Below are 117,363 nucleotides of genomic sequence, written 5' to 3' on the forward strand. Positions count from 1 at the left end.
TATGTGCTCATGGTGTCAGGGTGCTTTTTGCCTGTGGTTAAAATAGCTGTGGCTTCTACAGCTCGAGAGAGAGAAAATTATCAACATTCCTCCTGTGAAATAGTGCCATCAGCCACAGTACACGCAGTGCCCGGTTCGTCGTGGGTCTGTCTTGTGCGTCCTGTGCTCTCCCCAGCCCTGCGGTCAGTACTTTGTTGTAGAGACTGCTACAGCTCACCATGTTGTGCCCCTGTTGCAGTCACCTACTGGTCAGTGGGACTCCTGGCACTGAGCGAGGGAGCTCATCTGGAGCTGGTAAAATGTTTGTCCAGGAATACTTGTGGTCAAGTTTAAAGTGATGGTTATTTATCAGAATCGGTTGAAAAACAGGATTCTTAGTGCAGTTATATGGCAAATACGAATAGTCTTATACACGAAGTGTGACCTATAAAATCGAGCTGGGAGGCAGTGTTCTGATGTGCTGGGCTCTTGGACAAGGTCTGCCTGCAGATCCTGAGGCTGGAGAGCCTCACAGATTTTGTGTGGGCTCCTCCCCACGCTTTTGTATCGTCAAATGTTTCACGGGGGATTCCTTCACCCACTCCTGAGCCTCCTTCCCCTCACGACGAAAGACGCTTTGGCCGACAGTGGAAGTGTTCTGCTCCTAACACTCTGTTCTGGTGAAGTTACTTGGCCTGGGCTGGACCCAGGGCACGTTGCTCCTGTCGGGTTTGTTGCTCGGTTGTTGAGCCATTTCTTGCGTGGTAAAAGGGGACGAGTTTCACTGCAGGGTCCCTGTTTCAGATGAAGCCAACGGTGCTTCTTAGTCTTCATAGCGAAAACTTGGATGCTTGTGGTTTCAAAGTGAGTCATGATCTCTTGGAGGTGTCCCTGCTGTGGAAAAGAAAGCTGGGCTTGTGAGCAAGCAAACTGCTGCTGGGTTTTCTGCAAACTGTTACTTAATACATGACTTCCTTTTTCTGTGGAAAAAAAAAATCTCTGCTTGGACAGATGTTCCTAAGCCAGCATTTCCCTTGGCACAGACAGAGTGTTGTATTTGTAATTTTATATAGGGCCATGGAAAACTTTATAGAAATAAACTTGCCTTACTGTTAGAAGTATACTATTTGCTGTTCAAATCACTGTTTTCCTGTCCTTGAAGTGCTTTTTGAACTCTGTGTGGAGAAGGTGCTGCAAACATGAAACCAATAGTGGCTCAGCCAACGTGGAGCTGAACTGAGAAGGGAAGAGGGCAGAGGTGCGTGGGGAGAGGGAAGCAAAGGTATGGTGTCTTACTAACAGCTTTAGTTTTGCTTTCTTAGATACTTGTATGCAGTGAAGCCTGTTGCTGTTCTGGTGGATGTTACTCTGACCCAGGTTACAATGTGGCTGCTTCACAGGGTACACTTGTGGAAAGCTCTATAGGAACATAACATCCGAGGCAGGACCTTTGCAGTGGTACAAACTCAATAGACCTATTTTGTCTCTTTGGGTGCAGTTTGTGATGTTCTCTGCTCAGTTCCATCTCCCTTCTGCTGCCCACCGAGGCTGGAAACTGGCAGAGCACAACCACCCGGTGGTGACGTCATTTTTTGGAGCAGGTTGTTGAAGCACAAGCTGAGACCTTCGTGTCTAACCTGAGACAGGAGGAACTCAGACCTCCCCTGCTTGGCGTATCCTCCCCCGCGAGGTTTTCTGGGGCTCGCACAGGTGGCAGGAGCTCTTCCCAGTGCAGGAAGGGACATTTGCTTTGCTGGGCTTTAATCTTCGGAAGCAGGAGCTCTGCTGGGAGTGCAGGGCTGTTCTAAGCCCAGCCCCTGCCACTCGCTGCCCTCGCTGTGCCGTGCCCTTGGCAGGGTGTTTCTGGGCTCACTACACCGTGGCAAAAGTTACTTTTATGTCTTAGCTGATCGGTGTCTTTGAAACAGCTTCCTGCGTCAGTTTGAACCCCCCCAGGGGAGAAATGGTGAATGAGGAAGAGAAACCGGAGAGCCAGGCGGGAGCTGTGTGGAGCTGGCTGTCCAGCGCTTGTCTCTGGGCTGTCTGGAGAGAAACACTCTCCTGGGTGAGCTAGTGGATGGTTTCATGGCTCTTGCCTGTTCCTGCCCCTACTCAGCTGGCTTGTCTTGTGTGATTCGGTGAGGAGCCACATCACCTGCAAACCCCCCTGCATCCGGGTGGTGGCTCCCCAGCTCCATGCGGGGGGACATATGTGGCTGCCTACCCTGTGTCTCCCCGGCTGGGCTGCTCATCCCACCGAGAGCACGGGGCTGCAGCACATCCCCAGCTTACAAAGTCCCTGTAGGTGGGTCTGTTCGCTGCTGAGCCCTGCGGCTGGGCCCTTCCCCTCTGGTTTGCCCGAGGCTGATCTTGTGCTGCCGAGGGTGAGAAATGTGGGGTTTTCACCCAACGTCAGGCTGTGCAGGGGCTGCGGGCTGCGAAATGGAGGCTTATTTGGTAACAAATGGCTTCACGTGAATGCCCATGGGGTTATTTCTGCCTCCCAGATGGAATAATTGCTCTGCTGGCTTGGGACAAGGCGCTGGAAGACTGAGCAGGTCTGAGCTGAGCCCTGAGAATGCTCCTTGCTCCAGGTGGCTGCTTTTCCCCCCAAAAGGCAGCTGGTTCTCCACCCTCCTGTAAAGATACTTGTCAAATTTTTCATGAACAGCATAAAATGTGAACAAATATGAAGCCCTGGGGGCGACAGGGTGGTGAGGAGCCTGTGTTGTGCCTGGGTGCCAGCCGCAGGCTATGGAAGAAAGAGAGGGGGATGAGGCAGGCTGAAAACTGCTCTGTATCTTCCCAGGAAAGTCAATTTACAGATTTAAAACACTTTATATGCCACATCCCCGCGCAGATAGGTATAGCGGGAGGGGAATAGAAGCACTACATCAGTTAATGGAAATGTCTGTATGCAGAGCGAGGACTAGTTTGGTGCTGACAGTCCCCAGCTAGGCTGGGGGCTCAGCCTGCCCATGGGGGGATGTGGGGGTCTCTCCCACCCCCCAGTTTATCGCCCGTGTTTGTGGTTTGCAGAGTTGGGCTCAGCTCCATGAAATCACTGCGGGTTTTCTGGCTGAGTTCCTGTTGAGACTTTCCTCAGTTCCCCTTAGAGCTGGGGCCGGTCACAGAATGCATCTGGAGCGTGAGGGCATGCGGCCCCAGCGACGCTGTGAGAAAGACCCGTGTCCCCCCAGACCCCCTGTGCTTACTGTGGGCTGAGAGCGAGGGGAGAGCCGAAAAAATTATGGAAGGGGTTTATATGCGCTTTTTTTTTTAAACACCTTGGGTAATTTCTAAATGCAACATCACCTAAAAAGTAGCAGATAAATTGCCTTCAAAATAGCCTCCAGGGAGGAACGCAGGTGGGAGCAGGAGCTGGGAGTGCAGGGGCCCGAGGTGAGGCTGACGGGCACAATTGGGCAGGGAGTCCCTGCACCCCTGGGTACCCCTGGGACTTCCCTAGCTGGTTCATATGAGCCCAGGGATGGGAGCGGGCTCTGAGCACCAAAATCTGCACAGGGGCTGCGATATCCCACCTGGGAAGCCAGAGCATCATCCCACCACCTCCTGCTTCTCCTCCAGAAACAGCATCTGCCAGGAGACCCTGCCACGCTCCTTGGGAATGCTTTAGGATATTCCGTACCCTGGAAGGTTCTGGGACTAACTGGGAGAAAGTATGGAGCTGCTGGAGAAACCCTCTCCAATCTCTGGCCCTTGGGCTGTGCGTGGGGAGGTTTGCCTGGTAACTAGTGATGCCCGAGCAAATTGCTTTTAATTTCATGCTTGGAGTTTCACTTTTGGCTGGACCCTGCCCGCTGGCATGCTGGGTCCTGAGGCTGGAGCTGGCTCAGTGCTGGGCACGGTGTGCCCGGCAAGGCCAAGCCCCACGGCACAGCGCTGGCATGGGGGACGTGTTACCCCCAGGCAGCCCCAGATCCTTGTATAAAATCACCTAAAATCAGCATTATGGGGGTGGTTGGCTGCTCTCGCCCAGGGAGCCCTAGTGGGACTGTGGAGTGGGCTGGGGAGCCAGCTGCCTCACTCCCACTGGTGCTTTGGGGTCACCCACCTTGGGGGGCTGCTCATCCCCTCTCAGGTTTCGGGGTTCAGACCTCCAGTGCCACTGCAGGCAGGGCAAGGGGGTGTCACAAGACAGGGAGGGGCTTGAAAACACTCGGTGGTCCTTTAATCGTTACCCCCTCAGCCTGAGAGGTGCTGGCCAAGCACCCCCATCTGGGAGGGTCCAAAATGCCCCTTGAGGGAGAGTTTGGGTCAAAATGCAGCTTTTCCCAGGCAGCGAAGGTGAGTGAGGAGGGGTGTACCCTGACAGCATGTCCCCACAGAGGGTCCTGCTCAGCCTTTGGTGAGGGGAGCCCTCCCCATGGCATCCCACCTTCTGCATCCCACCTTTGCATCTCACCTCCACATCCCACCTCCTTTCTCACGCCCACCTCCCCCATCCCACCTCCACATCCCACTTCTCACCTCCTGTACCCCATATCCCAGCTCCTGTACCCCACATCCCACCTCCTGTCCTCCCCCAGGGGTGCCAGAGTCCCCAGGCCCATGGAACCGGGTGACACCAGGCTGGGAGTCATGACCTGCCCGTGGCAGTGGGGTGGGAAGCGATGTCCCACGAACTGGCCACAGCGCTCACGGCTGGATTCAGCAGTATTTCTGGATCAGAGACCTGCCGAGCAGAGGTCTGCCTGGCAACGGGTGATGTGGGTGCCGTCAGCCAATGGGACTTTTTTTTTACCCCCCCGGGGTGGCGGGGCAGGGTGGCTCCGCAGGGGTATTTCCAGCAGAGGCACTCGGGGTGCTCATTGCTCATCGAGGTGCCGACAGCGGAGCCATGGCCGAGGAGCAGCGGGACCTCATGTCCGACCGCGGCAGCGGTGTGCTCAGTCTTGGGGACACCCAGAGGTGCTGGGGACATGGGGTGTATGGCAGGGGGTGTGGTGAGGGCGAAGCGGGTACGATGGGGACATGCGTCAGGGGGGACATTGCATGGCCGTGGGTTGGAAGGGGCTACAGTTGGGCTAAGGGGGCACAGAGCGGGTATGGGGCAGAACGTGTGGGTAGTCACACTGTGGCTATGGGACACTGTACAGCCAAGGAGGCCGTGGGGTGCCTGTGGGGCAGGCAAGGAGTGGCTGTGAGATGGGTGGGGTGATGGAGTGGCTGTGAGGCCAAGGGGGGTCATAGTATATCTGTGGGGCGGATGGGTGCATGCCGTGGCTGTGGGGTGGACAAGTTCATGGGGTAGCTATGGCGCAGATGTGGGCATGGCACGTTTGTGGGGCAGAGGTAGGTTCAAGTCATGGCTATGGGGCAGGCAGGGTCACGCAGTGGCTATGGGGTCGCGGGGCACAGTGTGGCTGTGTGGCAGAGGCACGTTCAAGTCATGGCTATGGGGCAGGCAGGGTCACGCAGTGGCTATGGGGTGGGGGGGCACAGTGTGGCTGTGGGGCAGAGGCACGTTCAAGTCATGGCTATGGGGCAGGCAGGGTCACGCAGTGGCTATGGGGTGGGTTGGCACAGTGTGGCTGTGGGGCAGAGGCACTTTCAAGTCATGGCTATGGGGCAGGCAGGGTCACGCAGTGGCTGTGGGGTCGGGGGGCACAGTGTGGCTGTGGGGCAGAGGCACGTTCAAGTCATGGCTATGGGGCAGGCAGGGTCACGCAGTGGCTATGGGGTTGGGGGGCACAGTGCGGCTATGGGGCAGGAAGGCTGATGACGTGGCTATGAGGCGGGGGGGCACAGCGTAGACCCAGGACCCATCCGGCTTCGTGGGGCTACCCCCCCCATCCCAGCCACCCCCCTGTCCCAACCACTCCCCATCTCCCAACTTGAGGGCGTCCCCAAACACTCTAGCCAATCAGAAGCCCGGGAGCTCTGACAGCAGCAGTCACTAGGCAGACAACTCGGCAGCGCGTCCCGCTCCGGACTTCGCCCGCAGCAGCGGCATCACCCATGGGTGCCCCCACCTGCTCGGGCAGCGGAGGCTGGTGGTGGCTCCCTGGGGCACCCTTGCACCCCACCAGCGCCCCGTTCCCCTCGGCGGGGAAGGATCTGGCCTGGGGAGGCCTCGGCAGCACAATGGGTGGCTGCCTGGCACTTGGCTTTGCCTTCGCTTGGCACCTGAGGGCGATGGCAGCACCGTGACACCCACCTGCCTGGCCTGCCTGCGTGCTGCCCGCAGCCTCGGGGTGCCCCACACCTTTGCTTTTTGCACAAATTTTAAAAAATTAAGTGCAATATGGCATCCCATGACATATGTCCTCTGCCCTGTGAGACTGGTAAGGCTTCAGGTGGCTTCGTCACCCAGAGTGATGCTGTGCCCCCAATTCCCCTGGCAGTGTCCTGCCTGCACACCCTGTGTGCCCACACACTCCTCTGGTACCCTCCTGTGTCTGCCCCCACTCGCCCCCGCAGTGGGTTTCTATTCCTCCATGTGCGGAGGAACGTCCTTCACGCTGAGATTTCACTTCTGCACGCTGCGACAGGGGAATTTGCATTTGTCTGGCTGCAACCCCCCTGGGAGGGGGGTGCTTGGGGCAGCGCGGGACAGTGTTGTGGGCTGCAGGAGGGGTCTCTGGGGGGGCAGTGACAGCAGAATATGAGGCCATGTTCTGCAGCTGGTGGCCAGGGCTGAGCTCCCTCTCCATGTCCTGCAGGTCTGCGTGGGGCCGCAAAGCCGCCCTCTCCACACTCTCCATCCTGGTGGCTCTGCTGATTGCTGGCCAGGCTGTCACCGTCTACTTCGTCTACCAGCAGAATGGGCAGATCAGCAAACTGACCAAGACCTCCCAGACCCTGCAGCTGGAGGCACTGCAGAGGAAGCTGCCTGCAAGTCAGTAGCCCCATGAGCACCAGCATGGTGGGGGGGTGGCCAGGGAGAGGGGATGGGACCCCCCTGGACCACCCAGCCGGGCCCCCCTCACACTGCTCCTTCCTCGGCAGGTGCCAAGCCGGCCAACAAGATGAAGATGGCCATGGTGAACACACCCCTGGCCATGAGGGTCCTGCCTCTCGCCCCCTCTGCAGAGATCATGGTAAGAGATGCCCACCGCCACTTGGCGCTGGCTGCTGCCCACAGGGCTCGCTGCCAGCCCTTGCGCTCACACTGCCTCTTTGCCTTTTCTCTTGAGGACATGTCACCCCCTAGCAACAGAACCGAGGACCAAGTGAAGCACCTGCTGTTGGTAAGGTCCCCAGCGCCCCCACCAACCGCATAGCTGCCCCCTGTGCTGTAGGAGGGACCCTCTCCTTCCGGCTTCAAGCTGTCTCTTGGCTGGGTCTGGGGTCTCTTGGGGTGCTCTGAGCTGGTGGGAGCTCCTGCCCTCCTGCAATGTCCATCTGGCTGAAATAAGCAGAGCTTCACTGCCCCTACACTTCATTTTCCTTTGCCCTGTCTCACTGTGGTGGTCGCTCTGCAGCAAGGAGACCCCAGGAAGATGTTCCCGGATCTGAAGGCCAACCTGATGGACAACATGAAGACCCTGAAGAACACCATGACTGATGTGGACTGGAAGGTCAGTGCTCACTGCCAACCTATCCTGTCCCTTCCAGGAGCACCCCTGCTTTGGGGAGGGACTGGGGTGACCCCACCTGGAAAAGCAAAGTCCTGCTTGAGCCAGGCTTGGGTTACTCCCACCCCAAGGGAGGTGGTGCTGCTCACTACCTTCCCTGGTCCAGGCTGGAGCTCGGAGCATGGTTCCCCCATGGTGTACCCCCTGTCCCCTTTAACATGCTGGTTCCCCTCACTGCAGGCCTTTGAGTCCTGGATGCACAAGTGGCTGCTGTTTGAAATGGCCAAGAACCCCAAGCCAGAGGATCCTAAGAAGATCCCAGCAGAGAAAGGTATCAGGGATGGGGGCTGCTGAGCTGGGGAGGGCCGGAACTGACCTTCTGGGGACAACCACCCCCCAGGAGGTGCCAGCATGGGCCATCCCAGAGGCAACCGGCCCCTCTGTCCCCTGGCCAGTCATGGACCTCTTGGTTCCTTGCGGACCCTCCAGTTGGTGGCCTTTAGGACATCACAGAGCCCCTTGCCGTGGGGCATTTGGGATGAGCAAATGTCTGAAAAGGTGGAGCACTACACCAAATCCTCAGTCCCTGGGTAACCCAGGACCTTCAGAGATGTCACCGAGGTGGGGCTTGTTCGCCTCTTACATTAAATTTAACTGCTTCTGGATAAAAAGCTCCCACCGAGGCCGCTGGGCTGCAGAAGGGCCCGGGGGGGCTCACGGTGTCTCCCCTTTGTTTTTATTGCCCTAGTGCAAACTAAATGCCAGGCGGAGGCCACTTTTGGGGGTGTCCATCCGGGTCGCTTCCGACCCCAGTGCGATGAGAGCGGCGACTACCTGCCAAAGCAGTGCAATGCCAGCACGGGCTACTGCTGGTGCTCCTACAAAAATGGCACCAGGATTGAGGGCACTGCCACTCGGGAAAAACTGGACTGCCCCGGTAGGTCACCGGAGAGGGAAAGGAAAGGAATTAGCAGCGTTTGTGGATGCTGTGACCCATTTTGCATGTGTTTAGGGAGGAGAGGATGTCCAAGCTGTAGAGCATCCCTCAACCATGTGTCAGCATGTAAGGGATGGAGGGGACCCTAAAAACCCCAGGCACAGCCCTCCTGTGTTAGCGGTAGCGATGGCAGGGCTGTGCAAAGTTTTCCATGAGCCCCCCCATCCCCAAACCTGTGGCTCAGGGAGCGGGTGCAGGCTCTCCCCCACTGCCTTCAGAGGGGTGGTGGTGATGGGGCAGCCCTGGAGGGTCCAGCACCCATATTCTGTCCCCTCTCCTACAGTTACCACCACGACCACTGTCGCTACCACCACTGTGGAGCCAGGGATGGCCTCTGGGGTGGACATGTAGAAGCTGGGTCTGCAGAAAGGTGAGAGGCCAAGTGGGACTGGGGGTGTCAGGGAAAGGAGGTGGGACTGGGAGAGGCACAGGTCCAGCCCCAGGAGCCAGAGCAGCACTGCTGGGGGGTGGAGGGTTGTGATGGAGACACAGCAAAAGCAGCCTGGGCTTTGGGGGGACTTGGAGCCACCTTCCTGACCACCTCCTCTCCTTCCCCAAAACAGGCGAGTAGAAGAGGACGCCAGCAGATGCCTGTCCCCTCTTCAGCATCCCAGCTCCCGTGTTTGTTTTTTCCTCTACTTCGTTTCTGCTCTTACATTGCTTTCCTGAGACGATTAACAGCGGGCACCCCTGCGTGTTCCTGTCCCTTCAGGCACTGGTTGCGACCCCTCCCCTGCTGCAGGGCTGAGCTGCCGCCAGGATCAGTGCTAGAGATGGAGTGTTCCCTTGGAGTGGGGCTAAAGCAGGCTGGAAAATGATTTCAGCAATGTCAGAGCCATAAATCCTGGTGCCTTTTGCTCAGTGGCAGAGCTCACCCCTGCTGAAGAATGAGCCACTAATGCTTTCTTACACTGAACAAACATTAAAAGCAGCAAAACAACCTCCACCAGCTTCTTAACTGACCCCTGTAGGCTGAGGCCCTGTTAAGATTCCTACACTAAAGGGTGTTTTTGTGGAGTGCTCAGCTTTGTAGAGATGCTCGCCTTCAGCTTTTGCTTTCAGGCTGGAGAACAGCCGCAGCAGTGGGTAACAGCGGGGCGGAGGAGCCCACCCTGGAGGCAGAGGGGCTTCACATTTTCCTGAATTTATCTGCTAGTTCCTTTATAAATGACTTCACAAGCTAATTATTTCAAATAAACTTTTGAATAAGGAAGCCTAATAAAAACTCCATCAGGGCAGTGCTTGCAAATGAGTTGAAGCTAAGTTAAAAATAAATGAATGTTAAGGAAAAAAAAAATCTCTGCAAAGACACTTAGACACGTATGCCTCCACCCAGGCTCATATATACATACACCACGCTCTTGTCCCATTACTTGTTCAATCTCTCCTGCGCCCCAGGAGGCTGGTGTCACCTTTAAGCAAGTGACAGTGTGGGGGGAAGAGGAGAACAGTCCCCAGCCCTGGAGCCAACCCCCTCCTGCACCTGAAGGGAGCCAGAGAGCTCTGCCCTCAGCAGCAGAGCCAGAGATGGGTGGCACAGCCTGGGAGGGGGGATCCACTCCCTTTATCCTCACCTGCTAAACCCCAGGGCTGGGAGCGATGTGAGGAAACAGGCACAAGCCCAGCACAAGGCACAGGGCAGCAGCTGCCAGCAAGGCAGGAGGCTGGGTCTGCACAGGGTGATGCACAAGCCTCCCAGCGCTATAGTAATGGAAAAAAGGTACAAATCAACGCTGGAAGAACATGCAGTTCAGAGCTGAGGAGCAACAGTGTCTGCTCTTCTTCAGGGAGCAGGCAGAACGCAACTCCTGTTTCCCCAGGGGTTGAGGTGGTGCTCACAAACATCGGGAGATGCTACACTGTCCACGCTGCAGCATCCTCCAGAGAGGGCTGTGACCTGCCCCATGTCACCTCCTTTCCAAATAGCTGAAGCAAAATCTCACTTTTTTTTTTCTTTTTTTTTTTTATTATGTATTTCATTAAAAAAATCCACAAAAAATTCTGCCGCCTTGGCTGAGAACAGCTGCTGGGCACAGCTGTTCAGTGCAACTTCAGGGACACGATAATCGCTGCCGTCAGTGTCAGAATAAAAAGTCAACCCAAGAGGTCTCTTCCATAGTAGCAAAAGGACTGACAACACAAGTGACAGAAGGGGGAAGGAAAAAAAGAAAAAGAAGTTTCTCTTAAAAATATAACTCTGTGATGAGAAAGAGATGGCTGAACATCAACTAGGAGGAAAGCAGTTTATACACGCTGGCTCTTGTCTGGTCAACCTGCCTCCGTCAGTTGAGTTCTTGTGCAACAGGTGAGCCGCGAGGAGGGGGAATAAACTCGTTTCTGGGCCACAGCAGGGCAGGAGGAGGCATAAAGTTACACTGCTCTGCTCTAAAAGTCACAGTTAAAAGAAGTTATAAATTATTATAAAAAAAAAAAAGATTGGAATTCTCCCGATGAGCTTCCTTTTCCTCTGTTTCATCTTCACTCATAAATCCTTAATCACAGGGAGGTGGTACCTTTGGGGAGAGGAGTTAAAAGAGTTAGGGATGGAGAGGAGGAGAACAACCGCACAGCTGAGCAGAGCAGGGATATCTGGTCCACTTCCAGGTGGCTACACCATCACCATCTAATCCACATTACTTTTCCAAGCTGCCTGTGGTCAGCAGGGACACTGCCAGAGGCCACTTGTCTCTGCCGATGACAGAGGACAGCAACATCCAGGCTGGACGTCCAGTTCTCAGCAGCTAAAGAGTTGAGATCAAACACATCCAGAGAAGCCAGCACACTGCTGCGTGACCTTCCTTACACCGCTCTGCTCCTTGGCCCTCTAATCTTAGGCCAGGCTGGTGCAGTGAACATTTAGCAGGGACACCGTCTTCCTGAGACTGGCCCAGAAGTACTGAATTTGGCCAAGGTTACCGCCATTCAGAGGTACCGAGAGTCCCTACAGACCATGTACCTTCTTACAGTCCTTCAGGTTCAGTTGTTTTCTTCTTCTAAAAAGCAAAGGATGAAAAATAAATCAGTATCTTCTACACCACAAACACAAAGGACCCATCAAAGCCACAAGCCACAGAGGCTTCTTGGCTTGCCATCCCTACAGGGACATACCCATGACAAGGACATCCTAGAGCCTCCCTCTGTCCCCCTTCCTAGCCCTTGGGATGGGACAGAACTGCCTGCCAACCCCCCAGGAACTGCAGTTTCTGCTGAGAACAACTAGATGACCAGGCAGCTGAAGAAGAGCACTCACTCTTGGGTTTGACCCTTCCAGGGAAAGGGATCTCTCCTGGGGGAGCAATGCAGGAACAAGCCCTTCTTCAAACCACCCCAATCCCCACCAAACCAAGGTCTCAAGATGAGCCACAACTAACTGCGGCCTCCCCTATGCTGCCAGCAAGGGCAGAACACGGCTGATCCTCTCCAGCCTGGCACACTGCAGGGATGAGCATCACCACCGCGATTCAGAACAGCTCTCCCATGGTAACCCTGTCCCAGGGCCTTGCACATACCTTCTTCTTCTTCTGAACCTCGGCAGAGCCATCTGCTACAGGCTGCCCTTCCGAAGACACCTTTTTGCTCTTCTTTTCTTTTCCAGTCTTTTTTTCTGGGAGAGGGAAAGAGAAGTCAACCAAGAGGGACTCTGGTATTGCTAGACTCTGAGATGGAGCATCCCCTGTGAGCTTTTGATCTCATCCAAACCTGAGCAAGCTTTCCAGAGTGGTAACTGGGTGAGGGCAAAGCCTGCTACAAGGGCTGTTTCTACGCCACCATTGAGCCAGAGTGGTTTGATGCCAACATCCATGCACACGTCTGGGCAGAATTACACAGGATCCCCTTCTTTCCACCTCCTGCTGCCCACCTACCCCGAGGAACCAGTTCAGCCCTGGAGTAGCTGGGGACGTGGCAGAAAACAGAGCAAGGAGAGCTACAAACACACGTGGTTCAGCTCAGCACAACTGCTCCAACGAGCTCCAGCTCAATCCTGTGCAACAGCCCACACAAGGGCTGCTGGACAATCTTGTCTCCTCCAAAACGAAGGGCTGCATCTCTGCAAAACAGAAACCCCAGTAGAAGTGTCCCACTCATTCCATCTCTTTTTTTAAAAAAAAACAAACAACCCTACAAGATCCAGCACAGAACCAGCTCCAATTTGCAAATGCAGTCTGCACTGCAGAGAAAAAATAATGCATTAGGGCAGCAAATGGAGCCTTAGAGAGGCATGCAGACCAGAAGGACAGGAAACACTGAACTGGGAGCAAGGAGCAGGAGGCTGGTACCGTTCTCCTTTCTCCAGGGGTTTGAAAGCAGGGTAATAGCCCTGAGTCACGTCTCTTGAATGAGCTGGTCACCATGTAACTGCACAGCCACTGATCAGGCAGGGTCAGGAAAGGGCAGTGCCACCCCACGGGGAACAGCCGTGGCTGACCAGGCAGATGACAGGCGCAGATTTCACGGCTGACGTCTTTTGAAGAGGCTGGTAGCAAGGAGCCACGTCCAGGAAGCTCTAACACAAAGCCCTGCGTGTGTGAATGCTGGGCTTCCGCTGCCGTGCCCACAGCACGTCAGGGACCTTCTGCCTGCCGTCGCCAGCCACATGTCACCTTACCTCTTCGCTAGCACGTGTTGGATTTGTCAGAGAGCAGCCAGCTGGGCTGGCAGAACTGTTCTCATGCATTACAACAGGCGAGAACTCAAGCCCAGTCATGTAAGGAGGGCAAAGGAAGCCTCAGGAGGCTCAGTGCAGACTCACCTCAACCCTCTGCCAGCCCTCAGCTACATAGCTGCTTCCAGCTAGGACAAGGCCCAGGACAGCAGAAAGCCCTGGCAGGACAGGTATACAGGGGACACCAGATATACAGGGACACCAACTTGCTCTGCAAGTGGGAAGGATCCGCACAAGAATTAATGCAGTTCCTCCTCTGCTGGACGCAGGACAGAGAGGCAGGAGAGCCCAGCTTACTGTCTGCAACACAATTTGATGCTGAGACTGCAGAAAAACACCAGAGTGGGGTGTTAAAAATCTGGCATTGGCTTTGGGCAGCCCACGAGGGGAGTCACCAAGCAGGAAGCTATTGGAAAGGCAGGTGCTCCTTACAAGGCCCCACACTGGAGGCTGAATGTGCATCAGCTGCAAAAACCTATTGCAAGTGCCGCCCCAAGTGAGGGATGCTTACTTTTAGCTGATTTTTTCTTTTCCTTGCTGTCTGGCAGCTTCTCCAGGTCACCGGCTGCTTTCTTCTTTTTCTTTTTGGGTACTTCGTCGCTAGCTTGCCCTTTCCGCTTCTTCTCCTTGGGCTGCCCAACAGCCCCAGACTCTCCTGACAGTTTCCGCTTCCGAGACGTTTTCTGCTTCTTGTTCTCTTTGTCTTTGCCCTTAGATGTTTTCACAGCCTTGTCTGCTGTGGTGGAATGTTTCTTCTTTTCCTTCTTTTCTTTTTTCTCCTTTTTCTTCTTCTTCACTGCCAACCCTTCCACTGTTTGCACTGTAGGAACTTCAGCAGCAGTAGTGACCTCAGTTTCGCTCCCCGAACTCAACTCCTCTGATTGTGGGATGGAGATTGTGGCCACTGGGGTCACTTGCGCCAGTTTCGCCCCAATGTCATTCTCTTTCACGGCCAGGGATTTCTTGAGTGGGGAAGGTTTGAGGCTGCCATGACCTGGCTCTGTTTTTCCTGCTACCTTCTCTTTGTTGGAGGCTCCTGTGGCTTCCTGCCCCGGAGGGGGGTTGTTTTCTGCAGAAACAATGACAAGAGTGAGAAGACAACTCAGGGAGCATTTGTTACATAGACCATGAATTACTGGATGATTGAAATATGCATTTGAAGAGAAGCATCTGTTTCTCCCTCAAAATTAAAACCTGTTGGTCATCCAGCTACAGCAGAGCCAGAGTAAGATGCTTCAGCCTCAGATCAAGTATGTGGTGAGGGAAGCAGGTGACAACAGCTTTGGCCACATCCATGGAGTACAGGGACTGGACTAGAGGAAACTGTAGGACCAGCGAGGTGAGCACAGAGCAGTCCCTCCCCAGGACATCACCCCCGGCAAGCCAGGGACTCCCCAAGGTGGAGGAGGTACCCACAGCACCACAGTTAACCAACAGCCCATCCGCCAGCACCTGGCCCTTCTGAAGCCTATGGATAGTTCTGACACCCTTAACAACCCTTTGCACAACAACCACGTACCCAAGAGGTCAACATTGGAGCCTCCAAAATGGGCCAGAGCTCACAGCTAGACCAGAGCTCATCTGAAGGTGTCAGGGTCAAACCAGAGCAGGAGCAGCTTCCAGCTCCAAGTTTTACAATTTGCCCACAACCAGAGCAACAGGGAGATGGCAGAACAGAAACATTTTGTTTCTCCATAGGTCTTCCCATACACCTCCCCTCCTCTGGCCTCCTTACATGCTACGGAGCCCAGAAAGACCAAGGGGAGTCTTGAACACCAGCACTGTAGAATAGATGTTCTTCAGCTGGTGTTTAAACCTTACACAGAAGCCATCTACTGCATCATACCGATGCGGTGTGCAGAGGTTTCAGTGACAGCCCTACCTGCTCCCATTAATGGTAATAATTACTGCAGTTAAAGCAGAACTTGGAGGAGGCAGAGCCTTGCAAGACAGCCTGGGCAGAAGGGGCACTGAAGGAGGAGAGGGCCGTGTTGTGTTCAGGAGACGCCAGCAGACGGCAGCAGCACTGCACGCTGCTGGGCTCTGCAGTGGAGACACATTGGGAACAGGGCCCCATCCCACTGTCACTCTCCTGTGTAGGCATGGCTTTGCTCCTGTGTCGAGCAGATTCCCGACCTCCCAAGGGAGACCCACCTGCTTTGTGGTTTTCAGCCACCTGGTTGATGTCTGTGTCAGAGTCACTGCTGTCACTGCTGGAGTTGTTGGCTGTGGCTGCCTTCGTGGCGGCCTTGGCAGGGGAGCTGGGAGCAGTCACGGCCACTTTCGCTTGACCAGCTTTGCCTACAGGCTGAGGGGGAACTGTCTTTGGTGCCTGGGGTGCAGCTGGGGTCCTGGAGAGTCCTAAATAACCTGTGAGGAGGGACTGAAACAGCACAGACGCACTGAGGAGTCAAGTCAGAGCAGCCTCCCCCACACCAGGCACACAGACCTGTCTCTGCTGCTATTGCCCCCATACTCCAAGTGAAGGTCCCACCTTTGGCCACCTATGGAATGATCCTGCACCGCTCAGGTGGCCCTGCAAAGACCAGGGCTGCCAGGAGAGGGGCCAGCACTGACAGATGCTGGCTGAGCTTACAGCAGCAAGAGCTGATGGAGAGAGGGTCTCTCCTCTTTGCTCTCGCCCAGTAAAGCAGGCTTGGGGGAGGCTCCTGGCCATCAGCGTGCACCCACGTACAGCTAATGCACTGCAGATGTGCTGCACGCCCCGCACGTTCCTTAGAAAGGAAATTTAATGGCTTGGACGCGGGTTAAGTTACAAATAAAAAAGGGAAAAAAAAATCCTGCTGCTGTTGGCACTGTGCATCAGTTCTCCTGGTTTAACCCTTGCAAGGCACCACCTCCTCCCATCCCTTCTGCTGGGGAAGCTGGAGCCCAGGCCTGGCTGCCTGGGGGAGCATTCCAGGTTAAAAGTGTCTCTTCTGCTCACAGCACTGCACTGGGGAGACTGCACTCCTGTGCTGGCAAACCCACCCTGCACCTTGTTTGCTATGGCTGAGAATTTAGCCCTCTCTTTATCCTAATTAGGAGCTAGTTACAAGACCTGAGAGGATCCCAGCCTGCTCAGGTACCGTACCTGTGATGATGCCTCCTCCTCCTCCTCCTCACTAGACTCTGAGGAGGAGCTCTGGGCCAGCTGGGTCCCTCCTGGTTTCTGCAGCGAGCCTGCTGGAGAAGCAGAGTTTGTCCCATTAAACCCACCACTGCCACCTGTGGCTGGGCTCACCTACCCAGTCACTGCCACCAAAAGGCTTCTCCCTCCACAGAAAGGGGCATGCCGTGCCACACTGGAGAGGGGAACACCTCTGCTACCACTACGTGAAGGCGACACGTGTTCCGTGAGATAAAAAAAACCACTGTCCCAACCCTGGACTGGCCAACAGCCCTGAGAGCATCTTCTTGAGAGAACTGACCGGGTTTGGGGGTCTGCTGGGGCATCTCCTTCTCCTCACTGTCCGATGAACTGCTGCTGTCCGAGCTCTCCTCTGCCTGGGCGGGGGTCACAGTCTGGCTCGGCTGGGCCTGGCTTGGCTGGGCCTGGCTCTGCTGGGTGTTCTGTGCTGGCTGCAGCTCATGCTTCTTGGCTGGGGTTCTGGGACTGCCCAACGGTGGAGCAGCCTGCGGGGTGGCAGTGGTGGCTGGAGGAGCTTTTCCTGCAGGAACTGTTGGCTTTAGGCCAGAAGTGGGGGCCTGGGAGAGGAAGATGAAATGCATCAGGAAGGAGGAATAACTGCTCATGCCCATGAACTATAGGAAGCAGCCCAGAACAGATGGGCTGGGAACACCTCAGCCCTTCTTCAGCCACAGTGCTCTGGTTCGTGTTAAGGTCAGCTCAAAAACCTCTCATGCAGGGCATAGCCCACATCTAACTCTAAAAATCACACATCAAGAGTTAATTGGGAACAGAGGTAAAGCAAAGATACCAATCATATGGCAAATCTGCCTTCAGGTCCGCAAGCAAGCCACAGATTAGAGAGCAAATTAACAAGAAGCAATATTGTTGTCTCACATTTGAAACCTCCTATCAAACTAAACTTAAGAGGGGTTAAAAATAGAAGAGCCAGGGGCATGGAAATCAGACATTGACATCAGGTCCAAGACACAAATACCAGCAGAGAAGAGAGTGGGAGCGAGGAAGGAGTGCTCAGCCTCCCGGTTTGTGTTATAAACCAGGCTATGTGAGCAGCACCCCGCTCCAGATATCCAACAAGCCGGGCCTTTGTGGGCTGCCATTTCCCTTGCACAACATCTGGCCTTCAGAAAGGCAATGCTCCACCGTGCAGAGAGCTGCCATCCGACGTGAGCTCTCAGCCGTCTTGCACAAAGCTCAAATTACAGCAACTGCATTATTTTATACAATCCTGGTATTAAAAACATGCTTTAATCAAGGACTGCTCAGGCTGGCTGCCTGCCCAGCAGCTGGGGGAGACAGCCTTTCCCGTGGCCACAGCATCAGGCCAACGTGGGGAAGGGTTTCCTTGGATACACATACTCGTTCTCTCCCAGCAGGGGCACTGGCCTGACAGGGGACACCTACGTGTGGGACAAGAAGTGCACTTGGTCACTGAGCCCGGGGCTCAGAGCCCCAGTCAAGCCACCACCACGCAGAAATGGTGGCCACATTCCTCAGTCAAAGCTTCTTCATGAAGTTTCTTTCTCAGGCTCAAACTGCAGCATAAGTTCAGAGATACCCAAGCCAGCTTCACCCCAGGACAGCTCAGGCCCCAGGGACCGGCATGGAGACACAGAGATGTGACACAAAGAGACTCAGGTCAGAGAGCTGGGATCAGCTCCACAACATGCAGCAGTGTCCTCAGCACAGATTTGGGGTCATCACTGTGCCACCCTACAGGGCAGATCCCTCCAGCCTCCCAAGGTGGGGTCCAGAGAGCTCCAGCTGGACCCCATGCCCAGGGGTTTGTGAGGAAACACGACAAGTTGTCTTGGAGCTTCCCAGCTTGTGCAAAGACTCTGCCTGCAAGGATTTGGCTGCTTTTCCAGTCTAACTCCCTGGAGCATGGTGAAGCGGACAGAGTCCCAGAGGAGGTCTGGGCTCGTGCACCTACTCATGTTCCTGCCAAAACATTCACACCCTCTGCTGCTCCCTCACGCTGCGAGCTTGCTGCGGCTGAGACGTGCACCCAGAGCCAGGGTCAGCGAGACTCAGGGATGTTGCCAAGAAAACCTGAACCAGCCAAGGGGAGGGCTCCTCTCTGCACTGTGCATCACCTCCCCAACTACCACCTCCCAAGTCCTGAGACCTCCTGAGAGCACAGGACTAACAGAATCACATCCAGCGAGTCAGTGGCTCCTTACTTGAGAAGGGGGAACTATTTCCTCTTCTGAATCCGTCTCCTCGCTGGAATCCCCACTGCTGTCCACAGGTGGAGGGGCTGGTGGTGCTGCTGGAGCTGGTGCCTTCTTTGTGTTTGTTGGCTGGGGCACAGCATTGGTCTTCACTGTAGGAAAAGCATAGGAGATTGTCATCATGAGCAAGAGTTGCTCTCCGTGGCTGTCCAGAAGAGGAGCTATCACAACAGGCTGGGCCATTCCATGTGCAGGAGAGAGAAGGAAATCCATAAGGATGCAGGTGAGGGATCCTGGCTGCTGCCAGGAGACTTACCAGGCTGTGGAGGCTGTGTCTGTGCCACAGGGGACTCCTCTTCACTGTCAGACGAGTCACTGCTCTCACTTTCTGGGACCTGGCTTTTCAAGGTACTTCCCACTGCTTTTTCAGGTGGCTCAGCTTTAGCAGCCTGGCTCAGGTTGGAAACAGGCCCAGCCTGTTCTGTTAACCTCTTAACAAAAAAGAAACACAAGTCCAGAAACGTGGTATTAGTACAGGTGTTGTTTAGGAGTTTAAGTGCAGTTTCAGCTCAAGCTGGGCTTTATTTTACCCTAACACAGCTGTTACTAACGCTCACTCCATCCTTAGCATGTCAAGATTTGAATGGGCTTCAGTTACTGCCTGCCCTGAGCCGCTGCAGACACACGCTGCTGCATTTCACAATGTGATTGTGACAGGAAGCCCGAGCGCATTTTATCGCATGAGCTCACAGGGCTAACAGTGCTCATAAGCTCATGGCAGCAGTTCCTTATGGAGGCTGAGACACTGGCTGGACAAGAACCTGAGGGCAGGAGAAGCACCATAACCCCCAGAACCACATTCCAAAGAAGCCTCTTGTTTAAGCACAACCTTCCCCCAGCATGGGGAATCAGTGGGAGCTGGGAAGCCTTGCACCAAAACACAGACACAGTATCAGAGCAGCTACATCCCAGAGCTGCTGGAGAGCTCATCGCAGATACAGGGCTGACACAAGCGTTTGGCAGCACAGAGGGCAGGCAGAGACAGTCAAGGACCCATGATACAACTGAGTGCCTTGGAAACTGGTCTGTCAACAGGTCTAAGAATTTAGAAATCTCCAGACAGCAAAAAAAAACCCTACAAATCATTTGGGCTGTGCCTTTCTGCAGCACTCCTCAATACTCTGATGTCCCAGGACAGGCCAGGAGCCACCATCCCAAGCAACTCATGCATCAGCACTGGGAAGCCAGAATTGTCACCGTACCAGATACACAACTGCCAGGGAAGACCATCTCTTCCCAGCCCCTCTCCCATCCTGGGCTGAGGGCTGTAGGCACCCCCAAATGCTGCTGAAGGCCAGCAATGGCAGAAGGAGTGCTCGCTGAGAGATCTGGTAACTTCACCACCCGCAGATATTCTCCAAGCTCGCAGTGCTCTGCGCCCACTCCATTTACTGCACTCGTCGCTCATCTCTGGGCTGCTCTGCCAAGGAGCACATCACGCTTGCCAGGGCAGGCAGACCCCATCCAACCTGCACGTGGCACAGCCCGCTCCAGTGCCTGTCTCCAGGCCTCCTGCGAGGGGAGAGGCTCCTGCTCGGCTGCACAGCCCCTGCCAACCTCTGTCCCAACCCCGCCATGCTGCCAACACAGCCATACCCCCTCAGACCACAGCAGAGGACAAGGGGGACTTCAGCAGCCAAGAGCACCAGCCGAGCAGCCTCCCAGGAGGATGGATCTTCCCGTGCTTCCTGGCACAGCCCTGCTGAGGGCTGCCACTGGGGCAGCGTTTATCATCTCCAAGCCAAACACTAAGCAGACAACAGCATCTGCATGTTTATCCCATTACAGAGCAGCTCTCCGAACAAGCCAAGCACATTTTGACTCCGCTTAGAGAAACAGAAACCTCCAAAAGTGCTTGGAGAAGGGGGGGGATTGCAAACCTCACTTGTCTGTTTTGTTTTGATCCCAGTGAGTCACAGTCTCCAGGAGAGAGGCCAGATTTGCAATGCTGAAGAGAGAGAACTACTTGAAACGGACACAGGAATTCAAACTCTACCTGAATGCGCTAGCTCCTCTACCTCTCACCCCGAGCACGGCTGTGCAGGGTAAGATTCTACTACGATCAGACCACACTTGCTGACTTTCAAGACCTTCATAGCATCAGGACTGGCTCCTCCTCTACTTAGGTGCACGGCACAAGTGCTGCTTAATTTCCTGATGTAGAAAGAGACTGGGAAAGAGCTGCCATTCCTGACACAAAAGGAACATAACAGTATCCAGAGAGAAACCACCATAAGCTTTACACAGCCTCAGGACTCCTGACATCATCTTGGGACAGGGCCAAGGTCCTCCCATCCACCTCATCTCGGTCACTGTCAGATGGCTGACAGTCACCATGTTCTACAGCACAGCTCCAGGGAGCAGCGTAACACAGGCAGAGAGAGCTTCTGACAACTTCAGAGTCACAGGTACTGAAGCAACTCAAGAGAAGCAGAAAATAATTCAAAAGGAAATACTTTTCTCTGCTCCCCCTCCAGCTCGCAGCCCAGGAGCTGCCCGTGGCTCAGTGCGAGCGTGATGACTCAGCTCCGGCACGACCCATCTGCCGCTCGCTGGGTCGGTTTGCATCACACAGTGCTGCATGACAAGAGGGGGAAACAACGCTGAGCCACGTGCGCTGAGCACGTTGTAACAGTCAGACTTCATTGCTGCCTGTGCACCGCAGAAGCACCCAGAGCGTCTCAGGACTGGGACTGCTATCTTGGCTGTGTCATGACACAGCAAAGACGGGACTGTCACCTGCAAGGGAGCCAGTACAGTGTCTAGGGAGGGAGAGAGACTGGGATCCTCCAGCTCTTGAGAGATTTGGCCTCTCCCCACACAGCCTGTGGTCCAAGATAAAAACTTGCTGGCACAGCTTCTATCAGTGCAGCATGCACAGGTTTTCCTTGGATCCTCAAGGAAGACACAGGTTCCCAGCAAACGGATGCACGTGCATCTCACGCCCAGTTCTGGTAAGCAGAAGCCAAAGCCTGTCCATAGAGTGCTTGAGTGCCATCCTTGGCCCAAAATGCCCAAGAGAAAGATGAAGCAGAACAGAATTAGCAGTTCCACAAGAAAAGCAGCTCACAGTATCTTTAAGGTCAATGCAGATTGTCCCCCGCCACCATCCTTCCCCCCACAAAATATGCAAACACCTTGTCAAGTTCTTCGACTAAATATTCCTGACTCTTCGGGGGTAAACATACCAATTAAGCAGTTCAATTTCGGCATGATGTTCATTTTAATTGTGCTAATCCACCCCCACAAGGAAAGATGAAGCAGCTTCCAACGCCCTGTATCTGTTTGCATCTTGCACAGAAGCCAGAGGAAGTTGTAGGATACAGTAAATCAGTGGTTAGCATATGCCCAAGTAGCAGATGGTGAGGATGAGCTAAGAAGAGTTTGACTGTGAGGACAGGACTGTGGACACAGCTAAGCCTAATGGTTTATCTTCAGGCTTCACTCGTGGTCTCTGCCTGTAGGCTACTAACACATGAAGAAATAGCCTGTTTGGCAAAAACAGAGCTTGCTCAATGACAAGCTCTTCCTTGCTGACTGGTGGCTGTTGAAGGGTAATTGCCAGTTTGCAAGAGGGAAGACACTGAAGTGGTTAAATAGCTGTACCTGCTGCTGTCAGCTTCAAATCAACACTGGGGGAAAACAAACCTACCCCGACATGTCCTTCACCTACAACCCTGCTAGAATGGACGAGTATCAATAGTTTTAAAGCGAGATCCCATGGCACAGGTATCAGAATAGCTGCTCTTGCCACCCAGAGCTGAACCTTCACAAGTGATCACATAGGAAGAGAGCAGCATAGAGTCAACTGAGATGCGTCCCCCTCCACCCACCTTAGCGGACCAAGGCTATAAAGACAAAAATGCAGAGCCTCTCCGGCTCCTGCCTGTCAAAAGCAAAGGGATGTGTTGACAAAGAACCTCCTTGCAAGGACATGGGAGGCTCTGCCCCCAGCTTCCCTTCCTCCCCAGCAGATAATAGCTGCCATCTCCAAAATGCTGCTTTCAGGGCCCTTTGCGAAGATCCTTGAAGCTGAGTCAATGCAGAAGGTCTCTGTATAATGAGCCTAAGAATGGTCTCGAGAAAGGATTTGCCTGCCTAAGAGTTCAGCCACCTGAGTCCAGTTTATGGTCTTTCTTGCAAGAGAAGTCTAAACAAATTCTCCCAGGACAGCCACGATCAAGCTGTCCGTGACCTTGCACACAGGCCCACTCCAGAGGGGCTTGGTACGAGTGGAGAGAACCCGCTGGTATCACATAGGTTATCCCCCACCCTTGTCTGGGATGACTGTGTGAGAAGAGTTAGGCTATACTCATTTTCAGGTAGGAAGAAAGATCTTCCCCTCTGAGTGACCAAGATACAACATACTACGTGCTACTGGCGTTTCATGGAGATCGGTGGTGGCATTCAAGGGCTAAACAATTTTCTTGCATATCGCATCCCTTGGCACCAAGCTGAGGGTGGTACCACCTACCTTCTGGCTGACGGGCACAGGGGGATCCTCCTCTTCACTGTCTGAGGAGTCAGAGATCTCCGCTGGCTTCGTACTTTCAGCAGGCTTGGTGGGAGCAGCAGTCTTTCCCGCTGCAGTTTTGGCCTGCTTTGGCACTGCTGGTTTGGGTGTTGGCTTCCCTTGGACCAGATTAAGTGTTTTTGCTGGAGCTGCTTTGCTGGACCGTGATGCTGTTGGTGTAGGTTTCGCCGGGGATGGGACGGCCTGGGAGGATTTTGGGGGTGGCTCTGCCTGGACAAGACAAGAACAGCATGAAACAAGGAATCCTCCTGGGAAAGGCAAATGCTGAAGGAAGATTGGCAACTGGCAGGACACACAAGATATCCTTTCATCTGTCTGTGTGGGGACAATTTGCCCAAGATGAGAAAGCATGACCAGACATTCTTCACCAGCCCGCTGACACTACCAGTCCCTTCCAGTGAAGTACATCGCAGAACTTTGCACTCTCCACAGAAGGGAGACTAAGCTGCAACACAGTTCAACAAATTACACACTATTTATTGCAACTTATAGCTGAGAGGCAAATTCAGCCATGACAATTTGACTCTTTAGGTGAGAAAAGAATTGTTGGGGTTTTTTTGTTCTTTTTTGAATTTAAAAGTACTGATAGATTTTTTTTCAAGAAATGCACAATGGCTTGATTAAAGCTCAGAGCAAAGACACTGAGGTGCCTTTAAACACCCCACGCCTCTTTCCTCCCACCCCCAACATGACTTTGCTATACACTACAAGCATTCACAACACTTCCATTTTACTGTGATTCCTAGCCCTGGAGACGTGTGCAAGGAGACAGAGTCTCAGACAAACACACCTGGGTTACTGATGGAGGTTCCTCATCTTCACTGTCAGATGACTCGCTGCTCTCTGATGTGTCATCAGGCTTTGGAACCGTTGTGGGTGAGGGTTTGGCCTGGCTTGGTGTCAGTGTCGTTTGCTTCACTGTGTTCTTTTTGAGGGACACGGGAGCAGCAGGTGCACTTTTCACAGGTGTTGCATTAACCTGTGCTGTTTTCACAGCTGGTTTTGCCTAGGGACAGGGGGGAACAGGAACTGAAGAAATCACATAACATCTTGGAAGAAACTGATTGAAAGCTGTAAGTGCATGGGATCTGTTTTGAAGAAGGCTGCCTTGCTAACTTTGACTGGGACAGACTTGTACAGACCCAGGGGCTGTGGAGTCACTGAAGCAAGACACTTTCTCCACAGATTGCCTGGCTACATCTGTGGAGTTGCACACCAGTCACGTACAGATCAAAGGATCTCCCTCAGCTTCAGGCACTAGGAGGAACTGGGATGAAATGGTTGATGCTGGCAGGGATTAGTGGGGCTCTCACCCACACAGCATGTTTCTCTGGCCTTGTGTTTGGGGATCCCATACACCCAGGGAACAGAGTGTTGTCAGACTACAGCACTGCAGCATTTCCTCTCTCCTTTGAGGGAAGGGAAGTGACTTCCTAAAGACAAGGACCATGGGTTGGACAAGCTACCTGGATGGCTGGAGTTGCAAGTTCCTCCTCCTCGGACGTTTCATCACTTGACTCTTCACTGCTGCTCTCAGCAGCCCCAGTCACCTGCTTCAGCTCTGAAACACAAGCAAGGAGATGTCAAAGCTGCTGTCTGCTCTGAGCTCCCAGAGCGTGATGCTAATGTGGCTTTTGAAGTCAGGAAAACAAAATAAGCCGCAGAGACGGCTAAAGGGATTTGCAGGGAAGGGGGCCTAGCCCTGCTGAAAGCATCAGTGCCCTGCTGGGAACCACTTCTCCAGACAAATGCTGGCCCATGATCACCACTCCCTTGAGACAGGAGATCCCTCCTGGCCACCCTCTGACGCAGCCCCACACAGCTCCCTGCAGGGACACTCAGCCAGGCTGGACCTGCTCTGGATAACAGTCCAGAAAACAACGATTTTCAGAGCTTCTACAACCTGTTCCTCACTCCCCAGAACACACACACATACTTCAAAGCAGTAGAACATTTCCCGAAAGACTTCAAAAAACCCCAAAATAATCACTTTGCAATTGGGAATAAAGAGAAGATGCTGCAATGCCTTTCCAAAAAACTGAAAGCATCTGCAGTATTAGTGCTGCTTCTCCTTCAGATACGCTGCGCTGTTATATCCAGCCCCGCGGTGCTGGGTGCTGCCAGACAGACATCTTAGCACAGAATCTGCTGCTTGAAATGGGAGCAAGCAGGCTGGATTCATCCCACAGAGCTCTGGAGCTGGCTGCTTTGCAGTATTCTCACAGCCTCCTCAAGGAACGAGCATCGCTCTGAGCTTTCCAGCAAGGGAGCAGGAAGGAACAGGCGGAAGGCACAGCTCGGATTTGATTCACAGCAAAGCTGGAGCACACGTGCATTTACCACACTCCATGGGCTCCTTACCCACTTTTGGTGCTGGGGTCTTGGCAGTCGGTGCCTCGTTTTTCTCCTCACTCTCTGATGAGGAGCTGTCGCTGCTGCTGCTGGAGCCTTCTGGTGCTTTGGTCGTTACTGGTGCTTTGCTTTGACCTACTTTGGCCACAGCTGTTGCGGCAAGTCCCGGCTTCCCAGGACCAGGCAGTTTCTGCTCAGCCTTGGCCAGAGCTGCAGATGCAGCCAGTGCATTGGGCTGCTGCTTGTTTGCGACCACAGTTCTATTCACAGCAGAGAACGCTGCTGCTTTGCCTGCTGGGGCAGTGGGTTTTTTAGGAGAATGACGGGAATTAGCAGCTTTACCACTCACCACAGCTGGTGTCACCTACAGGAAGCAAAAAGAAATCAGAGGCCTATAAACAAATGAGGGGATAAACTGGACACAACATACCTTAAAACAGCAATCTGACAGCCAGGCAAGACACAGAGCCCTTTAGGAAAGCACTTGGGGGACAGATATCTAAGAGAAGGTTTTTACCAGTGTAGGAGGGTCATTTAAATATAAATTCCACCCCAGCCCACAAGTCTACACATGCCAACAAGCCTGGGACAGTCCTAGCCACGAAATACCATCAGCCTTCATAACCAAGAGAATAATTGCCTTACCGTAACTGCAGCTTTTCCAGCTGGTGTCTCCCCTTCTGATGAGGAGTCATCATCTTCACTGCTCTCTGCATTCACTGCTGAGTTGGTGGCCAAGGAAAGGCTGGCTGCTGCACAGAAAAGAGCCACAGAGACATTGTGTGAGAGCCACAGAGACATCGTGTGAGCACGTCTCTAACGTTAAGATTGCCTCTGGTTTGCAGGAAGGCCCCAGCAGGCAGGGCAGGGTCCCACCTCCATACCTGCCCCAACACCACTGCCACTGTCCTCCTGAAAGGCAAGTGTTGTGCTCCTCCAACCCATTCTTCTTCCCACCACCAAGACAAGGAACCTGCCAAGATCTGCATGTTTCCAAGGGCTGGTCTCCAGTAGATGAGACTGAGCCAAAACGTATCAGACACACAATATGGGTTTTAGTTAAGACTATGCAAGCCAACACCTCCCACATCAGCTGCACCAGGGATCTGTCCCCACATCAGACAGAGGGCACTGGCTTTCCAGATGAACCAACAAGTCCTTCCTCCATCCATGGACAAGACCTTGCCTTTGCTGGCCCAACACACTCCTGGGACAAACAGAAGGTGCTCCACGGTGGGCAGCGTTAGGCTCCCAAGGCTTCAACCAAGCATCAACACCCATCCCTTCCCAATGAATCATAACAGTTTTTTCCTAGCTTTAGCAGACATCTGTGCTCCTCAGAAACTCCACAGGAGAAGGGGTGCTAAATTAGTTGTCCTATTTTTCTAAAAGCACGAGGGAATAGCCATCAATTTACAGGCATTTTCTCTAGCCAAGCAAGTCAGGCTGCTCCTACACAAGCCTCCAGTCAAGCTCTGTCAGCTCCAGGGAAATGAAAGGCTCCTACCTTTTGCAGCTTTTGCCTTCTCTTTCTCATCCTCTTCTTTGTCTGAGCTCTCAGAGCTGCTCACAGGATCAGGAACTCTGATCTTTTCCGGGACGGCTGACCCCTCATCACTCAGCTTTCTTCTCCTGGAATTCGAGGGAGTTCTGAGGGAACAGAATTTGTGTCAAAAAGGAGAAAAGATACCCTGAACAAACCAGAATAAAATTATTCATCCACTCTCAGGTCAGGCTCCAGCCTAAGGACACAGTGTCATTGCTCTACAGCTCCCAAGGGGGTGGCAGAAACACTTGTCTAACCTTGCAGGAGGCATCTCCAGTCCTCCTGAGCACAACATATCCTTGCAATACTCACAGGAGATACTGAACACAGACCTTTTATTTTTCTGTGTCTTTCTTCCTTCAGCAGAGAAGTAAAAATGTATCTGGTCATGCTAGTGCTCACCACAGAGTAAATGCACCCTGAAGAACAAATTCCATCTCCTGGAGGCAACTATAGCCAGACAGTCAATAAACACAGCCCCAGGGTGAAGGCAGTGACGCCCAAACAGGTCTTGGTATTCCAAGAGGCCATGAGAAGTGAATCTAATGGCCACAAAAATCATTTGAATTTGGCCTCACAGGCCAAAAGATAGAAAAGTCAGGTTGCAGGGAGATTTAAGAATGGAAGTAGCTGGACCTACAGAATATGTGTTGCAAGAAGGGGAGGAAGCCATCGCAGATGACCACTAAACACTTAAGCTGGAGAAAGATGTTTCCAGGCTCTGAACCCTACCTGTACCAGCAGAACAGATGTGGGTAAAGTTATTAATTTTAAAATGAAAACACAGGTAATGCATTCACTATATTACAGGGACAACACTGTTTGGGCACATGTCTGTGAGTGATTCACACATGCAGCACTTCTAAGTTGGCAAAAGCACTGAGACACTAACAATTATCAGAGGTGAGATAAACCCCGCTTTTGTGCCCGTTTAGCTTATTTTATTCATTCACCTAATTTTTGCAAGCAGGCTAGGCTGAAGGCACGTTTCCTCTTACAAAGTGCTGTGCACTACTGTAATAATCCCTTTAATAAAATAACAGGGCAAGGCACACAGGCAGCTATGACACCCCAACGCTGTGACAATTTGTCATGAATGACCAGGTGCTTGGGAAAAGAGTGGTGCCCATAGGAGCTGGCCCTACAGCAGACCAGAGCATTTGAGGGCTGCAGGGCTCTGGCTGCTCCTGGGGCTGAGTTGGTCCTGCTGCCCCTGCACCTTTCATCAGTTTCACAGCAGCAGCATCCTCTGACACAGCCCTGGAGGGAGGCTGCTCTTTGGTAACTGCAAATCTCAACTTTCAGCATCACTTTGTGAGAGTTTCTGAAGGAGAGCACCACGGATGGCCTCAACTGGACAGGTAAGAGCTGCAGTGCAGTCTGAGGAAAGGCAAAAGCCTATGAAACCTTGTCACTTCATAGGCTTTTTCAGGGCAAAAGCCCATGAAGTGACAAGGTGTGAGAATTACAGCTCACCCATTGAGAGCACTCCAGCCAGGAAGGGCAGTTTCTGGATAAACGAAACTACCTGTCAATACGTGCCTTGTTGTGACTCACCCAGAGGGACCAGGAATAAAAGGCGTTACCTGTCAGGGTGGGGGGACCGCAACAGAAGGGTGACACTATAGAAAAAGGAACTAAATATGATACAAATGCCCTGTCACCCCCCAAGCTTTAAAAGCAACAGTGTCTGGATGGGTTTGCAGCAGCACCCAGGACAACTTGCACAGAGAAAGGTCACCATCAATAGCCAAGAGAGCAAGAAATTGTTAGAGGGAAGAACCACAAGCCTGTCCCTACACCACCACGTCCTCGCCTAGATCCAGTCTTTCTCATGCTCAAGTAAGAAAATCATGGAGGCAAAAAGAGCAAGAACCAGGGCAGCACCAAGGCACGAGGCGTTCTAGCAGAAGACGCCTTTGAAGCAGCCACCAGCTTCTGGCATGGCCACGCTGAGGAGCATCTTCATCCCAGTGCTCCCCAACATGGGCACAGATGCCCAGCTCCACCCCGATAACTGGTTCTGCAGCGCTGCACCCCGGCAGCAACCCAGAGCCCGTGGTGCGGAGGGTGGGTGCACGCACCATCGCACTCCAGAGATGGGAAGGCTCCGTGCTGCACAGCTTCACATTGAGCGCTCAGAGGAATAACAAGGTGGGAAGGCGTTGGGGGGAACATGTCAGGGCTTGAAAGGACAGGCTGGAAACAAGAGACTTCCTCTGAGTCAGGAGATATGTGGGTTCCACCACGGTTTAAGTCCCTGTAAGAACTCTGGCATTGCAATAGTTGCCCAAGTTCTCTGTTCTTGTGTCACTATTCCTGCAAAGCACATGGCTTTAAAAAGAAAGTGAAACAAAACCGGGGAATAGATTTTTGCCTGTAAAGCACAATTCTGAGCTCCACAATACTTCAGTATCAACCCAAACAGGCAAGAAGAGCATCAGCTGCTCAAAACTACAGTAACAATTATCTCCTAGCTCAGGAGACTCTAAACCAAAGCAGTCTTTAACATCTGAAACACATCGGTCTGAAAACAGAGGCTAGGAAGAAAATCTGCTGAGCGCAGTTATCATCAGAAATACTCTGACAATGGGAAACTCCAGGAAATAAAGATCACACGTGCCATGCAGCCTGGAACCTATTGGATAGTAATTTCCTCCTTCGACTTACTTTTCCCAGTGCGTAAAGATGTCCTCAAGAGAGGTGGTGAAGGAAGGGAGCAGCTTCTGTGGAAGCAGAGGGGACACAAGTCAGGCATCTGCCCTGCTACAGGATGTGACCAGCAGCCTGAACCGGGGCCCGCAGAGGGAACATCGGGACGTGTCCTCCCCGCACACGCGCTCCCAGTGAACCTGCGTGTCCCACCCGCGATGGGACTCACTCACTCCACCGGCGGGACTCACTCCACCGGCAGCCGCACGTGTTCGGGGAGCAGCTGCACCCCCGGCCCGGGACGGGTTTCTCCGGCGGGCTGCCGGCCTCGGCCCTTCTCCCCGGCCGGGACAGCCCGCGGGCACCGGGGGGACCCACTCGGGGCCGGGCCGGAACGCGTGTCCAGCAGGGAGCTGTGGGTCCCGCACGGCGCCACGGGCCCCACACCGCCGGACGGCGAGCAAGGGGACCAGGCCCACCGGCCCCGTGCCCCGGGACCACCTCCCGCTAAGGCCCCGCTGCCCTCCCAGCCCCCACCCGCGCCTCGCTGCCCGTTACCTGCCCGCTCTGCGCCTGGAGCTCCCGGGCTGCCCGGGCGTAGCCGCCGCGCAGCAGGTGCTGGTGGATGAGCGCCAGCAGCTCCCGGCCCCCCCCGCCGCCCGCCGCCATGGCGCGGCCCGCTCCCCGCCGCCCGGCCACCGCGTGCTGCGCCGACACGCGTCTCATCCGCTTCCGCCGCGCGGCTCGCTGGGAAGTGTAGTGGCGGGGCCGGGGTGTCGGCCCGAGCGGCGCCCGCGCTCTGCGGTTCTCAGCACCGGGCGCACACGGAGCTGTTGGAGGCCACGGGAGTTGTTCGAGGGTGGGACAGCTCTGCTGTGAGGGCAGGCTGGGAGCGTTGGGGTGCTCAGCCTGCAGCAGGGAAGGCTCCGGGGAGACCTTATTGCGGCCTTTCCCTGCTTAAATGGGGCCAGTGAGAGAGACGGGGACAGACTTTAGCAGGGCCTGGTGCGATAGGACAAGGGGTGATGGGTTTAAACTAAAGAAGGGAGGTTCAGGCTGGACATGAGGAAGAAATTTTTGACCCTGAGGGTGGTGAGAGCCTGGCCCAGGTTGCCCAGAAAGGTGGTGGATGAACCATCCCTGGAGACATCCCAGGCCAGGCTGGACGGGGCTCTGAGCACCCTGAGCTGGTGAAGATGTCCCTGCCCATGGCAGGGGGGGCACTGGATGAGCTTGGAAGGTCCCTCCCAACACAAACTGTTCTCTCATTCCATGATTCTGTGACATTGAGCTGCTCAGGCATTTTGGGGGCTAAAATAAGCAAACAGTGAGAGGGAAGAAGGAGCTCCTGACACAGAGCAGCTGTTGGAGAGGGGCCCTTCGCAGAGGGGCTGCCCCGTTACCAACCCCCCCGTCCTGCTCTGATTCTTTCCAGGAAAAATCTGGCTCCCTTCACTTTGGCAGAGGTTTATTTTTGGAAGGTTTAATAATGTCCGTGGTGCGCCTGTCACTCACTCCAAATACAGACCCCGTTATTTGTATTTATAGGCAAGATTAAATATAAAACTGGCTCAGCTCCAGCTGGCTCCTGCACCGAACGTCTTTGACACCAGCATCGTCCAAAGCTGTAAAGCCACTGGCCAGGTGGCGGTTTTACAGCTCCTGTAAATGAAAGGCAGACCTGGCTAGTTCTTTCTGGGGCTGACCTCCCCCTGCACAAACGGTCGTTGATGCTCAGGGAAGCTGATTTCACAGCCTCCGAAAATGAGGTTGGGAGGAGATTCAGCCCCACAAAGCGCACTGCCTGCTGCGGGTATATTGATGGGCAGATTTGACTCTACTTCGACATGGTCTGGAATGGTTTTATACCTCCACCAGCTGCTCAGTTTGCTTTGTTTATAAAAAAACCCTAAATCTTAACATTAAAACCAACTGTCCTCTGCTTGTATCTCTGCACACTCCCAGCTGGTGATTACAGGAGGTGCTGCCCAGGCTTGGGGCAGAAAGAAGCAGAGGGTCCCTCCCGGACAATGAAGCTTCTCCAGGCAAATTAAATTAAGTGCTATTAAATGGACCCTGTGTGGTGCAGGGAATGGCAATAGAACCATTAGATTGGTCCAAGGGGAGGGTGGATGGGATGTTTAGCACTGGCAGGGTGGCAGGGGGAGGATGCAAGTGACCAGATCAGCAAGTTGTCAAGATGCCAGCAGAGAGGCGAAGGAGGGCGAGAGGTCCTTTCAGGGATGGGATGGTATAGGCAGAGCCATTGGCTCATGGTACGAGGTGCATTAGTTTCCCCTGGTGCCCTGAACCCAACAAGCCCCTGCGCTGCTGCATTTTAAGACCTCCTCTTCCTTCCCATGGCTCAGTACTCATGCACTGGAAAGCACAAAGGGTTTGGCTTTGACCGATTTCAGTAAAACACAGAAAAGAAGAAGCTGGGTGAGCAGACAGGAGAAAACACATTCAGGAGAGACTGTTCTCAAGAATGGCAAATATATATTAAAGCTCTGAGTGCCCATGGGCAAAGGCTTGAAAAATTGACTTCATTTTTTACCCCAAGCGTCTCTTTGCAGGTCTGCTGCAGTTCAGGGTCACTTGAGTCCAAAGCTTCGTGCCCTCAAACCACAAATACCCTCAGCAAACTGCAGTGCGGGGCCTGGGTGTGACACAACCCACTTAAATGCAGAAATCTAAAAAATAATATGTATGCTGCACCACATTTACAGGTATAGAAGGTATTTGAGGCAGTTAGTAAACATGCCAAATAATAAATAGAGGTATTCAGTCAGCAAACAGCTGTATGATTATAAATAGGAAAATCTACCCCAGCCCAAAGCCAGCTGAGACCCAACAACATACACTTATTAAGGAGCGATTTTTTATGTGTGTGCATTTTTTGGAGGGAGCTTGAAAATATTTTGCCCACTCTTTATTTTAGGAAGGTGAAATGTCCCTAGTGGATTTCAAAAGCTGACCTCTGGAGTATGCGTCCTCCGTGCCAAGACACTGAGTCACGATGAGATCGGAGGAAGCTGTTTCAAATCCAGACAGGGGATAAAACAGCTGTAATTGAGTAGCCAGCTCAGCTCAGTCTGCTAATAACCACACAGCCTCCTCCCTGCCCGCAGCCGCACAAGCTGAGAGCTTTGCTCGCTGCCACTTTCACATGCTCTTTGGTTATTGCTTGGGGTCAAACTTGTCCACACCTATTCCGTTCTGAATGACTGCTTGTGTCAGGGCCAAGCCCGGCTTCAGGGAGCGTGTTTGCAGGCTGAGGAGCGCTGGCCTTCCTCAGGACAGAGCTGACAGCCTCTGGGCACGTCTGCTGGACCCTCGGGCTTGCAGGGACACTTTGCTGCTCTATGAGCTTCAATTTAATGTCTTGGTCCACCCCTAAGTTTCTGGCGTACAGTGCGTTGCAGTAGCGGGGGACACATCTCCCATCATCGTCTGACCTTTGTGTTTGGTGCACGTGGGGTTGCTTAGGGCCATTGTGGGGTTGCAGAGCAAAGGGACCCTGTGACCCACGAGAGTGCCAGGGTGGTACATAGCACCCATGGGGTATAGAAACTGGGGGATCCTGGGCTGTTTGCCTGAGGAAGTTTCTGCTGCTAGTGTTTACACCATGGAGTTGGAGCAGGGATGACCGAAAAGGCGCTCTGGCAGCATCTCAGCTGGCACAGCTCCTTGCCTGACCCGGTTCATGGCTGCTGATACCAGGCAGAGCATTGAGTTGCAGACATGTCACTCCTCCTGCTTCGGCTCCAGGGCAGGACCCCCCAACCAAGGGTGGGTGGGTGGCCTGGGACAGGATCCTTGTTACCCCCAGCAGGTAACTCTGATGTGTCTCATGAGTCAGATCATTGGCTGACAGTGCAAGCCACGTTTGGGGATAATCTTCATGGCTCAGTTCAGAAGGTGAGCTGAATTTCCCTGCTCTGAGTACCCCACCAAAAGGGCTTTGAGCTCTTTCCCTCCTGGAAAGCACCCTGGAGGTGCCAGCTGGGCTGAGTGAAGGAACTGGGGATGGGTCTGGGCAGGGGGAGTGCAAGAGATGGAGATGAAGGGAGGAGTATGGCAAAGTGTTAAGGGACAAGGAGGAGAGGAGGTGAGAGCACAGGCAGAGAGAGGAGAGGAGGAGCTGTGAAGGGAGAAGTAGGGGTGCAGGATGGGGTTCTCATTTCCAAGGGAAGGTGAGGCAGGGAAGGGACATGGCAATGGAAAATCCGAGGAGGATTACAGAAGAAGAGGAAATGACCAAGGAAGAACAAAGCCACAACAGTGGTTAGTTTGGGGAGATTTGTCTCTGGTTTGGCAGCCCTTAGCTCTGGGTGTTTTGCCAGGTGCTGCTCTGTGGGGTTTTGAGTCACTGCTGATATCTACATCTCTCACCATCAATATCAGCATCTCTCACCACATGCCTGGGGATGTCCTGGGTTGCATGCAGGCCCCAGACAGTGCTGGAGGCAAAATTGTCCATAGCCTTTTTCACTGCCCTCTGCCTGGACAGGTGGGCTCGGGCTTTGCAAGGACAAGGAGCTGCTTTGGGAACAGTCTGAGTCAAGAATCCCTTTTTTTTCTCCCCTCTTTGTTTTTGCTCTTCTCTCCCCCCCTCCTTCTTTTTCTTTGTCTGCTAATGCACAGCAGATGGGAGGAAATGCCATTTTAAATGCCACAGCATCCTGATGAAACGCGATGGGTTATGGCAATCTCGGATGAATCATGACATTGTTTTGTGTACAAAACTGTGCGCTGCGGCTCGGCCTCGCTTGGGCAGCTTTCTGCCTGCAATTTTGCAAATATCTTTCGGGTCGTTTAGGCATCCACACCAGCCAGCTGGGTGGCAGGTGCCCTCCAGGACCTGGGTGTTCAAGTTGCATTAATTAACAGCCGCATTTGTGGAGGTAAAACCAAGCCCACAGTGCTTTATCAGTGGTGAAACCAGCAACTGGCTTTGAAACATCTGGTCCACACTGCCTTTGGGAATGTGGGGGTTATAAATTGCACTCAATTCCCAGGTTACTTTTATAGGATTTCCACACAAAGTGCAAGAACAGAATCCAGAGAATCCAACCCAGTGCAGCATAGGCCTCCCTGCTACCTCCAGCTTAGCCCTCGGCCCTTCTGGGCAGCCAGGCTGTGGCCCCGCAGCTGCCTCTTCCTCGGCCCCCAACCCCTGGTGGGATAGATCCCCGGAGCCAGGGCTGCGGGGGGGGTTCTGTGATGTGGCCACTTGCTGCTGGGGCTTTGCTTGGGGTGATCAGATCCCTTCATGTGAGCTACCAGGCAAGCATCAAATAATATTGACTCAGTTGCTGGCAGCCTGCTGCCAGATGAGAAGCAGCAGCTCAGAAGTGGAATAAAAAATAACATATATATATATATACACATAACCCAACAGCTCCATCACTGAAACTCGTAGCAACCCAGCCCTGTTAGTTTCAAACTAATTAATTGTGGGAGAAAAGTCACCTCTAAGCCTACAGCATATAAAACAGTTCTTTTGATTTCTGTAGCTGAAAGAACAGATTTGAGAACTGCAATGAGCAGAAGACGTGACATTAAAATTTGGTTGCAATATGCTTAATTTTAACAGTCTAGATTGGAAATGTATCTCTGGTTATGTCTAACTGTGTGTCTACTGGTGTGGCAGTTATTCAGGACTGGTGCTGGAGAGTTTGTAGCATTAAGCTATTTATTTCTTTTTTGGTAGGAGATCTAATACATGTTGATGCAGTGAGCAGAAGGGCTGTTATTATTAATCAACCCCATCCCAGCCCTGCTTTCCCCCAGGCTTTTGCTCTCGTTTGGAAGCATATCCCCGTTAAAAGGCCTGGCAGCCTCGCGCCACAGCTCGGCCAACACCAACAGCCACAACAGCTCTGCTGTGTTTATCCAGATCTCAGCAGCTCTACCTGGGAGGAGAGGGGAAGGGGCTGTGTTTGCCTTCGTGAAGCCAGAGATCCGGGGTATTATTTTTCCCCCGTCGGGTGTCATTTGCTACTTTAAGTTAAGTCCAAAGCCGTGCAGCAGGAAAAGGAGGGTAAGGAGCTTTTTCTCAGCAAAATTCGGACCAGAGCAAAACACTTGCTCCTGGTTAAGTGCCCCAGTATGAGCCTGAGGAAGAAGGAACAACCTCTTATTTTTCAGCAGTGAGCTGCTGTGCTAGTGTGGCTGTGTCCTACAACTTTGCCATGGAAGAGCTGGATCTTACTTGTGCTCCCATGTAACCCAGGAGCATTTGCCCCCCAGCCTGAAGGTCTCTGCCCCACAGTCCCAGACTGTAATTGCCACCCACAGCCAGCCAATTTGCTTCAAAATCCTCCTGTGTGCTGTGTCTGGGAGGCTGGGAAAGAGAGGAAAGCTTACTGGGGTGGGAAGGTTGGCAGAAGGGGTCACCTGGACGAGGGGACCCTGCCAGGACCGTCGCTGTGTGGCAGCGTGTCCCACTGCCCTCCCGTGCCAGCACACGGGCGTGGGCATAGCCGTGTGCCGGCAGTGGAGATGCAGCAATCTGAAAACAGGGGAAAAAAGGGAAAAAGAAAAGTGAGAATTCATCCCTCCTGTTCTGAGGGTTTCTGCTTTGTACATTAGTGTCCCTTCCTGGTCCCCTCATGCCTGGCTGTGACTGCTGGGCAGAAGGAGAGAACCATTATTGGGCTCTTGATGTGTGTTTGCTTCATTTAGCACATCCATGGCGGTGATTGCTTTCCCTGCTCGTGAAGATGGAAAAAGCCGCAGTGGTTTGGGGAGGGGAGTGGCCAGATGCCAGATGCATTAGTGCTCCGGGCAGTCACTGGGGGTCTGTTCATTAGGTGCTTTGCCTTGGGAGGAGGGTTGTGAAGGGCATGGCTTCCCCATGACCTGCACCCCTTGTCCAAGTGGCTGTGGGTTGAGGACAGACCCCACAAGGGACATGAGACCTCTCAAGGGTCTACCCTCGTTTGGTAGGGCTCAGTCTGCAGGCAGGGGAAATTTAGAATCAGAGAATAGTTTGGGTTGGGAGGGACCTTCACAGCCCATCCAGTGCCACCCCTGCCACGAGCAGGAACATCTTCACCCAGATCAAGTTGCTCAGAGACCTGTCCAGCCTGGCCTGGGATGTCTCCAGGGATGGTTCATCCACCACCTCTCTGGGCAACCTGGGCCAGTGTTTTACCACCCTCAACATCAAAAATTTCTTCCCCATGTCTAGCCTGAATCTCTCCTTCTCTAGTTTAGACCTGTCACCCCTTGTCCTATTTCAACAGGCCCTTGTGCGAGCACATCCAGCACAAGCCTTGCCATGTGCCGCGGAGGTGTCAGCTCTTCCTGATGCTCGTAGCTTGTGCAGACAAGGCTGAGGTGATGGAGTTGCTTCCAGCATCCTCATCCTCCCAAAGCATGAGTGTGGAGCCAGCCTGGTGTCTCCGGACCGAACTCCCTGGGTCCTTCTCCAAGCGGACACCCCTTGAACCACTCCTGAGCCATTCCCTGACCACTCTGCCTGCTCCCACAAGGGAACGGGTAGGATAGAAAGCTTGTGCTCCTGGTACCCAAACCTGTCGCCTCCTGGGCTTCCCAGGTGGGCCATGGAGTGCTCTGCCTCTGCTCCCGGGAGGACGCAGCCCCATGCTGGCTCCAGCCATATTCTCAAGGTTTATGTGACTTCAATGTACCAGAAAAGCTCAAGTTTAACGCAGGAACATCACGTACACATGTGCTTGTGTAGAAGTAACGTGGGAGAGGAGCAGGCTTGGACCTGCACCGATGTGAGCAGCAGAGATGGGCTCCTGCAGCGATGTTAGTCTCTATCCTCCCTGCCTTGGGAGGGGACAGCATGGCCAGAGGTGCCCATTTATCTGCGTATGACAACAATACATGGGAACTGCAAACAGATTCTTGTCTTATCTTGCTCGAGGGTTATTGCAGTGAAGGGATTTATTTTGGCTTTTCTGCCAAAAAACGTACGCAGAGATTCTACCAAAGCACATATATATGTTTCTCTTGGAAACAGAAAAAAACCACGGTATCCGAAAAAGCCCTTCACTGTTATTAATCTCTGGGGTTTTATCCAAGTTTCATTAGGAATCTGGACATACTTGAAATGGCTTTCAGATAAAGCTGAATGAATCTCCCTCTGTCTTAGAGGATGGTGTGGCCTGTTTTCCCAGCTGAGATTTGGGTGGGTTGGGTAGGAGATTTCCAGCCATCTAAACTGAGAAGGAACGAGTGCCTTAAAACAACCCCTTCTGAAGGAGTCGTAGATGCTTTCCATGGCTTACTGGGAGCATGCGGTGAGCAGGAGTATCCCAGTCAAGGTGAAGATCTTCCTTGTCTGATATTGAATCAGATGGGCAAGAAATCGCTATTGAGATGTGTGACTCATGGGGCGGGAAAGCCAGGAGAGCCAATCTTCTGGGGGAACAGCCTCCCCGAAACTCCTGGGAGCAAAAGGGCAAAGCATGGATGCTGGGGCAAGGAACGGGCTGAAGGCGTTCACCTGCCTTCCCTGGAGCAGGGGGCCTGGATTGTGGCCACCTCAGAGCCACAGCAAACCTGCCAGCCCTTGTAAGCCACAAGAGGGTGACAAAGTCCCATCCTGTGCTGTGGTGGCACTGGACAAACTCAGAGGTGTCCTCAGCTAGCAAAGGACAGCAATTGCCCCTTGGAGACTAAGCTGAGCTGGGCAACCAGAGACTCTTGAAAAGTCCTTGCTGAAGTCCTAGATGGGAGAGAGGGTTAACTGGAAATGTCATCTTGGTACTGAGGAGCTGGGGACTTTTTTTACTTTTTGCCTGGCTTTAGTTAGTATCGGTGCTGGCATCAGCAAACTGTTCCTGTTGCCAAAAGAAAAGAGAACTCCCCAAAATCGCTGTATCAGGCAGGGAAAGAAGCCTCACACTTGCTCACCATTGGTGGTCTAATGTGAAACCCATGTTCTACAGTCATTTTGGAAAAACTGAGAGCTGCTTTGTAACTGTCCTTTGTGCTCACTGGAGAGCTCCTGGTGCTCCAAAGATAAGGGACAAAGGCTTGGGGACACAGGTTGGTGGAGGGGTCCTCCAAACTCAGAAAAGACTGGAATGGAGGCAGCTTGTGCCACTGCCAAGGATGTTTCAGGACCATCCATGCCACCTGGGATGTAGGGAGAATGCTCCCTCTCCTGCTCCAGCCATGCTCTGGCTGCCTGGGATGTCCCCACAGGTCCAGCAGGTGGTGGCCCTGGGCATGTCACATCACACAGGCTGCAGGCTCCTCCATGCCCATGCACTTGGGCTGCTGTTTGTCTTTTGGCCCCATGGGGAATCTATTGCAGATTCCAACCCCTGTGGCATTCCCCATGGAAAAGCAGCAGTCCCTGCTGCCTCTGCCCTCTCCTGCCTGCCTGCTGGGATGCAGCATCCCCCCGCAGCACTGTGCAGACAGGGAGCACGGGGCTTCTCGCAGGATTATCCTTGCAATTCTGCTTCTAGAGGGACAGCCCATGTTTCTGAACAGCCGCCACTGTCCACGAGAGAAGATTAAAGTGCTCTGGGAGCTTTCCAAGCCGGCATCTCATCCTTCTCCTCTCCCAGGAGGCCGGGGTGGCGGGTGTGGGCTTGACGGCATCTCCGGCCATGAGCTCCAGCCAGCTCCGTCCTAACTTCATCCCTCGCTGGGATGGGAAGAGCCTGCAGCACACCAGACAGGATGGTTTGCTCTGCCAGCCCCTGATCTTATCTGGTGATGGGAGTGTGAGCTGGCCCAGTCTCTCTGGGAAGGACAGGCTGCCTGGCTGGAGACCCGGCGCTGGTTTCCCACGGAGCGCAGCTTCGTTTTCCCCCTTGTTCTGCTGCAGGACCATGTGTGTGCACCAGCACATGTATGGATATGATATATTGGGATATATATTTGCAAATGCCCTCTCTCCCATCAGTTTCTTATGCTGGATGAGGGGAGAAAGGGGTGATTGCACCCTTGGGTGCTTTGGGGGGCACCTGGGTACCGGGGGCACCTGGGTACCAGGGACATGGGCTGCTGGGGTGCAGCTGTGCAGCGTGATGGGAAGGAGGCTGCGTGTCTGGGTAACACGGGCTCTCTTCCTGCAGCTGCAGTGTTCTCACTGAGTTTATACTCCAAGGAGATTCTTCTGTTTTCTCTTTAAATACTAAAAGTAATTAGATGCTGCTTATGAGTAATTGCTTGGACTGAACAGTCTGGTTTCATTTAAGTGGTCACTATGAAATGCCTTATGATTTGGTAGGAAAAAAAGTAAGAAATATTCCTTCTCTCTCCAGCTCCCAGGAGCTGCTGTTGGGGTTAAACCCCACCTTTCCTCACCCTGCGGGGACTCTCTGTGAAGATCTCCCCAAGGAAGGAGGGAGAAAACATCTCCTCCCTCAGGAAGGGCGGTGAAGATGGAAAAGGGGCTATTTATGCTAAAAAAACAGGGGGCTGTGGAGTTTGGTGGGGAACAGCTGATCCTACACTTACCTACAGTTCCACATCAACAGGCAGAAGTGTTTGCTGCTGCTGCTTCCCAAGCCAGAACCGTGAAAGCCCAAAGCCAATGTTAACGACCGGCTTGCAACACACTGAATTTTACAGTCCTCGGTGAAAATTGTGACAGTAAATCTGCCTGGGACTTCAGTCATTAAGTTACCCTCAATACCACAAAAATCCCTGCAAATTTTCTGTTGACTTTGGCCGTGCAAACACCGCGCTCTGTTGCAGTGTTAATGGCAAAAGAGATTTTCGAGGCCTTGGCCGCGGCGACGCTGGTTTGGATGAGCTGGCGGCAGGAGCGGATGAAGGGAACAGGCTCCGTTTGGTGTGTTCAGCACATTTTATCAGCTTATCCGATCCGTAGGCAGATGAAACAGTGCAAGTCAGGCGGGGTGAGAAGAGATTTCCCAACAGGGTAAGCAGGCATTTGGAGGCAGGAGGAGTGTGGGAACTGCAAAGGAGAAGAAGTTTTGGGATCTGGGGCTGGGGAAGGCTCTGTGGCCTCCCTGCCCGCAGAGATCCCACTCCAGCCCTGCCCGGTGTCCCCATGGTCAAGCTCTGACAAGCTCTGTATTTGCCCCATTCCTTGTGCTGCTCCCTGGATGTGCAGCCACAACCTGATGCATCCCAGAGAGGTGATGCTGAGGAGCTGGACCAGGGCTGACTTGCGCTGCTGTTTGCACATTATCCTTGCAGCCCTGGGCTCCGGTCACCTAGCAACTGTGCATCGAATCGCGTGGCAGCCTTAAATAAGTGGTGTTCAGCAGGACCACGAGCCCTGCATCCGCATCCCCGCAGCTGAAGGCTCCGCTCTGGCAGCTCTGCGATTGCTGGTCTGCAGCCCATCATGTGCTGCCAGGGTAGATTCATGCTCCCCAATTAGTAAATCTCCCCTGTCATCTCAGATTTAAGCTCATGTTGTGGCACATAGTGATTCAGGAGCTGCTTTCAGCCTATTTGAGAATCAACTTTTCCTGGGGCGGGATCCCAGCCCCGCTTTGACTTGGATCCTGGGGCTGATCTACAGCCCTGCTTTCATTTAGCCTGATGTTTAGGGGAGCTGAATATGGGTTATACCTTTCCATTTATAGTTTTAGCAAAGCATGATTGGATTTTGTTCCAGTCACTTTTTATCTTGACTAAAATGTCGGTTTTGAAGACCTATTATTAGCAATTTTGTATAGCTTCTGGATTACTGCAGATAATCATGAATCACCCTCTGCAGTATTGATATAGGTACTTTAAGCCTCCCAACAACCACCCTGTAAGTTATGCTTGCGACTGAGAGCAGAAAACCCTCGATGGTAATGGGTGGGCTTGAAATACGAGGACAGCACTCCAGATCCAGCATCTGCGGAGCACATTCATCTGCCGTCCTCATGTGCGACAGGAATCCCGGTGGATACACCATGGCTCAGCCTCAGCTCCCAGCACCAGCCCAGGACTTTTCTTCCAGCCCCTTCCTCATATTTTTCCTAGTTGACAGGTGCCCACGTTTCCTTGCAGGATTCCCCCACACTGGGTTTAGTGCTGTCTGTGTAATTGTGTTTCTTCACTTGGTCGGGTGGAGCAAATACAGCTTGCCGTGACCCATGGCTCCGGGAGGAGGCTACTCCAGGCCCCTCTGCTTTGAAATGAAGTTATTTCCGCATATCAATCTCACCCTGCAGAGTTTAGCTGCAAATGCAATGTGCTGCCCCCAGAGAATCATTCCCGGAGTTTTCCATTCAAGTGAAATACTCCACTGTGCTCCTCAGTAAATTCAGCTGATGGAAACTATTTTTTGTTCTTATTATTTTGCCTTGTTTCCCATTTGGGAGGGAAGAATCCCATCTCCAAAGCTTAATCCTAGATTCCTCTGCTGATGGAGCTCTTTGCACAGCTGGGAAAGGGAGCTGTGGCAGGCTTGGGGCACAACTGATGCAGCAGCAGGATCACCCCAAACATCTCTTCTGGTTTAGGTCCTGAAATCAGACACATCTCTGGGTTTAAACAAGGACCTTCTAGTTTGACTCATCTTGGGAAGCAACAGCAGCAACAAGGCTGTTGTGTTACAAACCCAGGGCAGGAGGGAACATGAGCACTGAGGATTTGAAGCTACATCCCTTTGTGTCTCGATTTCCATCCCGACGAAATGGCTGTGGGCACCCTGGGCCTTCGAAGAAACTTCAAAAGAGGCAGCACACCCTCTCCTGTTAGCAGTGAAGACTGATGAATAATAGAGTGGACCCTCCCACTCGTGCTTTAATCTGTCATGTTCTATGGAAATTAAACCTTTCTCTTACAAGAAGGCAATTTGTGCTCTTGGCATTCTGGGCGAGAAAGAGCTCTCTCATCTCTCCTACTGGATTATTGATACCTTTTGTATTAAGTAATGTGATGTCTAATTGGGCTCTTTGCCTGTTCTGAACGGCTCCCCAGCCAGCACTTGGCAGAACAGAGATCCTTTGAGAGGGGGAGCGGGTACCGCTGCAGCCCTGCCTGGGGCAGACGGGGCGTGCAGGGGGGAGCCGCGGGGTCTGGCCGTGCTCCCTGCCCTCTGCCCGCTCCGGCGGCACGCTGCAGCCAGCCTTGATGCAAAACCCTTTGAAATGACCCTCCTGAGCTTTCTGCCTTCTTCTCCTGCCAGGACGGTAAACAACCCTTGGTGCTGGGGAGAAGCGGCCCCTCCATGCCAGCGCCCCAGGGTGCGAAGGGAACGCATCCCGGGTAAATGGTTTACAGGTGTGAGCCCGGCTGGTGCGTTTTCCTTGCCCTGCCCTGCTGTCAGCTCCCCCGGCGAGAAAGGGCTCCTTGTCTGGGGCAGGCGCCCGAGCCAAGCTGGGGAGTGCCGGGCTTCATCCTCCTCCTCCTCCATGCCTTGGCTTGAGGTGGCGGGCAGAGCTCTGGGCAGACGTCCTGCCCGCTGGCTGTCGCATCGCCTGCCAGCCCAAACCCACCGGCTGCCTTTGAAGAGGTTGCACCTGAAAGGGGAGATGGCAGCCAAGGGCAGGCAGGAGCCGGGAGGCTGCCCAGCCTTGGGGAGGGGGTGGCTTGTCCCTCACTCTGCTGTGGTTCAGGATGGGGGGCCAGGACCCCAGCAGGGTGTTTGAAGGAGGTGGAGGGTCTGGAGCTGCTCCCCTGGACCCAGGAGCATGCCGCGTCCCTGGGTGCCCCCTGCCATGGCCATCTCCAGAGGAGAGCAACCTTGTCGGTGCTGGGAGGAACAGCCCTTGCCTGTCTGGGGGCTCTACCGAAGGTGCTGGGGTGCAGCTTGGTGAGGCTACGGGATGGAGGGACATGTGCTAGACGAGTGTTGGGAAGAATTGCTCTTTCTTCCCCAGCCTGGGTGAGGTTGGAGGTGATGCCAGCATCTTGCGTACTTTGAAGATTGAAGAGTTTCTGTGTATCCCATGATAAATCATGTCAGGAATGGAGGTGGGAGAGTCCAAAATCAATAGGTTGGGGAAGCCAATGTCAGGGTCATATGGCAGCACTGCCAGAAACCAGCTATGCTAAATACTTAAATCCTTCCTTCCACTGCCTTGGGACCTTCTCCTCCGCTTCAAAGAGAGCCCTTGGAGGCCAGGGAGCCGCTGAATCTTTTTCTCTCTGTATTTTTTTAGCAAAGATCAGTCCTTGTGGAAGGTGTGTGTGGACAGAGCAGTGTCCAACCCAGGAGCCTGAGCCATGAGAGCCTGATGGGACCAGGCACAAACCCACCAGACGAGTGTGCTCTCTCCATCAAATGCTGCCGCTCGCAGGCAGGTTCCTCACCTCCAGCCTGTCCTGCCTGCAAGGCTAGACTCGAGTTGCTTCCCCTGACATGGTCCCCAAATCCCATGAGGATCTACATCCCAACACATCCCTGATTCACATCAACCGGGATCGTTCCAGCCATCACACCATCCCCGCAGCTCTGCCGGGAAGCTGCAGAGGGAATCACCTCGCTTCCGGGAGGGAATGAATTTTGGGCTTGGAAAGGGGAGCAGGACGAAGAGGGAGAGCACCCAGGCGATGTGGAAAGCTTTGCCATAAGGTATGGGAAGAAAGAAACAGTGCCAAATCCACGGGCTCGCCTCCAGCTCTTCAAAGCGAGCACGCCAGGCGTTGGAGAGAGAAGGCGGCGAGCTGCAGTTTCCCAGGGGGTGGGGAAAGGCGAGGGGAGGAATATTATATCAAGGAAGGGGAGCTGGTGGACTGAAGTCTCCTGAATGAAGGGGAAGGAGGAAAACAAATGTGAAGAGGAAGGCATAGAAGTCGTTTTCACAAGAGGATTTGCAGAATCATTGAGATGTATCATCAGTAGCCAAAAATGAAAGAAAAATTCCTTAGCCTAAGAGACAAACTGACTCATATTTAGTGCTTTTATTTCTTATTTTGCTAGTGCTGGGCGACCAGGAGAGGAGGAAGGGCAGCAGCAGTGTTTTGATCAGGAACAAACCCTGGCCAAGCTCAACATGTGTTGTTCGAGGCGATGGTTTACATTAGAAAAGGCTCTAATATTGTGCTACGGCTTCTAAGTGCGTTTTGATGATGATGGTGTATTATTCTAAAGTGCGCAAATGGCACGAAACCCAGGCGGGGTGTTGAACAAAAGGCCATTTGGCTCCAAGAGCAGCATCCACCGGTGCTGCCGAGCCCTTGTCAGAGGGACGGCTGATGCTCGCCTCTCTGTCCCCATAACGTGCCGCCCCCCGTGGCTTTGGCATCCAGCGTCCTGGCTGCTGCTGCAATGCTCCTCATTCCTTTAACGATGATGAGAGTTGCATAAGCAGGAACTGATGCATATTTGCTGTTTTCTCCTCCCCTGGCTCCAGCTTTCAGAGAGGGAATTATGGTGTATTCAAAACCTCCGAGTTCCCCCAAACCAAGCCCCATCCCTGTAATCTGGTCGAGGTCTTGCTGCAGTAGTTGCTGCTAGAAAATCAGCTTCTACCCCACAGGGTCCGTACAGCTGGAAGCAGGGAGGTTCTGGGCTTGAAGTGGCCAAAATGAGGTTCTGGAGTGCAGAAATGTGATTTTGGGGGCTGGGTGGAAGGAGGCAGGTCCAGGTGCTGCCTGCCCACTGTACACCAGGGAGGGGAGGTGGTTGCGGGGGATATCCCTGTAGGATAAGACAGCGGGGGACCAAAGAACACTCATGGCAGGGAGAAGACTGCGACAGGACTATGATCCATCTCCAGGCCAAGCACATGACAGCTGGGACCTCTCGGAGGCTCTCAAAGCCATCGGAGAGGTGTTCACCTCCAGCTCCATCCTCTGCCAGGCTCAGGACCAGCGACGCCTCCAGCCTCTGTCCTTTTCTGTGGATCGCCTGGCCTCCCCCTCCTCTCAGCTTTTTTCCTCCCCTTCTAGACAAAATAACAAGCTCTCTCCGTTCCTAGGACTGCTCCCTTCTTTTCCAGACTTGCCTAGGCCCTTTCATCACACCAATAAAAAAGTAAATGCATCACACGTTGGCTGGGTAGAGCGGAAACCCTTAAACATCTAAGAGGCGAGAGCAACGCACTGTGTTTTTCTGAGGCCGGGCTCGGCTCCCCGATGCCCCGTTAGGTCAAATGTCTTGCTCTGAAGAAGGAGAGAGGGGACTTACTAAAAACCTTTCATATTTCTTATTTTGAAGGTCCTGTTTCAGCAGGTCGGAGGCCGAGGCGTGAGCTGGGAGTGGGGCTGCCGAGGGGGAAGGGCACCGAGCCGGCGGCGTGCAAACAGATTGTGCAATATTTGCCTAGCACAGAGCTCCCATTGTAAAGCCTGGGAGTTCTGCTTTCAATAATTCCCCTGCCATAATGCCCCATTGATGGGGAGAGAAAGCCAGTATTGAGGGCTGAAGGGGCTCCAGCCCCAGGAAGGGTTAAAAAATAAAGAAAGAGGGGAGGAAAAAAAAAAGAAGATTTGAGGCTTAGGTTTAAACTTTGCTGTGTGGCCCTCGTGGCAGATTGCAGCCGCTGAGAAATATGTGCAGCCTGTTTGCATAACCCTGCTTGCAGCGAGCGCTTTTGGAGCCAAAACGCAAGTGCGGCTGGAGCCAGGGGGCGGTGGGGAGGAAAAAGCAGGAAGGGCTGTGATTATTTTCATTCTTGCCCCAGGCCACATAAAATTAATATTAAAAAAAAAAAAGAAAAAAAGAAGTAATAGTCAAATATTTGGTTAGAGAACCAGCTGTGCAAATGCAAGGCACTGTGCCAGCTGCAGGGATTTGGAGAGACCTGGCCAGGCACTGGTCAGGGGTTGCTGCTTCATAGGTACGGCCTTTGGGCTAAAAAGCACCAAAAAGGAGCATATTGGACTTTGTCTGATGGCTTTACCCTGGCTACCATGTGATTGCTCAGCATGGGGAGTTTAGTCCCAGCTGGAAAGGGTCTGCAACTGTGTGGAGGTTGGGGCACGAGTGGGTGATACTCTGGGGTGGAGAAGCTCTGTTGGGGCATGGGTGGGTGATGCTCTGGGTCGGGGTGCGGGTGGGTGATGCTCTGGGGTGGGGAAGCTCTGTTAGGGCATGGGTGGGTGATGCTCTGGGTTGAGGAAGCTCTGTTGGGGCATGGGTGGGTGATGCTCTGGGTCGGGGCGCGGGTGGGTGATGCTCTGGGGTGGAGAAGTTCTTTTGGGGCATGGGCGAGTGATGCTCTGGGTTGGAGAAGTTCTTTTGGGGCATGGGTGAGTGATGCTCTGGGTTGAGTTGCGGGTGGGTGATGCTCTGGGGTGGGGAAGCTCTCTTGGGGCATGGGTGGGTGATGCTCTGGGTCGGGGTGCGGGTGGGTGATGCTCTGGGGTGAGGAAGCTCTGTTAGGGCATGGGTGGGTGATGCTCTGGGTTGGGGTAGCTCTGTTGGGGCATGGGTGGGTGATGCTCTGGGTCGGGGCGCGGGTGGGTGATGCTCTGCCCATGGAGCCGCTGCAGGTCCCACAGCCAGCACGCGGCTCACCCAGTGGGGCTCCCCATCACCTTGGACTGGAAAACCAGTGCAGATCAGACTGGGAAGGGGATTCAGTATCTTGTCACAGCAGCTCGTGTGACAAGGCGAGCGGGGCCATCCTCGCTTGGGCAGATGCAGGACCAAAGCATGCAGGGTCTGCCGGCTGGCTCAGTGTTCACAGCCCGGCCAGCTGCCAGGGGAAACCTCTGTGTTGTGCAAGGCGCTGGAGCTCTCCGAAGAAGTTCCTGGCTCTTGAGACATCTTGGAGAGAGGCTGGACAAGTGACTGCCTTGAATTAAGAGCCGTCAGGGGGTGGCTTAGGCCCTGAGTACTTTTTCCATCCCTAAACCTTGTGACGCATTAATCACCCCAGAGCAGCCTCACAGCTGGCTTAAATTGTCCTGACCCTGAAACTCCAGAGCTGTCATTTCTTCCTCTCCCTCGTCATAGTCCTCCTCCCTCCCAGCCTCTCCCACCTCCTGCCTCCTTGTCAGATGATTTCAGCAGGACTGGTTTGAGGCTCCCGTTGCACCCCGTTTCTCATGGCATCTGGAGCGGTTTCCCAATTCCCTTCTCTGCTTTTCACCTTCTTAGCGTTTCCTGCAGGAGAACACAGGCTGTACATCCCCCTTCCCCGGGAGGTGTCCATGTGCTGCTGTGACCCAGCCGCTGTCCCTGAACTGTTAGAGCAGGGCCACTGCCAACAAATTCACTATTTATTCACCCCTCTGCTCTTAGGAAAGCTCCCTGAGCTGAGTTAACCCCTCTGTTTCCTCCCCAGACCTGGGGCCAGCTCAGACCCACCACTGCTTTCCCTGAGCTGGTTGCCGTGGATGGACACAGAAGGTCCCATCCCCGTGCCAATGTGTGCCCATGTCCCTGCTGTTCCTTCCTTCCCTCCTTTCAAGACTCTGAGCTCCGGCCATCAACAGCAGCTCAAATTCAGGGTGACTTTCCCAGCCTGCGCTTCTTCATTTGAAGATGTGAACAGGGTGCGACCCACTTTGTGGCTGCAGAAGCTGCTGCAGCAGCAAATCCATGCAGCTGGGATGTGCTCGGCGATGCTTTTGCTCCTTGGGGGTGGGCTCCAGCCCCACCCCTGCAGCCGGTGAGTCCCTTCTGCTGCCTCCCCCACCTCCCTCCCTGCTCCATTCTCTGGCCCCAAACAAGACACAGTTTATCAGGGATCTGTGGTGCATTAAACTCACAGTCTCTGCCACATCTCAGCCCTGACATCTCCAATTTCCTTTCTAGTCTGTGATATTCACCCAAAATTATTTATTTCTAAGGAGCTGTGATTATAATCCCCAGTCTGAGGTGTGCGTGGAGCCATGTGTAACAGGGCCACGGGTCAGGATGCTCAGGGAGTCCCTCCCGCAGCCCCAGGTAGCTCAGGGGAGACACAGAGAGGTCTCCCTGGGCTGCAGGGGTCTGTTGGGGACAGTGGAGGAGGACACAGGACCCAGGAGCTGGGGGTCCTGAACTACCCTCCACCTCTATCCCCCTTCAGTCAGGTCCAGATGTTTCCAAAAGAAGTGGATTGTTCAGAACTAAAGATGGAGGAGAGAAGGGAGAGGTGCAGGAGGCAGGCGAGCATTGGGAATAAGTGAGAGGAAGGGAGAAGAGGACAGGCAGAAGAAATGAGTGATGAACCCTCAGGGATTAATCAACCCTCACTGAAGGGCTCAACCCAACCCTGCCGTGCTCCTTTGGGCGAGCGGGGGTTTCTTACAGTGAGGAAAGGTGCAGAAAACAGCCTCCCATCCCTGCCTCCTGCCCCCGTCCCCTTGCACACCTCCCTGTGCTCCTGCAAACCCCCAGCCTCAGAGCCCCAGCTGAAATGGGCCCTCTGCTTACCCGTCTGTGTCCCCTTTGCCTGTGTCTAAAGCCAGGAAGGAGAAGCCCACCCTCCCTTTGCCTTTCCTGGAAGCGAGGAGCCTTGTGCTCCCTCCCACCCACTCCTCCACAGTGCCTGGTGTGCCGTGGGGCTGCTGTGGGGCAGTGGTGAGATGTAGGGTGCGGGGGGCTGGAGGTGGCCGAAGGGCAGTGCCTGGGGCAGGGAGTGCAGGGGGAGCCCATGGAGGGCATCCAGGAGAGGGACATGGAGGAGACCTGGCAGAAGGAAGGCTGAGGCTGGGGACCAGGAGTGATGGCTTCCTGATGCCTGGTGAATGCTGGCCCTGCAAAAGGAATTACATGAGAGCATCGCTCATCTCACCCTAAAGCTCCCCTGAAGCATCAAGGCACCCACCTGGCCCCTTGCCCTGGTACCCTCAGCTCAGACCAGCACTCCTGCGCTGGCAAAGGCCTCTAGTTCACACCAAACCTTGCCCCTGGCTGTCAAAAGCGGCCTCTGTCTGCCTCAGTTTCCCTAGCTGGAAAATGGGTGCAGCAGCAGCCACCTCACTCTGTAGTGCTCTGCCTGCCCCTGGGTGGTTTTATTCAACACTTGGGGTGTCCTAACAAGTTCTTACAGCTTCACCTTGCCTGGGATTTGTTTGGATGGTGATTCTGGCAGCATGGGCGGCTGGTCCCAGCAGTCCCTCCAGGGGACCAAGCGCTCCCCACCGGGATGCTGCGGGGGCTCCAGCTGAGCATCCCACCATGGGCCCTGGCCCACATGTCTCAGGGAAAGCGGGGAGGGAAGTGCTGGCGGCTCGGGGAACGCCACACTTAGGACCCTGCACGCTCCGGGATTTCCCAGCGTTTTCCTGGAGCCGCTGAGCTGGGAGGGGCCGAGGCTGCGGCTCCCCATAAACCTGGCGGCTTAGCCCACGTCCCGGGCAGATGTTGGGACTCTCTGCCTTGGAGAGGAGGGTGGGAAAAGGTGGCTGTTCCCGGAGGGTGAGGAGGAGAGCTCAGCACCTCTGGGCTTGAACTTTAGCACCCTCTTCCGCAGGAGTTTAAAGAAAAGGATTGTCGTATCCCGAGCAAGCCAGCCGGACATCCAGGCAGACAGAGGAGTGGAGGAGAAGCCAGCTACTTTCTCCAGCGGGGTTTTTGTGGGGTTCTTTATAAAGAAATAACACTGGCAAGAAAACACCAAGAAGCCAGGGAGTGTTTCTAGCACTCGGGACGCTTGGTGAGCGGCTCTGGGGCCGCCGTTAATCACCGCGAGGAGCCCGTCCTGCTGTGCAGATGTGTGTGATTGGAGCGGCGCGAGGGTTATTTTCTTTTGACTGAAGGCAACCCAGCCCCGGCGGATTAAGCCCTTTGTGCGTGTGAGTGTGCCTTCATGGGAGCTGCTCCCACAAAGCCAGCTCCAGGGGTTTTGGGGACCATCCCCTAGGTCGGGGGACTCTCCCAGAGGAAGGGGGGACCTCCTGCTTCCGTGGAGCTGAAGCGATGCTGAGACAGTAGCACCTTTGGCAGGCAGCGTGGCGTGCTCCGGGATGGCTGTCTATGCCCTCACGGGCTTCTCGCTCGTCAGCCTGCTCAGCTTTGGCTATTTATCCTGGGACTGGATGAAGCCCAGTTTAGTGGCTGATGTGGCCATGGACCCTATGGAGAAATCGCTGCCTTCTGCCTTTGCCAGGCCCCCCCACATCATCTTCATCCTGACTGATGACCAGGGCTACCATGATGTCGGGTATCATGGCTCGGATATCCAGACGCCAACACTGGACAGGTTGGCAGCCGAGGGCGTTAAGCTGGAGAACTACTACATCCAGCCCATCTGCACCCCGTCCCGCAGCCAGCTGATCACCGGCAGGTAAGCCAGTGCCTGCTCATGTCCCCCCTTCTGTCCCCTCTGTAGCTCAGTGTGGCTTAGCCCCAGCTTGCCCCTAGACCCTGGTGTATTGGCAGAAGATGGAGATCCTCCAGAGAAAGGCATCTTGCTGGCTTTGTCTAGAAGGTGTCCTGAGTAAACAGCTGATTTTCCCATGCGATAAATAGTGGTACATGGCAAGGCCAAAAACGTGGATGCTGTTGGGTAACAGACATCACTTTGGGAGAGGGTGGTCTCTGGCCCTGAGGTTCTTTGTTGCTGGGCAAAGAGCTGTGTCCCCAGGCAGTCCCGTGCTGCTGTCACACTGGCCCGTGGGTGTTTGCTGCTGGGCTGTGGGGTCGAAGGATCATTCTCTGTTGCATCTACAAGTCCTCTGGACCCTGCTTTTGCTGCTCGTGTGTTCAGTGCTGCACTGGCCATGGCAGTCTGGACGCTGGTCCATCACCTTCTCTCAAGGCAACACAGTCAGGTCTCCCCTGGTCCTGGGCCCTTCTGTCTCCTGGGACAGATGAAACTTTCCCTGGAGCAGTGCTGGGTAGTCAACACTCACCATAGGAGGCAAATTTAATCAGATCATCTGCTGAGGAGTGGGCCCCAGGGAGGTGCCTATGGATGTGGTCACCTACAGCCTGGGGCTGGTGGAGCCCACTGGGGTCCAGGCAAAGGTCTCTCTTCTCTCTTGATGGCTCTAGAGGGATCCCAGGCATCTCTGGGTTGTGCAAAGCAGGAGAGGACAGGGATGCCTGGACACCCAGGTAGGGCACTGCCAACCCTCAGGGATCACTGCACAACTCCTGTTGTGCTGCCCAGCCCTGGCAGAGCCCAGCCACCTCCCCTGAGCTGGCAGCGGCGAGGCACCTGCTGGTGGCATCCTGGGAGAGCAGCCCAGTATGCTTTTGAGATGTCTGCTGAGCCCCCTCTCTCTATTTTGGCATCTCTTTGGTACTTTTGGGTGGATGAGGAGCTCCCTGTCTCTGGCATGGAGCTTGCTCTATGGGGTTGGGCTGGGTGACATGGCGACCTGCATGCATTTGGGGTCTGTGGTACATAAAGTATCATCACATCCCCACCTAGTGCTGCCCCCCATCACCACAGATTCCTCCTGGCTCTTCCCTTGCAGGTACCAGATCCACACAGGTCTGCAGCACTCCATCATCCGCCCTCGGCAGCCCAACTGCCTTCCCCTCGACCAAGTCACCCTGCCCCAGAAGCTGCAGGAAGCTGGCTACTCTACACACATGGTGGGCAAGTGGCACCTTGGCTTCTACAAGAAGGAATGCCTGCCCACCCGCCGGGGCTTTGACACCTTCCTGGGCTCCCTGACGGGCAATGTGGACTACTACACCTATGACAACTGTGACGGGCCGGGTGTCTGTGGCTATGACCTGCACGAAGGGGAAGACGTGGCTTGGGACCAAAGTGGCAAGTACTCCACCTTTCTCTATGCCCAGCGTGTCAGCAAGATCCTGGCATCCCACAGCCCCAAGGAGCCCATTTTCATCTACGTGGCCTTCCAAGCGGTCCACACACCTCTGCAGTCGCCCAAGGAGTACATCTACCGCTACCGCTCCATGGGCAACGTTGCTCGCCGCAAGTATGCCGCCATGGTGACATGCATGGATGAGGCGGTGAAGAACATCACCTGGGCCCTCAAGAAGTACGGTTATTATGACAATAGTGTGATTGTGTTCTCCACTGACAATGGTGGGCAGACCTTCTCTGGAGGAAGCAACTGGCCACTACGGGGCCGCAAAGGGACGTACTGGGAAGGGGGAGTCCGTGGAATCGGTTTTGTCCACAGTCCCCTGATCAAGCGCAAGCGCCGGACCAGCTGGGCCCTGGTTCACATCACAGACTGGTACCCGACTCTGGTCAGCCTGGCCAGGGGCAACCTGAGCAACGTCCCAGGCTTGGATGGCTACAACGTCTGGCCTGCCATCAGCGAGGGCAAGGAGTCACCGCGAACTGAAATCCTGCACAACATTGACCCCCTGTACAATCATGCCAAGTATGGATCCTTGGAGGATGGCTTCGGCATCTGGAACACAGCCGTGCAAGCCTCTATCCGGGTTGGGGAGTGGAAGCTCCTCACAGGTGACCCGGGGTACAGCGACTGGATCCCCCCGCAGACCCTGACTAACTTCCCAGGGAGCTGGTGGAACCTGGAGCGTCTCACCGATGGCCTGAGAAAGTCTGTGTGGCTCTTCAACATCACTGCCGACCCCTATGAGCGCTATGACCTCTCGGACCAGCGCCCAGATGTGGTGAGGACCCTCTTGATGAGGTTGGTGCACTACAACCAGACAGCCATCCCGGTACGGTACCCTGCGGAGAACCCTCGGGCTCACCCGGACTTCAATGGCGGCGCCTGGGGACCTTGGGCCAGCGAGGACGATGCGGAGGAGTGGGAAGGTGGTGGGGAGCCCCTGAAGAGTAGGAACAAGAAGAAGAAATGCAAGATCTGCAAGCTGCGCTCCTTCTTCCGCAAGCTGAACACCAGGCTCATGTCCAACCGCATCTAATGGGAGAATCCCCCAGCACACACCCAGCCTGGCCAGGATGGAGCTCGGGACCGCAGTGCCGTGGGGTGGGAGTGAGGGAGAGGGATGGACGGTGAGGTGGCCAGCACCCTCATGCTTTCACTTGCTCCAGAGTTCACCCCAAAACTTTTCTCCTCTCTGGCTGGACCGGTGGCCACAGAGCGGTGGTCTCGGTGGGCAGAGAAGGGCGATGCAGTCTCCGTGGTGGTGTACGGCTCTGCTGAGCTGGGCAGGCCCATGCACAGCCCCTTCCAAAGCCAGAGACACTTTTCTCAAGGGCTCTGCAGGCAACTGCAAACTTTAAGTGTTGGCCATTGCAAAGCCAGAAGGCAGCACAGGACCCTGGGGTGGCAATGCAGAGGGGTGGCTGGCCTTGGCGGCTCTGTCTGCGGGTTGTCCCTAGTCATGTCCCCGTATATACATGCTCCTGACTTTCTGCATGCTGTCAGGCAGCTGCCACCTTTGCTCTTACTCTGGGAACTTGAGAGCCTCCCCCAGACATAAGACCATGATATGTCCGTATTATACTTCTTTGTAGAAGGATGGATTCCTGACCATGGATGTCAGACCTGAGACCACCAAGACTGGACTCAGTTTGCTGCTACATGGACCTCATGTGGGGCTGTGGCTTCTCCTCTCTGCTGGCCTGGGGGGCCAGGAGCAGCGCCAGTGAGGAGCCATGGCCCACGGAGATGTGGTTGGAGGCACTGATAGGACAGATAGTTCTTCAGAGCCCCACACTTGGGAGGCAGGTTTGTCCCAAGGTCTGGTGGGCTTCACGTGGATCAGCCACCCAGCAGATCCTTTCATCCGCAGTTCTGCCTGGCCAGACCCTGCCATGGGCATAGCTGTAGGCACCCATGTTCCACCCCATGCACCCTGCACATCCAACCAGCCATCTCTTTGGGCTGGGGCTGTCCCCATCCCCACGTCTCTGCCGCGGAACCTGGAGCAGAAGGAAGATCTCAAGAAGATCTCTGCAGAGGCTGATGTGCTGCTCTGTAGCTGCAGGACCTCGAAGCCGTGGGGGACACGGGGACGTTGCATATGGCCACTGCTGTCCCAGCAGTGCATGTGTTGGAGGGGAAGCACCTCTCCATGATCCACCCGCCGTGGGGAGCCAGCCCATGCGACTGCAGGGGGCTGGGCAGCGCAGGAGCAAAGCACCGAGCCCCCGCGCCTTCGGCGGGGAGCGAGTGTGCGTACGTGTGCTCCGAGGAGAGCTGGCAAGGATGAAAGAGGGTAAATAGCTTTAAAAGCATTTTGGATGCATGGTGCATTTCCATTTACACAATGTGTTTTACATTTCTCTCTACAGGTTTCTCTTGGTGCAGTGTGTGTAGGCGAAGGCCCTGCTGTGAATTTTGAAAATAGTTATTTTTGTCTCTGGAAAATGAGGCCCGTTAGGACTTGTCAGCTCTTGGATGAGCAGTGTGGGCTTTTTTTTTTTTCCCTTTTTTTCCCCCCTCTTTCTCCCTTGCAAAATAACATTCATTTAAAATCTGTCATTGAAAGATGTGACAATTGGCAGCGTGCACGCTGAATACCTTTCAGTGCGCTTTCAAACCCTGTGTGTGAGTGAGGGACGAAGACGGGAAGAGAATGCAATGACACGTTTGTATTTCTTTTTTTTTTTTTCTTACTCTTAGCTGGATTATTTGGGGGAATTGGGATTTTCTATAGAAATGAAGTAAAAAAAAAAGCTGACAGCAAGGCAGAATAGAGGAGGCCTCCTGTTGTAAAGATGGGAAGGAGCTGGCAAAGCCGGAGCGTGGCAGCATGTGCGCAGGTCCCAGCTGCTCTGTGCACACCCATCACCACCCCATCAGCCCCCGCATCCCTGTGGGCACGGCCCCTGCGGTGGCATCAGGGACAGGCTTCACAGGGGGACTCAGCTCCTCCATCAGCCCCATCTCCACCCCTGGCTCCCTTAACACATCGTTCTACGGGGACCTGGCCGTGCAGCATCGCCCTGGCTGAGTCGAGCCCTGGGAGGATGCTGCACATCCCTGAACTACCTCACTTGGCCAGCCCGGTCCTCAAGATGCCACCGCTGGTGTCCTCATCGGCAGCAGGGCTGCCATTTGGCAAAGCCAACTGGTTGCTGAATATAAATTAACACTTTGCTGAAGAAGAGGAGGCTCCTGTGGGCTAAGCCGGAGGAGGGCAGGGGGTGATGGCTGCGGGGGGCTAAGGGACGAGTCACAGCAACGGACTAACTAGTGCTGGAGGGAGTGGCAAAGTGGGGCTGGCCGTGGGGCGGCGACAAGGCTCGGATAATGGCTTTCATTTCCATATTTATATAAACATGTCCAAGTTTAGTCCTGCTTTTATTTTTTTTTCATTCAAAAATGGAAATTTCCATGAAAATATGTTTGATAATGCTCCCTTCAGTTTTACTAATATCCCCATGAAAATGTTCATCTGGTCTTGCTTCATTCCCCTTTTCTGATCTTCTGGGCTGGGTCACCCGGCAGTCACCCTAGCCAGAGTGTTGGGTCTGTGTTATTTTTTTTTAATTAAAAAAAGTTGCATTCTGAATTTTTACAAGAAGCTGCAGTTGAAGGAAAGTCGTAGTCCCCCAAAAGAAAGAGGAAAGGTAGGCAGGAGCATCACTGGGTGCTTGGAGGGTGCAGAGACTCCAGCCTGAGGACAGCAGATGTCCTTTATTGCATTTCCAGTCTCCCTGTATCTGAACATAGGATGAAGGTGGACAGGATGAGGACGGGGATGGGGCTGAGGATGGGAATGGGTGGAATTGGGATGGGATGGAGATGGGGAGTGGAATAGAATGGGGCTGGGCTGGGCTGGGATAGGCTAGGACATGCAGGATTGAGGGTATCTGGGAGCCTCTCCAGCCCTAGAAGGGGAAGGAAAGGAAGAAGCCCCATGCAGGAAAGGGGATGCACATCTCAGCAAACTGCCATGGTGGGAGGGCAGCAGGGCATCTTGGGCACCCCAGGCACCCCATGCTGGGTAGAGGGTGCTCTGGGCAAGGGGCTGTATCTCATGACAGGCAGTCATGTCCTTTCTCCTTCTAGGGGTCCGTGTGGTTTTGCAGAGGTTTTTCCCCCGGCATAACCAGAGCACGACGGCCTCAGGGAGCTACCCAGTGCCTGCTGGGGGTCCCCACATATTCACAGCCACGTCTGCAGGAGAGTCCCTGAACATGGACCTTGGTGTTGGGGAGAGAGTGGTTCTGGGGACATCCTGATGTCAGGAGGAGAGTGGCCTTGGGGACACCTGGTCCCAGCTGAAAGCAGTTTTATGTGGCTGTAGGAGCAAGAGCTGGGGCCCGCAGGGACAGGGCACATTTGCAAACACAACCCTAAATGTAAATCAGCTTGCCTTACCATGGTATTTATAAACTTCATCTAAAAATAACCCCAAATTTAGCTTCCCAGAGGACAGCAACTGAGCATCCCCCAGACCCCAGCTTGCGTGTGAAACTGTCCCAGTAATTTTGGGATCTCTGCAATATGGAATTCACAGCCCCGATGGTTTTGCATGCAAGGCATCGCTGCAAGCTCCCCGAGGCTCATGCAAGCCCTGTCCCCTGGTAGGAGGGGGACCTGACACAGCCCCCTAGGAACACATCGGTCCTCCCTGAGCCCCATGGGGCAGCTGCCTCTCCCGTGCGTTTGGCATTTGGCATCACAGCTCAGGTGTCTGGGGCAGCCCTGTGCTGGGATGCAGAAACTAAATATTTGCAGACAGAGCTGGAGCAACTGTGGGGAGGGCAGGAGGCATTTCTGGAGGGACAGCCTGGTGATGGAGAGGAGCTGCTGGGGATGAAGGTCTCCATCAGGCGGCCAGACCCCAGTACGGCAGCAGGAGAGCAGCTTGGCTCTCCAAAGCCCTGCAGGAGCAAACCTTGGGGTGGCTGGGTACAGAGACGTTGGTTGAGGAGAGACATCCAAAGAGGCTCCTGAGGCCTCTGGAGAGGGCTGGGACTGTTCTTCTCTTCAGGAGCTGATGGGAGAGTCCCCAGCCTGGGGGAAGAAGGTGCCACCCAGAGCTCCTGCTCCCCTTGGGTTGTCCCCAGGCACTGGGGAGCAGAGCCACGCAGCGATTCCTGCTTGGGAAAACATCATCAGCAAAGCAGAACATGTTCAGCACTCAGCAGCCTGACACCCCCTCACCCTCAGAGAGAGAAAAATGCCGAGAAAAAGCGGAAAAAAAAGGACTAGAGAGGAGGGCGGGAAGGGAGGAAACCTTCCTGGAGAGCTGCACCTCTGCCAGGCAGGAGATACCTGGGGAGGGAGGCAGGGACCCCATGTGAGGCTTTGGCATCATCCCCTGCCCTGGGAGAGGGGTCCGGGGTGTAGGGATCGGGATGCAGCGGGGGCCCTGGGGCGAAGAAGGGATGGATCCCTCCTCCTGGTGATGGGTGCAAGGCCGAGTCATGTGTGGGGGGCTGAACACAGGTGCTGGCGTGGGGGTGCACACGGGAAGCGGGGGCAGGTCACATTGTGGCACCCACGGGGACACGCAGGCAGGAGTGAGGTGCGTGTGTGCAGCTGCCCACGGGTGTCCGTGGGTCTCGGGCATATGCGGTCCTTCTTCTCACCCTTCGTCTCTGAGGGGCTGCTGAGGGCTGACAGCAAAAAGCTGGAGGAGGAGAGGGCTCCCCCGAGCACCCAGCTGCCCTGGCCCCCACGGCAGCTCCCCGTGACAGCCCCCCACCTTGCAGCACAGCCCCAGGGGTGGCAATTCAAGCCCTTTTTTTGCATGGGAGCAGGAGGGGAAAGAGACGAGCACAGGCAGGGGTGTGTTTTGGGGACCATCATATGCCCAGGGCACAGATCTGCCCAAGTGGTGGCACAGCCAGGGTGGGTCTGGAAGTCACCAGCCCTCAGGGACTGTGGTCCTGTCCCCATGCCACAGCCACAGGTGGGAACTGGGTCCCTGTCCTGTCAACCATGGCCACAGGCTGTGCCATGTGGGCACACGAGGCTGGATGCGGGGATGCAAGGTGAGGATGAAGGTGGGTAATGGTGCAATTAATGGAAAAGCCATTAGACCTTTCTCCTCCTCCCCCTCTTCTTCCTCACTCTGCCACTTGCTGTCCTCCTCCACTTCCACCTCCTTTCTTCTCTCCCTCTCTCCGCTCCTCCTTCTCTCTCTCCTCTCTTAGATTTCTCCCTATTTTTGTCTGGTTAGAGGCTTTGCTTTTCCTTTTAACCCTTCCATGGCATCCTGGAGGGGAACTCAATCCATCTCAGCTGCCAAAGACAATGTCCTCCCAGCCAGCAGTGGGAGCCCCTTCTCCCAGGGCAGCAGGGGCTCCTTCTGCTGCAAAATCATCCATAAATGGGACAAAACCGCAGAAGAAAGCTCTGCTGGAGAGTCAGAAGGTGGGGAGGTGTGAGGGGGGTGTACATGGAGGAGGGGGTGCTGAGTCCCCAGCGGGTGCTGCCAGGGGTGCTGGCAGCAAGGTGGGCTCAGAGGAAAACTTCTCCCTTGAGTTCTTGGAACTCATTATTCTACTTTTATTGCCTTTTTGTGCTTTCTTATGCTAAACCCAGCAGAGAGGCGACTCAACAGCAGAAAGTCTGAGGAGGAGGGGGGCAGACCTTCTTCCCACCCCACTCTGCAGTGTCCCCCACTTTTCACTGCAGGGATACAGCACCCCAGAACACAACCTTTCTGCTCCCCCTCTAGCTGTGCTTTTGGTCAAGCTACTTGCCCCATGGCATGAGGGACCCATGGCAGCCCCAGGGTCTGTGGGGAAAGCTGGTGGGCAAAGTGGGGAGCGGCCAGCAGAGCCATCGGGGCCAGGCCCTAGCCCTGGGGACCTGCCATGGTTACTACATCTTCTCCTGACACGCTTCTGCTCCATTTGCTCCCACCCGCCCCAGCAGCCCCCGGGCCCCAGAGGGATGCTGCTGCGGGCACCAGCAGGGCCTGTATTTTCTTTTTATTTTTTGGGGGGGGTGAAGCAGTTGCCAGGGCGACAGCATCCTCCTGCAACATGGAAACCATGGTTTCCATGGAAACCCTTTTTGCCCCAATTATTTTACCACTGCCACATCCTTTAATTTGCCCTTAATATCTGCATTTTAGACTTGTCCCCCTGCCCACCCCCCCCCAGCAGCCAGGTGACCCCCAGGCAGCCCCCAGGATGTGTCCCCAGCAGGTGCCTGGTCCCCATGGGCAGGCGGTGGGTTTGGGAAGCAGTTGCCCTGGCAACAGAAACAGGGCGTTTCTGGCAGTGGTGGTCGCCATGGGGACGGGGATGCTGACGAAGGCTTGTGAAGCTGAGAAGACAAATTGCCCTCATCATTATCTCCGGGCTTGTCAATCAAACATATTCCCTTATTTACCTCGGTGAGGAGAGAGCCCCGGGAGCACACGGAGAGGGAGGAAGTGAGAGGAGAGCTGCTTGCCCCAAACTCCGCACTGGGGAGGGAGCATTTCCAGCCCCTCGGGATGGCCACCATCACCTGCAACCGCTTCACCGAGGAGTATCAGCTCTTCGAGGAACTGGGCAAGTAAGTTGGAGACGGGGCTGGGGTGCTGGAAGTGGGGAAGAGCCAGAGGAGATGGAAGAAAAGAGACAGGCACAGAGCAAACGCACCGGGGAGCAGTGCGGGGGGACTGGGGTTAGGATGGGGGCTGCCCAGCCCTGCCCGCTCTGTCCCTTCCTGAGTTTGGGTGGCTGCTGATGAGTGCTCGGCTGGTGGGCTTGGGTCACCCTGGGGGGCTGGAGCTGCCCAGAGACGGGGTGACTGCCTTTCTTATGGAAAAGCTGCTCCCAAAAAAGAATGCTGTCAGCTCCCTGGGGAACTTCTCCAGCTGGGAGGGGGGACGGGACAGCCAAGGAGGAAAGCCAAAGGAGCAGGCACCCCTCACATTTCTTTAGGGAATTTCTCTGTGCAGATTCATGGGGGTTCGGTGAGTCCTGCAGGAGAGCCAGCCTGCCTGGCAGCCCCTGGAGAATCCCGGTGGCCCTTGGGCAGGGCTGGGGGCTCTCCCCCCTGCCCCTGTCCCAGCACAAGTGCCCCAGGGGTGAGCCACAGCCCTGCCTGACCCCACTCTCCTGCCAGGGGGGCTTGGCAGGTCTGGGTGTCACTGCATATGCCTGGAATTGGAGCGTGTGTGTGTGTGCGTGTGTGTGTGCAAACAGAGATGCCTGTGCACAGCAAAGTGCTCCTGGGGGGCACTGAGCACCCCAGGGTGGTGCGGGGGAGTTCAGGTCCTCCGTGTGAGGCAGAGGGATGCTCCGCATCTCCCTAGGCATGCGGCTATAAAACAGGTGCAGAAGTGAGCAGCGTGCGCCTGTGTTTTGGTTTCTGTGCCCTCTTTCAGAGCTGGTGTGTAAATCTGGGGCATGCGGCCGCGTTCCCCTTGGATTGGCTTGGTGAGAGCTGTGTGTGCCACAGCGTGGTGGGGGGCTCGGGGTGCTGTGCCAGGTGTCTGGTACCCGTGTTTCAGAGGAGCAGCTGTGCCCACCCATGGGCACCGGCACTTGCTCCAGCCCCACATCGCCTGAGCACAGGGTGGTCTGCGTCGAAATATGCACCCACATGTGTGGGCATGTGAAATGGGGGCGAGGGAGAAAGAAGAGGACAAAGATGGAGAAACGGAGAGGCTGAAGCAGGGGAGGACTTCATGCCAGGCTGAACACTGCTAGTACTCCTCATCTAAATCGGGGGGGATCAGGTTGCTGCTACAGAGTGCAGGTCCTTTGAGGCAAGTGGATCCCCGCTCCCAGGGTGTGCACATCCATCCCCTCAGTGTCAGGGTGGCTGCGAGGGAGCAGCAGGTCCAGGAACAGGTCCCTGCAGTGGGGACAGTCCCAGGAAGTGCTGCATGTCGGGGAGCGGGCACCCGCTGGGGTGCTGGTGGCAAGGTGGGGTTTGGGACCTGCTTTCTCCAGAGGTTTCTCAGCTTTTCTGGTCTCTGAGGCTCTGCGGTGGTGCCAGGGGTGGGCAGGGGAGGCAGCAGCTGCTGGCTGCCTGCAGGGAGGCTGCTGGGCCCTGGCTGGGCAGATGTGGCAGTGGGGATGTGGACGGGGGGCTTGCAGGCCAGGTACAGTGGGAGAGGACCGGGAGGGCTCCCAGAGGCGTTCAGGGTGAGATGTTTTGCTAGGTCGGCACTGACATGGCAGGCTGAGCACCCAGACCCAGGGGCTGCCCACACCACCCAGCACCACTGTGTAAAACCACCTCCACAGATGCATTTTAACACATTCAGGAGTCAAGGAGCAAAGCTAGTGCAGTGGCTTGCCAGCCCTCTGCGAGCATCGCACCCCAGCCAGCCCAGCCCACCCCATCTCCTGGGGGATGCAGGAGCAGTGGGGCTTAGCTGAGCACTCAGGATAGCATCCTCAGCTCGGAGCATCCCACAGCTTTCCCCTCAGCTCTGGGGGCAGGTACCACCATGGCACTGAGGCGTGTTCCCCAGTAAGGGGCTTCTCTGGGCTGGTCAAAGTGCTGTGGAGCCTGTCGGGGATTTTCCACCAGGATGGTTTCCAGCACATCCTGGCACATTCAAAAATCAATGGTTTCCCATGGGAAAATTTCTGCTTCGTGGGCTTAGAGAGGGAAACCAGGACGAAGTGCTGCACCTCTGCTCTGCTGCGGCAGCAAACGGCGCTCCTCCTCCGGAGAGATGCTCCCAGTGCCAGTCGGGGGGGTGTCCTGGCAGGGGGAGGCAGGGTGGGTAGCACGGATGTCCCCCACCCAGACCCCGAAAGGGTGAGGCGTCCCTTAGGGCCTCGGAGCAGAAAGGCTCCGTCTTGAGTTTGCTGTCCCCAAGGGACCGGGACAGTCTGCTGTGGGGACACGGGGTGCCCCTGAGCCTGGCTGGCAGGAGAGGAGATGCTGGGTGACAGGCTCCTGCCCCCACTGTGCTCCTTTGCCATCTCCTCAGCTGTCACCCATCCTGACACCTGGGCAAGCCAGGGGTTTAAGATGCCACCCATCTAACAGTAGCACCACGTCAGGGCTTCATGAGGGGCAGAGATGGGGAGGGGTGTCTGCAGAACCTGCCCATGGGACATCCCGGCACCCCTAGGCATGGGGAAGGCATCTGTCCTGAGCAGGGACATGGAGCCAGGGAAATCCTGCTCCTGTGGCAGCCCTGGCAAAGCTGAGCAAGTGAGGGGCTATTACGATCGCCCCCGCAATCCATGCTTGCAGGAGGGGACCAGAGTGATGGGGGGGGACAGGGAGAAGGTCCTGCCCACGGCCCCCCAGGTAGGACAAACATGAAGTGGAGCTCCATTGGTGCCTCCAAATCCACCCCCGCAGCAGGTTCAGGGAGAGGCTGGAGATAATTACGGTGTCGAGTGTTACGACCAGCCCCTCCACTCCTGGAGCTGCAGGAGAGGGGTTTTATTAAAAAGGAAAAAAAACAAAAAAAGGAAACAAAAAAAAAACCCAAAAAAACCCCAACAACGTGGAGGAACAAAAAATCCCCAGCCCACACTCTTCTCTAGAAAGGAGATAAAATGCCTCAGAGGAGGAGGAGGTGTTGAAGGGAGGGAGGGCGGCAGCAGCGCAGCCCGGCGCTGGCAGGGAAGGTGTGAAAAGGGAGAAGCATCCCGGTGGCAAAGCCGCTGCTCAGGCTGGCGGGGGGTGGCCATGGGGACAAGGCACGGGGTCATGCTTGGCCTGGGGGACCAAGGGACAGGGGCTGCAAGGCTGGGACCATATCCAGGCCTTGGGGCTGGAGGGACAGGGCTGGCTGCTGGGCTGCAGGTCCAGTGTCACCCCGAAATGGCAGCTGTCAGGGGGGATCTGGACATGGTCCCTACCCATGGCCCTGCGGGTGGTGTGGCCATCCAGTGCTTGAACGGGGACATGCTGTCTCATCTGGGGTGAATGCCCCATCCCTGAGCTGCCAATAGGGATGGAGTCAGCCCCATCCAAATAGCCAACAGCCCAGGAGGGAAGGGATCTGCACTGCTGCCCATGGCCAAGGAACAGGACACTTCTCCTTTCAAAGGGGTTTCTTGCACTAAGATGGGGCTGAGCTCTCTGTCTGGCACCCCCTGCGCTCCTGCACTGCCCCGCAAGCCCCTGGTGCAGGGAGGATGCTGGTGTTCACAGGGGAGGAGATGCTGGGTACATATGGAGTCAAGGCGAGGTTTTTCCCTGGGCTGGGAAGGTCCCATGTGGGGCTGGGAAGCATGGCAGCAGCCTGGCATGGGGGGCAGAGCTGTGAAACACCCATCAGAGTCAAACACCCAACAGGGGGTGTTCCCAGCCAGTGCAGACCCCCTGAAGAACCCGACCAGGTGGGGCCGTGGAGCGTGTGCTGCACCCCTGGGTATCCTGCACCTGCACACATCGCCTCGTGTCCCTGCCACCCTCCAGGCTTACAGGGTCTTGCTTGTGCTTCATGGAGCACAAATAGACATTTGCTTTCTGCTAAAAAGGTCCAGAGGAGCCAAAAGCCATGAATGCAGGTGGGGGTGCCACATCCCTCTTCTCGTGCCTCCCCCTTCCCTGCTGTTCACTTTACCTCGAATAAAGGGATGAGTGAGCGGTTGTGGGCACTGGGACTAGGAGTGGCTGGGGGTCCTCAGTCTCGGGGGTGTCCAGGACACCTACACCCTTCCAACCCTATGTCGGGTCCTGCAGCAAAACCCTGCAGCTAGGGTAAGAAACACTGGGCCAGGGCGGTGGGCATGGGGGCTTCTCTGCTTGCTGCGCTCACTCCTGTGAGCTTTCCTGGCTCTGCAAAAGCAGCATGTCTTTAGGTAAAAAAGAGGAAATTTGAGTGGGAGGGACCCACAGGAGCCCCCAAACCCTGGGCAGTGCAGGGCTCCTGGTGGGATGGGGAGAGCAGCACTGTGGGGCTGGCGATGGCTCCCATCTCCCCCATGCACAGCAAGCTGGATACAAAGTGTTTCTCCCCCATATTCCAATTAATCTCCCCCCCCCAGAGTACAAGGCTGTTAATAAGTGGGCTCTTCAGCATCCAGGATTACATGGCAGGTGGGGAAGCACCGAGATGCTGTTCCCCAGCTCCTGCCTGGCACGTGCCGCGAGCGATGCTCTGCGCCGTGGCGCTGGGTGTGTGGGCTGCTGGCTCCGCCGGGGCTCCAGCCCCATCCCTCCGCACCCCGCCGCTCGTATGTTCTCCTAAAGATCACACGCAAACCCAAATTGCCCGTCTCCACCCGCCCCCACCAATAAAATCAATTATCTGCTGCTGCTTGCCAGCCTGAGGCCTTTTATTCCTCAGCAGGGAGTGGGAGCGGGGCAGCGGGGAACACAGGGAAGGTGGGGCGGGCGGTGGAATTGCTCTTGATAGTCGTTATTTTAGTGATTGGAAGGGTTTGGCAGGAAAGAGAACCTGGTACAAAGGTTGTGCTCAGCAGGGCTGGAGCGCGCGGGTGCGTGCGTGTGTGTGCAATGCTGCAGCTCCCAGCATCGCGCCGGCACGTGCTTTCAGTGCAACGAGCTGGCAGGGCTCAGGGTGTGCGGGATGGGGGCAGAGGGGCTTTTTTTGGGCATTCCAAGCACCCGTGCTTGCTTGCCTGCCAGGCCTCAGGAGGCCCCTGCACGTTGGCTCACACGTGTGCAAGCCACAGCAGCATCAGTCCCCATCCAGTTGGCTCCAGTGATCCTTTTCTGCAGGGTCCCCTGGGCTGTCCCTGCTTGTGTGACAAGTTTGCAGTTGGGGGGGACCTTGCACTGCTCACCTGCTCCCACAGCTGGTGCTTGCACCTGCTTCTGTACAGTGCTTCTGTGACTGCAAACTCTAGAGTGTGCAAAGAGACGCACATGGACCAAAGTGAAGCGGCTGAGTGCTGCATGGCAGCTGCAGCCAGCCTGGTGTCCCTCGGAGCTGATACCCTGGGAAATCACTGTCCTTCTCTCCCAGGGGGCAGGCATGGCAGAGTTGTGGAGGGAGAGGAGGAAAGGTTACACAATGCCCAGAGTGTCCCAGGGGAGCACAGAGGGGTCAATCCTGCATTCATCCCCAGGTGTACCTGTCCCCAGCATCCCTTGAGTCCAGGTCCCTGCGGCTGCCCCTTTCCCCGTAGGCATGTCAGGGCTGAGCAGTGCCCTTGCTTGCACCGAGCCCTTCACCTCTCCTTCTGGCTTCTTCTCTTTCCAGGGGTGCTTTCTCCATCGTCCGGAGATGCGTGAAGGTGTTGGCAGGACAAGAGTATGCGGCCAAGATCATCAACACCAAGAAACTGTCTGCTCGAGGTAACGCTGGGCGCGTTTTTGTTGGGTGAGCGGGGTTTGCAGAGTGAGGAATTCATTATCTCTGCACAGCACTAGGACAATGCCTTTAATGTGTTGCAACGTGAGGGGTGTTTGATGTGCGGTGGGGAACTCCCTTAATCCCACCTGGTCTCCACTGCAGTACACACTGAGCTCCTTGATGGATGGAGTGAGCCTCCTGAGGTGACATCTTGGTGACTGTTCACCCCATCCTGTCCGATCCTGGGGGTGCACCAGGGCTCTAGGGGGCTCCCAGACCCTGATCTGCCCAGGGAGCTGTAGGACCCCATGTTTCTCCCTGAGACACCACCACCACCCTGCATGCCACATCACAGCAAACCATGGTTATGGCCTTGCAGCAATTCTAACTACTGCCAGCCTTGGGCATTGGGTAGCACAGCTATTTCGGGAGCCTCATCTCCCTGAGAAGGCACTCGCTGACCCCCATCCCCATTTCCAGGGGCTATGGGTTTCCTTACTCGTGTACCTACATCAGCAAAATGGGAAGGTCCTTTGGGTGGGGGGCTAATTTTGTTTCTCTCTGGAGATGGGCTCTCACCCCTCACTGCTATCTAATTATTCGCTCCGGTGGAACACGCTGGCTGCTTTGCTGCAGAAGAGACGCTGGCAGGTCTGTCCTGGCTGGGCAAAGCTGAGGCACAAAAAAGCTTCAGCCAGCCCTTGCCCCAAGGCAGGGACCCCTCTGCCCCCCGGCATCTGTAAGAGGAGCTGTGAGAAGGAGGATGGAGAGGCTGAGACAGCAGCTGCCGTGTCCCCGGCTCCTCCTGGCTGAGGAGCGCAGAATGGGTGCCCGGAGCAAGCACCCTGCCGGGAGGGTTTAATTAACTCCCTCCCTCTGTTTCAATCCCTGACGCCACTGCTCACCTCCAAAGGCAAAAATGAAATGCAGAAAATAGTGACAAAACTCCTTTCTGACCTCAAATTAAACCACTGCTTTGCTGTCTCCCTCCTGCAGTGCTGCCGAAGCAGCTCAGCGTTGACACTGAGCCCCCGCAACACCAGCTCCTGCCCCTCTTCGGGGATGTGGACCATCCCCGTCCTCCAAGGCTGAAGGCTCCTGGGCAGCCGGGCAGGGGGTTCGGTGCAGCTGGCAGCAGGGGGGCAGCCAACACCTGCCGCTTCTCAGGGCTGCCTGCAAGAGCAGATTGAGCCACCCTCCCTCTGCTCCCTCCTCCGCTCGCCTGCTTCGGCAGTTTGTCCCTCACCATCCTCTTCTGGGGTTTGCACCGTCCCTGCAGTGGCTGTGTGTCCGTCTGTCCCCTGGAGAGACCTTGCCGGGGTGATTTTCCTTTCTCTGCTAGTTGAAATCACCAGCTGCTTTTGCTAACAGTCTTGAAAACCCCATGTCTGAAGCGGTGGCATGGGGGGTAGCACTTCCCCAGGCTGGGAGCAATCCTCAGAGAGACACATCTCCACCGGAATGTGCCACCAGCTTTGTCACATGCAAAGGAAGGACAGGGAGGGGTCAGGGGTGAGAGGAGCTGCGAAACATCGCCAGGGTCTCTTCAGACATCTTGGTGGCTGCTGACATGGGTAGCCAGCAGGAGAAAAACTATCATTTTTGGAGGAGAAATAGGGTTCAGGTCCCAACAGCAGCTGGATTTGTGGGGCAGGAGAGGGGCTGTGGTCATGGCTCGCTGTCCTCTGCGGCACTGCGCTGTGAGGTAGACGTGCCATGTGGGTGGGAGGATGCTCTGACCCACAGCAGCCACCTCCCAAACTTGTCAGGGTCTCTCTGCCTGAGAGACATCCCCCTGTCCTTCTGTTCATCTGTCTCTCTGCCTCACTGCTCTGGCAGAACTATCCTGTCCACATGCAAAGCCCCTGCAAGCTCTGTCCTGGAGATCTGCACAATCGGGGGGTTCCCCACCAGCCTGTACCCCATGCAGGGGTTGCGTTCACGTGATGCTCGGAGGAGAATGCAGACCTGGAGCCGCAGCCCTGGGCTCTGCCCCGTGCCCAGCCCATCCTTGCTGCGTGTTCCCAGCCAGGAAGCTCTGCCTGAGCGGGACCTACATAGGCTTAGGAAGAGCAAATCACCCAGCACACTCACTGCCTCTGCTCCATGGCCAGCGAGAGGCTCATTTCAGGCAGCTCTTCCCCTTGCTGAGCCTGTGGCACTGGGGAGAGTGATGGCCACCCTCCCCGGGACCTTTCCTACCGGGTGCTTGCACTCCGGAGTGTGCCAAGGGAAAGAGCTGGGGTGACCCGGGGCTGTGTCCCCAGGAATCACACACTCTCAGGCACAGCAGCTCCTCTGCACCCGCACGGCTTGGCTCTTCGATGGCCACCAGAAAGCAGGGGGGCTCGCCCTGCTGGGGCATCACTACTGGGGAGTCCCTGAAGGTCCATGGGCAGGGGTCCCCACCCCTCACCCCACAGGGATAAACATCTTTCCCAGTCCCTGCTGGGTGCCACTGGGTCTTCAGTGCTGTCCCCTTCCCCTTTGGAGGGACCCCTTCTCTGCCACCCTTTCAACCCCCTGAGCCATTTCCCATTTTGCCTGTTTTTCACCGCTCTCCCACCCCCTCCCTGGCTTATCAAACCCCACCAGCCTCCCAGCGTTCCCCACCGAGCTGCCTGTGCCGGGCTTTGCCTTCGCAGGCATTTTGGTGGCGACAGATTGCAAAGGTACAAAGTGGGGGCAGTGGCGGGGGGGGCTGCACAGCTCTGCTGCTGCCACAGCTCAGCTGGGGAGCCAGAAACAAGCCGTGGGGCTCGTGGTAGGGAAGAGATGGGGCAGCGGTATGCAGACCTCCATACTTGGAGGTCATATTTACCTCCCTTTCCTGTGAACTTTACTGGACACCAGCGATGCTGGCCTTCCCCATGAGGCATTTGGACCCAGCCTCCAGACTGCAGATGGGGAAACTGAGGCAGAGAGTGACAGTGACTCATCTGAGATCACTGCTGGGCAGGGGCAGAAGAAGAGGCAGAAAGCAGCTCTCCCATTCCCCAGAGAAGTGCTTGCCCCACTGGTCACAATGTCCCTCCATCCTGTCTCTCTCCTCCACCCTACAAGGGACTTTGGTTCCAAAAAGCAACAGCCTAAACCCCAACCTCCCCCCGCCACCTCATCCCACCCTGGAGAGATTCCCCTAGAATCAGGGAAACACTGCGGGGAGCTGAACGAGACCACCAAGGCTGTCCCAGCCTTCAGCTCATGGATCCCAGCACAGGCTGCAAAACTCACCCCGAGTCCTGGGGTGACTCACTGGTGCTGAGTCCCGTGGCCGCTGGACAGGGGATGCTGAGCCCTGGAGAAGGCTCCAGCCCCTGCAGGGAGGGGGCTGCGTTGCCTTTGCATCTCGGCGGTCGGAGACACCCAGGTTGGGTTTGATGCAGAGCGAGACTCTGGGGTGTGAACCTGCAAGGTAACAGCGATAGCGCTGAGAGACGAGCATCCCTAATTATATCCTCGCTTCTCCCGGCTGCCAGGTTTCTGCCTCCACACATGGAAGCTCCGTGCAGCGTGGCTGGGTCAGGTATAAGGAGGGGGAAAAGCACAGAGACAGGAAAAAAGAAACAAAATTATTTGAAAATTAATTTTGAGCTCCCCCAGAGTGGAGGCTTTTTTGGCTCAACTCGCTTTGCCCAGAGCTCTGTTTTCTTACATCCCTGAGCCCGGCAAAAGCCAGGGAGAGGGACCCATGTTGCCTGTTTGGAGACAGTGAAGCAAAGTTTCAGAGCCAGGGTTTTGTGATATAAGGGAGCAAAGACCTGATGTTAAATGGCTGGGGATGGAGAGGGAGGGTGAAGCAGATAGCCCTGTTACAGCTTGACATCTCTCACTGGTCGGCACCATCTTTGACTGTTCAAATTGTACCACGCAGGGCCAGAAATGTCCTTGCTGTTTGCCTGTGCTTGGCTGAACAAGAGAAAACTGAGCAGGTGTTGCTGGCAGTGATAACTCAGGCAGCTCTGGGGTATTTGGGAGGTGATCAGGGGTTGTTCAGCAGAGAGGAAAGAGAGAGGAGGGTGAGGGATTATCCAAAGCTCAGCACTGTCCATGGCATCAGTGCCTGGGGGCTTGTCTGGGGGCTTCATCTGCGCTGGGATATCATCCCTCTCACCCTGATGCTGAACGTGTCCCCAGACCTGTTATTCTTTAGCAGAAAACAAAAAAGGATGAGTTTGGTCCTTGCTAACTGCTCTGTCCCCCCAAGGTTTCCCATGCTGGCAGCTCCTCCAACAAAGCAATTTATTCCCTTCCCCAAATGCTAATTTAGGGCTGTTGCCTCTTTCAGATCACCAGAAGCTGGAACGAGAAGCTCGGATCTGCCGCCTCCTGAAGCACCCCAACATCGGTAAGCACGCTCCGCTCCCCGCCATGTGCCAGGCGAGGAGTTGGGCAAATCCGCCAGTGCTCCATGCCCAGCTCCGCTGCTCGCCTGTCCCCCTGTGTCCCTGCCAGTGCTGGGGTGTCCCCATCAATGACTGAGTGCTGCCCAGGGCAGAACAGGCTGTTTGTCCTTCCCTTGCACGCCAGCTACTACCCCAGAGATGGAGAAGGAACTTGGCAACAACCCACCCAACACCAGCCCTCCTCATCTTAACGAGAGGCAACATCCTCAGTCAGGGTCGTGAGTAGAAAGGCCCCCACTGAGCACGGGGGGATGAAGTCAGTCCTACCTAACCCCAGGGAGAAGCAGGGCCCCAGTAGGCTGCAAAGGACTATTTTTACTCCTCTCCCCCCGCTCGGGTGCTGTATTCCTCTGCATGCTCCAAAAAGCGGCTGCAGCTCAGAGCAGCAGCAGCAGCGCGGGGCGTGTAGGAGGAGCGATGGCGGGGGGAAGCGAAGACTTTCCCACCGACCGTCCATCTGAGAGTAGCCTCCTTCGGAAAAGCTGTTTCAGGAAAACTCCTGAGCCCCTGCAAAAGACAAAAATAGGCCAGAAGGAGAAAGAGAGAAGGGAGGGGAAAAAAACTGCAGTAAAAAAAAAATCCCAAACCCCAGCCTTGAGAGTGATGCTGGTGCGGGCTGTGGGTCCCTGGGGATGGTCTGGCAGTGCCTCGGGCCATTGGTCTGGGGATGAACCCCCTCTCCCCTCTGTGGCACCCTGGGATGTGCCAACCCTGGTGGGATCCTGCAGCTTTTAGGAAAGCATTTGGGGGTAGGACAGGAGCTCTGCAGCCCTCACATCCCACAGCCAGGTTTCCCCTTTGGCTGAGGTCCTCCCTGCCCTCCTCACTGCTCCCAGCGTCCTGGATCCATCCCTCCCCAGGAACTGCTGCAAGCAGATCCAGGGTGCCAGACCCAGGGCCACCGGGACCAGACACATAAATAATGTAGTTTGGAAAAAGCCTGTCGGCTTCCATCTGCCTCAGGCACAAGGCGGTGTGGCAGGTCTGCCCTGCATTGCTGGGGCACCGGACCCCACAGCATCTGTCTGTCATCCTTTCCCCGCTTCTGCCCCACACAGGACCTGCCTCCCTGGGTCGGAGCAGCAGCCAGGGCCTTTTTTCTGCACTAAAATACACGTGCAGATTCCTGACACCTGAAGGAAATATGCTGCAAAGTGCACGAATCGCAAGAAATGCTAAAAACTGAGGAATCCACCCCGAAAAGACTCGCAGAATAGTAGCTGGGCCATGCAGGTGGAGCTCCCCGGGCTCCCAGCCTGGCCCCAGCTTTTCCTTACCACTGTCTCCCTTTGCTCTCCACCACCTGCCTGTGGGGCTGGTGGGGTCTCTGGGGACAGAAACACCTTGTCCTGTGGCTCAGCACCCCTGCACCTTTCCCCCCATCCCTGCACCACGGCAGTGTTTGGCTGGGACCTGCAGAGATGGCAGGCTTGGAGCAACCCTGCTGCACAGGGCTGGAAGGGGTTAACAGCATGAGATCCCAACGAGCCCAATTTGCTATTTATACCCAGAAGGCTCTTTTCTACCCCCTCCCCCCCGCCCTCCGACTCCGCACCCTCTTCCCCCACTGCTCCTGCTGCCTGGAATTTGGGCTCGCAGCTTCCCTTGCATGCAGCACCGGGCGGCTAATTACCCAGCCAGGAGCTGGAACGAGCTGTGCTGCTGCAGACCAGCCGTAACGAGAGGAAGAGGAGCCACCACTGGTATGGGCAAGGCAAGACAAGGCACAAAATCCCCCTCCATCCCTTTCTGGTGCTGACTTCTCACATTTTCTGTGCAGTGAGGTGAGGTCCCTCTGTCTCCCCAGGGGAATGATGTGCTGCAGCAGGGGAGCTTGGAGAAACGAACCTGTGCTTTGCACAGAAAAGCCGTGTCGAGGGCAGGTCTGGATCCCCAGGACCCCACAGCACATCCAGGGCACCAGGTGGTGGATTAGGGAGAGTTGCCATTTCCCAAAGCTGTGAGTCCTTGCAGGGAAGTCTTGCTTTATCGAGGAAACTTAGGCTACACTTAGTCCTGGAATTTTAGCTCCAGGTACCCTCAGTCCCAGAGCTGTATCCTGCTCCTGCCTTGGCTCTGGGTGCTGAGCTGAAGTGGTTTGGCTGTTGCAGCTCTTCCTGACTATGGTCAGCAACAGATACTTTCAGTACCAGGCTATATTTAGAGCATCTGCCCCTTCTTATACGTTCTCACCGCCTGGCAGCCACGGACATTGGGACTTCCCCCAAGCAGGGGATGTATCCGGACCATCTGCCTATAGTTATGCTAGCCCTGTCCACACCGAACTCACCAATCCCCCATTGAGCAGTTGGGCTCCTGCAGGATTCCAGGCACAATACCCCAAATCCCTCTTGGGTGAGATAAAACAGGAGGAAATGTGTTTCTTCCAGCAGACGAAGGCAGAAAAGCTGGGATTATGTGTCGGAGAAAAACAGGGACCAGATAGCTGTGTTGGAGTGCAGGGGATGTCTATGGTGACCAGCAGTTGGGAAAGGTAACCAGGGAATAAGATGAGAAAATGATGTCAGTAGACAAGACCGCGGCAGAGACCAAGAGGAAAGATGCTGACCGGCTCCCTAACCCTCCTCTGCCACTCGCCCTGGCCAGGGTGACGTGATGCTGCTGGCAGCGTGTCCTCAGCAGCGCCTGGATCTGCTCACCAAGCTTGGAGGGAGGGGTAGGACCAATTAAGTGGTGTTTGCTGGCCTGGGAGATAAAAGCAACGCAGCACAGAGTCTGCACTCAACACTGAGGCTTGTTATCTCCCCCAGCTCAGACTCAAGTCTGGAGGATGGTTCCATACAGGGTTCATGTGACTTAGCTGTGGTAAAATGGACTAGGAACAAAAATTCCTACTAAATCATTCGCTTGAATGTCTTATTTTCTTCTCTGGCTTCCAAAGATCTCAAAGATGTTGAAAGTTGTATTGGGCTTAAACCAGGTGAGCAGAGAGGAAAGGTTAAATATATACAGCGTGGGCCAGGGGATGCCGGACCAGTCTTTATTTATACATCCTACCTGCTTCTGTGCCTGTCACCTGGCTGCACATCTGCCTGCTAAGCCATGAGCAGGGATCTAAGCCTGAATAACCACAGCCCAGCTGCAGGGTGGCAGTTCACTCCTGGCTGTACCTGGCGAGACAAGCCCAAGGGGAGAGGGTGCCCCTGGCGTGATGTGTGGGGTGAGATACCAGCCCTGTGGGAGGAGACAGGGGGAAGCGCTTCCTCCAAGGGAAACTCATCCCGCGGTGATTCCTGGGTATCCCCAAACTGAGACCTCACAAGGATAAAATGAAGGTCACGAGCAGAAAATAAAAAAAGTCCCATGGGTGCCAGGGCTGGCAGCCCAGCGTCCTGGCTGAGCTGTCCCTGCGCCTGGGCACCTCTCCCGATGAGGCGAGGGCTGGGCTGGGGGCACCCGCAGCCTGTCTGGCACCCAAGATAGCCCAGCAGCTGCCTGGGACCTCGGCCAGGCACCAGCCCCAAGCAGTCCCTGATTTGGACATGACCTTTGAGCCTTACACTACTGTCCAAGCCTGGGGCCACAGCTGGGGTCCCACATTGAGTGGGGACCCCCCATCCCAGCCAACAGCAGTAGCAAGAGGAGGAGGGAGGAGGAATAGCCCCATTCTGCCCTTCCCCAGCTTCTGCCTGTGCCCAAAGGGGAGGAGAGGCATTCCTGGGGAGTGAGGTGGGATCCTGGTGTACCCCGTAACCCTTGTGTCTCTGCTGCAGTGAGGCTCCACGATAGCATCTCCGAAGAGGGCCACCACTACCTGATATTTGACCTGTGAGTAATGGTTAAATGTATCTCTGAGCCCACGGCCAGCTGCACGCTTCCACCCGGGGCAATGCACCCTGCACCCTTGCAGCCCCCCGCAGGCTTCCCCCATCCTCCACCTCTCCCAAGCCTTTCTTAGGCAGAGTTTAAACCAAGCTTGTGTCCCCCAAGCCAGGCAGCGGGAAGGCCCCTGCCCTGTACCCCAAATGCTCCCCCTATGCATGGTGCAGCAGTATTTCAGGGGGGTTTGCCAGGGCTGAGCATGCTGTAAATCAATCCAGCTCCCTTGCGTGCCACACTGAGATGACTGAGTGTGACTGTCCCCGTTTTCTTGCAGGGTCACCGGCGGGGAGCTTTTTGAGGACATTGTGGCCAGGGAATACTACAGCGAAGCAGATGCCAGGTGAGCAGGGACACGCACCAGGCCACAGAGGGGACAGCAGTTGTCCCCTTCTCCCAAGAGCTGTGCCCTCCCAGGGTCCTACATGTCTGGCTTTCTGTAGCACAAGCTCCTTGCATGCTGGGAGGTGTCTTACAACCGCTACGCAGCACATCCTCATAAACCAGATGTGTAGTGCCAAAAGAAAAAAAAAGCTCTTTTTAACTCATTCAGCTCCTGTGCCAAGAAGTGTGTGTGTGTTACGGCACGGCCAGTCCTCCCCTGCAACCCTGCAGCTGCTGGCCACTGCTTGCAGCATCCTCTTTCCCCGGGCTGGTGGCACAACTGGCTCCTGACCTCCCTGCAAAGGAGGGGGGACAGTGTGGGTCCCTGGACGGGGGACAGCAGGTGTCCCTGGGCTGGCAGGGGGGAAGCCCAGGCCAGAGCATGATAGCACAGACACTCAGCAGTTCTCACCTTTTCGCCTTGCAGCTGCATTTCAGTAATTTTCAAGTGTTTCTGTGGTATTTAGCACTTGAAAGCACTAAGGAGGAGCAGTCACGATGGGCTGGGTGGGAGGATGTGCTGGAGCTCCTCTCCCTCTCAGGCACTTTCTGGGTCCCCTGCAGCAGAGGCAGGGGGCTGGGTACCATTTCAGGTCCTTGCAGCTCAGCCAGGGGACAGCATGAGCCTCATATTGTTGATCCGGTCCTCTCCAGTCTCCAGATATCACTGTGCCTCTTGGCTTTGCCCCTCTGAGTGAGGCATAGCCCACACAAACATCCAGTGGGGATGGTAAGCTCCACGCTACCTCTGTCTGCATGGAAATATCCCTTATTTCTAGGCAGAAGGCAGTCTCATTTAATGGGCTGCCTGCACTGAATCCACTTACAACCCATCCACTTATTAGTGTCATACAAATAAAATAAAATACATGTAAATAAAGGCCTTCTGCCTTGCACACAGCTGTTTTGGAGCAGAAGTGATCATCGCCTCAGTCTTTTTCCCTTCCTCTCTCACGCATGCAGCAGAGCTGGGGTTTAATGAACTAGATATAAAGCGAACAGACACAACAAGAGGCACCCGTGTTAATGGAGCTGGGGACATGGGGCTGAAGGGAAGGTTGGCTCTACGTCTGAGGAGCACATGTGCTCTGCCTGGGTTTGCAGACCACATCTGGGCTGGCATTGCATGTCCCCCACCACTCCCCAGCTCCCTATTGTTGGTTCTGTGGGGACCCCATGGGCTCCAACATAGCCCCTGTGCTCCTGCTCACTGTGGCTGGGTATCCAACAGCTCTGATGGGGTCCTGCTGGGCTACGACTGCTCTGTGTGTGTGAGTGGCTTTTGGTGGAGGGGGATGCTGGTGGGAAGCACAGTGGGGATGGGGCAGGGGGTGGGGTGCAATGCAGCTGAGCAGAAGTGTCTAAGGAAACTCTGCCTCGCCAGAAACTTGTGCTCAGCTTTCTCCTCTCTCCCGCAGCCACTGCATCCAGCAGATCCTGGAGGCCGTCCTGCATTGCCACCAGATGGGGGTGGTCCACCGAGATCTGAAGGTAGGAGCTGCAGGGGAAGGGCCTGTAGGAGGACATGTGGGCTCCATCTATGATGCAAAACCCTGTGGAGTGATGCCCAGGGTCCTTCAGGGCAGCTGAAACACAACAGGGAGGAGTGACATGTGGGAGCTTCTGGAAAGCCCCAGAGCAAAGATCAGCTCTGGGGTGAAACAACATGATGGAGGGCGTATAGGGAGGTTCGTGTAGAATCATAGAATCATTTTGTTTGGAAAAGATCCTCAAGATCATAGAGTCTAACTGGTAACCTAACTCTGGCACTAAAACATGTCCCTAAGAACCTCATGTCTGTGTCTTTTAAACCCCTTCAGGGATGGTGACTCCACCAGTGCCCTGGGCAGGCTGTTCTGAAGCCTGATAACCCTTTCCATGAAGAATTTTTTCCCAATATCCAATCTAAACCTCCCTGGTGGAACTTGAGGCCATTTCCTCTTGTGCTATCCCTTGTTATTGGGAGAAGAGACCAATACCCTCCATGCATTGTAGTTCATGATCCTCTTAGGATTCATGGATGTCATGACACGCAGCAGGATAAACCAGTCAGGGAGCATATCTAGAGCCCTGACCTTCCTCCATGCTGTGCTGGATAGCTCCCCCACCACAGCAGAGCCCAGGGGGGGCTTTCATCTCTCTCCAACCCCCATCTCCTCCTGCAGCCCGAGAACCTGCTGCTGGCATCCAAGCTGAAGGGTGCTGCCGTCAAGCTGGCTGACTTTGGCCTTGCCATTGAGGTAGAAGGGGACCAGCAAGCATGGTTTGGTGAGTAGGACTGGCCCAAAGTGAGGCATCCTCCAGCCCTACGTGGTGTGTTTGGTCGGGGGTGCTCCAGGAGGGACACACATTCCCAGGACCTGAATCCTGGGTTATGAGAGCACCTGAGCAGCACCAGCCTGGGAAACACAGAGGAGGAAGATGCTGATGGCTCCAGCTGTGCCCCTAGAAACAGCCTGGTATTGATCCAGGGCACAGGCAAACAGCTCCAGAGGGAGTGGGTGAGTCACCAGGATGCCCTGGAGAGCTGGACAAGCTTGTGGCAGGGGCAAACACAGGGGAGGAAATCCTCTTTCACATGCTGGAGGTGCATGGCAGAGCACCCCAGCCCTCTGCGCAGGCCTGGGATTTGGCTGCTCTTGCTGGCCGCTGGCAGAAAGCTGCAGTTTGTTGTGCTCTTGAGCGTTGTAGTGGTTTCTCGGGGGAGGGTGCCTGTCCCGCTGGGTCACTGTGTGCCAGGACCAGGGCTCTCGGCTCTTGCGGTGCCTGGCCGGCAGCAGGGGCTGCCCGCTGGCACTGTGTGACGGGCTGTCTGTCCCAGGTTTCGCTGGCACCCCAGGATACCTCTCCCCCGAGGTGCTCCGGAAGGATCCCTATGGCAAAGCTGTGGACCTGTGGGCTTGCGGTAAGTCCAAGTGGGGCTAAAGTGACGGATACAGCTTGGGCTGGTCCGCGTGGGCTGTGGTGGGCTGTTCATCCAGTGTGTTCTGAATTGCAGTCACTAGACATGTCTGGGGGAGGTCAGGGAGGAGAGTTTACCTGAGATGGAGGTAGCACAGTACCCTGGGCTATCCACAGAGAAACACCCTCTTTCCCAGTCCAGTGGCACCCTTCTTTGGAGGATCAGCCTCCTTGCTATGCACCCAGAGCCCCCAGAGTGGGGAGATGCTGGCCCTTGTCCCCTGTGGTGCCTTTGGACTCAGGTGATGGCTCCACATAGCTGCAGCCATAGGGAAGCCTTCTTCCACACATGATGGAGAGGAGGCATCATCCAGCCCTGCTGGGACACCCAGCCTGAGGCTGTGTGTGTTGGCTGCCAGCCCCATGTGTCTGGATCAGCCACATATGTCCCCAGCCACTGAGCACCTCAGCATGGAGATGGACCCACCAGCAAGTCTTCTGTTTTTTAAGCAGGGAGCAAATCCTCCATTTCCCCTAATTTCTCAATTTCTCTGCTTGAGTTGGGCCAGTCCCCAGGTTGGTTCTGCTTATACCTCCAGCAATGAACTTTCACTGATCCCATGTCTTGTCTCCTGAGCAGGCGTGATTCTCTACATCCTGCTGGTTGGGTACCCACCCTTTTGGGATGAAGACCAGCACCGACTCTACCAGCAGATCAAGGCTGGGGCTTATGATGTGAGTGGGTTTGTCTTGTTTCCCCCTTTCACCGTCTCCCCCCTCTCCTGCCATCCCTGTCTTGGAGACTGCTGCTCTAGAAGAGTAACCAGGACAAATTCAGACAGATGGGAGCAAGTTTCTTTCCTCTGCTCTTGTCACAGAGGTTAGCCAAGATGTCATGCCCAGGTGCACACAATGGCACATTTCAGGTCTACTTTGCAGGACAGATAGGTCTTGTCCTTGATCTTCCACCTTTCTCCTTCCATGCTTGCTCTCCAGTTTTCCATCTGGAAACTCTTTCAAGTTGCTGCTGTCTCTCCAACCTGTCCCATGGACAGGAGCAAAGGGTTTCAAGAGAAGCAGCCCAAGTGCAAAGAGACTTCTGCTCCTTCCCTCACTTCCTGCCATCTCTCATCCTGGTCTATTTGCTTTCGCAGTTCCCCTCCCCTGAGTGGGACACAGTCACTCCTGAAGCAAAAGATCTCATCAACAAGATGTTGACCATAAACCCATCCAAGCGCATCACAGCAGCAGAGGCTCTGAAGCATCCCTGGATATCAGTGAGTTTGGTGGCACTTACTTGTTGGGGTTGAAGGTCTAGAGATGTGGGGGTTCACGGGAGGGGAACATCTCACTGGGGAGCAGGTGTTATCAAACATGCTGTCGGCTCTTTTCTCCAGCCCAGGAAGATGGTTCCTGGCATGATTCCTCCCAGTGCTCTCAGAGCAGCCTTTTCCCCAAGGCTTTAGAGCAGAGAAAAGCCTGGAGTGTGAATGCAAACAGCATGTCCTGGAGGAGCTGGTAGTGGGAGGGACACACATTCCCAGCTCTGGTTGGGATAGGCTGGTTTCTTGCTATCAGACTGCACTGGGGGGACCTTTTCTTGGGGTAGGTGGGAGCTGGTTTGTGTTTATCCATCCATACACCCCAGCAGAAATCTCCCCTCACTCCTCACTGCACCCCACTGCTCCAGCTGCCAATTTTCACTCTGAATCAGCTCCTAAAGGCAGGAGGAGTCCACAGGCTTAACCTTGGGACCCCACACCACCTGCAAACCCTGAGCACGTGCTAAATGTGGGCAGTCAGTCAAGGGGTTAATTCAAGGGGCAGCCAGTTCTCCCTGCAACCCCCCCACCATCAAAGCAGATCCTGCTGTCTCCAGAGCTGTGATCTCTTGCTGCCTATTAAAATTCTGTCTGCTGCTGCAGACAGTTCTGGCCCGTGTCCTGGCTGCAGGAGATGGCACATGGGTGCGTGTGTGAGAGGCGGGGCTGGGGGACCCCCTTCCCCCTTGGCGCCGGCTCTGAGCTAGGTCTCTCTCCTCCCAGCACCGTGCCACCGTGGCATCATGCATGCACAGACAGGAGACAGTGGACTGTCTGAAGAAGTTCAATGCCCGGAGGAAGCTGAAGGTAACTCTTATGCTCTTCAAGCTGGCTGCAAGATGCATGATCAAGTCGTTGAGGGGTTTGTTCCCTGAGTGGGAAAGAACAGGGTGGTGTCTCTGGGTCAGCAGTACGGGGGTGATGGGCAGCTGGGGATCCCTGTTGTGAAGGAGGCAAAAGAGACCGAGCGGGATGGTGGCTGCATCTGGCTGGGGTTCCCAAGTGCTTAGAGGAATGCCGTGGTGAAGGGAAGCACTGAATCACACAGCTGCTGGGCACTGGGTTGAGGACTTTCCCACTGGAGTCAGTGTCAAGAAAGCTTCTCTTTGGAGCAGGACATGGATCTGAGAGCCAGAGAGGGACCCCTTTGCCTGGTGACCAAACCATTTTGCAGTGAAAGAACAAAGTGACCCACAGACAGGCAAAATGCTCTGGCTCACCCACACCAGCAGCCTCGGAGCGGGCTCTAGGAATCGTGATGTCTCCTCCAGAGCTGGTGGCACAGACTGGGGCAGCTCTGATCTGTACCACCGTCAGAGCCATCAGCGCTCCAGGCCTGAACGCAACGTGGCACAGAGCAGTACAGCTGCAGGCTACTAATAACATTATCAAGAAAAGAAACTGGCTATAAACTATTATTACTTTTCAGCTAGACAAGTAATCAAATTAGTTCAGGCATACACTTCAAAATACTAATCCATTACTGTAAGCAATTAGTCCAAACTAATCTCATTATACGCAGAGCAACTAGTTAGTAGAGTCAGCTGGAAAAGGGGAAGCATTTTTATGAACATTATTTTGCGCTGGTGATCTTTGCGTGGCTCCCATGAAAAATCTCTGCCTTGCTGCTCTTAGCTGGCATGGCTTTAATTGCAATTAAATCCGGTTCCGCTGCCGGTGGCTCCCCTCGCCGCCAGCTGCCAGGCCTGGTCAGCGGAGTCATGCTACATCTAGGGCAGGGCCCAACAAGACCAAAATGCACCCTGGACGTATTTAATATCCCTTTAATCTTGGAGGTAAGGCAGTTTCACAGAATGCAACCCAATGCCCTGGCTTTGGAGATACAGTGTCGGGTACCAAGGGCTGCTTTTGATGTCAGGAGGAGAATATCACCACGTGGGCCAGTTTCCTTCCAGTAAGGTGGCCGGGGGACAGGTGATAAGCAGAGCTTTCCTCCACGAGGGCTGGGGGAAGAGGTGACGGTGTGGGGGGGCCAGGGCCCAGCACGCCCTTTCCTTCTGCCTTCTGTGTCTTTCAGGGAGCCATCCTCACCACCATGCTAGCCACCAGGAACTTCTCCGGTAGGTGCTGTCTCTGGGACTTTGCCTTCTTGTCTTGCAGGGTGCCCAGAACAAACCCGTAGGGTCCCTGGAGAGTCAGCTTCACCCCCAGGTCTCATGGGGGTTCTGAGTTTGCAGTCTGGTGCCCCTGGGGCTGTGGTGTTGGGTGGTGGTCTGGGCCAGGTCACCTGGCTGCTGGCTTAGGATGCAAGAGAAAAGGTGTCTGGCTGAGGTGAAATGGTTCCCAGAGGTTTAGGTTTTGGGGGTTTGTTTGCGCCCACCCGTCTGGATCATGCCAGGGTGGGGATGTGGGTGCTGGGGGTGGCCGGGGCTCAAGGAAGCCAGTTTTGTGGACTCCTGGAGACATTTGTGGCTCCAGAAGAGCATCATCTGCACCAGGAAAGTGTCAGAAAGGTCTCTGGGTGGCACTGCAGGCAGATGGCAGTGGAGTCCCTTGGGTCCCTCCCGCCTTGCCCTCCCCGCAGCTGGGATTTCACAGGCAGGGACCAGCAGGTTCAAGTGGTTCCCAGGCACAGCACCAAAGAGAAGCCAGGTGACTGCAGGGCTCATCTGCTCACTGTCGTCTCCAGCCCTCCCCAGCGCTTGGGGTGGCCTTGGCAGAGGTGAGACAAACCAGCCAAGCCCAGCGTGCCGGCTGAGGGGGCTGGTGGCATCTGTCTGGTGTTAAGCGGGTGTTCCGGGGTGCTTTGCTATGGTGCCCCAGGAGTCAGGTGTAGTCGGTGGGCAGGGGGGAGATGGAGGGATGATGGCCTGGCCAGGTGCTGGAGGAGAGGGCCATGGCCAGGGTTGGTATCTACATTTGTCGTGGGGGGATCATGCTGACATATTTAGCACTTGTGGGCAGTGAGGGGGGCTGGAGGAGTCCAGCAGCTGGGGGGATCTGGTGTCAGGCCCTGCGCTGGCTGACACAGCGGACATGAAGCATGAAAGAGCAGGAAATTCAAAAGCATCTATTGTAGTGCTGCTCGTCCCACGCGCAGCCCAGGGGCTCGCTGGGTCCTCTGCCCAGGAGCACTGAGAGGCTGGTGGGTGATGGGATCCCATGTGGGGCTGAGCCCCACAGATCCCACCCTGCTCCAGAGGGACAGGGGGAGAAGGGTGTCTGCACAGCCCGGGGGGCTGTGGCAGTGCCAGCAGCGGTAGGTGGGCACTGGGGAAGGCATCTGCTTTTCATCATTGTCAAAATGTGGGCTGCAGCTGTTGGGCTGGCGGGCCGGCAGCACATGATCCCCCGGCAGCATGGGGCTAAAATTAGAGGGCGGCAGGCGGGCAGCCCATTCCACCGCGCCGTGCTCGGTCACCAGCACCCCCCGGCCGGAGCCTGCCTGCCGCCGGACGGCCCCACCGGCCCCCTCCGAGCCACCTCGAGGACTCAGCGTGACGTTAGGAGACTGGCCATGCCTCTGGCCAGGAGCTGCTGGGGCAGGACGGGACGGTGTCAGCGAGGTCACCCCTGAGCTCCCAGGGGTTGCTAGAGAGAGGACGAAAGCCACTGTCTGGTCCCGCGGGGTCCTACCGCTCTGCCGCCCGGCACCATGCTGCTGATCCTCGGCCTCCTGGTCTTGGTGCCTTGCCTGGCTCTCCTAACCTCCTTCCTCCTCTCTCCAGGAGGCAAAAGTGGTGGCAACAAGAAGAATGATGGCGTGAAGGTAAGCCCCCCCCTCCCCATCCTCTCCCACCTGCCCTGCCGCTGCTGGGGAGGTGATGGGGGTCTCCATGCTGTGCCGGGGGTCTCCATACTGTGCCAGCGGTCCCCCGTGACACCCTGCGCTTTAAAGGGCAGCTGTTGGCCCAGCTGTCCTGGTGTGTCCCTGTGCCACCAGCTCGGTTCTTTCCAGGACAGGAGGCTTTGCAGTGCGGCGAGCGAGGGGAGCAGGCTGGTGCTGGAGCAGTGCGCGGGGGGAATTCACTGCTGTTTCGTTGCCTGCAAAATGTGCTCACCCCTTGCTGCCCCTGGGGAAGTGGAGCAGCTGGGCGAGGAGAGGGGACAGGGGACAACGAGAGGCAGCTTTGCAGCCTGGAGCCACTGCATCAGCCTGACAGCAGCCATCTGGTGGGATGGGCGACCACATCTCCCGCTCGCCCCGGCACATGTCCCGCTGCCACGGGGGCTGTGGCTGGTGGGGCTGGACTTGCCCCAGAGCTCCTGCCCCATCCTGTCCCCAAGGGCTGGTGTGCTGCTGGGGGGCACATGGTGCCTTTAACCCTCTCAGTTGCACTGCCAGCCCCCTGTGCCCAGTGTGGACAGAGCAAATGAACTTGGTGATATTTGACAGAGCAAATGGCTTGGTGATGCTCTAAAAACAAGCCGGTGCTTGGTGGACCTAGTTTCTCAGGCTGCAGAGTCCTCAGGTGGGGCCATGGGTCTTCTCTAGGACAAAGTGGCTCCTGGAGACAGCAAAATCCTGCTGCTGAGCAGTTTCTTCTGGTGATATGGAGATGTGGTGGTTAGTGAGCTCTGTCAAACTCCTCTTGAAGGAAGGAATGGCCCATGTGAGGGTCTTTCTCTCCTTCCCTGTTCCCTTCATGAGTACAAGTGATCACCCAGCAGGGCAGAGCTGACGTGGTCGCATCCCCCATCGCAGGACAAGGTGCAAGGTGTCAGGCAGAACTTTAGGACCCCAACAGCAGCATGGCTCCTCTTTTTCCTCTGGTCCCTTCATAGGAACCCAGCTGTTGGGCTGTAAAGGGCACGGGGTTTTGGAAGAGCAAAGCCCTCAGCTGGCTTCTCAGTCCAAGTGGTCAGTGGAGCCAGAGGTCTGGGAAGGGCTTGTCTTTTTCCCACTCCTTCCAGACCCAGCGACTGGGACAGGCCAAGCCTGCAAGGTTTGAGACCATGCACAACCTTCCAAACCTGGGCTCAGCTCTACAACAGACCATTCTGGCCATGCAGCATTATTCTGCAACATGAAGCTGATTGCCTGCATTGCTATGAGAGGACTTTGCTTTGGGCTGTGATGTCAGGATATCATGTGGCTTCTAGGACAGGATCGCTAGTTTTGGACAACAGTGCTGACACACAGGGGACAGGTCCCACAGGAGTCACAGCAACCCATCTGCCAGCCACTGCTGGCCTGTCCTCTGCTGCTCTGAGGTCCCGACTGCTTCTGGAAGTCACCTGAGAAGTGACACCACAGGTAGAGCTGACTTTGTGTGGGCTGCTGGAGCACAGGTGAGAGCAATCAGGAGATGCATTTTTAAGCTGTAAAAGGAGAGACTGGAGGATGGAGAAGCTTCATCAGGAATGGTCCTGAATCGGAGTTTCCAGCAGAAAGGGACAGCCTTAAATTTCATCTCCATCATCACAGGGATGGTGTGGTGACAGAAGACCATTTGCCAGCCCTTCTAGGTCTTCAAATTAGTTTTGAGGGCAGAGGTTACCCTGGGAAGAGGGACACTTGCTGTCGTAGCAAAATACCTAGTTTGGGTAAACAGCTTTCTGGCACACCAATGAAACCCAGCAAGGAGGGCCTGGTTTCAGAGCAGGATCAGAGCGGCTAGTCTGTATCCTCAGTCCTTAGCCCCTTGCCGATGAGCAGGGAGCAGCGAGTGAGCCCTCATCCCGAGTGCAGTCTACCAGCCAACACTCAGCTCAAGAGGGTGTATGGGCTCTGGAGAGTGAGTTTGCTTTTTTATTGCCTCCTTTCCAACAAATGGAGGTGAGACAGCCTGGCTAGGTGGCCAGGAAGGTAGAGGAGGAGAAGACCAAGTACAGGCAAGTTCATTCCCAGCAGGTTGCTTCTGTTGGGCACCTTCAGCATTACCATTCCCAGCTCTTATTCCCCTGCTCAGCCTGGGAGCACTTGCAGCATGACTGGCTCACAGGGGCACAGAGACACTGGGTGCTCCAGGAGAAGCTTTCATGGCCCACCATGGGCAGCTGGAAGATGCCAGGACATCCCTGAACGGTTCTCATTTATTTCTATCCTGCTGTAAAAGTGAGGCAAGAACCTGGAAACCTGCCATGGGTGGGAAGGTGAGAAGGGAATGGTCCTGTCTGCTCGGAGCAGGGCTGTAAGTCAAGCCATGTGATGTGGTTCATTGCTGGAAGAGTTGGGTCCCTATTTGGAGAAACCTGCTCGACTGACCATCCCCGTGAAAGCAGGCAGGTCCCAGGCAGCCACCCTTGCTGTTCCTACCCAAAGCTCCATAGGTGGGCAGCAGGTAGCTGGTGCTGCTTTCACAGCCCTTCCTTCAGCACTGGGATGGTGCTAGCCTAGGCTCAAAGGGCTCAAAACTCACCCTCCCAAGGAGATTTCTCACTTACTAAAAGCATTTGTGGGACCAAAAATCCCCTTCGATCCCTGCTCTGTGGTCTGTGGGAAGTCCTCTGGTCCCAGCAGCTACAATACCTTCACTGCCCTGTGTAGTGTCACATCTTGTCCCATTGTAAACTAATGAAATCACTGCCCCATGTCACATCCTGTCCCGTCCTAAATTAATGAGCTCACTGCCCCATGTTGCATCCTGTTACTGTATGTCCAGACTTGATGCGATCACTGCTTTGTGTTGCATTCTGTTGCGTCTGAAATTTCTGCAGTTTACTGCCCCGTCTCATGTCCTTGGGTAGCAGAGGCTGTCAGCCCCCCCTACAGACAGCCCAACTCCAGCAGCTCTGTTTCTCATGAGGTTCCTTCCAAAATAACACAGCTCACTCTGCCCATCAGGACATCTGTTGTTTTTGTGAAGGAGGGGTGAGAACTAACATAGGACCTAGCGAGGAAGTGGAGAGCTGCACCGGCAGAGAGGGAAACTTGGTGATGATGCTGGTGGGAGCCAGTTAGGCTGTGAGAGGAGCAATGAGAGGGGATGGATATCAGCAGTTTTTACACTACAGCCCACCCGCGTACCCTAACGGGTCGCTCCGTGGATTTGTCCGAGAGATTTGCACTGTGTGTGCTGCTTTTCCCTCTGCAGAGCGGGTGCCTTGTTAAATATGCTGGTAAAAGACTTTGTCATTTGTTACCGCAGCTTCTGATTCCTGCACACTGGTGTTTCCTGTCACCTGCTGTGATTTATCCCCTGGGAGCTGGAGGTGGAGAAAGAGCATGAGGCTAGTGTGCACATCCCCCTGTCTCCTGGCTAGATGAAAGACGGAGACAGGGAGCAGAGCACAGGAAAGTCCAGAAGCAGTTGTAGATTGTAAGCAGAAATGTGACTATGGGGTCTTGCAACCCAAAAGCCTTAAAGCCTGGTGGTAGTGGTCAAGGCTGGAGATAAATATGTGCATGTGTAAGATCTTCTCTTTGGAGGAAACTTGTCCTGATTTAAGGCACTGGAGCTCAGGACAGCTTCCCACACCGTGTGTCTGCCTTGCAAGTTCGAGTAGCAATAGCCATGCTGGCTTTAAAACAGCCAGCTTAGTACTGGTCTTGGCTAAAGCTAACTGAGCATCTCCACACTAGTCAGCAGCCTGGGCAGATGCTCCCAGAACAGCTCCAGGGTCTGCAAATGTCAATAGGGCATTCACACCAGGTGCAGGGCTGTACAGGTGGTGGAGCTGCCTTAGCTTTTCAGCATCCCACTACTGTTCCTGTGAGCTTGCTGGCCTTGTCACACAGCCACCAAAGTGGTCGGTGACTCCCTTTTGGACTAGGCAGGTCCTTGGGATGAGCAACACCAGAGATTGTGGCAGGTCAGGAGAGAAAGGTGCCAGCAGGAACGCGGGGAGGGAGCCAGCAAGGCACCACCAGCATGGCAGCTAGCAGAACGTCCCCACAGGAGCACCAGGTTGCCCCCTTGCGCCTTTCATTTGCCCCTCCACAAGGACCACAAAGGGTGGCTCAGGAGCTGCTGCCTCTTACGTGCCGCTCTCTGCCTTTCTCACTCTGTGTCTCTTCCTGTTCCATCTCTTCTCCTTGTTTTTCCAGAAAAGAAAGTCCAGTTCCAGCGTTCAGTTAATGGTGAGTGTCCTTCGTCTTCCTCAATGCCGATATTGCTGGGCCTCTCCACATGTTCCAGCTTCCCCTGTTTTTGGAAGTTACCTCGGGGTAGGGAAGAAGGGACAGCGGGGTTGGAGGGAACGTCCTCAAAGCCGTATCACCCACAAACCCCATTAACAGGGTTGGTGCAGGCACTTGCTGGCCACCTGATGGGAAGCCAGCCCTGGTTCTTGCTGATGGGTTCTCATGCCGTTTCTCCCAGTTCTCCTGACTCAGGTCTGCAGGCTGCATCGGTCCAAGGAGCCTTGGAGAAACATCTTCCATGCCTCTGCGGGGACTGTATGGTCATGGGACACCTTGCCAACCTACATCGGGGTATTATGGGTAATACAAAAGCAAGGCTCTGCTGGGAAGAGCTAGCAGAGCCATTGCTCTAGCTCCGCTAGCAGAGTCGTCTTGATGGGGCTCCTGGAGAGAGATGGGGGGTCAGTACCCCCCTTCACCCCCAAATCTGTGTAGTTGCTCAGCTGTTTCTTGAAAGAGCTGTTGTCTCAGCCTTCGGTGGTCCATGTGGGTCTTGGAAGCACTCTGTTTTATTGTACATTTCTCTCCCTACCCTGCGGTCAGTGTGGTCTCTCTCACTTCTACACCAGTCCCCTCTTTCTCATCCCAGCTCCTCCTCGCTGTTTAATTTGTACATCTCTCTCTCTCTTTATCGTACAGTCAACATGGTGTCTTCCACCCCTGCACAGCCCCTCTCCCTGCCCCTCCTGCACCACTCCTAGGAACCCACCAAACCCCCCTGGACCTGCCCCCGTCTCTGTCCCCACAGGCATCGGTAGGGAAGGCAGCACCGTTCCTACGAGACCCTCCACAGCCCAGCTCTTGTGCCCTTGGCTACAAGGGGTGGAGGTCAGGGAGGGCTCTGCCAGTGCTGCCCCAGAGCTGTGGTTGAGGACGGGTTGGACCTGCTGGTGTTTTCCTTGGTTTCTGTCCATTGGCACAAGTCGAGCGCTGTGGGGTCGGACTCGGGGGGCTGTCAAACACACAAGCTCCATCTGGCGTGGGGAGAAGACCCCTCTCACCGCCCCGTCTCTCCTTTCTGTTCTTTGCTCAGGAATCGTCAGAGAGCACCAACACCACCATCGAGGATGAAGACACCAAAGGTACTGGCAAGGGCACCTAGGAGGATGGGCAAACTGTTTTGGAGGGGTGCCCTGGGGCCACCCTTGAAAAGATATTGGCTGCAGTGAAACCAACCACCATTGTGCTCCCTTGGGACCCTTCAGAAGTTGCTTTAACTCCTTGGGTGGTTTCACTGCTGGGTCACTGCCGTGAGGAGCTGGGGCACTGCTGGTGAGGGTGTGGGGCTGCCAAAACCGGGGATGTTCCCTGAAAGCAGGCATGGAAATGGCAGAAATCTGCAGTGATAGCAGCCCAGCCACTGGCTCCTGCAAAATAAATGGCCCTTTGGATAAAAGCCTCCAGGGGAAATCCCTGCCTCCCTCCCTCCCGCCTGCCACAGCCAGCTTTCTAAGAATAACCCAGGGAATAATTTATTGGTGCTAATTTGTAAAGTCTCTCAACGAAGCAATCTCAGCACAAAGCAAGATGGACTTTGGCCTGACATGAGAGTTAATGGGAGGCTTGTCCTCCCGGAGAAGGGCTCCCTGAGACGGGGGGTGGAGGCGACTGGTGCTGGGGAAGAGACAGGGGTCCCTCTCCTCCTTTCTGAATGACCCTCGGGAACATGCTCCCTTTCAGGCATGACGCCGATTTGCATTTGAAGCAGAGCTTGGTTAATAAGGCCAGGATTACTTCTGGCAGCTCCTCCCGCATCCCTGGGAGCAAAACCGGCTCTCGCAGCCTGATCCCTTCCCAGCTGAGCTGGCAGCACCCCGGCTCCCCAGCAGCAGCTGCACAGCACTGTGCCCTTCGCAGGGTCCCTCCTTGTGTCACCCGGGGTGCATGGCCACATCACTCAGCTGCCTGTCCCCCCAGCTGAGACCCTCTCCTCCCATCTCAGAGGGAGGTGAGAGCATCCTTGGTCCAGCCTGCCCTGGCTAGCCTGTGCTCTGAGTTCACAGGGTAGAAAGTTCTGGCTTGGCACGGCTTTGCAGCCTAGACCAGCCTGTGCCACCTTTCTGGACTGAGCGCAGTTTACCACTCAGTGATTTAACTCTTTTGCTATTTAGGAAAACACAGGACTTTTCAGTTTTGCCCTGACTTTGGAGGTCTTTCCTCTATGGGGATGAAGAGCCCTTCCCCACATCTCTCTCCGAAGTCCCTTTCCTGCTTTTCCCCTGGACAGTTTCCAGTGGGCCCAAATGTCCTCACCCAAATTACCTCACCGATATTGCAGCACCAGCACTTTTGTTTTGTTTTCTCCTTTTATTTTTCTCATTAAACCAACAGTACGGAAGCAAGAAATCATTAAAGTCACAGAGCAGCTGATCGAAGCAATAAGCAATGGCGACTTTGAGTCCTACACGTGAGTGAACCCAGTGTGGGTTTCGGCTGGGGTGTGGGCTCAGCCCCCTGAAGTGGGTGCTCTCATTGTGGCAATACAACTTGGGAGGTTTAATTGCTGCCCAGAGCTGGGTGACCAGGTTGACATGGTGGTGGGGCATGTAAACCAAACAAGTGAAGGGGGAGACACCATTTGCCAAACCTGGTGCTTCTCTGACACTCAGCTGACCACATCTCTCTGGTCTCATTGTCATGGATGAGCCCATTTCCTCGTTTGCAGAAAGGTGAATAACTGTAAATGTGATTTATGGTGGAAGAAGGAACATTGCATCCATGGTATCAATTATATCCAGATTGCTGCAGGCTGCTTGGAAGCGTAACTGCTTTCTACTCGCTGAGCTGATGCTCCTCAGAGAATGTTTCTTCTGTGTCCAAAGCCTATTTAATTAGTGATTTCTGAGCGAGTGCAGGTCTTCATCCCTGCCTCAGAGAATCTTGGCAGGGATATTTTGATACAAAGCAGAGAATACGAGTTTTTCCCTGCTGTTTTTCTTTGTTACAAAGAAGATGGCAGTGGTTTTGGAGGTTTAATTGGAGATGGTGGCCGATGGAGAATTCACCCTGCCTCACTGGGCTCCTGGCTGCCATTGGTGGGCTAGAGGTGAGGTGGCATGGGCTTCGTGCAAAGTGCAGGGATGGGGTCAGACTTCTGCTCGAATTGCTCACTGGTGCAGAGGCTCCTTGGTCTCAGACTGAGGGGGAGTTGTCTTGAGCACGAACTGTTTGGGTTTTGCCAGCTCTCATGCCAGAGGCAGTGAAACAAACTCTCCCTTTTCTCTCCCCTTCCCACCTCCCCAGGAAGATGTGCGACCCTGGGATGACTGCCTTCGAGCCTGAGGCTCTGGGCAACCTCGTGGAAGGCCTGGATTTCCACCGATTCTACTTTGAAAACCGTAAGCAGCCCCCTTGCCTCCCAAGGGACCCTTCCCATCTCCCACAGGCCCAGCTGTGCCTTGACCTCCATCAGCTTGCTAGAGAGAGTAGGGTAAATGTGGCTTTGGGAGCATCTCTGGCTGATCTGGAAGATCCCAGCAGGGGGTGAATCAAGCCTGTTAGGTCAGCTGAGGCTGGGCTGTACGTAGAGAAGTTGTTTGGGTAGCTGCTTTCTATATGGACCCATCCTGAACACACCCATGCAGCATTTATTCAGCCCCTCCAACCAGAGAGCTTAACTCAAGCATCTCCCCTTCCTGACCTGGGCAAGAGCCACCCAAACTCCTTCCCCTGCCTCAAGCTGCCTGTACTTGTCCCCTCTCCAGTGTGGTCTCGGAACAGCAAGCCTGTGCACACAACAATCCTGAACCCCCACATTCACCTGATGGGAGACGAGTCCGCCTGCATCGCCTACATCCGCATCACGCAGTACGTGGATGCGGGAGGGATCCCCCGCACCGCCCAATCCGAGGAGACCCGCATCTGGCACCGCCGGGATGGCAAATGGCAAATTGTCCACTTTCACAGATCCGGTGCACCCTCGGTCCTACCGCAGTAAGCCCTGTGAGGCTCTGGGGATGGGGCAAGGGGGACACAGAGGGGATGGTGTGGGCTCCTTGCATGGTCGAGGCTGCAGAGTGGGTGGGATCCTGCCCTGAGGATCTGTGGGGAGGAGATGGCGATGGGGAGAGGGATGCTCTGCCAAAGGGATGGTCAAAGCAAACTCCCTCTCTGTCCGGTTTGTGTTCTGCAGCTGAAGCGCAATCCTGCCCGTGTGGGATTTGTCACTGACTGACTACCAAGAGGAAACCTCCTCCGACATCTTCACCTACGGGACTTTGGCTGTTGGCTCTGCTGCTTGGTTCCCGCTGGAATAATCCCTTGCTTCTCACCGCACACACGCGACGGCCCTGCCAGCACTGTACAAGCATCCCATTGAAACCCCCACCCCGCCGGGGCCGTAGCGCTGGGCCCCCTTCCTCTGCATGAACCAAGAAAAGAGAAACCATGAACCTAAACCTGAGTATCTGGCCGAAAAGATATCATGTGCTGGGGTAAAAGCCTCCTTGCTCAGCTGTATGGTGTTGGTGGGACCCGCCACCACCCCACACATCTCCTGAACTGGTTTGGACCCATCCACCTCCATCCCCACTTCTGCTGGGAGCCCTCCCGAGGAAGAGGAGGGAAGGGGGGTAGTTTTGAGCCTCTCTGTGCCACAACCTCCCTGTGCACCGGTGGATTTTGCTTTGCTGCTATCGAGGTCCTTGTCTGCTGCCATGGCTCCTGCCTGCTCCTGACCTGAGCTCCCGCTTCCCAGCAGCCTTGGCCGGGGAACTGCGGTTTAAACCCTTTGCAAATTCCATATTCCATGTGCCCCCGGGTGAGGAGGGCAGTGTTTGGATGGGTGAGTAAAGGCTATTTGTTTATTTTCCCTTCCCAGGAGTGTAAGCAAGCTCCTTCCCAGGAGAGAGAGTAGGTTGGCACCTTGGCTCCGAGCAGCTGCCGTGCCGAGGGGGATGCTCTCCCTCCTTCCTCCCTTCTCCCCTCGGAGCATGGACCAGTGGAACTGGGAGAAGAGAGGAGGCAAAAGGCAACTGCATTCCGGCACCGCATCAGCACAGCCGGGAGCTGGGGCTCTCCCAGACGTGCCACGGCGGTAACATTGCTCCTTCACCCTCCTCCCCACCCTCCACCCAGTCTGGATCCTTCACCCCAGCACCCAGCCCTGCCGAGCACCCACCCTTGCCCCTCACATGCAGCACCTGGTGCTCCCCCCATTCCCCACTTCCAGCCTGGGATGGGGGTGGCCGAGCTGGCCACCGATTCGGGCCGCAAATCTCCATCACCCACACGACTCCTTCCAGCGACAACGAGGAATGCAAGCTTTATAAAGTAACAAAACTCTGCAGAATCTGATTGTGCTTCAAAGAAAACAAACAAGCCTTTAGCTGTCTTCTACTTTGAGCGCATGCCTTTTTATAGGGAAAAAAACCCCAACAACCTACTGTGTATTTCGTATCTTGATTTTGAGTATTTGCTGAAATGGATCTTTATGTAATAACTAGAAACATTCAACTGGGGCAGGGTGGGGGGATTTGCAGGGGTTGCTGTTTTTTGTTGCGTTTACATTTTGGAGAGGGGTTGTGCTGCTGTGATGCTTCTACAGGGCTCCCGTGGCTGCCAGCCCCCACCCTACGCCGTGGCGGCTTGTCCCGTCCTGTCCCGTCCCACAGCACCGGGTGGGCGAAGGCACCCGTGTCCCAGTGACACCCCCTCCCAGGGCACCTTCCCACACCCCACGGGTCTTCCGGCAGGACAAACCCAGGCGGTGGCTCTTGGGAAGCCACCAGGATGTGGCTTTCAGGACAGAAGACGTGGCTGGGAAGGGGAATTTTGGTCTCACCTCTTTGCCATCGGGTAGAGGTCTGAGGGTGGGTATTTGTCCGGCAATTCTTCCATTTCTTGTTACCTTTTTTCCGACTGGAACCTCTTTGCTCATTGATGGGAGGCTCCTGCAGCGCTGCTGCCCTGGGGGACTTTCTAGCTGCACTCTCTTCATCTGCATGGCGTTTAACTTTCTAGATGGTGTGTGTGTGTTGAAAAACAAAGAAATGAACAAAAAAACGCTTGTTTTGGACATAAAAAAAAAAAGAGAAAAAAAAAAAAAGGAAATGTTTCCTCCATGTAAATTCTGAGCGTGTATTTTGCCTTTTCTGTGGTTTTGAATGCTTTGCTCTCTGTGGAGGCAGGGACAGCTGCTGTGCAAAACGCAGCCGCATCTTTGCAGACTGCAAAAATGTTTTCCCACTGGATGGAGAGGAAGAAATCCAAACTACTGGGACATGAACAGGCCCTGAAAGATGTTTTGGTGGGTCCCGCTGTGCTGGCGGTGTGATGGTTACTGGTGATGTGAATAAGAGATGCCTTTTTGGTGGCAAATCACACAGATGCTCCACGTGTGCAAATGCGCGTCCTCATGCCCTTGGTGGACCTGTGCTGTTTGACCGTGGAGCTGTGTTGTCTTGCAAGAGATGGCCCCAAAGCAGGGAAATCCATGCAGGGAGAGGATTAGCTTTTAAGGTAGAGTTTGGGTGTTTTTACAGATCTGTTTTTCTTCCTGTAGTCACGTAGTGCTGAAGTTTTTTTTCATTTTTAAAGGAAGGACTCAGCTCTTTCACAGTTTTCTCTCTCCCTCTCCAGAGCTGGCTCTGAAGCCAGCCATGGCGAATGTCTCATCCATCTCCTGATGCCCAGGCTTTCCAGGTATCAGGAATATTTTGGGGGATTGGTGTGAGATGGATGAGGAGGAGGAGGTCGGAGCAGGGCTCTGCATGGGAGCTGTAGAGCATGTACCATTTCAGCCTGGTTTTGGAGCTGCTGGTAGCTGTGGACCTCGGGTGGGCTGTGAGGGTGAAGCTGCTCCAGCAGCTGCTACTGGAGAAAGGACTGGGACACAGGGTGCAGTGGGGTTTGTTGGGGATGGCAGATGAGTTGCTGGGGTAGATACAATCTCCTTTCACTGAGAGCCCACTTTGGACAGTCACTGCTAGGGAGGAACATCTTGGTTTGCAGGCAGGCTTTGAGGTGTCTTCTTGGAGGTGATTTTTCCTCGCCGAGGTTTCTCTATGGTCATCTCTCCAGGGACAGGTTCATCTGGAGGTAGTTGGATGTCCTTGCAACACCTAAAATGCTCCTGATCCTTTCTGGGGTTTCAACTCCTTCTAGTCTTCCAGTCAAGCTGAAGCCTGACCAAGGAAGACCCAACTTCCCAACCTGCCCATGCTGGCAGCATTAAGCACCTGCACTTTAGGGTTCTGTTCTGCCTGATTTATTTTCCCCACTTCACCCTGCTGCTCCAGAGCAGATTCCTGTATCCCCAGAACATCTTTGAGCAAGTACTGATGTACCACCACCCTTTCTTTCGGTAGTCATGGTGAACAGCTTCTGTCTCGATCTTCCTTCACATTTCCTGATTTCTTCTAAACTTGCAGGAAAACTAAAAAATAATCGTCAACTGCCAGTATCCTTCTTTGGGTCACAGAGCTAGGGATGCTGCTGTTATCTCTGTACTTTTAAGCGGTTGGCACCATCCCTGGCATGTGCTAACTGTCATCGCCCCAACATTCCTGCCATTGTTCTGGGCAAGACAAGGTGCAGGGTGTGTTCCTGATAAGCAATACGGACAAGGCCACCTTGTTGGGATGGAGTTTACCACCATAGACCTCCTGTCCCTATTGGCCTCAAGGCTGGAGATCAGGCTGCAGCACATTTCATTTCCTAGTACAGACAGAATCTGACTCATCTGGTTGCCTGACCACCCCTGTCAAACCAAAATCAGAAGTCCTCCAAACTGGTCATCTCTTCCACCTCTCACAGACCACAGGGGATATCTGAGTGGAAGCACTTGCTGTGGAGGTCTCAGGCTCCCAGCTCCATGGCTGGGCTTGGGAATCACCTGTTTTCGCTCCCTGAGTCCAGCTGCAACATCATCATTTCTCAGGTCTTGTTGTGGCATCTGCTCTGGAAGAAGAGGCCGCTCCTGGGCCTCTACTCTTTGCTGGAGGAGCAGATGCTCTGCCCCTTACCCTGGCCAGGCACAGCTGGGACAGGTGTATTTCCCCCGCCAAATAATTGCCCAACCCCTGTCTGACCCCAAACCTGCCTCCCCTCCCGTTGCCCTCCACGAGCTGATGCCCCCATGGAACCCCAGAGGTTGGAGTAGGCAGCAGCAGCCATCTGCTCCCAATTTGAGCTCCTAGTCTGCTCTGCAGCCCGTGGCAGGATAGCTGGGGAGGTGCCATGTTTGAGAGGGCAACCACATAGCCCTGTGGACCAAGAGGTGTCTGTCAGCGGAAGATCCCATAACCATCTCCTCTGTTCATCCCAGAAGCCAAGGTAACCCTCCTTCTGCACTGCAGGACACATCTCATGGTGTGCATCCCTCTCTGGATGCAACAACCAGTAGAGATCTCACCGTTACCCATTTACAAAGGTGCAGGTCCCAGCCCATCCATAGCAGACAGGAAAACCCAGACGTGAACAGGCTGTGGGAATATCAGAGCCATCTGTCCCCACTAGCTCCCTGCACCTCGGCTGAATGTCCTTCCCACCTGCAGGTCAATAGGGAGTGTGAGAGAGGGCGGTGAAGGGGGCTGTATTGAGCAGCTCCTTCCTTCTTTGGGTTGTTGTCCCTTTTATCTAACTGTTGCACAATTTTAGGGCTTTTGTAATATTTTTTGGACAAGCAGGGAAAATACGTTAACAGTGGTTTAAGAAAAAAATGATATCTCTCTCTCTTATATATTATATATATAAAAATATATATATACTTACAGGAAATCTCTATGGAAATATTTATTTAAGATGATTGCAAAAAATATATTATTAAGAGTATACCAAGCTTTGTCAAGTAACAAAAAAATCAGGCCCTGGGGACGGATATCTGCCCATCCCCTCGTGTCTGTCAGTCCGTACGGTTGCAGCTGAAGCCTTTCTCTTATCTTTTTTGTAAGTGCACTCAAACTGTTGAGCAGTGTGACCGTGTTGGATTCAGTGGAAACTTGATGCGGGGGGAGGGAGTGCTTTAGTTTCCTTTTGTGTGGGTTTTCTTTTCTTCCTTTTTTTTTTTTTTGTTCTGTTTTGGTTTTGTTTCTGGTTTTGTTTTTGTTTTTTGGAACCTGTGGCTGTGAACAGAATGATCACTGCTCAACTCGGATGCTCTATTTGGGGAGGGCAGTGTTGGGTCCGGGAGTGGGGTGGGTGTGGGAGGGAGGGCGAGTGTCAGTTTTATTATTGGTGTTCAAGTGCAATAAATAGCTACCAACTTCTGAGCATGGAAACGGGTGATTCTCCGTCACTGCAGTGACTCAGACCGTCTGCCACTGTCTTGTCCCTCGGTCCTGCGCTCTTGTCCTCGAAAGCATTGGGGCTGGGATGGAGCCTTGAGCAGCAGGTGCTGCTATCCTGGGCACTGCATGTCCGTGGTCACCAGCATCCCTGGGGCTTCGGGGGAGCCTGGGGCTTCATGTCACCCCCAGACCTGGCTCAGCCCAACCCAACTCTTTCCCCAGGGAGGGGGGTCTGGGTGCTGCAGGTGTCTGGGACACCCCATGAGCTGCTTGGGGCTGGCTGGGAGGTGGGGACCGAGCTCTCACCCACTGGGCAACAAGAGAAGGTTTGTGGGAGCAGATGTTGCCGGCTGTGGAGTACAGACCCCCCTAGCAGAGCTCGGGACAGGTTTGGGGGTGTCCCAGGAGCAGCTGCCGGGCGTTGCCCGTGCAGGCAGGTGGTACCTGGGGGGCGGCTGGCGACGGTCCCTGTCCCTGCACACCCGAACCCCGCCGCGATGCCGCTGCTCGCCAGGGGTGTCCCCCCCATCCCCGACCTGCCATGTGCCGCGGCCCCAGCAGGTGTCAGCACCAGACCGCTCCTGCCACTGCTGTCACCCCTGTCCCCAGCTCGCAACAGAGACCCAGGCACCCCTCCCGGCACTGTCCCTGTCCCCCCGCCACCCATCCCGGGGCTGCCGGAAGGTCTCGCCAAAATCCTGGGAGAACGTCCAGGGCTCCCCAGGATAGCATCGGGACATGCCAGGAGTGCAAAGTGACAGGAGTGGGAGGAGTTGCCATCCTTTGAGAACACGGGAAGGATGGCATTGGACCTCAAGCCACCTTGCGGTATGGGATACGGATGCACTGCTGGCCCTGGGAGCAGGACATGCTGCCAGGAGCAAGTCCCACACCTCTTTGTGCACAGCCACATATGGCCCAGGGGACATGTGCTCTGGCTGTGCCACTGCCCTGGCACTTTTTGCCCTGGGTTTCCACTTGCTGCTGTCAGCTTTGATCCCCAACACATCCCCCAGCGCAGCCTCTGCTCCATCCTTCCCATCACTCCGTACTCAACACAGACTGATGGCAGCTGCCCAGGGAGAGGATCCCGCGATTACTGCGGGGACTGGGGGAATATGGCAGGACCACACACAGGTAGTAAACAAGGTCAGACATGTACAGAGACCAGAGCAGCTTTCTCAGCCCAAGAATGCCTGCGCCCATCACCTGCTCCATCACACCGTGCAAACCCCTGTGTGTGCCCCCCCAGGGCCAGCCCAGCCCGGGCTCCTTGGCCAGCACCCACAGCAATGGCTGGGCAACACCATGACCTCCTGAGCCCTCCTGCTCAGTAAATAGTGTCAAGGTTAGAGCGAGGGATTCATTGGGGCCATAAACGTTTATGGCAGGCCCTCTCCACTCCCCAGCCACCATGGCCTGAACTTTCCATCAGCAACACTTTTATGGCTGGTCTCTAATGATTAACCCAGGGGGTTGCGACTGAAGGTGCTTTGCAGCACGGTCGTGCTGCCAGAGCCCCACACACCCAGAGAAGCTGAGGCTGGGGGATCCCCATCACCCCTGCAGACTGCAGCCATGGTGGGCTATGGTGAGGAGGATGTGGAAAGGCATCCTCATGCCAGGATTCATCCTGAAGGCTCAGCTCATGGTGCTGGACCTAGGGCTGCACGGCCCATGGGATTAATAGCCCAGTGCAACAGGGCCACATGCATAATCCAGACATAAGCCCTAATTTTTGTCTTTATCCTAGGTTTTTTACCTTTACTTAACCAGGATGGAGATTTGCAGGACAAATCTCAGGGGTTTATCCCTGGAAACCCCACTGGATATGCCCTTCTTGCTGCTGACGACCCCCCAGATAACCCACGCAGAGGCTGTGTCACACACTGTTTTTTAATGGTGAGCTGATGACACATGTGAGAAGGTGTACATGACACTGTGGTAATGGGGACTGGCAGCAACCGGTCCATAAAACCCAACCAGGAGCTCACTGACACCCCCCTCCCCAGCCCGGCCAGCAGCATCAGCAGGAGATGGGAGCTTTGGGACATGGGCCCTAGGCTGAGCTATCCCAAAATTACACACAGTCACTCCAACCTAGCCCTTTGCTTTTCCCTGGGAAAAGTGGCACCCAGGCGTAGGGACAGCCCTCGAATTCCCCTTCGGGATGGGCACAGGTCCTCCTTTGGCACTGGGTCCAGCTGAGACCCGTCCTTTGTCCTCCTGCACACACAGGGAACAGGTCATCATCCTCTTCCCTCCCTTCAGTTTCCCCCAGCCCTGCAAGATGCCCTGACCCACCGAGGTCCATAGGGAACCTACAAGCTTGGAAAGGCCCAAGCTGGTTTGATTACAAGGCATTTTCTTTTCCCCACTTCTAATTATTTTTAGCTGCTCATTTATGAGGTCAGATTTCTTTAGCAGGACACTGATTTACACTGGTTTTGCTGAAGTACCTCCATGTGAGCACACCAGCACACACTGTCCCTATGGCACAGAGGATATTACAGTCCTTTCTCACACTTGTTTGTGGGTTATTTGAGTTAAATACACACAAGCAGAGAACAGACCAACTCAGAGGACCTGCTCCTCCCTGGCGGCTGCAGCCCAAGCATCCCTGCATGGGGAAGGCAGGGCTGAGGATGTGGGTAGGAGTGGGGCAGCCCTGACACTTTCACCAGACACTGTCACACGAACACACGGACTCGTCACACAGCTTGTCACACTGAACAGAAACACGTCGAGGGGACTGGGATGGGCAGGAGCTCCATCCTTGTGGGGCCAGGGTGGTAGTGAGGAGACGGGCAGGGTCGGCAGCTCCCAACTGCTCCCCAAAAGACCCCCTGAGCCATCCTGAAGTGCCGCAGTGCAACCTGTGCAAATTAGGGGGGAATGAGCCCCCCACAGCCCGCAGGGTGCTGGGTTTCCTCACATCATGGACTCCTCTTCCTCATCCTCCTCCATCTCCCGGTCCACCTCGATGGCTGTGTTCTCGTAGCTGGTGATACCCCCGTATTTCCTCATGTGGACCATCAGCGGCTTGGGGGACTGGCTGCCGGCCAGGCTTGCCACGTACATGCCGGTCCGGTTCTCCTCCAGCGATGGGCCCCAGTCCATGGCGGGACGGCTGGCCTGCTGGACCCGCTGCGAGGGGACAGATGGAGGGAGCATGGGCACCCTGCACTGGCACCTGATCCGCTCCCCCCGCAGCAGCCCACCCGCCCCTCCCAGAGGACGGTGTTCTCTGCCAGCCCTTGGGGAGCAGAAGACCCCCCATTGAGGGTGGGATGGAGCCAGAAGCTTGCGCTGAAACTTTTTGGGAAGGCAGGTCTATATAAGTGCCCTACTGCAGGCTGGGGAGGTAGTGTGGTCTGTGGGTGGTGGTGAGGAGGGCTTGTAGGAGCTGGGGACTATTGTAGGGTAACAGTCTGTGGTGGGGTTTAGGGACACCTGGGCAAGGGTGGCTCCTGGCCACATCACTGTGCCTGGTGGCCTGTCTGGGCTCTGGCTGGGGGGGGCACCAAGTTCTGCTGCTTGGCTATTCCCAGCCTGGGGAGAGCAACAAAGCCGAGCTGTTATGGTTGTGAGCTTAGAGCAGCTCTGTAACCTGCTCCTGGGCAAAGCCTTTCAGCACTCAGATCCTGCCTGTGCTGCCTGCACAGCCCAGCAGCTGCCTTCCTCCCTCTGTCATTGCTCCTGCAAAATGGGTGCAAAGTCCCACATGTCCCTGCCCACCCACACTGGGGACAATGTACTTCCCCACGAGGCAAGCCACATTAAGTGTGTTTTGGTGAGAGGATGTGCATGACTTGGTGCCTGCTTGGCATCCTGGGAGGGGACACAGTTGAAATGCCCTGGGATATGTCATCTCCCACACCCCATGGGCAGCAAGGAGGGACGGAGACACACACCTGCAGGAGAGAGAGTGCAAACATTTCCAGGAAATTCAGGCTTGGCAGGGGCTTGTTGTCACTCCTGCACATTTCTGGGGTTCTCCCCAGCAATTCTGGGCCCCAGAACATCCTACCTCCCACAGTGTCCCTTCTTCTCGGAGCACAGCCACCACCATGCCCACAGGGATCATCAGGCAGGAGAGAACTCCCATGAGGATGCCCAGGATCTCAGCCCAGGCAGGGAAGCGGTAGCTGCCGTACTCAGAGGGCTGGTACTTGACGATGTTGTACACCAGGAGAGCCTGTGAATGGGAAGTGAGGTCAGCCCAGATCCCTCTGAAGGTCCCATGTTAAAAAAAGGCCTGGGGATGATGGAGACCTCCCAGCAGAACCAGAACAGTCACTGGGGCAGGAGATGCCAGCAGAGAGACTTGTCATACTGGGAGGTCACCCAGGAATACTGGTACCCCTGTGGCTCTCCAGCACCATCCAACATGCCAAGCTGAGCACTTGCCATCATTGTTGCTGGGGACAGGACCATCCAGCAGGCTCTGAAGTAGGGCCCTGGTTTGAAGCCCAGCATCATGTGGATATCTCGGCAGAACCTCTTCATGCCTGGAGGAGTGAGAGGGAGAAGGACTCAGAAGTTGCGATCCCTCCCCCAGAGCTTGTACCAGGCTGCCCGGCCCTGATCAAAAGTGATGGTTTGCATCCTGAGCAGCAAATCCCAGCTGGTGATGTCTGAGGGACTGGGCTCATCACCACAAGTATCTCCAGATAAGTGAATCCAGTGATGGCCAAAAAGAAACAAGTGGTGGGAGCAGAGGTGTTTCATGCTCCATTGAAAGGCTGCTGGCTCCCCGACGTCTCCCTCTAAATCCCTCTTCTGATATGGACAGCCCCTTCCTCCCTGTGCCCCTGTGGGGACAGACCCCCTTACCATAGACACGTGTCACCACGAGGCAGGTAGTGATCACCACCACCATGAGACCAAAGCCAGCACTGTAGTCATCCAGCAGGACCAGCCAGTACATCCCACCCTGGGGAGGGAAAGCACAGTGGCCAGCATCTCTGGGACCAGCATCCCAACAAACCCCCACCCATGTCCTCCCACTTTTGGGACATGTCCCCTTATCCCTTTTGGGGACACTGGGGAAGACAGCTGTCAGGCACCCTCAGGAGACATCACTGTCCTTCTGGGGATAGGAATAATGCTGTGTTGGTCCTCTTGGACTTCACATCCCCAGGAAGCCCAGGTTCATTGATCATCTTTCTTCCACCTTGTTAGCTGATGTGAATACACACACATACAAACTTGGCCCCTGCTCTAAGCACTCTCTAAAATGAGGCCCTAGTGAGTCCCCACAACACATCCAGCCCCATATTCTCACCTCTGTTGTGAGGATGAGCCCCATCAGGAAGAGGGCAATGCAGATGATAGCCGAGAAAGAAGCTTTTTTTGGCCGTAGGTAGTAGGGAAATTCATCGGTCACTGCTGTAACAATGGTCTCCATAAAGGCAAACTGCACACAAAGGAGAAGAGGTCCCCTGAGCCCCCTGGGCTGCCTGGGCATTGTGGCTGGCTTGGTGGGCTCTGTCCTTACCTGGCTGTCCAGGCCCAGGGTTAGCAGCATGAAGAAGAACAGGAAAGACCAGAATGGAGAAAGGGGGAGCATTGTCATGGCCTGGGGGTACACCACAAAAGCCAGGCCAGGACCTAGGGGAGGCAAAGGACAGCAGGGTGAAAAGAGGGTGACAGCACTGGACATGGCGGGAGGGTGAAGGAGAGGAGAGCCCAGCAGTGTTGCACCACAATGGGGAGCTGCAGGGCTTTTGCAAGGTGGGCAGGAGGGGTCTTGTAGCAGAAGGTGAAGAAGTGCAGGAGCACCAACCTGCTCCTTGCTCAGGCCTTTATTATAATAGGTATCACTTGGTGTTGCTCAAATTTTACACAGCAGGAACTGGTTTGCCCCTTTTCCTCCCCCTGGCCTGCTGAGCATACAGCTCCATCCCTCACACTGACACCCTTGGATACCTTCCATCCCATGGCCTGAATTAGCTTCACAGCTGGCCCTCACATTTTGTGTGGGTTTGTCACACATCTCCCCAACATCCTGGCCACGGCAGGGCACAGGGAGCCTGCAGCTTCTCCAGGAAGGCGGCCCGGGAGGGAAGTTCTGGCAGGGCAGGAGATTCCCAGTGTTTCCATCCTGTGTCCTCGCTCTGGCAGCTGAAGGTGCTATAGAGGATCAAAGAGCTGCCCCACATCACCCCTTCTCTGATCTATCTGCTCCTCAGAGAAGAAGGAGAAAGGGTCTTCGTTGGCCTCACCTGCTTTTGCCACCTGGTTAACAGGGACCCCAAGTTCCTGGGACATGTATCCCAAAACAGAGAAGATGGCAAACCCTGCCAGGATGCTGGTGATGGCGTTGCCCAGGGTCACTATGAAGGTGTCCCTACAGGGGAGAAAGAAGATGATCTGAACATGCCATCTCTTTCCCACTCCACACCAGTTCACAGTGCCATTTCCAGCCCCAGGTGCCAGAGTGAGGTGACCCACTGCAGTTCTCCAGAGTCTCCCTTGGCATGTGCTTTCCAGGATCAAAAGGAGTGTATGAAATGGGTCATTTTGTGGGGTTCTTTCCAAGCTTGCACAAGTGTATGAGCCCAAATGCCCAACACCCAGACTCCTCTCTCTGCTGGTGACCTGCAACAGATGCTGAGGACAGCACAAACATGCAGAACTCTAGCCTCAAACATCCTCAGCCTTCAGCCACAAACTTCTGAGTCATTTTCTGTGCCTTGATGTTTAGGAGAGTTTTCTTCCACAGGTGCTTCCATTCCCCTTAAGTCTGTGCAAGCTGTCACATATCTATAAGGTGCTCGGGCAAAAACCAGTGCTGGGTGACCCTGTGCTGCACCTTGTGCTTTTGCTGGCTCTGAACCCACCCACTGAGGTTTTCATGGCTCCCCACAACCCACAATTTTTATGATGCAACAGTTGGCTCCCACCTGTAGATATTCTGATGGAAGGTGTTGTACGAGGCAAAGGTGAGGAGGCCCCCAAAGCCTACCCCAAGGGAGTAGAAAATCTGCAGGGCTGCCTCGATCCACACCTGGAGGAAGGAAACAGGTCTGAGGAGAGCAGATGTTTGGAAACACCCTCCCAGGAAGAGGGAGCTGAAAATAGGCTTCCCCAGAGCCCCTAGCGCATCTTCCCCAGCCCTCCAGGCACACAAAGCCCTTTCCTTGCTGACACGCTCACCACTCATCGTGGGTCAGCTGGATAGTGGAAGGGCTAACAAGAGTGTTTTAGAGACAGCCCAGTGGGGAATCAAATGCCCTTGTAAAACTAGGTGGTCTCTGCTACCAGTACTTGTGACACAAGGAAACTCCCTGCTTGGGAGTGCTTGAGAAAAACAGAACAGCCAGATCCACCATGGGCACATGTCACCACCTCCCAGCCCATCACAGGGGCTGGGCTAATCCTGCCCATGGTCCCGGTACCCAGTGGAGGTGGTGAGGATGCCATCCCCTCGATGGAGATCCAGAAATGCAGGCACAGCACTGGGCCAGGTGGGAAGAGCAGTATAGACAAGGTGTGCAGCAAAGACAGATTGCTGAAAGGCAAATACTTGTGTTCTGGGAGCCAGAGGAGGGAGGACTTTAGGTTGAGGGGTGGCCAGAAAAGGCATCTAAGTGAGGGATCTGCCCCTGTTCCATGCTGGAGGTAGCGGGAGAAGGTTCGTTTTTGTGTTTTGAACAAATTGCACAAAATCCTGCTAACCTTGGAAGACAGCAAGTGATCAAACTGGGGCGTGAGGTAAAACTGGATGCCCTTCCAGGCCCCCTCCAGGGTCACACCACGAATGAGCAGCATCACCAGGATGAGGTACGGGAAGGTGGCGGTGAAGTACACGACCTGCAGGAGAGCAGAGCCAGCTGGGAGAGCTGGGAGCGAGAGCAGAGCTGTCCCTGGGATGGGACATCACATCACCCTGAAGAGCTGGGGTCCTTGGGATGCAGTGGGGCTGATAGTGTCAGCCCCGCTGTGTCTGGGTGCACAAGTCATCTCCAAATTGAACTGTGTCCAGCTGATCTCATTTATGGGTCTCACTTTCCCAGATGTGCAGAGAATTGCAGACACTGATGGGCATCACTGTAGATCCCTCAGAGACCAACCAGTCCTTACCTTGCCAGAGGATTTGACTCCCTTTAGGATGCACAGATAGACAATAGTCCAAGAAAGGAGCAGGCACAGACACAGGTTCCAGCGGATCCTCCCGGGATCTCCAATCCCAGAGCTCCCTTGGATGTGCAGGACGTACCGGCTGGCGTGAAAGGAGAACCACAAGTGAGCAGCCACAGGCACCCCCTACCATCTCCCAGAGACCCTCTCTGAACCTGGCAAGGCCAGCAAAGCAATGGTAGAACATGGGGACCTCCCACATCCCAGGAACATGATCCCAACAGCTAAACTGAGATATCACTCACAGCTGACCAGGACAGCCTGTCACTGCACCCACAGCACCTACCATGAGAGCCCACCATGCCATGAGAGCACAGACCTTTGCCCCTCATCCCATCTCCATGCTCTCCCGGGATGGATGCCAACCATGTCCCCACAGCAAGGTCAGGCTGACCTCTGTACCTCCAGTACTCCTCGCTTGGGCTGACAGTGTTGGTGATGTTGACGGGGAAGGTGGTGTTCCCTGCCTTGATGATGTGGTGGTCCAGGCACAGGTTGGTGTTCCACCAGTTGCCACAGTGCTGCCAGGGCAAGTCGTTTGTGAGGGATGCAAAGAGGTAGAAGAGAACATAAGCAATAATCATATTGTAGTAGATGGCCACCAGGGAGACAATGAGGATCGTGCCCATGCCAACACCTGGAGGAAGGAGAGGATAAAGGAGGAGTGAGCCATCTCTCAGGAGTGGAGCACATCCAAAACCAGGGTGAGATACTGGATCTCAGTAGCCAAATGTTTAACCAGTAAGAAGTTCACTTGGGGGGCCTCATTGTCATTGTACCCTCTGGACATGCCATCTCTGTATTGATGACCTATTGCATCACATGGATTATTTTACTCCAACTTAATGTTAAGAGTAAAAGTATTTGATTTGACCTTTATTTGAACACTTTATTCTTACCTTTGTCTTTAACAGTCATTGCTTAGCTTTTATACTGCATTTTGTAAGCTAACAGGCTTAATAGTTTGCATACAATTTCTAGAGCTTATTGTGACATCCAGAGCCTCTGGAGACTGATAGATTTCACTCATGTCTTGCAGCTACTGAAACAGCTAACCCAGAGGTCCAGCCTTCTCCACCTTCCCCCAGGATTTAATCTTTGATTCTAATAAGAGTTTTGAGGGTCATGGGATGGTGCTGCTGGTCCATGTCCTGATCAAGCAGCTCTTCCCGAGGCCACACAGAAGCTCTGGACTTCACTCACGCACCTTTAAAGAGGGGGCTTATCTTCCAGACAGCAAGTGGCCCCAGGCTGGAGAACTGGCCAAGTGACAGCTCCATGAAGAAGATGGGGATCCCGCAGATGGCCAGCATGATGAAGTAAGGAACCAGGAAAGCTCCTACAAGGAGCAAGAAAAACATTGTAAAATAACACAGAGCAAGCACCCATAGCCCATCTATGACAGGGAACAAAGTTGATTTAACATCTGTGGCCCTGAGGGATCTAAGCTAAAATCTGGAAGACAGCAAGGGACAACAGGTCACCATTAGTGAAGGAGGAAGGGGCTGGGATTCATCTGGTGCTGTGCTTTCCCCTCGTCCCCTACTCTCTTTTCTCCTTGAACTTTCTGCAAATACTGTGAAATTCTCCAGTTTTTAATGCATGAGACAAGCAGTTACTCTGGGAGCAGTTGAACAAGCTGGGCACTTTGGACCACCATGGCTGGATGCTTGTATTGCAAAAGGCTCGCTCCCCTCCTTTGATGCCTGGGAAGCATTTGCTGGTCCAGCTAGGTCCTGGAGGACACCAGACCAGGAAGCTATTGGAAACCAAGGGGGATGCTCAGGTGGTATTCAGTCCAGCATGGAGCTGGGAATATCTCCAAGCCCATGAGTGCAGACATGGTCTGGTGAGACCCTTCCACACATGGGTGCAGGTGTTTAATGCCCTAGAGTAAGAATGGGGGGCAGGAGGGGGCTTCCACCCCACAACAAACACCACTTCCCAGCTCTGAGAAGGGAAAGGGGTATCTCTTAGAGACATGTCCCACCAGACTAGCTCAGTGAGGGAGAGATGTGGCCACTCCAAAGGATGAGTGAGTACCTCCTCCATTGGTGTAAGCCCTGTATGGGAACCTCCAGACGTTTCCGAGGCCCACGCAGTATCCGATGCAGGAGAGGAGGAAATCCAGCCGCCCTGTCCAGTTCCCTCTGTCTTCTGGACACTCGGAGCCCAGGTCCCCATCCTGGCTGCTGGGACTCACCAGGAGCTCTGGTGTCACCGGCTGGGTGAGAAAACATGGATGGGAGAGGGCAGACAGGAGTGGAGGAAGGAATAAAAGTGGGGGAAAGAGCAGGAGACAGGGAAAGGGCACTTGGAGCTTGGGTGTTAATTTGTGACCCCTGAGACGTTTGTCCCTTGGGGACATGCCATCCCAGCAGTTCTCCAAGGACCACCCCCGTTGGATGTCCCACTGAGCAAGGAAAGGGGATAAATGTGATCCCACATGGCCAGAGCTCCCCTGGGAGAGGTGAGGTGGCCCAGGTTCACCCTGGGATGTCAGGACCCATTCTGCAACCCCTGTTCCCCAATGAATTCTTTCAAGGGTCCGTGATAAAATTCCCTGACCTCCTGCAGATAATGGGCTGAGGACAGTAGGGAAAGAAGCATCACCAACGCGCCAGTGAGCGCCACACCTCCAGCCCCTGCCTTTCTGGGCACTCGGCTGCCATTAAATGCACCGTGTGTTTTTCACGCTTTTCCAGCTGCCAAAAGCTGGCACTGTGGGGATTTAGAGGCATGCTCCCAGTTGTCTCTGCTGAAGGAACTCCTTCCAGCTTCCCTAGTCTGCCCTGGATCAGTGAGGCACAGGCAGCTCTTCACCAGACAGGGGATTAACAACTTCCCTCCCTCCCCGGCTGACTCGGCTCTGCAAGAGGGAGGTGCAAGTCCTGCAATACATTCAGTTTGGGGTGAAGCACCAAGTGGGCTCCTTGGTGTTTGCCTGCACATCAGGTCTGCAATGAGATACTTGGTCTGTCTGAATTTCCCAAGCCTCCTGGCTCTGGGAGAGTGGGGAGGGCATCCCCACCAGCTCTCATCCCACTGGCACTCACCAAAGCTGAAAGGCTTGGCAAAACAGGGCAGCAAAAAGGAGTGGGATGAGGATCCTACCCTGTGCTGCTGTGTGTTGCTGTGCCCCTGCCGGGCGGTTTGACTTGTATTGAGGCACAGAGACAGAATGATGCTGTGGTTTCTGCTAACAGCACCAGAACCAGAGCAGTAGGAGCCCATTTGGGAGCCTCCCCTTCTACCTGGACTCCTAAAAGTTAAAAGCATCCATCTCTGTGTCCCTGAGTTCATGCAATTGTAGAGAATGAGCCCAGGGGATGTGGTTGATGGAGACTGGTCTGCATTTGGAGAGATCAGCCAGAAGGAGGTGTGCGTCCCCAGATACCAGCGTGCAAGTCTGCTCAGAGCCCGCAGCAAACCTCCATCCCCGATCAGAGCTGGCTGGTGAGCAGAGCCCAGCGATGCCCTGCTGCAAACCCCCAGGGAGGTGGCAGCCACCTCCTCTCCTCCTCTTCCTCCTCTCTGGCCAGATGGCAGGATGCTCCTGCTGCCGGTTCCCATGGAGACCTGTTGCTGATGGCCACACACTCCCCCCGTTCACAGGGTGCACCCCACTCCTCCACACGCGTGCTGCTCACAGCCCAAAGGCACTGAACACAGAGGCAAACCCGTCTCCACCTGACTCGCAAACCTCTTGAGGGACAGGACAAGCTGGGGCAAACTCTTCCCAAATCCAACCAGAAATGTACAGCCTGAGCAAAGCCGTCACAATAAAACCCACCACTAAAAGCCCATTTCCACTGGATGCCACCATCACAAGGCAAGGGCCGGAAGAAAAGCTTCAGAAGCACAGGTTGAAACCTCAAAATGTGACCTAAATATAATACTGTTGCTATAAAACCATTGCTACCCGACAGCCCTCCTGCAGCTGTTTAACACAGCTCTCCAGCTTAGCAACTTCTCCAAACCATGGCCATGCCTGCTAATTAACCCAGTGCGCACAGCGGGCATGACCTGCAGCAACCTGTGTTTGCAGGCAATGGACAAACTGCTCTGCAATATCCCCACAAAAAGTTTCAGCAGATCGAAGCTGTATTCTCAAAGGTCTCTGCCAGGTGGGAACAGGAGCTATGGGGTTGTCACAGTTTCATCTTCCCCTCAAAAATACTTTCCAACCCCTCACACTGCCCGGGGAGCTCTCACTTTCCGGGTTTGCATCAGAGAAAAATAGCAAGTAGGCATGCTGGGAGATCATTAAATCCTCTCGCCTAATTCCTACACCTCTGCCTGAATCCCAAACAGCTGCAAAAGGGGATGGATGGAGCTGTGTGACCTGAGGAAATGCAGGTGCTGGAAGTCAACTCAGAAGCAGCAAAAAGAAAGGAACTGTCAGGACCTTTTCCAAACTGTACACAGCCTGGTCCCCATCTCAGTCCCCTTTTTCAGAGGCCACGGGATACACTTTGTCATTTGTGTCTTGCTGATTACTGCCCCCTCTTATTAATATCTTCAGCTGGAGCTCTGCAATTTGAATTTGGGAGCCCAGGGCAGAAAGCAGAGACTGCTTAGGAGTGGGATAGACCCCAAGGACAGTGACATTTAGGTCTCCACCACAAAAAAAGATTGGGGAGGCATGGGCCAGGGATGCTGCTGGAAAACACACGCACAGGCTGCTCCATGACTGCAATGCCCCCAAAATACCCTAAATCGTAGTCTTTCCATAGAAGTCACAAAACCTGGCCTGTTTACCTGACTTAAAATGAATTGCAAAATGCAGTATTTAAGGATTCCAGCCCATCTTTGTCCCAAATAACAGACAGATGCACACCTCTGCCTCAGACTGCTGGAAATCTCACACACCAGCTCAATTCCAGCTCTTTTTTTGGGGATTAATACTCCCTTTCAGCCTTTGTCATAACAGGAATTTTCTTTTTCAGTAGCAGCTGAAGTGCTTTAGTGTTACAATATTGCTCTAGTGCTTTCCACCGTCAATTGCCATCTTTCAAATTGGGCTCCCGTCTCACTGTTATAAACAGACGAGGACTAACCGCTCCCTTGGCAACCACGTCCTCTTTGAACATGGCATCACTTCCCATTATTCACCAGAAGATGCTCGCAAAGAAGTCAGGAAAGCAAAGGTCACTGAGGAGAAAAAGCACTTCAGTCTCTGCCAAGATAAGAGCTGGCTTCCATAAGGAGATTGTACTATGCTAATTATTTTCTGTAAACTGATTTACTTAAACCAGTGCAAAACTCAACTGTATCCATGAAAAGCCAGCTGTATTGAAGTTACTTTTTCACCATGTTTTGTCTCCATTCAGACTGGCATTGTGGGGTTATTTTGTCAGCGTTTTGTGCATGGACCACAACCTTTGACTGGCAGAAATGTCACCCCATGTCAGGTTTCCCCCCTGTGGATCCCAGCCATGTGCGAGCACAGTGCGTCTGTAAAGTGTGAGTCACCTCAGATTAGTTCGAATAGCTTGTTAATCTCTTAAAAAAAAAAAAAAACCAAAACAAAAACCAAAACCACAAACAACCTAAAGATTAATTCAACTGCAATATCTCTTGGAAAGTGAAACAAATAAAGCATCTCTGTGGTGTGGAAGAGCCCCTCAAAGGGCTGTGCTAACATCGGTTTCCCCAGCACATGCCAGGAGAGGGAGCAAGCGATGCTGGAGCCAGCACGGGGAATCGGAGGGTGGGAGGTGGCTGAGGCTGGAGCAAACTCACTACAGCGATGTTCAGAGCACAGGGAGCATGCACAGCTGTGAAAGCTTATGGCCCTTCACCCAAAAACCCTGAGGAAGGGGCAGAGAAGGTTGGATGCAGTTTGTGGCAGATAGGAGGATGATGCTCAGCAGCACGGCTGGGAACGGGGAGGGTCAGCCCAAATCCTGGCTCCCACCACTGGTCTCCATGGGCTTTCGTTCATTTCTACCAAATAACTCTGGCAAATAAATAATCAAACAAATAAAAAAAACACCCACTCAACTCTTCTGGCAACACTATTATGCAAAAGTCAACCTGAATTCCTTAGAGCCTGAGGAAGATCTTTTCTATTAAATAGGAATTTCCATATGTCTAAAACATGCCTGGTGAAAAGGATTAAAACGCCCGGCTTACAGACAGGGAGCAGATCATAATGAGAAGGAGGAGGCTGTTGGGGTCCTGGGGCAAGTGCTTCAGCTGGGGCTGTGCAAACTTCATCAGCTGGGGCCAGCTCCGGGCAAGCCCGACACCAGCATTGGGTATGGTGGCCCTAAGTTCCTGGGTTGCTGCGAGCACCAGGTTCTCCTTCTAGAGCTCAGCAAGAGTATTTTTTTGGTAATGAAGGACAGCGGGGTCCCAAGCAGCACTAGGAATGGGGAAAATGACTCCGGAGACATCTGCTTTTCATTCCAGCTGATTGCTGTGGGACTAAATGAATTCCTGAATAAATGTTAAACAGGAGAGAGATTCTTGCAAGTATCTCAAAAAGCCTTGGGAAGGGGAAAAGTCAACTTTTAACGGATCATGCAGTGACAAAGTCATCTGAAAAAGCAATTTGCAGCAAAAAGGAGGAGAGGGAAGAGCCAGATGATGCCTCCAAACAACAGTGGAAAAAGCTAGGCAGCCCTGAGGCTGCCTGGGCCATCAGACAGCTGCTGGCTTTTACCAGGCCACTGCCGGCTTTTTACGTCATGTCCCAATATCACTGGAATTTCCTGGCGGGGATGGAACTCTCCTGGGTTCGTTCATCTGAAGGCTGGCACAGGCTGGTGTCACCCTACCCTGTGGGCACGGTCTGGCAGAGGGCAGAGCCTGGGGGGCTCACAGCACCAGGTTGCTGCCTGGGATGCTGCCAGCAGCAGCAGAATGTCCCCACAAAGGAGTTGTGGCTGCCAGGCTCTGCCACCCTGACATGGGGGGAGATAGGGACCCAGAGAGCCTGGTAAAAGCAAAGTGGCAATGTAGAGGAATCTAGGATAGGAAAGCCTGAAAGCTGGGTTTAAAAGGGTTTCCAGCAGGTTATAAAAAGTGTTTATAGCTTTGTCAGCTGCCAAAGGGGAGTTTAGAGTCCAGCACCACCCAAACCCCTTTAAATCCTGTAGAGGAGGAGGCAACCCCAGCTGCAGGTGGGAAATCAACTGCCCGGCTCCCTGTGCTGACTCCGGCGTGGGGGGAAACCCTCAGCATCCCCCAAGACCGGGGAGTCCCCAGGGCTGCTGGGAGCAGTGTCCCCAGGGAACCATGCCGTGGGGAATCGGCTCTGTCCCCGGTGCCCACCCACAGCCACCAGACACAACATGAATCACTGCAGGGGAGGGGTGGGGGGGAGTGCCCCACCAGCTGGAGCAGGCAGCGGGCACAGGGCCACTGTCATCTGCTAATTGCAGCAAGGCAGGAGCGATCATTACAAAATACCCCCATCCCTCTCCCCATGACCCCCGCACACACACTATCCCCCTTCTCAATCCCTGCCAAGGAAAAGTCTGCCAGCTGCACATAGAGTCTCCCAGGGCTGGGAACCGGGGGGCTATGAGCACATCTTGCCCCTATTCTCCAGCACCCCCGCTCCCCAGCTCTCACCTCCCGGAGATGCTGCTGCCGAATCTTCTTCATCCCAGAATCCTGTTGCTATGCGCTCCCTGCTCCGACACTTGTTCCTCTCGCTTTCTCCGGTGACAGGGAAGGAGAAGGGGGAGCGGGCAAAGCGATAACAGGCAAGGAGGGTGCCAGGTGCCTGCCAGCTGTCTGGGTGGGGGGCAGGGGAGGGTCGGGGGGAGCAGGGCTGGAGGAAAGAGTTGCCTGGAGTTGAGGATGGCTGCGTGCTGAGCAGGGAGGGAGGAGGGACGGCTCTGGGCAGGCTGGAGAAGGGCTGTCTGTCAACCGCACCCCTGCCGAGGAGGGGGGTCCGGGACCTCAGCCCCCAACCGGGGCAGCGAGGCGGAACGGCTGCTGCCTTACTCATGCCACGATGTGTCAGGTCTCCCAGCGATGGACCTGACTTTGCAGGCACCTGCCACTGGGCATCCCAGGGGTCTCACGTGCACCAGGCACGGTGGCAGTAGTGCAAGTGCAGACGACAGAAGCTCCCGGCATCTTTCCAGCCAGCTCTGAGCTGATTTTTCTTATAGCAGGACACAGACAGAGCCTGAGTATGTCAGAAGTGGCTTTTCCCCATGTGGCCCAAACCTAGTCACCAGCTCAGGGGAGGGGGATGCTCAGCAGCCGTCGGTCCCTTTGGGTAGGAGCAGCTCATCCTGCTGTGTTGGAGGCAAGAACAATCCTTGGGCAGGCCCCAGGGTGGGCAGCTGCGTCCAGCATGTCATAGGCATGGCACTAAAACACAAGTCATGTCCCCAGGATTCAGACGTCCCTGTTGAGTCTTCGGTGGGAACCTACAGCCCCAAAGTTCAGGGCCATGTGGGCTTTTCCTTGCCATGTTCAGTCCAATCCCCAGTGAGGTGGCAGAAAGCTGATCTTGGGTTCTTCTCTCACTTCCATGGTGCGAAATGTCCCCTGGGGGGCTGCAAGAGGGGACAACCCCACGTGTCCCAGGGACAATGTGGTACCAGGAGAGCTGCTGTCTTCCTCAGGACCCACAACAATGCCTCTTTCCCTTGACAATATCCTGTTGTCCAGACCTTCAGGGTGTGTGTGCCCCTTTTCCTTATAGATGCTCTATGGTGCTCCAGCCTGCCCCAGACCTGTCCCCCGCTGCTTTGCTCAGGTTTAAGGCTGAGCAGGCAGCACTGGGGATGTGGAGGACAATAACAGGGCTGAGACTGAGAGGACCCAGTTTGCCCAACACAAAAGGAAATTTCCCTGATATCTACTAGCAGTCGTGCTCCTACAGCCCTCCAAGCACTTCTGAAAACTTTCTCCAAAAGGAAATAGATCCTGAGCATAAAGGCACATTTCTGCAGTATCTAACACGATGTGTTTGCACAGTGGGTCTTTCAGAGCTAACATTTATCCAGATTTCCCAGTGGTAAAGGAGGAAGGAGCAAACTATATAACCCAACAAACATCTTATTTTCACACTCATCTTCCTCAAAAAAAAAAAAAAGAAAAAGAAAAAAAAAGTCTTTGGGAATTCACCCATCCAGGTTACACCTGCCTTGGAATTGCCCATCGTCTCTCCTTCTCCCAGGATGCTGCTGGGGGATGCTGAGCCGGGAGCTGGCCAGGCTGGTGGCTGGGAGCCACATCAGGCGCTGTCCCAGCCTCACCCTTCCTGCTCAGGGCAGGGATGCTTTGTTTGCCTTTCGTGCCTGTGTGATCTGAATCACCCCTTTGGCTTTTTCCCTTGGGATCCACTGAAAGAGAAGTGTCCCACAGCCACGGCCACAGCATGGGAGGGGAGAGGTTGGTGCCACCTGGTTACAGCTGCCCCAGCCCCATGTTGCCAGCATGGACTGAGCCCTGCACAAACCACCTAGCCTTCACTAGGTGGACTTCAAGCCCCCGTCTTCTAGTCTCCAGAGCAGTATTTAGCAGCAGAGACATCCAGTGCTGACGCTATCCTGAAATGTCCATGTTGATACCGCTGCCAGTGAGATGCTTTGTGTTTGAAGCTCCCTATTCTGGTTTGGCTGGTGCTGCTGTGGTAGCACCACCAGCTCTTCATTGCTTGGGACTGCTGAGCAGTAGATACCCCACCCCGGACAGCTGGGGTACTCCAGCATCTCATTGTAGAGCTGGCTCAAGTTTGGCATCACCTTGGAACCAGCAAGAGACCCATTTTGTGGAACACCACCCACTAGAGCCAATAACAGCCAGAGGACCCCCCTGTGAGGAGCAGCGTGGTTCATAGACCCCAGAAAACCCAGGAGAGCTCAGGCAGAAGATGTCAGTGCTGCACAGCTGCCACTGTGCCCTGATCCCCAAATGCCTGGCACTAGGGAATACACATGGGGCTCACAAGCATTTTCTAGCAAGCTTTGTCTTCTCCCATCCCACCCCTGAGCCACCCCTGGGACATCAATTGAACCTTTCTCTTCCCATAGGCTGAAAGCGTGGGTGCAATGGGATGGTAGGGCTGCAGGAAAGAAAGCACACGTCTCCCCATTCCAAGGCAGTGCCCAACAGGAGCTGCCACTGCCCTTGGAGGAAGAGAGGGCAGCAGCCAGCCTGGGGAAACCCCGCTGCCCACCCTGCTGGGGCAGCCCTCCCGCATCCTGGTGGCAGCCGGCCGGGAAGGGGCGAGAAGGCGGCTGACAGCGAGGTGGGACCATGCCCAGATCCACTCCGCGAGACACGAGGAAGGCGACAACGGCAGCGGCGCTCTGGTTAGTCACCGCCGGGAAGCGTGCCATGCTGGAGGCTGCTGGCAGGCCGGCAGTGTTTTCGGCCACCTGGTGTGCGTAGCTTTATTTTGATGATTTCAAGATTTCTCCAAGGAGGGGTGCAGCCAGGCGGGAGCTGGTGGGAAGTGCAGAGGAAGGAACGGGAAGAAACTGCAGGGGCTTGTTGGAGACAGTCCCCAGGGTCCCTGGACATAGGGCCAGGCTGCCCCATAAGGACAAGGCTCCAAGTGGGGCTGTGTGACTCAGGAGGCAGCTGCTGCAGGTGCTAAAACTGGGTGCCTGTCACCTGCTGGGGGTGCAACTGTCAAAGTGACACGTGTCTAGGAGGTTTGGACCAAAGATCCCCAAGCTGGTGTGGACATGGAGTCCACCAGCTCCTTTCTTGGCACTGTGGGGGGACCCTGCAGGGTACATTCAACCCTGCCCGAACAACGGCTGGAAGGAGGCAGGGGAGGACACGGGAGCGGGGACACAGCAGATGCATTTCGTCACCCAGCCAAGGGGTGTGTGTGTGTGTTGGGGGAAGGGATGGTTGGGCGTGTGGGTGCATTTATTGCCTCTTCCCGCCAACGCCGGCTCCCTGTGCACACACGGGCGGCAGGGACCCAAGGGCACAGCCCACGGCTCGCTGGACTTTTACCCTGCTGTGCAAACAGGCAGGCGCCAGATTAGGGTATCAGTTGGAATTTCATCCTGTCAACGGCACCCGCAGCCTCTCTGGGTAGGTGGCAGAGCATCTTCCCTCCAATGCGGCCTCACACACCCATGGGCACCCCAACACAGCGAGTGAATTTGGGAGAAGCATGTTTCATATCTCCCAGAACTCTGTTCCCATTCAAGCTTCCCCCTTGAGCAAGTCCTTGCTAGTGATGTTGATGCCCAGGGCTGGGTTGTCACCACCCCATCCCCTGTCAGGGCAGGATCCCACTGGCTGGTCCCCATGTGGCAATGACGAAGTTGGATGTCAAAGGCAAGTGAGGCCCAGCGAGGGAGTAGGATGCCTGTGGAGGAGCCAGTCCCCAGCGTGGGGACCATGATGGGGTGTCAATGCAGAAGAGGATCCCAGTTGTCCCCATCCAGCCCAGAGATTTGGGCAGGTGGCCTATCCAGTCCTGTCCTTTTTCCTATATGGCACTGTCTCCATTTCCTTTACCGTGCCCATCCTGTTTTAGCTCCTGATGCCTCTCATGGAGGTGCGTGGTCCCATGCCACAGGGAGCCCAGATGCCGTGCCAGTGAACACGGGGTCACCAGGGTGCAGCAGTAGGTGCAGCTGCTATTGCAAGATCAGCAAAAAACCCTTTGTTCTGTCCCTCTTTTTGCAACATCACCTGATCCTGTCCCTGCTCCTCCATCTCCTCCACCCATGAGGACTTTATCCTGCATCAAGTGTCCCTCCACAGCCGCTTGCCTTGCGTGGGCATCTCAGTACATACGTCCTCACCTCTTCCCAGGGAACACTTGGCATGTTTTGGGCCTGGAGGAGCTGCTTTGGGAAAGTATTTGAGAGCAGCCCCTTGCTCAGTGCCCTGCAGGACCAGAGTGACACGGCTGGGAAGGAGAGAGGAGAGCGTTGGGCACTGATGCCAGCTGTCCCAGGTGCTATCTCACATCCTCATTCTCTGTTTACTCTTCTTGGACAAGGAGGATATTCATCCCATCAACAGCCATAAAACAAGATTAGAGGCCAGGAGACGCCAATGGGAGGTGGCCACGTCGGTGAGCAGCTGGCCTTGTTCTTTGGCCTCTGCCAGCCCAAGCCCAGCCTCACCTTTTCCTCAGCTCCCCTCAGTCTGCAGCTGCCGGTCACCCGGCACGACCAGCCCTCTTGGTGCCAAAGGGATGGTACGTGGCTGTTCCACGCCACGATGTGGGACATGTCACCCCCGGCAATGTCGCTGCAGGATGGGCATGTTGTGTGTCACAGGGGCAAGGCTGCCTCATCGAGACATCAGTGTGTGCACTTTTTGGTGGGGCTGGGCAGGACCCCTCGTCCCCAACCCTGGCTGTGCCCAGGGACATCAGCACTGATGCGACCCCGGAGCGGGCATCCTTCCCCTGCTGCAGCACTGCGGGCTGGGAAGAGACAGCAACAGGATTGTGCAGGATTCCTGCTCACTTTTATTTCCACTGATGCCTAAAAAATAAGAAGGTAAACCAGTTCTGCTTTATATACACAAAAACTGAGCCAAAGTCCTGAGCCAATGCAAACACTCATCCTCACCATCAAGCGCAGCTGGCAGTGGTGGCCAGGGGGAAGTCACCAGCCCCTATGGGAGGGAGACCCAAATCCTACCAGAGCTGGAGCAGTGCTGTGGGTGCAGTGAGATGGCAGGGACTTCCTTGCAAAAGCTGCAGCCTGCCTGGGTACCTTGTTTCCTGGGCCAGGAGGGGCTGGGAGCAGTGTGAGGCTGGCAGTGGACAGAGTAGCTGAAGGATGCGGTGCACGAGCAGTCTTGGGTGCAATGAGAGGGCTGAGCCGGGTGCTTTGCAAGCAGTGGAGGACATGTCTGCTGCTCCACAGTTCTGGAGCTCAGAGAAATGGCTCTGGGAAAGGCCATGTGAGCTGCCACATGAGGCCTGTGCACCCTCATCCCTTTCTTGGTTTTGGGAAGCTGCAGCTCAAGACCACCCAGCACAGCCCCAAGCAGGAGACGTGTACCCTCCCATATCCCAGCCATGCCCTGTTGGCCTTTGGGCTTTGGAAACCTGGGCCAGTAGAGTCGTCAGGACTCAGCAGGGCGAAGGGACAACTCAACTGCAGATCCCCAGCAGGAAAAGAGGGGTACCAGATACTGGCCTAGGACACACAGCAGGTGGTGCTGTGCTTGGAGGAGGGGAGAGAAGAACCTGAAGTCCTTGGGGATTTGAAGAAAACAGGAAAAACCCACCCCTCTTTTTCTGGAAACCACTTGTCCATCACACAACACCAGGGCACATGGCAGCCCCTCCTCTGCCCCTGCCTGTCCCTGCAGCAGCTCCTGGCACCCACAGTGGCTGCACTCCCTTGGAGGAGAACCACAAATCTCATGATATCGTCCCTTTTGGATGGCCTAGGGCGGGTTCTTGCACCCTGCCCTGAGGGCAAGGGTCCTGCCTGGCTCCCACAGCCCAACTCACTCTGCCTTTGGCACCCTCTTCCTGGCACAGCAGATCCAGGAGACCAGCTTAGCAGCAATCTCTTTTGCCTTGAGTCCAGCTAGGTCTGTTTTCTAATTCAGTCTTGTTCAGATTGCCCCAAAAAGAACCAGGCAGCAGGATCTCCAGGAGAACTGAAGGAAGTGTCCACCTGAAGCACCATAGGCGAGCCATCCTCCACCACCACTC

At 54.9% G+C, this 117,363-nt stretch overlaps 5 protein-coding genes across 10 annotated transcripts; 3 read left to right on the forward strand and 2 right to left on the reverse strand.

Moving 5' to 3' along the window:
- Window positions 1-4,791: 4,791 nt before the first annotated feature.
- Window positions 4,792-9,459, forward strand: CD74 (CD74 molecule). 2 transcript variants are annotated; one of them, XM_080352937.1, is made up of 9 exons: window positions 4,792-4,911; window positions 6,666-6,841; window positions 6,952-7,043; window positions 7,140-7,193; window positions 7,428-7,523; window positions 7,761-7,851; window positions 8,269-8,457; window positions 8,801-8,887; window positions 9,081-9,459. In XM_080352937.1, the coding sequence occupies exons 1-8, from the start codon at window positions 4,841-4,843 to the stop codon at window positions 8,866-8,868; spliced, it is 837 nt and encodes a 278-aa protein (XP_080209063.1). In that variant the 5' UTR covers window positions 4,792-4,840; the 3' UTR covers window positions 8,869-8,887; window positions 9,081-9,459. The 2 variants fall into 2 exon arrangements, with proteins under 2 accessions (XP_080209063.1, XP_080209064.1); XM_080352938.1 differs by lacking the exon at window positions 8,801-8,887.
- Window positions 9,460-10,414: 955 nt separating this feature from the next.
- Window positions 10,415-30,318, reverse strand: TCOF1 (treacle ribosome biogenesis factor 1; the record flags this gene model as incomplete). 4 transcript variants are annotated; one of them, XM_080352992.1, is made up of 17 exons in its annotated part: window positions 10,415-11,030; window positions 11,474-11,510; window positions 12,027-12,121; window positions 13,692-14,249; window positions 15,335-15,563; window positions 16,275-16,366; window positions 16,612-16,888; window positions 18,515-18,657; window positions 18,822-18,996; window positions 23,040-23,309; window positions 23,890-24,105; window positions 24,566-24,660; window positions 25,461-25,815; window positions 26,097-26,203; window positions 26,959-27,101; window positions 29,668-29,723; window positions 30,208-30,318. In XM_080352992.1, the coding sequence occupies 16 exons, from the start codon at window positions 30,316-30,318 to the stop codon at window positions 11,478-11,480; spliced, it is 2,955 nt and encodes a 984-aa protein (XP_080209118.1). In that variant the 3' UTR covers window positions 10,415-11,030; window positions 11,474-11,477. The 4 variants fall into 4 exon arrangements, with proteins under 4 accessions (XP_080209118.1, XP_080209119.1, XP_080209117.1 ...); XM_080352993.1 differs by having other exon boundaries at window positions 10,415-11,510; window positions 16,275-16,363; XM_080352991.1 differs by having other exon boundaries at window positions 10,415-11,510.
- Window positions 30,319-50,409: 20,091 nt separating this feature from the next.
- On the forward strand, window positions 50,410-53,269 carry ARSI (arylsulfatase family member I; the record flags this gene model as incomplete). Its single annotated transcript, XM_080353141.1, has 2 exons — window positions 50,410-50,729; window positions 51,868-53,269. 2 exons carry the CDS (start codon window positions 50,410-50,412, stop codon window positions 53,267-53,269), a joined length of 1,722 nt encoding a protein of 573 aa, XP_080209267.1.
- Window positions 53,270-59,719: 6,450 nt separating this feature from the next.
- Window positions 59,720-90,295, forward strand: CAMK2A (calcium/calmodulin dependent protein kinase II alpha; the record flags this gene model as incomplete). 2 transcript variants are annotated; one of them, XM_080353451.1, is made up of 18 exons in its annotated part: window positions 59,720-59,781; window positions 65,366-65,460; window positions 69,747-69,806; window positions 73,599-73,653; window positions 73,982-74,047; window positions 75,507-75,579; window positions 76,254-76,356; window positions 76,910-76,993; window positions 77,630-77,724; window positions 78,144-78,266; window positions 79,035-79,118; window positions 80,350-80,392; window positions 82,001-82,041; window positions 86,263-86,295; window positions 87,392-87,440; window positions 88,690-88,765; window positions 89,602-89,696; window positions 90,063-90,295. In XM_080353451.1, the coding sequence occupies 18 exons, from the start codon at window positions 59,720-59,722 to the stop codon at window positions 90,293-90,295; spliced, it is 1,470 nt and encodes a 489-aa protein (XP_080209577.1). The 2 variants fall into 2 exon arrangements, with proteins under 2 accessions (XP_080209577.1, XP_080209578.1); XM_080353452.1 differs by lacking the exon at window positions 86,263-86,295.
- An 8,221-nt stretch (window positions 90,296-98,516) lies between these two features.
- Window positions 98,517-111,347, reverse strand: SLC6A7 (solute carrier family 6 member 7; the record flags this gene model as incomplete). Its single annotated transcript, XM_080353602.1, has 14 exons — window positions 98,517-98,732; window positions 99,616-99,783; window positions 99,996-100,096; window positions 100,422-100,521; window positions 100,873-101,004; window positions 101,086-101,198; window positions 101,813-101,937; window positions 102,494-102,597; window positions 103,269-103,403; window positions 103,674-103,812; window positions 104,133-104,367; window positions 104,938-105,069; window positions 105,774-105,954; window positions 111,315-111,347. The coding sequence occupies 14 exons, from the start codon at window positions 111,345-111,347 to the stop codon at window positions 98,517-98,519; spliced, it is 1,914 nt and encodes a 637-aa protein (XP_080209728.1).
- Between the last annotated feature and the right edge of the window lie 6,016 nt (window positions 111,348-117,363).

Source organism: Nesoenas mayeri (assembly GCF_963082525.1).
Source record: "Nesoenas mayeri genome assembly, chromosome: 14".
In the NCBI taxonomy this organism is placed as follows: Eukaryota; Metazoa; Chordata; class Aves; order Columbiformes; family Columbidae; genus Nesoenas; species Nesoenas mayeri.

Coding starts and splice junctions, on each gene's coding strand:
- CD74 (XM_080352937.1), top strand. CDS start 4,841: ATGGCCGAGGAGCAGCGGGACCTCATGTCCGACCGCGGCAGCGGTGTG. Junction 6,842..6,951: donor GCAGAGGAAGCTGCCTGCAA/GTCAGTAGCCCC, acceptor CTTCCTCGGCAG/GTGCCAAGCCGGCCAACAAG. Junction 8,458..8,800: donor GGAAAAACTGGACTGCCCCG/GTAGGTCACCGG, acceptor CCTCTCCTACAG/TTACCACCACGACCACTGTC.